This window comes from Oncorhynchus mykiss, chromosome 18 (assembly GCF_013265735.2).
Source record: "Oncorhynchus mykiss isolate Arlee chromosome 18, USDA_OmykA_1.1, whole genome shotgun sequence".
Taxonomy (NCBI): Eukaryota; Metazoa; Chordata; class Actinopteri; order Salmoniformes; family Salmonidae; genus Oncorhynchus; species Oncorhynchus mykiss.
Window position 1 is genome coordinate 41,357,467 of NC_048582.1, and position 144,179 is coordinate 41,501,645.

Below are 144,179 nucleotides of genomic sequence, written 5' to 3' on the forward strand. Positions count from 1 at the left end.
GCACTACAAAGGGAATGGTTTGCGATTTGGGAAACAGCCATTGACTAAAACACTCTGAATGAAGGAGCGAGAGAAAGAGAGGGATGGATGTGACAGAAGACCGCCAAGTGCCACCTTGCAACAACGGCTGTATTTCTATGGGCGTCACGATGACCTCACAACGTCACACAGTTCCCTTATTCTACATGGTCCAATCCTAACTTGAGATCCGCACATATATCCCATTGTAATCAATGCATGATATACACAATTTGTGCATAACTCTGTCCCATGGATTCAATGAGTCGTATCTTGTCACCACATTTTCTTACTATTCCCCATGGAGGCAAAATGATTCGTAATGTTCTGAAAGTACATTGAAAAACATATACTATTCGGAAATGGTGCCCCTGATTAGATTTTGTACCCCTTGATACTGACAACCATCAGAGCAGAGCACCTCATGGAAAAAAAGAACCCCTCTTCAATACTTTTATTTTACTCTGCTGTAAAAAGAATAGCGGCGTCCTTATCCGTGGAATGAATGCTTTTCCGGTGTCAAGATTGAGCGAGTTCCTGTCATCGTCATATTCACTGCTGTTATGCTGGCTAATCGAGGGGGGGGGGGGGGGGGGGGGGGGAATAACTTCACTGATCATTTTAGCCCAGTGAAGTGTTCAAGTCAAGAGGCGCTGAGATGAATCAAGCATTCCCTCTGAGGGAAGAAAGGGATTTTCAGCTGAGTGACAAGGATATTAGGATACTCCTCTTGTCTCCTCAATCTATTGTGTCTGTCGCTTCGTTTGTAAGAGTCACTCCTTGAAGGAGTGAAGAGAGGTGTATGTTATTTGACTGGACAGGGTCATACTGTAAATTCATGGTAGCACAATTGAAATAGGTTTCTGACATTATTGTGCAATTACGGTCACTTAAAAAAATGTGAGCTCCAAAAGTATTGGGACAGTGACGCACTCAAATTAAAGCTGACATTCTGCACTTTAATCTCTGTATCATTTCAAATCCACATGGCTGGAGTACAGAGCCAAAACAACAGAAAATGTGTCACTCTCCTAATACTTTTGGAGCTCACTGTATGTACTGTGTATAGTATATACAGTACCAGTCAAAAGTTTGGACACACCTACACATTCAAAGTTTTTTTTTTTTTCTTCAATTTTCTACATTGTAGAATAATAGTGAAGACATCAAAACTATGAAAGAACACATACGGAATCATGTAGTAACCAAAAAAGTGTTAAACAAATCCAAATATATTTTATATTTGAGATTCTTCAAAGAACCCAACCTTTACCTTGATGACAACTTTGCACACTCTTCGCATTCTCTCAACCAGCTTCATGAAGTAGTTAGCTGGAATGCATTTCAATTAACAGGTGTGCCTTGTCAAAAGTTCATTTGTGGAATTTCTTTCCTTCTTAATGCGTTTGAGCCAATCAGTTGTGTTGTGACAAGGTAGGGGTGGTTATGAGGTTGACATAACTATCATCATGATGATCATCAAATCGAATCAAATATTATTGGTCACGTACACATATTTTGCAAATGTTATTGAAGGTGCAGCGAAATACTTTGTTTCAACAGTTCAGTAATACCTATCAATACAAAACAATTCACACAAATCCTGCCCAAAAATAACAAAATTAAGAAATATTGTATCGAGCAATGTCAGAGTCCAGAATATAAATATATTTTATAATTATGCAAACATCCGGAGGAGGATCAGTAGTTGAACCTATGCCCCGGTTTGTCATTATATAAGGAACAAACATAACAGGTACCAACGTTGATGCACCTGTACTGTCTGTGGCTTGGGTCCTTGATGATCTTTTTGGCCTTCCTGTGACATCAGGTGCTGTAGATGTCCTGGAGGGCAGGCAGTGTGCCCCCAGTGATGCGTTGTGATGACTGCACCACCCTCTGGAGAGCTCTGTGGTTGAGGAAGATGCCCTGCCATGAGGTGATACAATGCACTCACACTGATACAGTGCATCTGTAGACGTTCGTGAGGGTCTTAGGGACCAAGTTAAATTTCTTCAGGCTCCTGAGGTTGAAGAGGGGGTGTTGCGTCTGTTGCGCATGTTGCGCATTCCTCACCACACTGTAGTGCTGCGTGATTAACATAAATGTTGGTTATTTTTTGGTAAAAAACAAAACCTAATTGGCGGAAGTCGGATCAATTATTTGAATTTCACATCGTTCTGAGCTCAAAGCGCACATTGAGAGAAATTGCATTCCGCCTGGACTGTGCAATGTATTAGGGAGTTGTAGTTTTCAACAGGCCAATATTCGGCATCATTTGGTGCATAAAACGTGGTAATTAACTACAATGACCATAATCCATTGCGCATCTACTGTACTACAGAAGAGACAAGAATGCGCGATCGTGAGGGGATATAGAGAGCAGCTTTTGCTTTGTGAGGTATCTCTACCTGAAAATACACGATCAAAGTGATTGATAGTTGGCATTCAGCAGTCATAAAAGTATGCCTTATTTACTAAGAAGAACTACAAAATAGTGATTTTGCCAGACAGCGTAGGCAGCAGCTCTATAGAGATGAGATGATGACTTGGAATTAAATAATAAAGTAATCAAATAAAACAAATGTAATATACACAACAACTGAAATATTTTATTAAAGTAAAGTAATGTGAATAAATTATGGTTAATAAGTGATACGCAGTAATGGGCATTCACTACAGTCATGGGACTTTTATTTAAAAAAACATTATTCTTTTTTAATAATTTAACCGAAACCGAACCGACCTCAAAAAGCACTAATCGCTCAGCACTACCATGCTGTCTGTGTGAAGGGACCATTTCAGGTTGTCAGTGATGCGCATGCCAAGGAACTTGAAGCTTTTCACACTCTCCACTGCAGCCCTGTCGATGTGGATGGAGGCGTGCGCTCTCTGCTGTCTCCTGAAGTCCGCGATCAGCTCCTTCGTTTCATTGAGGGAGAGGTTATTTTCCTGGGACAACTCCATCCAGGTCCCACACCTCTCTGTAGGCTGTCTCGCCATTGTTGATAATCAGGCCTACCACTGTTGTGTCATCAGCAAACTTGATGATTGAGTTGGAGACGTGCGTGGCCACCCAGTCATGGGTGTACAGGGTATACAGGATGGGGCTGAGCATGCACCCTTGTGGGGCCCCCATGTTGAGGATCAGCGTGGCGGAGGTGTTGTTGCTTACCTTCACCACCTGGGGTCAGCCCGTCAGGAAGTCCAGGACCCAGTTGCACAGGGCGGGGTTCAACTCAGGGCTCCAAGCTTAATGATGAGCTTGGAGGGCACTATGGTGTTGAAGGCTGAGCTGTAGTCGATAAACAGGATTCTTACATATTCCTCTTGTCCAGATGGGATAGGGCAGTGTGCAATGCAACGGGGATGGCATCATCCGTGGATCTGTTGGGGCGGTATAAAAATTGTAGTGGGTCTCTAGGAAAGTGGTCACCAACCAGTCAACTACTGCACTGGCCAACCGGATAGCTCAAATCACCTGCCTACAAGTTTGATACTAGCCTGCGTGAGATGTCATAACTTTAAAAAAAGCATGACCAGAGAGAGATTGTCAAAGAATACAGCAAAGAACTGCTGTTTTTGTGAGAGAGTTCACGTTCAATGTTTTATTCAGCACTGTCAACACTGTTTCTATTAAACACTTTCTCTACTCCCACTCGCGCTTCAGCTTGACTTGAATGAGTTGCCAAGTGTAACGATAGCCTTGCTTTGTATTATTATTAGCAGCTTGCCGTGTATATTTTAACATTGAGGAATATTTCACTTTCTCCGGTAATAGGAACAACATGAATTTGTGCTTGAGGGAGATGCAAATGTGGCGTGACTCAAGTTTCGCAATCAGCTGGAAGACTGTGTCCCCTCTCTCTGTTTAGCCTCACCAGAGGAAAGGAAGGATAGATTTTTCCTTTATTTAATTCCCCAGCTACAATAAATGCAGCCTCAGAATACGCGGCTTCCAGTTTGCACAATGTCCAGTGTAGTTCCTTGAGAGCCGTTATGGTGTCAGCTTGCGGGGAATATACAGTATACGGCCATGACGATGACCAAAGAAAATTATCTTGGGAGGTAATATGGTTGGCATTTGATGGTGAGGTATTCCAGATTGGGGGGGAACAATAGGGCTTGAGTTCCTGTAAGTTCCTACAATCACACCACGAGTAGTTAATTATGAAACATACACCACTACCTTTCATTTTTTCCGGGGAGTTGATTCTTTCTGTCCGCACGATGGATGGAGAACATCGCTGGCTGAATGGATGGGGACAGTACATCCGGAGAGAGCCATCCTTATCATCCATGTGGTGTACGGAGAGTGAAAACAACATCATTACTTTTTAATAAGGTGTCAAACAGTATTCATTATACGCAGAATAAATGCAGCACTTGTCAATCATGCTTTTCTTACACATGGTAATTATTCACATTGTATCCACTTAAAAATGGAAAATGAACTGGTCTTGTGTGGCTTCTAAAGAGCTTGCTCCACTGGACCACATTATCAACAATTATTTAATGAGAAGTCGTCCTTCAATGCTTGTCTGGGCTTTAACAGTGTATTTAGGGAGTATAGGCAGTATGAACTTTGGACCCTGTACATGACCCTATTGTCTTAAAGGGATATAGTTTACCCAAACGACAAAATAAAATTGAATCCATTTTCAAATTCAGGCTGTAACACAACAACATTTTGAAAAAGTTAAGGTGTGTGAATACTTTCTGAAGGCCCTGTATGTCTTTTTTTTTTACTGACAAAAAAATTCAATCAATCAGTTCATGAAGAGCTGGGTTCAAATGGTGTTTGTTTTCTTTTCAAATACTTTAGCTGCACTTTATTGAGCATCCCTGGCAAAATGGAAATAATTGCATAGCCCCAAAAGTACAAACTGAACCATCTGGAAATCAGGCTCAATCTTACTGCTCGAGGTATTTGAAAGAAAACAAATACTAAGTGAACACAGGTCTGCTATTGGTTCACATAACCATCATCATCCTGATCCTGACTGTCATCATCATCATCATCATCATCATCATCATCCATGTGTCAAACAGGGTGTCAAACAGTAAGCAGTACACACAGAATAATTGCATCACTTGTTAGTTATTCCTGTCTAACACAAGATAATTATCCACATTGTATCCACATAAAAATAGAAAATTAGCTGCTATTGTGCGGCTTTAAGAGAACTTGCTCTACTGGATCTCATCAATAAACCATTTCCCCCACAAGAAGTCACCCTTGAATGCTTGTCTGGGTTTTAACAATGTATACATGGGCTATAGGCAGTATGGACGTTTCCACCTGCTTGGACCCTACTGTACATTACCTTGTTGCCTTAAAGGGATATAGTTCACCCAAATTGCAAAATAACTTTTTGTTTTCTTATCTTGAAAGCAGTCTATGGACAAGGAGTCTTGGAAAGAGATTTGAAGGATATGATTTGAAGTTACTTTGTGATGAGTCAGGATGCCAAATGATACTAAATGAAGAACTGTTTATGTCGCGTAGAAAGTTAAACCACGAAATGACTGCCTAAAGTTTTGCGAACGGCACTAATGTTAATTGGTGCACATGCCACCACAGCAACAACAACCCGAAATAGACCTCTCTAATCAACTCATCAGACGGATATTTGCTCAATAGGGAGAGCAGCAGATTTAATTAAATCTATAATTTCCTATTTTTCATTCTACCACCAGGGGAGAACCCACACATGGCATGGGACAAAAGGTTGGACCTTCAAAATGCCACCTGTCAAGTTTCAGCAACAACTAATGCACACAGCATTTCCTTGTTCTCTATGGCATATTCCTAACTTTGAGATCTGCAAGCGTAACTCAAGGTGTCACGCATGTTTCCCATTGTAATCAATGTCCGAGTTACACAATTGTGCATACTGTAACCCTAATATGGTTTCAATGGGTAGTAACTTGTTACCACTTTTTCTTATTATTCCCCATGGAGGCTAATTTATTCTTAGAGTGCATAACAAATAAAGAAACATTCTGAAATGATTTTTGACCCTTTCATTCTTTCAACTGTCAGAGCAGAGCACCTCATGGGAAAAAAACAACCCTCTTCAAGACTTATTTTTCCCCTACTGTAAAAATAATAGCAGTGTCCTTATCAGTGGATGAATGCTTTTCAGATGTGAAGATTGACGAAGCGTTGGAATCATCATATTCGGTGCTGTCATGTTGCATTATCGACTGTTCTAAAAGATGAAGGGGGAAAAAGCTTCACTGATCATTTTAGCCCAGTGAAGTGTTCAAGTCAAGAGGTGCTGAGATGAATCAAGGGAAGAAAGGGCTTTTAAGCTGAGTGACAAGGATATCAGGATACTCCTCTTGTCTTCTGAATCTTTTCGTGTCTTTCGGGTTCTTTTGTAAGAGTTACAAACTCCTTGAAGGAGTGAAGAGAGCTTTAGGGGCTTTGACTCGACAGGGTCATACTGTAAGTTCACAGGACCACAATGGAAACAGGTCTCCGATTTTATTGTGCTATGCCAGTGTCGTGTCTTTGGCTATGCCGGATTAAGTGATATGACATGCTATTCTATAAAATAATTTATCCGTAATTATTATTACCTCATTGAGCTAATCATGTAAATGTAATTAACTAGAGAGTCGGGCACCACAAAATAATATTTATAGAGCTGTTATCTTCCGAATAAACTCTTAAAGACCTAGTAATATTTTACATCAATAGCAGTCAATATTAATCGTCATCTTAATTCAGTCTCATCTGAAAGTTGTAAATTCTTGTTTATCTGCACGAACTCTGGCTAACAATTTGAATCAGCAATACAAAATTGGGTTTAATCATTTATTTACTAAATACCCAACTAATCACACAGAATTACACATACACATAATTAAATCATAACTTGATTACAAATTACGTCATAAAGGAAAACGTCCCTAGCGGGCGGAACAGATATGACAGCTTGTTACACAAAATAAAAGGGGCTGGGTTTGAGTGAAAGAGCGGGAAGACTGAGGAACAAAGGCCGAAGCTGTGCTATCATAAATACAGTATCTTATGCATTCTAAATTACCGCCCATTTGGAAAAGGAAAATGCAATAAATATTTACTCTGAGCTGCGCTTCGGTAGGTTGGTGGTAGATGAAAGGCCGTGATGCCCAACCGAGTCCTTTGAAGAATGTCTCTGGTTGTCAGTTGGATACGTTGTAGTAACGTCATTGTGTGGTAGACGGGATACTTTGTCTGTTCCTTCCTAACCTGCGTTTGCAGCTGCTGTTGCTAACTCAACAACGGCTTTAAGGTATCACTTCTGTAGTGAATAAGAGTTCAAAGTTCATACCATTCACAACCAAAGCTCACGCTGATGTTGGCTTCATTCTGTAGTTATTATCTGAACCATTCTGACATCGGACCTTCGTCCTACATCCTCGGAACAGGAGGTTATATTGTCGTCAAGGGCTTATATAGGAAGGGAGAGAATATACCAGAATATAGTTCATTTCCCCCCACCTTCTGATGTTCCCAGAATCTCTATGTTAACCAAGGGTTTTGCAAATGTAACCGTCATGACACCGGTGAACATTTTAAAATCTATGTACTGTGAATATGCAGTACCTTCAGAAAGTATTCATACCCCTTGACATCACACATTTTGTTACGTTTCAGCCTGAATTCAAAATGAAAATAAAATGATTATTTTCACTCATCTACACATTATGACAAAGTGAAAACCTGTTTTTAGAAATCTTTGCAAATTGATTGAAAATTAAATACAGAAATATCTAATTTACATACACTACCGTTCAAAAGTTTGGAGTCACTTAGAAATGTCCTTGTTTTTGAAAGAAAAGCACATTTTTTTGTCCATTAAATTAACATCAAATTGATCAGAAATACAGTGTAGACATTGTTAATGTTCTAAATGACCATTGTAGCTGGAAACGGCTGATTTTTTATGGAATATCTACATAGGCGTACAGAGGCTCATTATCAGCAACCATCACTCCTGTATTCCAATGGCATGTTGTGTTAGCTAATCCAAGTTTATCATTTTAAAAGGCTAATTGATCATTAGAAAACCCTTTTGCAATTATGTTAGCGCAGCTGAAAACTGCTGTGCTTATTAAAGAAGCAATTAAACTGGCCTTCTTTAGACTAGTTGAGAATCTGGAACATCAGCATTTGTGGGTTCGATTACAGGCTCAAAATGGCCAGAAACAAAGACCTTTCTTTTGAAACTCGTCAGTCTATCCTTGTTCTGAGAAATGAAGGCTATTTGAATGGACAAAAAAATAGTTTTTCTTTCAAAAACAAGGACATTTCTAAGTGACCCCAAACTTTTGAAAGGTAGTTTAAGTATTCACACCCTTGAGAAAATACTATATAGAAGCACCTTTGGCAGCGATTACAGCTGTGAGTCTTTCTGGGTAATTCTCTAAGAGCTTTCCACACCTGGATTGTTCCACATTTGCCCATTATTATTTTCAAAAATATTCAAATTCTGTCAAATTGGTTGTTGATCATTGCTAGACAACCATTCTCAAGTCTTGCCAAGTAGATTTAAGTCAAAACTGTAACTCGGCTACTCTGGAACATTCACTGTATTCTTGGTAAGCATCTCCAATGTAGATTTGGCCTTGGATTTTCAGATATTGTCCTGCCGAAAGGTGTACTCATCTCCCAGTGTCCGGTGGAAAGCAGACTGAAACAGGGTTTCTTTGTGCTCAGTTCCATTCCGTTTCTTTTTATCCTGAAAAACTCCCCAGTCCTTAACGATTACAAGCATACCCATAACATGATGCAGATTCCACTATGCTTGAAAACATGGAGAGTAGTAATCATTATGTTAACATATTAATCATATGTTGTATTGGATTTGTCTGAAATATATATCTTTGTATTCAGGACAAAAGGTACATTTTAGTGCCTTCTGCAAAAAGGATGCATGTTTTTGGAATATTTTTTATTCTTCCTTCTTTTTACTCTGTCAATGATCCATCCTCAGTTTTCTCCTATCACAGCCATTAAACTCTGTAACTGTTTTAAAGTCATCATTGCCTCATGGTGAAATTCCTGAGCTTTTTCCTTCCTCTCCAGCAACTGAGTTAAGAAGGATGCCTGTGTCTTTGTAGTGACTGAGTGTATTGATACACCATTCAAAGTGTAATTAACTTTACAATGCTCTAAGGGATATTCAATGTTGTTGTTTATTTGATTTATTTTGTATCTACCAATAAGTGCCCTTCTTTGCGAGGCATTGGAAAACCTCCCTGGTCTTTGTGGCTGAATCAGTGTTTGAAATGCACTGCTCGAATGAGGGACATTACAGATAACTGTATGTGTGGGGTACAGAGCTGAGGTAGTCATGTTAAACACTATTATTGCACACAGAGTAAGTCCATCCATCTTGTTAAGCACATTTTTACTCCTAAACTTATTTAGGCTTGCTATAGGAAAGAGGTGGAATACTTATTGAGCTTAAAATGTTGATTAATTTCAAAACATTTCTAAAAACAGAATCAGTGTTTGTGTGAATGCCAGTGACAAAAATGTCAATTTAATCAATTTTAAATTAAGTCTGTAACACAATTTTTGGGGGAAAAAGTCAAGAAAGTGAATACTTTCTGAAGGCACTGTATTTTTATTTTTTACTGAGAAATCAAATCAATCAATCAGTTCATGCAGAGTTGGGGTCAAATGGTGCTTTCTTTCAAATACTTTAGCTGCACTTGAATGAGAATCTCTGGCAAAATGAAACCAATTGGATAGCCCCAAAAGTGCAAACCCACCCTTCTGGAAATCAGGCTCAATCTAACCGCTAAAATTATTTAAAAGAAAACAAATGCTATGTGGACCCAGGTCTGATATATATTTACATAACATCATCATCCTGATCATCATCATCCATGTGGTGTATTGAGACAGTGTGAAAACAACATTACTTTTTAATAGAGTGTCTGACCAGTATGCAGTACACACAGAATAATTGCATCACTTGTCAATCATTCTTGTCTGACACAATATAATTATCCACAAATATCCACCTAATGGAAAAAATATCTGCCGTTGTGTGGCTTCTAAAGAGCTGGACCATATCAATAAAAAAAAAAATTCACGAGAAGTCGCCCTTCAATGCTTGTCTAGTATTTAACAATGTATATAGGGGCTATAGGCAGTATGGACGTTTCCACTTGTTTGAACCCTACTTTACATGACCCTGTTGTCTTAAAGGAATATACTGTAGTTTACCCAAATTACATAATCCAACATGGGATGCTTTAAATGCTATGCGCAAATCATCAAGTCAAATTGAAGTTACTTGGTGACGAGTCAGGACGCCACATAATGCTAAAATTTAGGACATCTAGTTGATGTCGCGTAGAAAGTTAAACCACGAAATGGCTGCCTGAAGCTGTGTGAATGGCGCTTACATTAATGGGTGTGCATGGCGCCACGGCAACAAGAACAGAAATAGACCTCTCTCATCAACTCATCAGACGGATATTTGCTCATTAGTGTCATGGAGAGCAGCAGATTGAATCAAATCCATTATTTCCGCCTTTTCATTCTGCCACCAGGAAAGAGCCCACAAATAGCATGGAACAAAACGTTGTTTGAGACACTGAAGTCAAAGAAACTGATAACAACAACATGTTCATAGTCATGACATCCGGATTGGGTTATCTCGGAGCTTGTATCCATTTGGGTGTTTCCTGTACAGGCGATGAGAGAGTGTGATCAGAATAGAAATCACTGACTTAGAAGATTCACCCAGACGGCGCTTGTCTGGTTTTTTGGACCACCTCCATGTTATTTGTCTCGGGGTATAATTGACTGGATCTGTGACAACAGGTTTCACTTCAGATGTGTCATAAAACACAATTCATCATGGCATTACTCATGACAAATTTAGGTGACAAAATCCTGCCATGGGCTAGTTTGGAGCTCCTCCATGGTTGCAATTTAGCTATTAATCCTGATGAATAACACAAACATTGCTCTTCATTTGTTTGGACAGCCTCTCCACTGTCCTTTCCTTTGAGGAAAGAATGGCTTGAGACTCGACATGATCTCCACCAATGCCTGGCGTCCCAATACATTGCAGAGTTTTGAAGTTCCCATTCGAACAAAAAAGATGACTCATATTACATTCATGGCATCAATGATTTAAATGTTTGCTTTGAAAAGCTGCGGGCCGACAAACAAAAACAAAAAAAAAACAAAATTGCTTCCCCTATACGGGGGCTTTTATGACAGACATTAAAAGCTTTGAATGGGGCGCTGGCTTGGCCTAATGTTTTCCACCCTTTACATGCTAAATTATTTAGTGACCATTGTTCCTCTAACCTGGAGGAAAGCATGCCTTGACATGAGCTGGACCAACTGGCCGAGTGGGTAATCCACATCTGGCCCTGGATCAGAGGAGAAGCCACATGTTGTCCTTCCACTTTTTAAGATCTGATCAGGGATCAGTATGAAGTCTCCATCTCTAAGAATCAGCTTAGCTAGCTTGATTGGCTACGCTAAAGTAAAACAAAATGACTAGCCTATACTGTCTAGGCCCCGGATCAGTAAGCCAGTGTTGAAAAGGTTATTATAGGAGTCAATTAGCGCGAGCTAAGCTAGCTATACATGCCTATCCATGGGTGCGTGAAGCATTCTCAACGGGGGAACAAAAGCCTAAAACCTGAGACGCTGGCACTATAATACCTCCCATTTTTTCAAGGACCGTTACCCTCTCTCCACCCATGAAGTGGCTATTGTGTACCCTTCCACCAGGCGTGCCAGCTGTTGCCATGCCACAGTGTAATAATAGACATCTCCTACCTGTTTGCCAGTGGGGTTGACATTACTGGCCTCACAAAGACAGGATAGGCAGGCTCTTCAGCCAAGTCGACATCATTCTGTCCTAGAAGGAATCTAGCAGCTTGCTATTTGTACAGCAGGATCAGCTTCTGAATAATAGATGCCTATGAGGATATTGAAGGCGACCTGCTGTTGTTTTAGCACTGACCCAATTTCAGCCAGTGAGATTAGAGGTCAAAGGTCAGGCTCATGTTTTTCACATAGCAACGAATTGTTTTTTTCTTCTTCCCTTTTTGATACAAATTCTTCAACAAGTCCACCATAGGTGATATGCTACAGACTGATATTACATCAAAACACTGTCAGGTAAAAGTTAGTAATGTGAGGCATTTTGAATAATTTATTGTTTCTTTTCAGGAGTCGTTTCCTACCTTCCATCTGTTTCTGCAGCAAGACAATTTTACATTAGAATCCCATGACAAACCGCCTCAAAGTGAACAAGGCCCGAAAATACAGCCATACAGTATGTGCACACACAACATCTCCTCACTACTGTACATCAGCAAAACCTCTCATCCTGAATAAGAGATGAGAGGTGAAATATGACATATTGGCAACAAAGAGCCTGATAATAGCTTCCCCTCTGATAAGCAGACAACAGAAGCTCCAGGACAAATGCAGCCGACAAAGCCGAGCTCAATATTTTGCTATTAAGGCGTAATGAACTAATTATGGTGCTCGGAGATGGTTGGGGTGGGTTAACGGCTGCAGGACAGAATCAGGGAGAGTGGGGAAATCCGGATAAAAAAAAAAAAAGAAAAGTGGATTGGATGATGAAAAGCTCTTCAGATTTCACACAGGTTCAAGTGTTGAGTGCATCTACCATGGACCACTGAAGATGTGTTACAGTTATTTGTGGATACTGAGCTACAGCGCGTGAGCAATGGCATGTTAAAGACTTGTGCGGTTTTCGTGAGTCCGTACGGCCATTGCCTCCGTGTGGTTCCTTCCAATCTCAATGACATAATACATATACTCGCAACACTGAACTATTGCTCAACAACGAATAAAAACACAGTCTTTTAAGTTGTGATTTTATTTTCCACGTCATCTTATTTCTTCACACAGGGTGATGAAATGTGCAAATGAACAAAGTGCACCGTACACAAGTCAACAATGTTTTTTTTTTTCTCATTGACAAGGAGCAAGGACCACGTCCATTTCAATGACAGTCACACGATCTGTACTTGACCCTCATCAGCATTACAAAATGAACCTAAGTGGATGGGAGTTCATCCTTTAATCCTTGATGGTGGAACAGTTCTCTCTTCACGTTGGTTTAGTTTTTGCGAGGGAAATGAGATGCACTCGTCTGGCAATGAACGTTGTACTGTCGTTTATATCAAAGGTTAACTTTGTCATGAAAACGAAGTCACTTCTACTCGGTTGTCTCCGTTAACTGGATGCTCCCTTACCCAATGTTGTATATGATTGTTTCTTTGTTCTTTTTACCTGTCGTGGCTGCGTTCAAATACAGAATAATGCACCTCCGTTGATGAAACATTTTTGTCTGTGCATTTGCATTGCAGAGAATATTTTTGAGTGGGTGTGGAGAAGAGGGCGAGTGTTCATTTACCTCCATTGCTCTAAACAACTGAAACACTTGCAGTGAGCATGTTGTGTGGCTATTTTTTTACATTTTCCCTTTCCCTGTTGAATGCAGTGTGGTTAATGACCGGACGAATAAATTACCTGTAAAAATAGATGGTCAGTCAATGCCCACAATCATTTTTCCAAATACTCCTATGAATCATACCGAATCATACACTAACACCCTTTTCACGCTACTGAGCTGAGCCAGTTTTACTGCACTGGCCTGATTACACATCAACCATAGTTCGTGGCACCTTGCTGGAAAGGACAATGGGAACGGAAACATATCCGAGCCAGCAACGGGCACGGTTCGGGTACAGGTCGTCAGGCAAGTGTGAAAAGGGAATTTAGAGGGAAGGTTAGATAAGGTCGAACATGTGACAAGCCAGCAAATGTTGGTAGTGGCATCATCGAAAGACCCTAGGGATTGCTGAGTATTCCCAATTCCCCATCCCAATATGGCCCTTTGTTGTCATTTGGATAGTACATGTAGAAACGGTGCAGTGGTGTAGATAATAATGAACAGGAGTTAGGAAAGGATTCCTCCAGACATGAAACCTACAGTATCTAAGGCTTACACTGACTGGCAAAGATGGTCCTCTGATCCCATAGCTTGGGTCATTGTGCTTTATGCAAGAGGAAATCAGAGAGAAAATAGAGAGAAAAGGATGTGGATGGGTGACAATTGGATGTGTGTGTGTGTGTGTGTGTGTGTGTGTGTGTGTGTGTGTGTGTGTGTGTGTGTGTGTGTGATTTATATAAGGTTGTCATTACTTTATCAATGGACAGATAAACTAACCATACTATAATGTAGATAGTTATGGTTGTTATCAGGTATGATGTCAAAACGGTGTTACTTCATAGATGTGGTAAAGAGGTCATTGGAACGCAGACCGTGAGGGAATCGAAGGATTCCGGATTGGCGCACATTCAACAAATCTGTTCTAACAAAGTGGATATTTCTTAACTCCGTCATGAATGATGTTTTGGAACAGGTCCACAATGTGGCTACTAAAGTCCGATGTGGATATATTTGGATGTTTTCACTGCATAAACATTTAGAAGTTGTCCATTTTCAGGATTAGAAGAAGTGACTGCTAAATGCTAACTAGTATAGCTAGCATAGAGAAATCTGTGGTAGTAGTCAAAGTTGTTTTTAAGTAATGCAGTTGATGGTGACGATGGCATGTATTGGGGTTGACATCCATACAACCATTATACTCCTATTTTTACCACAACGTAGTGTGAAATTCACATAAACAATAGCCTAAATGTAGGCTAATTTTACTTGGGGGCAATAAAGAGATTTGTTCCCCCACGGCATCTTTCCTCCACGCGTTTCCATGGCATTTCCATTGTTTTGGTTGAGTTCCACTCACCTTTTTATCACATCTATGAGTGCCATCATATAATTACAATTCTAATTCTAGAATAAGAATTCTCATTTCAACATTTGTGTAGAGTTCCAGCAAAGAATTTTGGCGATAGCAACAAGTGATGTCACAATAACGAAGGACACCAAAACGGAGTTCTAAAACAGAAACAAAATTCATTTCTGTGCTGCTACTCTGGAGGGTACAGAGAGAGAGAGAGAAAGAAAGGGTTGCTGAAAGATGAACTGAGATTGACAGAGATTCATTGAGGACATAAGAGAATCTGAAGGTAAGACCATTCAGATAATAAAAAAAGTAACTTGTGTTAAGTGCAGCTACAGTATTCATTATTTCTAGCTTGTAGTGTTAGGAGTATGGGCCTAAAGACCTTACAAATATTAGAATGAAAAATAAATTGAACAGTGAGCGCTAAAAATGATTTCTCTCTCCTCTCTCTCTCTCTCTCTCTCTCTCTCTCTCTCTCTCTCTCTCTCTGAAGTGAAGATGTGGGAGATGGGTAGGAAGGCAGACGTGGATGAGAGGATCAAGACGCAACTGATGACGGAGAGAAAGTGGCTGAACGAGAGGCTGGACAGAATGCACGAGTACAACAAGAGAGAGATAGAGCTCCGGGTCAGTGACCTTAAAAAGGAGATGAGAAATGAGATAGAGAGAGTTGGACGAAGGAGAGAAGGACGGGGAGAGGAGAGGTCATGGGCGACTGAGGTGAGGAGAGGAGAGTGGAGGATGTGGAAGGCTGGAGGGGAGGAAATGGGAGAGGAACAAGAGGAATGGCGAAGGCGAACAAGGGAGAAGTTGTGGATGGAGTTGGTTGAAGAGCAGAGGAAGATGGAAGAGAGAGAGATGGAGAGATTGAGGAATTTGAGGAAGAAAGATAACGAGGAGATTGAGGTAGAACGGCGCATGCTGAGGGAGAAAGAGAAAAAACTGGACACTGAAAAGATGGAAGTTGAGATTCAGAGAAAAGACCTGGAGGAACAGAGGAGGCGTTTGGAAGAGAAAGACAGGCAGAGAGAGGAGGAGAGAAAGAAGGAGATGGAGGCCATTGATAAGATCAGGGAGACTGAACGCACCGAGATGGAGAGAGAGAAAAGAGAGAGCGAGGAGAAGATGCGGAGGGAGATAGAGAGGCAGGTGGAGATGTTCAGAAAGCAGGTGAGGATTGCCATGTCTGAGAAGCTTGAGGTGGAAATGATTCAGCTGGATGAGGAGAAGAGAAAGATGAAAGAGATAATGGCGAAAGAGGGAGAGAGGGTCAGGCTGGACATGGAGGTGAAGCTTGTTGAGGCACTGAAGCGAGAGAGGGATGAGGTGAGGAAGGTGAAAGTCAGGAACATTCGAGACAGAGCAACAAGGAGGAGAGAGCTGAACCTTGATACCAGTGAGACTGACCTGAGTTACCCAGACTGTGTGTGTAGGAACAGAGAGCAATGGATAAAGAAAGAGACAAGTGAGAGGATGAGGGAGAGGAGGAAGTCTGAGGAAAGCAAGAAAGAGGCGAAGAGGAACAGTAGAGAAATGGAGGAAGAGAGGCGGAGAGGAGAAAAGGGCAGCAGGGAAAGTGAGATCATTGAGGCAAGGCAACATATTGAGAGGAGGAAGGAGGACAGTGACTGGGAAACTGCCTTGGAAAGTTCTGGAAGAACCAAGCTGTTTAGCAGCTTGGAAAGTGAGCAAAGCAAAGGAAAGGGCAAGAAAGGGAATCTGTTCTTCAAGTGGTTTGTCAAAAAGAATTGAGAAAATATGGAGATAAGAGTGATGGCTTTATCAAACAATCAATTGTTTAATGAATTTAGTTTAGTTTAGTTTAGTTTATGGCAAAAAAAATTGAAAAAAAAAAATATTTTCCTGTGTGTACAAAATATTAGGAAGGTGTACACACAGGACAAACACGTGTGTTGCACCCTAGTTTGTCCTGAGAACAGCCTCAATTCGTCGACTACAAATTCTGGATCATGTTGACTCCAATGCTTCCCATCGGTGTGTCAGGTTGGCTGGATGCCCTTTGGATGGTGGACCATTCAGCGTTGCAGTTCCTGACACACTCAAAAAGGCGCCCCTGACACCTACTACCATACATCAATAAGGGATCATAGATCTAACCTGTATTCACCAGTCGATGTCATGGAATGCAGGTGTTCCTAATGTTTTATACACTATTTCTACACTATGAGGTTGGAATAATACTCTGAAATTGTGAAAATTATGATTATTCCCTTTTACTGTCAGAGATGTTTGAAAAGCCCACCTGCAATTTCAGTCTATTTTGTGGGATGGAGTTTTGGCCTGCCTGGTGTAATAAAGATACATTTAGCATTAAAACATTTTTCTGTCCTTTTTCCATCTTTGCACTATAGTCAGAGAATAGAGCATTGTCCATTGAAATGTTAAATTGGGAAGCTCGATACTTATGAATGTTATTTAGTTCAATAGTGTTTTTATGTTTGGTTTGGTTTCCATTCTTGTCAAATATATTCCCGGAAAACATTTCCTGCCATAATAAATGCACCTGTTGGGCCATGTCCTGTGGTTGGGCCATGTCCTGTGGTTGGGCCATGCATGTCCTTTGGTTGGGCAATGTGTTTCCTCCAGTCATGTAAAAACTTATTCAGCGCAATTTAAATTCATGTCCCAGTCTATAAAAACATTGGCTTACCTATCGAAGTGTTATGGCCTGGGTTCATAGTTCATTAGGGTTATGTTCATAAGGGCACACCTAAGCAAAACAATTTGCAACAGAAAACAAAAACAAACATTCCTTATTGGACTTAAGTTTTTAAAGGCCCAGTGCAGTCAAAAACGCGACTTTCCTCTGTTTATATATTTCCACACGATGAGGTTGGAATAATGCTGTGAATTTTTTAAAATTATGATAATGCCATTTTAGTGTAAGAGCTGTTTGAAAATACTTCCTGATATTCCTGCCTGTTGTGGTGGGATGGAGTAAAGAGAGTTCTAAACCTTTCTACCAATAACAGCTCATTTTCAGTTTCTCCCCTCCCCACTCAGACCACTCCCATACAGTCCTAGCTAAATTTTAGCTTGCTCTTTGGTAAAATATATATATATATATATTTTTTTAACCATTTTAATTAAAAACAATCACAGTAAGGTACTGAATTTTTACCCAGAAATGATTTGATATTGAGCAAAAGAAACAGCTGTTCCTGCCAACTGAACACGACCCACTTCCTTCCTGTTTTGATCAACCAATCAATTGTGAGGAATATGCCAGTGGAAAAGCGAATCAGAACAGACTGCAACATTGTTGAATTAAGAATCAACAGACCTCATCATAGCTAGCAGAACAAACCCAGTGGCTTCCATCATAGAGCATACATTGTATGCTCCGACTATGTCTGCAAACATGGACGTATCTTTGCAAGCAGAAGCATTACGTTGCAGGTTTGATCATATGGCAAGCTTGTGTGGGTGAGTGGGTGCATGCATGTGTGCTTGCGTCTATGTGTGGTAGGTCCAAACTCACACACACACCGATGACACATGGAGATGGAGCAGGGAGGCTCTCTTCCCTCCTAACCTCAGGCAGACTAAACTACCATGGCAGCCATCTGGAGACGACACGCTGACTTTTCCAAGTATTCTCACGGCCCAGAGTGCTGTTCTCATTTCAGTTCCTCCAGGCTCTCTAGACCTCCAAGTGTACAAACTCCTTGGGTGATGAAATTTCACTCAAGTTCAATGTTGAGTATCTCCTGTAGACAACTCTGAAGAGCGAGGGGGAGAGAGAGCGAGAGAGAGAGAGAGAGAGAGAGAGAAGAAAGAAAGAAAGAAAGAAAGAAAGAAAGAAAGAAAGAAAGAAAGAAAGAAAGAAAGAAAGAAAGAAAGAAAGAAAGAAAGAAAGAAAGAAAGAAAGAAAGAGGGAGTCTTGGCTATGTTTTGTAGTATTTTATTAGGATCCCCATTAGCTGTTGTTGAAGCAGCAGCTACTCTTCCTGGGGTCCACACACAACATGGAACATGAGATAATAGACAAGAACAGCTCAAGGACTGAACTACACACATTTATGTTATGGTTATGCTTGTGAGTATAAATGTATGTGGGTATGGGTTATTATGTGTGTGAGTGTGCTTGAGAGTGTGTGTTGTAGCACTGGAAATGGTTGGATAGATAAAGCTTAGCGTGAGGTCATGGGAAAGGTGTCTATCTCTGATTGTTAAGCCTGTGGCTGAAAAGCTGTCTGCTCTCACAGCAGACTGCTTTTTGGATTCTATTTGTTGTATCACCGCCTACACACCCTGAGACCAGCTAAACACAGACGCTCAGAAACACACACACACAGGCACGCACGCACGCACACACGCTCAGAAACACACACACCCACCCTCATCCCCCCCCCCCACACACACACACACACACACACACACGCTCAGAAACACACACACACACGCTCAGAAACACACAATCAAAGGCACTATCACAGAAGTAAACACATTGAGGGCATTTGTGATATGACTATGCTTCGCTCTGCTTTGCTATTCTGTGAAGTTAAATACATTTGCACATATCAACAACTATTTATTTTCTGGATTTAACAGTAAACCACGCTGCTCTGGACGTACATCTATGGATACATGTCACGTTAAAGCAATTGCAAGGCAATTGATTGCAAAGACTGCAAGTATGACATTGGTGTTAGTACTTTGCCATTAACAGTCTCAACTTGGTGTGTGGGGTATAGTGTAGCTCTGCATGTTATGGCATGCTTATTAAGCCCCAAGTGGCTTCAAGTGCATGGACATTTCTAAGTGAAAACACATTATGTGAGAATTAATGTGAACGCCATCCACACCTACAGCTCAGACTTCCAGGTCAATCTGGTAGCCCCATTAACGCAAGCTCTCAAATAAAATCTAACTTTTCTCATGATCAGGTATTACAGGCCCTATAAACTTATCGTATAAAAACGACCCCTGTATAAATTCCCACCTGAAGCGACTTATGGTGGCCCTCACCACTGCCTGTGTTAAAAAACAGACAAAGAAATATAAATCAAGATTTGGCTAAGGATGTGGTTACGTGGACCTTGGAAATTACCACCAACAGTTGACTGCTGTCCCTGCTATGTTTCTGGACCATATCTCTCTCTCTCTCTCTCTCTCTCTCTCTCTCTCTCTCTCTCTCTCTCTCTCTCTCTCTCTCTCTCTCTCTCTCTCTCTCTCTCTCTCTCTCTCTCTCTCTCTCTCTCTCTCTCTCTCTCTCTCTCTCTCTCTCTCTCTCTCTCTCTCTCTCTCTCTCTCTCTCTCTCTCTCTCTCTCTCTCTCTCTCTCTCTCTCTCTGACAGAAGCAATGGACGGAGCCTCAGTTATTGGAGCTGCTAATGGCCCATATGGACGGATCATATGTTGCCAATGAATTTTAACGACGGGATATTGGCCGCCACTCAACATGAGCCGAAGGCATTTTTTTAAAGACGCTGGTGAATGTCATCTCCAATGTGTTGTCTCAACTTGGCCCAAATCACAAATCCAATCTGAAATTGCATTTGTGTGAATTTATATGTCAAAGAGCCCCAGCGCACGCACACATACACACACACACACACACACACACAATAATATTGCTTTAATGGAGTGTCTCAATATGTATTTATGAGCTACTCTAGCTGGCAGGTCTTAGTACCACCGTACAGTTTTTTTTTTAATTTCATGAGCCATGGTGCTAGCCATATGGCCGCTTGGACAGAGTGAATACTGAACAGCGATGGCTTCCCAGACTGTCTATTATTTTTCTTTGACTTCAGCGGATGAATTATTCAACAAGGACACTCAAAAAAAAAAAGAGAATTAGTCCTTTGTCTTTACTGTACTAGCTGGCTAACTTTGAACTCAATGTCACTGTAAGATTTAAGTTAAAAAAAAAATGCCCGAGGCTGATGTAGTGAATGCTCTCCTCAGACTTTTGGACTAATGGAAACCTTAATTGCTACATCAAAGCAGTAATACATAAAGACCACAAGATACATCGATGGAATCTCTACTCCACAAAGTCATTGTTTTTATATAACCTCTATCTTATCCCAAACCAATTCCATTTCCATCACTACCGACATTACCGCTCCTACCAGTGTCCTTCACTTGCCTGCTGTCCGTGCACACCCCTTTATAAACATGGCCGACCTTGACACTGACTTCACTGAGCGAAACCCTCCTTTTCAAGGCAGGAAGTTGATGGGATGGGAGCACCCCTATCCACATGCCATGTAAATCAGCGCTAATTCCACCCCTGTAATTATAGCTCTCTGTTCTGTAATGCTGACAGCAGGCCGCAAATTGCCCCCTCTGTAATTGGGAGGCAATTTCCTCTCTTTTACATCTCCCAGGGAGAGATAATGAGGGGGAGGCGGCCTACCATCTGTGCTGCAGGTAGGTGCTGTGAGCATACTGCACCGGAGACGGATGGATTTTAAACAAACTCACTGTGAGACGGCGAAGATATGATTTTCTCATATACTGTAGTAGGCCCATAACTGTATGGGCTATTAAAAATGACCAAAAGTTCAACGATAATGTACCTTTATTTATACAGGTTATTCTCATTGAGATACAAATTGGTTGTTCAAGAGAGACTTGTTCAAATGCATGGTTGTAATTATTTCACATCATATTAACATATACAGTGGCAAGGAGAAGTGTGTGAACCCTTTGGAATACCCCGGATTTCTGCATCAAATTTGATCTGGTCTTCATGTAAGTCACAACAATAGACAAACTAGGTGTGCTTAAACTAATAACACACAAATTATTGTATTTTTCTTGTATATATTGAATTCATAATTTAAACATTTTCCAAAAGCTGTGTTCTGACCTTAGTTCCTTTGTGATGTTTTAGTATGGTCAGGGTGTGTGTTGGGTGGGCAGTCTATGTTCTTTTTTCTATGATTTGGTATTTCTGTGTTTGGCCTGGTATGGTTCTCAATCAGAGGCAGCTGTCAATCGTTGTCCCTGATTGAGAACCATATTTAGGCAGCCTGTTTTTCACCCTTGAGTTTTGGGTGATTATTTTCGGTGTCAGTGTGTTCCACACGGAACTGTTTCGGTTTTTGTTATTTCACGTTGTTATTTAGTATTTTTCTGTGTTCTATTAAAAGTATCATGAACACTTACCACGCTGCGCATTGGTCCGTGGAGGAAGAAGACCGTTACAAATTGGAGTCAGCAGTCAGCTAACCTGGAGTCCAATCAATGAGACTAGATTGGAGATGTTGGTTAGAGCTGCCTCGCCCTACAAAAAACTCACCAAATTTGAGTTTGCTATTCACAAGAAGCATTGCCTGATGTGAACCATGCCTTGAACAAAAGAGATCTCAGAAGACCTAAGATTAAGAATAGTCGAAATACATAAAGCTGGAAAGGGTTAAAAAAGTATCTCTAAAAGCCTTGATGTTCATCAGTCCATGGTAAGACAAATTGTCTATAAATGGAGCAAGTTCAGAACTGTTGCTAGTGGCCGTCCTGCAAAGATGACCTCAAGAGCACAGCGCAGAATGCTCAATGAGGTTAAGTAGAATCCTAGAGTGTGAGCTAAAGACTTACAGAAATCTCTGGAACATGCTAACATCTCTGTACATGAGTCTGCGATACGTAAAACACTAAACAAGAATGGTGTTCATGGGAGGACACCACGGAAGAAGACACTGCTGTCCAAAAAGGTTTTTTGCTGCATGTCTGACGTTTGCAAAAGTGCACCTGGATGTTCCACAGCGCTACTGGCAAAATATTCCATGGACAGATGAAACTGCAGTTGGGTTGTGTGGAGAAAAAAAAGGCACAGCACACCAACATCAAAACCTCATCCTAACTGTAAAGTATGGCGGAGGGAGCATCATGGTTTGGGGCTGCTTTGCTGCCTCAGGGCCTGGACAGCTTGCTATCATCGACTGAAAAATGAATTCCCTAGTTTATCAAGACATTTTGCAGGAGAATGTTAGGCTATCTGTCCGCCAAATGAAGCTCAACAGAAGTTGGGTGATGCAACAGGACAACGACCCAAAACGCAGAAATAAATCAACAACAGAATGGATTCAACAGAAGAAAATACGTCTTCTGTAGTGGCCCAGCATGACCTCAAGATAGCAGTTCACACCAGACATCTCAAGAATATTGCTGAACTAAAACAGACTTGTAAAATTCCTCCTGACCATTGTGCAGGTCTGATCCGCAACTACAGAAAACATTTGGTTAAGATTATTGTTGCCAAAGGAGAGTCAACCGGTTATTAAATCCAAGGGTTCACATACTTTTCCCACCCTGCACTGTGAATGTTTACACGGTGTTCAATAAAGACATGAAAACGTCTAATTGTTTGTGTGTTATTAGTTTAAGCAGACTGTGTTTGTCCATTGTTGGGACCTAGATGAAGATCAGATCAAATTTTATGACCAATTTATGCAGAAATCCAGGTATTTCCAAAGGGTCCACGTACTTTTTCTGGCCACTGTAGGTGTTTTTTCTCTCCATTTCATGAGAAAATGAAACCGAATGAATTGGAATGATGGCGATCATATCGATCGTCAGCCACTTCTCACAAACGACCTATCACGAGCCCCTGCTGTTGCAGCAATTCAAGTGTATTAGGATCCTATATTGTATCTATGCTATAATGACTGCTCATCAACATAATAACAGATACATCTACTGTAAATATGAGACCACATGTTCAATTATAATTTCTCCACTAATAGGAATCATAAAGCATGTATAATGCCATACATAAACATACCATTACAACATTGATGGCATGTTGAGCATGATGTGCAATGCACAATGCCACCATTACAACCCTTGGCATTTGGAGGCCTGTGTTACAGTATCACAATCACACTCCTATCGGAGTATGCTAATTGTCTCATTTGTCTGTTCTCTCACAGTCAACCTCCTGCCACTGAGGCAGATGACAGTAACACTTTGGCTGACTACTAATGAAAATGACAGTTAAGCTCTCATTATGCCCGTAATGAAGAGGCAGTCCATGCATGCCAATCAACGCAAGGCCGCCCACTGAAAAATACTTTTCAATTATATATCGGTTTTTGGTTTTCAGTGGTGTTTTTGAGTAAAATGTTTCCTAAAACATTTTATACTGAAACGATCCTAAAAGTAAATAGTTAGACCCTTGTCTAACTAGATGTCAATTGTGGTTCTGCTTATTATATAGTTTATAACAAATAAGCCTGGAGATTGACACTAAACAGATCTTGAAATGTGAGTTGCTATGTAAGATGGTTGGCGGAAATGAGGATTTTGTCTTAAAATGTGGCCATGTCACTGTGGCTCTATGAATGTTTGACACGGTGCTTCTGATATTTCACCAATCTTTTTAATGATATATGGCAAAAGGGATGTGATGTCAACCTGCTAATTATGTTTCACATATCAGGTAATTTAAAAAAAAAATGTTTGATAAGGGATACATAAACCAACTGATTGGCTTATTATATTGCATTTACCTCTGTAAACTCACTTATGAATGTCATTCATACTAACTTTTTGTTTCACTAAACACAACATTAGGGAATATGGTTCACATAATCAACCGTAAAAGCAAACAAGATCAGAACAATACATCAAAGTAGATTATACTTTATTACCTCTACCTCCTAAATGAATCTGTCATTAAAAAGTAAACAAGAAGAGAGACAAAATGGTGCTCTCTGTTTGTATTTTCTTAATGAGCACAGTAATATACTATTTTATGTTGGTAACTTTTCAAAGCCTCTGAGCTTCGAAAAAAATTGCAGAAGTTCATGGAAGTAATTTGATTTCTCTCCAACTGGATGAGCCCCACCAAGGTGCTTGAGCTCCCTGGTAAAATTATCATTTCTGGAGCTCTTGCACTTGCTGTGAGAGCTCTCCCTCAGTGGGGGCAATGAAGCACAACCAGAGAAGTCTCAGAGGATACAGTGTGTCTCTTTGACTAGAAGTCAGTACGCATTAGATAGTGTATCAGGTATAAACGTAACCACCCATCTTACAACTACCCCAGGGGGAGTTCTAAAGAAGTAAGATGGGCTTTTGGTTATGGAAGGTGATGTAACGATGTGAGGCTTACAATGTTTTGTAAGATGTATATGTCTGTTTGATTAATATATTATGGTAGGCCTACCACTATTTCGGTGTCATAGAATCATCATTATTTCAGATGCTGACATGTATCATTGTGTCCCACCTAAAAGACCTCTGTGTTCCCCCTTTGGGTTGTAAATATACAGTGGCTTGCGAAAGTATTCACCCCCTTGGCATTTCTCCTATTTTGTTGCCTTACAACAATTTGGCGAACACCAAATGTGTTTGCTTATTCTTTTCTTTAAGCAATGGCTTTTTTCTGGCCACTCATCTGTAAAGCCCAGCTCTGTACAGCCCTAAACTGGTCCTATGGACCGAGCATCCAATCTTTGCTGTGGAGCTTTGCAGCTCCTTCAGGGATATTTTTGGACTCTTTGTTTGCCTCTCTGATTAATGCCCTCCTTGCCTGGTCTGTGAGTTTTGGTGGGCAGCCCTCTCTTGGTAGGTTTGTTGTGGTGCCATATTCATTCCATTTTTGAATAATGGATTTAATGGTGCTCTGTGGGATGTTCAAAGTTTCAGATATTTTTTTATAACCAAACCCTGATCTGTACTTCTCCAAAACTTTGTCCCTGACCTGTTTGGAGAGCTCCTTGCTCTTCACGGTGCCCCTTGCTTGGTGGTGCCCCTTGCTTAGCGGTGTTGCAGACTCTGGGGCCTTTCAGAACAGGTGTATATATACTGAGATCATGTGACAGATCATGTGAAGCTTAGATTGCACAGGTGGACTTAAGTTAACTAATTATGTGACTTATGAAGGTAATTGGTTGCACCAGATCTTATTTAGGGGCCTCACAGCAAAGGGGGTGAAGACATACAGTATGTACGCACCACTTTTCATTTTTAATTTACAAAAAAACATGTTATTTTTTTCATTTCACTTTACCAATTTGGACTATTTTATGTGTGTCCATTACATGAAATACAAATACAAATCCATTTAAATTACAGGTTGTAATGCAAAAAAATTGGAAAAACAAGGGGGATGAACACATTTGCAAGGCACTGTATGACCAGCTGGAAGTCTGAACCAGATCTCTGTCTTAGACTATGTTATCCCACAATGCTAAAGCCCTAGTAGGCATTAGGTCTGGGAGCTTACACACATTTCTAGGTCTTAGGTAAAGTTACTCATCACACCATTGCAAGTATTTCACGGGACCTTTGTGAGAGCCACAGAGTTTGTCTACACCCAAAATGTCCGCCTTTCTTTACCACCCTTTGAGGAGCTCAGCTCTCCCTCCTTTACACCCTGTCATATTGTACAAGGGAGTCGATACAATCAATGCCAGTTTATATATTAATAAAGACCAAACAGAGTGCCCTTGTGCAGACGATCAACACCATTCATATTACAGTCTCTCGCCATCTCTTCAACTCTCATTAAAGTTAACAGGTAGAAAATGAATGTTAATAGACTGTTTATGGCACCTTGTAAAGGACAATTCAAGCTGGTGTTAGATAGTGTTTACAGGTGGTAATGCAGGACATCCCTGGTGGAGTCCACAGTCCACTACAGGGATGGCAACTGGCAGCCCGCGGGTCTTTCTTTTTTTAGGAACTCAGTCAGAGTCTCAACTTGCTGTTGAGAGTTAGAATAGTAGAATACACAAGGTGCCATTTCGAAATGTGGTTGCTAATCAGCAGCTTTCCCCTTGCAATTTCAGTTGCTGATGGTCAATCATTTTGCCCATGTCAGCTAAATATAGTTAGATTGGTAAGTCAGTCTAGCCAGTTATCTAAACTTGTTGTAATCATGGTCGGACTGGGGGGCCTCATTGATTTTGTTACTCACTCTCACTCAGATATCATATCAAAAACATTTCTCTTCAACCATTTATAAAAATGCAAAAATCAAATCTCCCCGTCACATGACAAAATTAGTAGAATTGCATGAAATTAACTAGACAATTGCACACTTTTGGTCATGTAGTGTCTCTCTCTAAAACTGTTCATAACTAAATGACAAGTCTATCAAAACCTACCATTCACCTTTATAATGTCCATGTTAGGACAGCCTCACATGTGATCCATGAATGTTAGATTCACTGTGAGTTGTTTTCGTGGGTGACTGGAATGAGAATAAACAGAGCAGTTGTACTCTGGCCGTATTGACTAACTGTCAGCAAACTGTAATCACTTGCTAATTGGCAGAAATATCAAATAACCAAGTTAGCATAACATGACCTTCAACGTGGCTAATTAGCAAAAGCACTATATTTTATCTAACCTTGAAGGGGAAGATTCTTAGCTCCCCACCATCCAGCATTCATTTAACAATGTAAACACTTGTTTCATGAAATGATGCAATGGTTTCTGGGATGTTTCAGGCTAAACAAGGAAAAGCTAATAGTTGGCCTACTGTAGTTATCTATAGGCAGTCCTCATACATTATACGAGGTGAATGTTTGATTTATTATCCCATTATTTTCTAAAGTTCAATAATATCCACAGATTACAGACACATAAGGTCCACACATTTTGCTCCGTTATATATATTTTTTATTCTCCAGGGAGAAACGTATTTTAATCCATCTCATCCTTTCATATTGCGACGACCTCTATGGCATATCCTCACGTAAGAAACATAAGAAGATTAATGAAGTGAAAGAGTGATTATGACAGCAGGAGGTAAAGAATGGGTGATTAAAACATTAAAAAGATTTTAGCCGCGGTAGCCTAGTGCTTAAGATCGTTGGGCCAGTAACTGAAAGGTCGCTGGTTCAAATCCCTGAGCTGACTACGTGAAAAAGCTGTTGATATGCCCTTGAGCAATGCACTTAACCCTAATTGCTACTTTAAGTCTCTCTGAATAAAAGCGTCTGCTAAATTACTCAAATGTACATTTAGAAACAGGTTAAATGAAGACAATTACAGAAGAAAGGAGGGTCAACGGGGAGAATACAAGGGAGCAAAGAGTTGGGAAAAAGGGAGTGAGAGAACAAAACATTCACAATGCAATTGTGCTTATTGCAGCTGCCATTGACGAGGTGCCTGGCTGCTGTCTCCCTCCTATAAAACCAGTGGGCTTGACAGATCATAAAAATGAGAGGGGATTTTTACCATTCTGTGGCCTCTCCAGATGAGGAGATTTGAACCTAATAAATGAAACACTAATGAGGACTGTGTTTTCCCCCAGGGGCCTTTTCCACCTCCAGTACATTTCTCTTTCAATATGTTTCCCTTTTTGTTATTTAGAGGTGTGGCATAACAGAACACCTCTCCATAACAGAACATTTCTCCACTACAGATCACTTCTCCATTACAGATCACTTCTCCACTACAGATCACTTCTCCACTACAGAACACTTCTCCATAACAGAACATTTCAAGATGTCTACATAGACAGTCTTAGTTAAGTCTTAGAACCATGGGGCTAGAGATCTGTATCTTAGGTGGTGGCGGCTTCTGGGGGACCAAAGCTCAAAACTAAGGTTCAAGGACACAACGGTTTAAAAATGTAGGCCAACAAAATGTCAGTTCAGAGGAAGTAAGACCCAAGTCTCCAATTGTGTTACATGGGGTGCGGTGCGTCTGCCACACTAATATCTGCTCAGTGTCATCCTCGTCATCCGCCTCCGTCCCTCCCAAAGTCCACACGGTCACACTCACTTTGAAAGAGACCGCTGTTTCCTCCCTTGAGGTTGATGATACATCCAGTAGAATGGGACAGGATATACAGCACAACCCAGCTTGAGGTTTCCCAACAGTAGGGGAGAAAGAGAGGTTTCACTGGACATCTGTTTTCCTGTTCCCCTCGATTGGCCACCCGCCTGGGTCCGGGTGCATGGAAAAGAGGATGAGGTCTGTGGCAGGAGCTCCAGAGGCATCCTGGGAAAAGGGAAACGTTTTTCCAACACTGATAGCAACAAACAGGCGGGTGCATCTGACACAAGCCCAGCATGAGGTCACGACGGCGACTTCCTCAGCTGATAGTGGGAAACAATACAGAGACCCAGTGCACTACTTTTTAAAAACTTTTTCTGATTTTTCACGGGGTGCTACAGGAACCTCAGCAGCCCAACTTCCCACGGCTATGTGTGCTCCATCCCAAACAGTCATAAAAATCAAAGCCACATTGACATTATCCCACTCCTGGTTGGCCACTATTGACTGAAAAAGACAAATGTAACAATTCATTTCCAGCAATATTGCCCGTCTGTTTGGTGTGTGGATTTTTCTATCACTCCGTATGTAGCCAGTTAGTGATGCTAATAATAACCGTCCTGTGGGTAGAGAGAAATACTTTCTTTCCCCAAAAAGCTTCTCAATTAAATGTGAACTGCCAGTAGGCTTACCTGATAGAAAGATATCATGATTACTCTGCTATGACATGTGCTGCAGTAGTAGAACTAACAGCAGAAACATCACTAGGCTAACATATTCCTCTCTTGCTTAATGTGCAATTAAATTGGAATTGCACAAAAAAAAGTCAAAATTTGTTAACTGAGAACATACATTTTCTTTGTTTCTTAATGAATAATTGTAATATTTAGAGTAAACTGGAGAAGAAAAAAAATCAAAAACCAGGAAAAATCTAACCCAGAACAGAATAGTCTGGCACAGTAGATGCTTCATAATACCCATAAATCCTAACGGTCAAACACAAAAATGGTTCCAATTGTTTTTTTTCTTCATTCACTTTTCACACCGTGAATTTTACAAACACGTATTTACGTATGTGTTTGGTGTTGGCTTACCTTGACGTGAAGTTTGGATAACCATGTAATTCTCTCTCGGACAAGGTGAGTTGTATTAATATAATCGCCTCACTTTACTCTAAAACATTCAACATGCTATTTAGCAACAGAGAAGACCTCAGCAAGATTACAAATTCCCGCAGGAAGCTCCCGCTGATCGTCTCTAGCTGACACTATCAACTACCGTTCACCAGCGCAATCAGAGACCTTCTGAGCCCAATTCATGATGAATCAATCCATGTGCTGTATCGAAATTAATCGAATAAAGTGTTGAACTTCTTCCGTCCATTTCTCTGTCTTACAGTAGCTAGCCACTGACTACACTTTAGCTAAAAAAGTTAGCAAGCACTAGAAAAAAATTATAATTGCACAATATGTCGACTTTCAGACCTCATGGCATTTTATAAGGGATGGGCATAAGAGCACTAAAAGGTGAGAAGACTCACCTAAGTCCAGTCATGTGGAGCAGTGCAGCTTTAGTGAGGGGCAACTTACCGGTTTGGTCAGGGCCAGCATTTTCTATTGCTTGTTTTAAAAATAGCGATATTTGGGAGATGATTTCCTTTTCTAATAACTGAAAGTGAGAGGTGTAATCTGTATAAAGTGAAAAAGCCATTCTTGAACGTAGGGTGAGACATTCTTATTAATTTGCTAGAGAACCAGTTTGTATGACTGAAGCCTTTAGTAAGAGGTCTAATGCTTTAATATTTACTCATTTCTGCCCTCCGAATTCATATTAATTATATAAATAAACCCATATAATTTTGTCTGACTTCCCGTTCCTAATAAAATTTCATATTTTTTCCTCAAATAATAAAACAAACTGTTTGTCAGGTGTAGGCAAGACCATGACTCAAGAGTTAATCAGGATTATTTTTCCACAAATAGACAGGTATTTACCTTTCCATGGTAGCAAGATCTTAGATTCTTTTGCAAACTTTCTATTAAAATTTAGTGGAGTGAATTAATTTATTTATTTTGGGATATGTATACTGAGTATATCCACATCACCATCAGACCATTTTCTTGGTAAACTACACAGTAATGTAAAAGTTGTATATTTTAGTGATCCAATAGTACAGCGAGGTTAGAAAAATTATCTAGATATATGAGGCTGTGGAGGGTACCAAATTGTGGATTTAAAAGAAAGCATGAATCATCAGCGTACAATGACACCTTTGTTTTTAAGCCCTGGAATTCAACTCCCTTGATATTATTGTTGGATTGGATTTTAATAGCTAACATGTCTATGGACATAATAAATAGATATTCCGATAGTGGACAACCTTGTTTTACTCCTCGACACTTTAAAACTTTCTGAGAATTATCCATTATTTACTATTTTACACCTAGGGTTACTATACATGATTTTAACCCATTTTATAAGAGATTTGCAAAAATTTAAATGTTACAGGCATTTCTATATAAAGTCCAGCCTTTTCAAAGTCAGCTATGAATAGCAGGCCTGGTTTCCATAGATTTTTCATAGTGTTCTATTGTTTCCAGCAATTGCCTTATATTATCTCCAATGTATCGTCCATGTAAAAAAACCTCTCTGATTAGAATGAATAATGTCCGACAATTCCTTTTCATTCTATGCGCTATACATTTCGCTAGAATTTTTGCATCACAACACTGAAGTGTAAGGGGCCTCCAGTTCTATATTTCCCACTTGTATCTGGTTTCAGTAATAATGAAATCAGAACTTGTTGAGTGTCTGATAATCTATCATTTACATAGGAGTGGTTAAAACATGCCACAAAAGGATTAGCGAAGTCGGGCACTGATGTCGGGCGATTAGGTCACTGGCTCAAAGTCGGCATTCCAATTCATCCCAAAGGTGTTCGATGGAGTTGAGGTCAGGGTTCTGTGCAGGCCAGTCAAGTTCTACATACTGATCTCGACAACCTGTTTCGGTATGGACCTCACTTTGTGCACGAGGGCATTGTCATGTGGAAACAGGAAAGGGCCTTCTCCAAACTGTTGCCACAAAGTTGCAAGGCTGTTTGGTCATGGGAAACCAAATTCATAAAGCTCCCGACGAACAGTGCTTGTGCTGACGTTGCTTCCAGAGTAAATTTGGAACTCGGTAGTGAGTGATGCAACCGAGGACAGACGATTTTTATGATCTACGTGCTTCAGCACTCGGCGGTCCCGTTCTATGAGCTTAAGTGGCCTACCATTTTGCGGTCGAGCTGTTGTTGCTCCTAGACGTTTACAATTCACAATAACCGCACTTACAGTTGACCAGGGCAGCTCTAGCAGAGCAGAAATGTTATGAAATTTGGTAAACTGACTTGTTGGGAAGATGCCATCCTATGACGGTGCTACGTTGAAAGTCACTGAGCTCTTCAGTAAAGCCATTCTACTGCCAATTTTCATCTATGGAGATTGCATGTCTGAGTGCTTGATTTTATACACCTGTCAGCAACGGGTGTGGCTGAAAAAGCCAAATCCACTAATTTGAATGGATGTCCACATATATACGTAGTATATCTTGTACGCCAAAGACCCGGGGAAGAGTTGCAGGGTACAGGAGAAGAGAAGAATGTGCCTATTTGAAAGCTATATATATATAAAAAAAGAGTAGCTCACAACATGTTTCCTCTTTTTAAAGTAGCTCTCATGTTAGAAAAGGTTGGAGACTCCAGATTTAATTGAGGTATTGCGCTAAGTTAGCGATGCACTAGAGTTGTCAGAATCGATGGTAAAAAAAACTACTCATCAACATTCACACCCAACATTATAATTCTGACACGTTTTTTTGCGGTTTATTTACTTTCCTAGGACAGCTGCCAAGGAATTACTGGACATTTGCCAGTAAAACAAACCCTGTTTTTAATTTGCATATGAATACAAATTATTAAATCAACCACAGAGGAACCTTCTGTCCTGAGATAACAGCTTCCAAAACTATTCACATTCAAGTTAATTTGCCATTCTAATTAGGATGTTTTTCCACAATATGCATAATCATTCATATCTGTCAGAGATACTGTATATCACAATTCATATGACTTTCATAGAGATACAGTGTGACAAGGTCTGTCAAGGGGATGACCATCACGACATAGATATTAAAAGGAGCAATTAATATTCATATATCTGTCACAATATCCTACAGATAAGTACAAACCCGATATTTGTCTCTGGAATCCATCATCATGGAGAAGACCGTTCAAGATGGCCTCTCAAACAATCCATGTTCTGACATTTACGATACATGGATTGCAATAGTTAGAAAGTTAGTGATGAGCAACTACTTTTAGCATTTTTTCCCTGACACGGACACTACATCACAAACTTAGTCTATGACCACACCGTTGAAACGTAATTGGCACACTTCTCCTCTAATTTATATGCATCTGTCCACAGCCCTACGGGTTCCTTTGGTGCCTCCATTCCTTGACTTAAATGAGGAAATGTTATGTTACAAAGTCAATCCAACCCTTTCCTGTATCTCTGTGGCAGTCTGCCCACCCTCCCACACCCACCCGGCTGGCTGGCAATGAGAGGTGCCCAAGGCGCTGCCAGGTTCTGCCAGCTGTGCCAGCCGACCAGAGAGACACACTCTTCCCACTGTGCAAGACCATCTGCCCAGCCATATGTCTCAGAGCCCAGCTGGAGACACGTACACACACATACAAAGCAGATATACACACCTACCCCTGTATCACTAGTTCTGCTGGAAGACTCCATGGCGCAGAGAGTCACATACACCACTCAAGTTTATTAGGTATTCGTTGAAGAATACTATACTGTAAGAGCACAAATATATGATGCCGGCTCTATACTATTTATATTCTCCTAAATTATTTTAGGGGTAATGGTATAGGAATGGTGTGTTTGTTCTAGATAATTAACCAGATACTTTGTAGTTCAAAGACTCAAGTCCTCCAATTCACCAAACATGACCCAACTTTATTATCTAGAGTTCATCTTTTCGCATTGGCGCTATTAAACAGTCTACTCATTGAGTCTTTCCTGGCACCATGCGCTCTTATCTATATTTTTTTTCAAAAGAATCTGGAACATGTTGAATGGCTGAGGAAGTGCCAAAATAGACTAAACAAAAACCAGTACTGACAGGGACAAAATACTTTATTATGGCATGCACAGGTTTGATGTTTCTCTGTGCGGTATGGATTCATGGAGCCAATCATCCAATAGGCTCAGACGTGGCATACACAGCACATGGGAAATGTGTGCACTGTCATTTGAACAGAACACTGTTTTGTTTGATGTCCCATGAGTTGGGATGTTTTTTCTTCACAGAGTGGAATTTCACATCTTCTTGTCTTTCTTCCATCGCTTTGTACGTAGAAGCATTAAGTCACCTCTGACGCGTCCAAAATCCCGCATCTGTTGCCACGCTTATGGTTGAGCCGAGACCCCCGGAATGGGAAACAAAACATCCTGTATTTTCACAGTGAATAAGAACACCGGGGATTTTAATGATATATACAGTTGATGTCGGAAATTTACATACACCTCAGTCAATTATATTTAAACTCAGTTTTTCACAATTCCTGACATTTAATCCTAGTAAAAATTCCCTGAATTAGGTCTGTTAGGATCACCACTTTATTTTAAGAATGTGAAATGAATAATTGTATAGAGAATGATTTATATCAGCTTTTATTTCTTTCATCACATTCCCAGTGGGTCATAAGTTTACATACACTCAATTAGTATTTGGTAGCATTGCCTTTACATTTTTTTTTTCTTGGGTCAAATGTTTCAGGTAGCCTTCCACAAGCTTCCCACAATAAGTTGGGTGAAATTTTTGGCCCATTCCTCCTGACAGAGCTGGTGGAATTGAGTCAGGTTTGTAGGCCTCCTTGCTCGCACATGCTTTTTCAGTTCTGCCCACAAATTTTCTACAGGATTGAGGTCAGGGCTTTGTGATGGCCACTCCGATACCTTGCCTTTGCTGTACTTAAGCCTTGTTGCCACAACTTTGGAAGTATGCTTGGGGTCATTGTCTATTGGAAGACCCATTTGCGACCAAGCTTTAACTTCCTGACTGATGTCTTGAGATGTTGCTTCAATATATCCACATCATTTTCCTGCCTCATGATGCCATCTATTTTGTGAAGTGCAACAGTCCCTCTTGCAGCAAAGCACCCCCACAACATGATGCTGCCACCTCCGTGCTTCACGGTTGGGATGGTGTTCTTCGGCTTGCAAGTGACCCCTTTTTCCTACAAACATAACGATGGTCATTATGGCCAAACAGTTCTATTTTTGTTTCATCAGACCAGAGGACATTTCTCCAAAAAGTATGATCTTTGTCCCCATGTACAGTTGCAAACCATAGTCTGGGTTTTTTATGGTGGTTTTGGAGCAGTGGCTTCTTCCTTGCTGAGCGGCCTTTCAGGTTATGTCGATATAGGACTCGTTTTACTGTGGATATAGATACTTTTGTACCTGTTTCCTCCAGCATCTTCTCAAGGTCCTTTGCTATTGTTCTGGGATTGATTTGCACTTTTCACACCAGAGTACGTTCATCTCTAGGAGACAGAACGCGTCTCCTTCCTGAGCGGTATGACGGCTGCGTGGTCCCATGGTGTTTATACTTGCGTACTATTGCTTGTACAGATGAACGTGGTACATTCAGGCATTTGGAAATTGCTCCCAAGGATGACCCAGACTTGTGGAGGTCTACATTTTTTTCTGAGGTCTTGGCTGATTTCTTTAGATTTTCCCATGATGTCAAGCAATGAGGCACTGAGTTTGAAGGTAGGCCTTGAACTACATCCACAGGTACACCTCCAATTGACTTAAATGTTCTCAATTAGCCTATCAGAAACTTCTAAAGTCATGACATACTTTTCTGGAATTTTCCAAGCTGTTTAAAGGCACAGTCAACTTAGTGTATGTAAACTTCTGACCCTTTGGAATTGTGACACAGTGAATTATAAGTGAAATAATCTGTCTGTAAATACTTGTTGGAAAGATTACTTGTGTCATGCACAAAGTAGATGTCCTAACCGACTTGCCAAAACTATAGTTTGTTAACCCCTTTGTCTCAGTGACCTGACTTCTTCTTAACGTCTGTTACGAGGCAATACTACTGATTTCCACTCTCAGGCAGTAACATTGCCCCTAGGCCAAAATGTGCTTACTATGTTAGGGATCAGAGAGACTCAAGGTTGTAAAGATAATGTAGTATAATCACAAATCTCACCAGAGATTCACTGGAATGTGAAGATCAAAGTTAGCATCAGAGCCGTTGGCCTCTGTCACTCATTATCATGGCAGTGCTATGCTTCACAAGGGACAATGGCTGATATGGTTCAGCAACCATGGCACAAAGATTGGATTGTAAAAGCTTTTGCATTTCCCCAGATTTTAAACTTGAATGTGGATGTTTTTGAAAATAAAAATATGTTACCACTCAGTTGTGTGCCCTCATCAAACTGCCCCATTAATGTCAACCTATAGAAAATGGCCCAAAACTTTTCTGAAGTATTCTCTTGGCCTAAACTATAGAAATATATAAAGAACGTTGCACACACTAATTATGCTCCCAAACAATTAATGGGTATAACAAACAATGTTTCTGCACGCAGTGCCTTCTTCAGGGCTCTTGGCCTAAACTAGCATAGGTTATGAGGGAAGGTGTCACGAGTCCGACCGAGGGTGGCTTCCCTTCCCGGGCGGGTGGTGCTCGGCGGTCGTCGTCACCGGCCTATTAGCTGCCACTGATTGTCTTTCCTCCCCCTCCTTGTATGTTTATTGGTAGCACCTGTTTATTAATGATTAGTTTGTCTTTATTAGACAGCCGGCCCGCCTGGTTGTTGTGCGGGATTATTCGTTGTAACCTTCGGCTCTGTTGTAGAGGTACGTGTTAGTGCCTGGTCGTGCATTTTCAGCTGTACATTTTTCATTCCCTGTGTTTGGGGCCGTTACTATTGTGAGCACCCTGTGGTGCGTTTGTTGCAATTAAAGAAGCACAGCATTGCACTCTCTGTCTCCTGCGTTTGACTCCACACCCACGACACCCGGAGCATTACAGAAGGGGCTGCCTTGTGCCCACGTCTGTGTGCCCCATTGAAATGCCTGGGAAATGGCAACTTGTGGAATTACCTTTTGTACAACCAAAAATCCCTTGAACCCCTCACAGTCCACCTCTGAGTCTGCACAACTATGTACTGTATGAGGCATTCTTTTATCAAGATTTTGACTTCCCACACAGCCATGTACTTTCAGAGGCTGGCTCTGTGAAATTCAGCTCTGTGAAATTCAGCTCTGTGAAGTATAGAGGGTTCCGTCTCTGAGAATAAACCCTTGTCTTGGTCTATCTGGGATTATCTCAGCTACAAATTAGCCTTATTAATTAAATGGTAACCAGATAGCGAACAGACCGGGAAATGACTCCGCCATAGATTATTGCAAAGGTTGCACAGATCGGTGAAACCGATTCTGTGAGAGAAGCATAAGTTATTTTGGGTCCGGGTGAGCAGGGGGAAGTGGCCCTCAAATGACAACAGGAAGGGAAATAATTAAATTGCTAATCCCTTTCTGTAGTGTGGTGTATTTCATCAAGATTTGAAGGAAGCGTTTGTTGCAATCGGTATCATCTCTCCCTCTCCAAAATCATCAAGCTCTCACAACATGTACAGTTGAAGTCGGAAGTTTACATACACTTAGATTGGAGTCATTAAAACTCGTTTTTCAACCATTCCACAAATGTCTTGTTAATTTCTCGGCTATAAAGTCACTGTTTATCCCTTCATTTGGGTTAATGACTTGAGTCTTTGGAGCAAAATACTGCAGTTTGTACGTAGCAAATGAAAGTAAACATGGCACTGTATTTCAAGTAAACTTACGTCTTGAAATCATTACACCATTTGCCATCAGCCATTCACATCATGTAAACTGTATTGGGAAGGGATCATGCAGTAGGAATGGATCATGCAGTACGGCTGAATTAAGTGATAATGCCCGAGAAGCTGGTGTTTTGGAGGATACAGTATATTGCCATGGGTGTTGTTAGGCCCAAGATGAAGTTGAGGGCCAGCAAACTGTGCCAATATATCCTTCAAACACCGGCTTCGAGGTCATTATCACTTTTATACAATGGGTTACCAACATATTCAAATAATGATTGACATATTTTCAATAAAAACATTATTTGTATACATACAATTTCCAATTTCCTTCCACAAGATATAGTCCCGACACAAATCTTGGGTTGCTACGTTTATAAATTGCCTGGCTGGGCTGATGAGACAGTGGATTGCGCAGTCATATGGAGTCATATATTATAACGTCATAGACTTATCCGATGGTAGCTTGTGGAATACACACCGGCTGGAATGTGGTTTTAACAATCAGTATTAAGGGTTAGACGCACCCGTTTTATAAGGAACAATACACTCTAATTAGACTTAATGGAAAAATGTGCAACAGCCAAACAAACAAAAAAAACATAAAACTAAATATTTGCAAAGAGCCCTTGGGCGTACAACACATTTGGTCTCACAAAATTGTTCGAATGTAATTTTCTCAAAAGGACAAAGCAATAGGCAGCAGGCACCACAAGCAACTATACAACAGAGAGTGATAGGTTTGATGAGATGCGTTACATTAACACTGAGGAGGACGAACTACGCACAAGCTGAGCACATGAACACAGTGGAGGCTGAACAAAGAAACAACATATTCACATGCAAAGATGTTTGCTTCCATCAACCCTCACAAGGCCAATTTTGGCTAATCTTGTGCTCTCTTAGTAGTGGTAGGCCTATTTTTTTCCCCCTGAGATTATCCCTCAAACCTCATGTGTTCTGCACACTGTATTTCTGCAGTAGCATACTTCAAAGAGACTTTGTGCGATTACATTGATCTAGGCCAAGGTTTTTTGGTTGATAGTACAGAGATTAAACTCACAGCTGTGGAGACATTTACTCTTTTAAACCTCTACTTTTCCACTTGCCATGAAAGTAGTCTATGAGGCCAGGATGAACTGTTGTTGGATATGTTTAAATAGCTTGAGCTAACTCAGCCACTGTGACACCCCCTCCCTGCTCTGCCTGTTGGGTTTTGCTGTGCTTACTTCCTGCAGGAGATTGGTGGGCGGAGTAGGAGAGGTGGGCGGAGCTGGGAGTGCCATCAGTGCTTGATGGGGCACAGCTGTGAATGCTCAGCTTTGGCATTTCCCCATTCAGTGAGAGATTCCTCTCTCCATGAATTACCTTTGGTGGTTTTGTTGTGGCTTTTGCAGTTGACACCTAATTTACTGACCTTCATGCCTCATCTGACTATTGCTGTGAGTGTTTACTTTATTTAAGGAATAGATTTATTTGTATTCCTTTACTCAGTGTGTGGTTTCCCATTATTTGTTACAATCTTGAGCAAGGTTGTAACACCACTGCTAATCAAAAAAAAAACCTGATAGGGGCAAGCTCACTTTTCAAAATTGCATGACCGAGTCAACAAAATAGGGGCATTAAAGATGCGTTTTATTTAACCTTTATCCAGGTCAGTCCATTACTATTGTTTCAAACCTAATAGCAAGTATCTGGTGATATACATGTAGCCTCCACCTAAGGTCGGTTGTGGTGCAGGGCCCTTTATGACATTTCAACATAAACAGGATGACTTTGCGGTGAAATGTCACGTTGACCTGTGCTGAGTGTGACACGGGAGATGGCATTTAAGCGAGAGACGGTAAGCAATCAAGAACGCCTTGACCCAGACAAGTAGCTCCTATATATAGACAACCGGAGGGAGTGAGATATGAAAATCATAATGGGTTCAACATGAGTCATGATTAATACTGCTTTGTTCCTCGCTGTGAACTGTGCTATAAATATGATGGATGGAAAAAAAACCTGATAAGCTGCCATTATGTCTCAATCACTAATATGACCTTTTCACATAAAATCAGACGTGTTCAAAAGATCATGATACTTTAGGCATTAGGTTACAAAACAATGTGTCATAAACTTTTGCGCTAGATCAGATGTGGACTAATGTAGAATATATGCACATTTTAATTTACATACACTCATTTGGTAGACACTTTTCTTTATCTCCCTTGAGATAATTGCCGTATTTGTGAGACATCGGTATGGCTAGTTGACAAATTGTGCCCTCGCGAAAGCATTTCTAGCTATGCATCAGTGAACCCCAAAATCAATTATGCTAGTGAATATGTTACGACAATGAATCCTTAGGCTGCAGATATAAGTATTCCTTGGCAGTAGCTCCAGAGTTATTGAGAAGCACAGCATTTTTAGGACGGAGAGATAAAAAAAAAAAAAGTGTCCAATAAGTCTGAAGTGGTGGGAAAATGAAGCGGGTAGTATTCAATTAGAGGCAGCATGAGAGTTACTGGAGCGTTACCTCTTCCGAAAGGGAGGCAGACAAAGTCGTAAGCTCCCCCTATAATGAGGTGCACACCCCACGAGAGCCTGCCTGGGCCGTTTTACTGTCTAACTGCCTGGAAGAAATATTATCCCCAATGAACTGATGATCCTGGACCAGTGTATACATCCAACTTCCTTATTTTTTTTTTGGGGGGGGGGGGGTTGTATAGATTCAGGAGCTGGATAAGAAGTTAGAAAAAATATCAAGATTGTATTGCCATAACAATTCAGATTGTTCAGAATTGGACTCATTCCATTTTAATTTCAGCTCAGTAAAACAGGGACACATTGTACATATACACTACCATTCAAAAGTTTGGGGTCACTTAGAAAAGTCCTTGTTTTTGAAAGAAAAGCATTTTTTTTGGTCCATTAAAATAACATCAAATTGATCAGAAATAGAGTGTAGACATTGTTAATGTTGTACATGTCTATTGTAGATGGAAACAGCAGATTTTTAATGGAATATCTACATAGGTGTACAGAGGCCCATTATCAGCAACCATCACTCCTGTGTTCCAATGGTAAGTTGTGTTAGCTAATCCAAGTTTATCATTTTAAATGGACCATTTATCATTAGAAAACTATTTAGCATATATGTTAGCACAGCTGAAAACTGTTCTGATTAAAGAAGCAATCAAACTGACCTTTAGACTAGTTGAGTATCTGTAGTATCAGCATTTGTGGATTTGATTACAGGCTCAAAAGGACCAGAAACAAAGATCTTTCTTCTGAAACGCTGAAAGGGTATTCCATGCGAGAAATTGCCAAGAAACTGAAGATCTCCTACAACGCTGTGTACTACTCCCTTCACAGAACAGCAAACTGGCCCTAACCAGAATAGAAAGAGGAGTGGGAGGCCCAAGTGCACAACTGAGAAAGAGGACATTAGTGTCTAGTTTGAAAAACGGATGCCTCACAAGTCCTCAACTAGCAGCTTCATGAAATAGTACCCGCAAAACCCCAGTCTCAACGTCAACATTGAAGAGGTGACTCCGGCACGCTGCCCTTCTATTCCTTGGCTAAATTATTGTGATCTATTCATTGACTCCCTAACTGGACTTAGATGTAACATTGACTTGGGTGGAAATTAAGCCCATGCTGAAATCTCCTCATTGAGTTAAGAACATCAGGAGGTCCATTAGCTCCAACTGTGCAAACCACTTACATACAGGTAAGAGATAACACGCCCATCAATCGTAAAACAAAAATAGCATTTGCTAAACCAGAAAAGCCTAAAGCTCTTGATACCATAACTAGTGACATTATAGTTGAAAACCCACAGTCATAACGTACACTGTATATCACGTCACAGTTCAAATAGCATCCCTTTCTAATAAAAATGTATGCCCATCCAACTAAAGGACACCCATAAAGCGAGTGAAACTATTCGTCACAGCATAACTCATGTAACTAATTTCATTCTCTCGTGAGTATGCAAATGAAAAAGTAACAGAAAGGCGCTTTTATCCAAGGTGAAGTTGGGATGACAAATATCCGCAGTGATGTACTCTTTTAATCGAATAGCGAGAGAACTTGAAATTGCTCTTCCGTCTTAGTATGCAATAGGGCAGCAGCGTGAACCGAGAGGATTACAAATGTCTCACGGTGCTATTCAAACAAATCCTCATTACAATTTATTACTGCGATATTAACCATTACCAACAGGGCTGCAGCCTTCTACTGCACTGGCAGAGAAGGTAATTGGTAATCACTAGTGTGGCAGCTGAGAGACTGGGTAATACACTGCCAACAGTGCTACAACATAAGCATGGCTTGGTATGGGAAGTTACAAACCGTTTCAAATCTGAGGATGTTCTTGGAGGACTGGTAATATATCCTCGAACCCGACTCGTACATGAATGCTCATTATTTAAGCATGACGTAACACATGCAAAACATCCTGATCCATCACAGACGAGCACGAGAACATACAGGGAAACATACATGAGTGATATCCAATATATTGTTATAACAAATATGGATGCTACTTAATAAAATAAAAGAAGTAGCTAACTAGCGTGTTAATTGTTTACAAACAATTTAGTGAATATGCTAGGAAGCTAAAAGGCTATCTAGCTAAGCTAGTTGACTGCTGTGGCTAGCCAAAAGGGACTTTTTGAAATGTGGATCGTCTTATCATTTGGGGCTTTAAAAGTGTTCTTACCCTAATGACTTTGAACACTCAAAGCAACTGGGAAACGTCCATGGCAGACATTATCACCTTAGCTTGCTACCCAACTTCTGAGTGATTGGTGGTGGTGCTTGTGCTTCCTATCAGCCTACCCCACTGCACACACACCCATCATTATTATGACAACTAGAGTAGCCTTGTCAGCAAATGACTGCTGTCTGAACACACACACATCCGATTTGTAGCTTGCTGTTTGGACAGTCAGTAGTCCACAACGGATTTGAAAAACAAAACTAATTTGAGCATTAAGGCCTGCAGTGTGAACAAGGCTTAATAGTAAAATTTCAAATGATATTATATTATGTGTAACGTCCACCCATATCTATAGATGAATGAAACAAATGTGATTTGTAAAGGATAAGTAAAAAACAACAACATTTTCATAAGCTGCAAGCACACACATTTCGTTTAATGTTCTCAATTCAATAAACATTTTAACAGCATGGGGGAAAAAAGCCACAACAAATATGCCTTTTCACTATGCAGGAAGACTTTCGTTATTGACCTTCCAGGAAAACCCAGATACACATTTTGATTTAAATAAGACTGAACGTCTCAGTGAAAGCATCATGCTTCGTTCCAAATGATAAAACCCTTCCAAAACTCCACTTTGACAGCCAAGGAAGCACTTTCACACTCTTCCAAAGGAATGAAGACACATGACAAACTATGATTGAAGGATGTGTGACCAACCCCTCCCCCCTCTGTTGTGGTACAGTCTAAGACCCAATGAGCTGGAAAGGGGATAGATGGCCCACGTGTGCAAAGGGAGGTAGTTAGACAGTCATGGCGCCGGAGGAGATGGCTGCTATTTTACGGTTCCCTAACCAATTGTACTTTTTTTCACAGTATTTGACCAGAAAGAGCTTCTAGATATTAGGACAGCTATTACTCACCCCGTACTGGAAGATTTTTTTTCTTTAACGAGTCGGACACAAAGTTTTTACTCCAGACACCCGATAAGGCCCTCATCCCCGTCATTCGCAGGAGAAAGAGACTGGGATATCGGGGGAGTAGGTCTGGGTGCCTTGTAAGGATTCAACAGCGAGTGTGTAAATCTGCCTTTACCATCAGTCCTATTAGCCAACATACAATCATTGGATAATAAAATAGACTAACTACGAGCACGTATAGCCTACCAACGAGACATTAAAAACTGTATTAACTTATGTTTCACCAAGTCGTGGGTGAACAATGACATGAATAACATACAGCTGGTGGGTTTTACGCTTTTTCGGCAAGACAGAACAGCAGCCTCTGGTAAGACAAGGGGTGACAGTCTATGTATATTTGTAAACAACAGCTGGTGCACGAAATCAAAGGAAGTCAAAGTTTTGCTCGCCTAAGGTAGAGCATCTCTCATGATAAGCTTTAGACCACACTATTTACCAGGATATATAGCCTCGCTATTGTTGCTGCTCCTTACTTATGTTACTTTTATTTTTTTATTCTTTACTAATCAATTTCTTACTTAACCAACAATGCAGTTTTAAGAAAAATAAGTGTTAAGGGCTTGTAAGTACGCCATTCACTGTACGGTCTGTTGTATTCGGCGCATGTGACCCTGATTTGATTTGAGATGGGTTTAAACGACAGGGACTCAAAGAAAAAAAATGATCCGTTGATGTTGATACAGTAACATACGTATGCTATGTAATGCAATGAGACAAGCCCACCAGGTATTAGGATTGAGTGGACATACTCATGATCTGCTCATCACAGATCCTCCTGGGTAAAAAATAGGATGATCTATCATCCTGAAATCAAATTAGATTTTGTGTTGCTTCAGTGTGCAGTTAATTCCTCACTTAAATCAACCGACTTTTTCCCCCTCCGCTTGTCATATCCCTCCGACGATAGGGGAGAGAGGGCGCCATAGTTACCTGAGCAACTGAACAAACATGCAGTCATCAGCTGGACATTCGACCTCCAATCATCCTTCTCCTGGATGTTTTCCTCCATTGATGCGAGGAGGTGGCTAACAACAGCTAGATTAGATTAGCCTGGTGATTGCGGGGCCGTATATTTAATTACGGTTTATCGGCATGTCAAGATCACAGGGAGACAGCAAATGGTGAATGTCTGATTGTACAGAAACCCTCTGATTGAGCCTGGCCCCTAGGTTGATGGACAGCTCTGCTTTGGCATGAAAATAGTCTTCTCTCTCTCTCTCTCTCTTTCTCTCAGTAGTTTGCTTTCTCTCTCTGTAGTTTGCTTTCTCTCTAGCTCATCCTTGGGATAGTGCTCTACAAAAGACAGAAAATACAGTCTAAATTAACTATGACTAAACGCCTCCTGTAACATCAGGCGCCAGACAGCTGAATGACTTCCCGCTCAAAACGACTTTCACACTACAAACTGGTTGGTGCGCGACTGACTGTCCATGAAAGAGAAAGGTAATACACCCAATTGGGTTTCCATGGAGTCCGTGCCAGACTTTTATGCCGTTTCACGGCTTACAAATTGTACATTTCCTGTACAGGGATGTACAGTTTTTAGTGCAGGATTTTTTTCTTAAAGAAACATTGATGGCAAAAGGTTTATTATCTCCATCTGCATTGTTACATTTTGAGGAAACAAAAACAGGCTTGCCCTCTGGTATGTCTACAGGCTTCTGCTCCTTGAACTATTCAGCGAATGTGGTTGAACAGTGTATAGAGAATCCACTTCTTGGTCAGCACATATTTCTTTAATGAGCTTAGAATCTACCAAGAATACTGTATATTTAGCCAAAAACATTCATATACTGTATTTCAGACACAGACATTTTTGCATGTTATATGTAGCCTACTGTATGTCCTTTTTTAAATGTATTTTTTTACCCTGATTGGGAACAATGCTCTTATGGCTTGCTCTGGTTTAGTTTCAGTAAACTCAGTAGATTTTCAAAGGAGCAGAATTCTGCCCCCCCCCCCCCTCCCCTTTCAAAAGTACATTGAATGAGATGATTTCCATTTTAGGATTCGGGATGCCACAAAGTAATTATCGCTTTGATCTGGTGATGTTTGTTTGCTTGCCTTTTGAAGTTAAATAAAGTAGATGAGAATTAAAAAACGCACCTGCAGATTGCTTACATCGGCACAATCTGCCATATTCAAATAGGGTTGCGGCCTCTCTCAAAGTTGTCAGTCTTGCTTGTTCATCGTTTTGGAGAAGGTGTGTTTGGGGGGGGGGGGGGGGGGGGAATCATTTAGGGCAGACAGATGTGAAGCAGAAATAGTGGGTTCAGCATAACAGAGAATGTGCCTGCGTTTCTTATCCTTTTTTAAACATTTTATTCGATAAAAAGGCGGGCGAGGGGAAATAAGCAAAATAAATAGGGAGCCCGCTCTTCATATATCAGGTGATGTTATTATATTCCAGCTTCGGATGAATGGTTCTGTCTGAGCTTATAGCTGTCAGCCTGCATCTCAATGAGAGAGAGAGAGAGAGAGAGAGAGAGAGAGAGAGAGAGAGAGAGAGAGAGAGAGAGAGAGAGAGAGAGAGAGAGAGAGAGAGAGAGAGAGAGAGAGAGAGAGAGAGAGAGAGAGAGAGAGAGAGAGAGAGAGAGAGAGAGAGAGAGAGAGAGAGAGAGAGAGAGAGAGAGAGAGAGAGAGAGAGAGAGAGAGAGAGAGAGAGAGAGAGAGAGAGAGAGAGAGAGAGAGAGAGAGAGAGAGAGAGAGAGAGAGAGAGAGAGAGAGAGAGAGAGAGAGAGAGAGAGAGAGAGAGAGAGAGAGAGAGAGAGAGAGAGAGAGAGAGAGAGAGAGAGAGAGAGAGAGAGAGAGAGAGAGAGAGAGAGAGAGAGAGAGAGAGAGAGAGAGAGAGAGAGAGAGAGAGAGAGGAGTAACCAAAGACAAAATAAGGATACACTACTGAATCCCTTGGAAAGTGAGATCAAATAACAAAATAAGCAATACAAGACGCATCGTAAACTTCCATTGAGCACCGAGTATGCTTCAAAGTGGACCCACATAATGAATGACTTGAGTGTTAGTAATGACTTGCAGCAAATGTGTAATGAATGTTTCAGTTTGTAATTTTTCCTCGCCATGAAAAATTGGGTAAAATTCACGTCATTAGTTAGTCATGTCACTAGCTTTACAAATGCAGTATAGAACATGCAAACCTTTCATTTCCTGAATGGTAAGTAGCAGGTAGCATATATTACTTTGCCCCTTAAAGCCACTAGTATCTAGCATCTATGTTTTTAACAAACAGACCCACTTATTTAGATTATTCATGGTGTGTAAAATCAGTCTACATTTAATTTGAATTTGCAGTGAACTCTTGACTGAGGATTCATTAGTAGACTATGCTGGCAACACAAATTCCACTTGATAAAAATAAAATAAGTAAGGGCATAGAGTCCTTAGCCACCCAGACACTAGTTTTGCAGACTATGTTTATCACAATTGCTTGTTTGGAGTCTGGTCTTTAGCAGTGCTCTGTAACGAACTGTCTTACTGACCTTTGACCTTTAGGGTGATTGCGGTTGACAGAAGAGATTCCTGCACATGTTTACATCTCTGTTTCTCAAGGAAATGGATTCAGGTCTTAGCAAGACACTAAACACTTTCAATTTTGTTTGTGTACAGAGACCAACTATTTTAATTTTGATAAGAAGCAGTAGCTATGGATCAAAATATTGGCTTTCGGACAAAACTGTCACAAACTAGCAACATGGCCTCCACATTCCAACCATGCACTGTATTCTGTTGAAGTGTATTTCTCCAATCAACACTTACAAATTATCTTTCAGCCACTTACACAGTGACCGCCAAATTCCTAATCTAAGCACCCAATCAAAATGTTGTAATACCTCAGATATAGACTGACTTAGGTCTCAATAATAATGCCCCTGACATGTTTATCCAGTCCAAGTTGAGTGCATGAGCCATTGGCACGTGTTTCAGAGGTCAATAGAGCCTAAAATATCCATGCTTATATATAATAGCCGACAGAATGGTGTGATACAGTAGTAGTGTCTTGTCCATTGGCCCATTCCTAGACATGGAAAACCATTGTCCCATTGCTGTACATGGAAAACCATTGGCCCATTGCTATACAGGTCACCTGCCACTCCACACCATTGACTTTGATGTGTTTTCAACTCTCAAAACTGTGGTTCTGTAATGGTCCTGCGGCAGCTGTGGTCGGGCAGCGGTCAAAGCGTTCCAACAGCAGGCTCTGTGCAGACCTGACCCGACCGCCTAGACTCTAATGTGAGAAGGATTCATGGGAACCAGAGATGGGGGTCCAAATGGGTCAAGACCCCCATGTTGTATACTACCTCCTCCCCAGAGATAACGGCTTAGTGGGCTTGTTCAGTTTCTTAGCTCCCCTTTCACTCTATACAGGCCTCATCTTTTCCACTACGTCTGCTATTAAATGGTCGCGTTGCAGTGTCTGCACATGTAAACACTATCACGGTTTGCATGGTTATGGCCTTATTTGGAGCCTTTCTCTCTGTCACCACGGAAATCTACAACACACTTAGGCCTTGCATATGCTTTGTATTAATTCTGATTTACCTACTTTATATCCATCCAACAATATGCAATAGAATTTGATTTTGGTGAAATACACAAACCGAGATAGTGGTGTGAAGTACTTAAGGAAAAATACTTTAAAGTACTATTTATGTTGTTTTTGTGGGTATCTGTACTTTACTATTTATAATTTTGACAACTTTTACTTTTACTTCACTGCATTCCTAAAGAAAATAAGTACTTTTTAAACTCCATACATTTTCCCTGACATCCAAAAGTACTCTTTACATTTGGAATGCTTTGCAGGACAGGAAAATGGTCCAATTCACGCACTTATCAAGAGAACGTCCCTGGTCCATCCTATTGTCTCTGATCTGGCGGACTCATAGCACACGTGCTTTGTTTGTTAACTATGTCTGAGTGTTGGAGTGTACCCCTGGCTATCCATACATTTTAAAAACAAGAAAATGGTGCTATCTGGTTTGCTTAATATAGGGAATAATAAAAAATAAAAAATGTTTTAAGTATATTTTTCAAATGTACTTTTGATACTTTAGTATATTTAAAATGGAATACTTTTAGACTTTTACTCAAGTAGAATTTTACTGGGTGACTTTCACATTTTACTCGAGTCATTTTCTATCAAGGTATCTTTACCTTTACTCAAGCATGATGATTTTTCCCACCACTGCATACACCCGTATCCACTCAACAAACATACAAGCTGTCATTTTTCACATAACCTTTTCAGAGAAACACAGCTAGTAGAAATAGTCATTTCATTTTTTTTTTTGCCATGGCAATTCTAATAGCCAATAGGGTTTGTTTGCTTTGTTGTGTTATGGGTGACTGGTTCTGGACATTAAAGTAAATGTCACATTTACAGATGGAATACAGAAGTTCTTTCATCTTTTTCTCTCTGTTAAGTATAGGGACTACAGCGCTATGTTAAAGCCCCTTGGGATATTTACAGTATTCAGTAAAAAAAAAAGTCATTTGTAAAAGGCCATTGCTGGGTGGCAGGGACTCTGAAGCTAGCATTGCAAAGTCTACAGTTTTGCTTTTAAATGCAGAGAACAATGCTAATATTTTTTTTCTGTTTATAGAATTCTAATTACAGAATAACATATGTACAGTATGTTTTGATCACCGATGATATATCTCACATTCCTCAACAAAAACATTTATACTGAAGGTAGACAATGGAAACACTGAAGTAAATGAGGGATAAAAAGTACATTGAAAGCAAGTGCTTCCACACTGTTGTGGTCCTGAGTTAACTAAGCAATTAATTCAGGCTCAGAGTCATGTATAGAAATGCTGGGTAGGCCATTATTTTGGCTACCATGGCTATTCTCCCATAGGATGACAATGCACCCATCCACAGGGCATGAGTGGCCACTGAATGGTTTGACATCATCCTGCACTCCACCTCCACATAAATCAGATTGTCAAATCCTAATTCTTCCACCGCCGCTGAAATTGCCGAAGTCAGGTCCTCCCTTTCCAGTCCTGCCACTGAAACCCTTGTTTTTTAAATGAACTTTTCTTAAGTCAGGGTAGCCCAATTAAGACCAGGGTCTCATTCCTGAGTACAAACATTTTCTCATAACTGGAAGAACATTTTACATTTCAAATAAAACAAGAATAAATCATCAGGCATAACCTCAACACCACAATTGAAACAAATAAGCCACCACAATCAATCAAAACAACTGCAATCCTCAATTATTTAATTCAACACCAGAGTTCTAAACTGCCTTAGCGGCACCAGGGAATCAAGATGCAATGAATTTTATAGGTTATTCCAACAATGGGAGGGGGGGGGCACTAAAACTAAAGGTGGATTTACCTAAACTGGTTGAGACCAGAGGGACCGCAAGAGTTAACCAATCCTGTGAGCGGGTTTGGTAGCTCATTCTTTTATACGTTAGCAACAAAGTTAGGTAAGTTGGAAGCTTGTGTAGTAGAGCATTTTAAGGGGATAAGGAAGTAATCTATGGGATTTTCATGAGGACCAACCAACCTTTTGATACAAGATACAGTGGTGAGTGTTAACTGTCACCTGTGATAAAGAGAAGGGCGCTATGGTAGATGGCATCCAAATGTTTAAAGAGTGACTGCTTTTAAATAAAGGTTCAATTAAAATTAAAATAAATAACCTTTTACTGCAATGGGTTCAATCAGGGTGACACAGAATGTTTCTTGGTAGTCTTAAAACCTCTTTGGGCTAGGGGGAAGTAGTTGATGTCCGGATGAAAAGCATGCCCAAAGCAAACTACCTGTTACTCAGGCCCAGAAGCTAGGATATGCATATAATTGGTAGATTTGGATAGAAAACTCAAAAGTTTCTAAAACTGTTAAAGTCTGTGAGTATAACAGAAGTGATATGGCAGGCGAAACCCCGAGGACAATCTATCCAAAAAAGATTCATTTAAGCCTACCACTGTTTCCGATGGCTGTCATGTTTATTATGAGGCGAAATCCTCCCAGATTGCAGATTCCTAGGGCCACTAGATGTCTACAGTCTTTAGAAAGAGTTTCAGGTTTGTTTTTGGAAAAATTAGCTAGAATTTGTAGCTTTTCTAAGTGGCTCCCATTTTGGCTGAAGTGTTTTCATGCGCGTGGATGAGAGCGTGTTCTTTGTTTATCTCCGGTAAAGACAATAACGATTCTCTGTCTTAAATTGTATAGTTTATTTACGTATTAGGGTACCTGAGGTTTGATTATAAACATTGTTTGACTTGTTTGGAGAAGTTTATTGGTAACGTTTGGGATTCATTCTGTATGCATTTTGAAGGAGGGAAACCGGTGGATTATTGAATGAAGCGTGCCAGCTAAACTGAGTTTTTGGGGTTATAAAGAATTACGTTATCGAACAAAAGGACCATTTGTGATGTAGCTGGGTGTCACGTTCTGACCTCTATTTCCGTTGTTTTGTATTTATTTAGTATGTTCAGGGCGTGAGTTGGGTGGGCAGTCTGTTTGTTTTTCTATGTTTTGGGGCATTTCTATATACGTAGCCTGGGTTTCACTGTGTGTTTGTGGGTGATTGTTCCTGTCACTGTGTTTGTTGTCACAGGATAGGACTGTTTTGCGTTTTCACATTTCTTGTTTTTGTTAGTTTGTTCATGTGAAGTTATTTATTAAAACATTAATCAAAACAACCACGCTGCGCTTTGGTCCGCCTCTCGTACAGACGAACGTCGTTACAGAATCACCCACCACAACAGGACCAAGCGGCGTGGTAAACAGAGGCAGCAGCAACAGCAGCAGCAGGAGAAGCGACTGGTGCAGCAGGAGCAACAGCAGCAGCAGCAAAAGCAGCAGCAGGAGGAGCAACAGCAGCAGCAGCAAAAGCAGCAGTGGGAGAGGCTGCACTACTTGGAGAGATGGACTTGGGAGGAGATTCTAGACGGGAAAGGACCCTGGGCAGAGCCAGGAGAATATTGCCGCCCCAAGGCCGAGCTGGAGGCAGCAAAAGCAGAGAGGCGGCATTATGAGGAACTAGCACGGCAGAGCGGATGGAAGCCCGAGAGTCAGCCACAAAAAATCTTGGGGGGGGGGCTAACAGGGAGTATGGCTACGCCAGGTAGGAGACCTGAGCCAACTTCCTGTGGTTACCGGGGGGCTAGAGAGACCGGGCAGGCACCGTGTTATGCTGTGGAGCGCACGGTGTCCCCAGTACGGGTGCACAGCCCGGTACATTCCAGCTCCGCGAATCGGCCGGGCTAGAGTGGGTATCGAGCCAAGTGCCATGAAGCCGGCTCTACGCATCTGGTCTCCAGTGCGTCTCCTTGGGCCGGCTTACATGGCACCAGCCTTGCGCACGGTGTCCCCGGTTCGCCTGCATAGCCCAGTGCGGGCTATTCCACCTCGCCGCACTGGCAGGGTGACCGGGACCATTCAACCGGGTAAGGTTGGGCAGGCTCGGTGCTCAAGAGCTCCAGTGCGCCTGCACGGCCCGGTCTATCCGTCACCACCTCCACACACCAGCCCTCCGGTGGCAGCCCCCCGTACCAGGCTGTCTCTCCGGCCCATCCTTACAGGGGCTTCCTCCTCTCCAGCGCTGCCGGGGTCTCCCGCCTGTTCGGCGCTACGAGAGCTACTCAGTCCGGCGCTTCCAGAGCCTTCCTCCTCTCCAGCGCCGCCAGTGCCGCTCGTCAGCCCAGCGCCGCCAGTGCCGCTCGTCAGCCCAGCGCCGCCAGTGCCGTCCGTCTGCCCAGTGCCGCCCGTCTGCCCAGCGCCGCCAGTGCCGCCCGTCTGCCCAGCGCCGCCCGTCTGCCCAGCGCCGCCAGTGCCGCACGTCTGCCCAGCGCCGCCAGTGCCGCCCGTCTGCCAGGAGCCGCCAGTGCCGCCCGTCTGCCAGGGGCCGCCAGTGCCGCCCGTCAGCCAGGGGCCGCCAGTGCCGCCAGTCAGCCAGGGGCCGCCAGTCAGCCAGGGGCCGCCAGTGCCGCCAGTCAGCCAGGGGCCGCCAGTGCCGCCAGTCAGCCAGGGGCCGCCAGTGCCGCCAGTCAGCCAGGTGCCGCCAGTCAGCCAGGGGCCGCCAGTCAGCCAGGGGCCGCCAGTAAGCCAGCGGCCGCCAGTCAGCCAGGGGCCGCCAGTCAGCCAGGGGCCGCCAGTAAGCCAGGGGCCGCCAGTGCCGCCAGTCAGCCAGGGGCCGCCCGAGCTGCCGCCCCTCTGTCCCGAGCAGCTGCCGCCCCTCTGTCCCGAGCAGCTGCCGCCCCTCTGTCCCGAGCTGCTGCCGCCCCTCTGTCCCGAGCTTCTATCGCCCCTCTGTCCCAAGCTGCTGCCGCCCCTCTGTCCCGAGCAGCTGCTCCTCTGTCCCGAGCAGTTGTCCCTCTGTCCCGAGCAGCTGCTTCACCTCTGTCCCGAGCTGCCCCTCTGTCCCAAGCAGCCCCTCTGTCCAGTGGGGTCATTGAGAAGGGTGGCCATGGTGAGAAAGCCACGGAGGCGGACAATAAGGCGGACTAAGACAATGGTGAAGTGGGGTCCGCGTCCCGCGCCAGAGCCGCCACCGCGGACAGACGCCCACCCAGACCCTCCCCTATAGGTCAAGGTTTTGCGGCCGGAGTCCGCACCTTTGGGGGGGGGGGGGTACTGTCACGTTCTGACCTCTATTTCCGTTGTTTTGTATTTATTTAGTATGGTCAGGGCGTGAGTTGGGTGGGCAGTCTATGTTTGTTTTTCTATGTTTTGGGGCATTTCTATGTTTTCGGCCTAGTATGGTTCTCAATCAGAGGCAGGTGTCATTAGTTGTCTCTGATTGAGAATCATATTTACGTAGCCTGGGTTTCCCTGTGTGTTTGTGGGTGATTGTTCGTGTCACTGTGTTTGTTGTCACAGGATAGGACTGTTTTGCGTTTTCACATTTCTTGTTTTTGTTAGTTTGTTCATGTGAAGTTATTTATTAAAACATTAATCAAAACAACCACGCTGCGCTTTGGTCCGCCTCTCGTACAGACGAACGTCGTTACACTGGGACCTTCTGGAGTGCCAACAGAAGAATATCTTCAAAGGTAAGGCTTTTATTATATCGCTATTTCTGACTGGTTAAAAATGTTTTTCGTGCTTTTATATGGTGTGCTTTCGCCGTAAAGCCTTTTTGAAAACGGACACAGTGGCTGTATTAACAAGAAGTGAAGCTTTATTTTGATGTATGACACTTGTATTTTACTGAATGTTAAATATTTCTGTCATTTGAATTTCACGCTCTGCAATTTCACTGGATGTTGTCGAAGTGGGTCGCTAGCGGAACGTCTGCGCCAGAAAGGTTAAACAAATTGACTTTGAAACAAAAGTATACACCTCGCACATGGTTATGGGTTTAAAAAGAAGACACCTGTACCATGTCAGATATAGAGTAGAAATGTACATCATTTTAAGATGCATCCCAATATTACACTTTATATACATCACAGAAAACTGAAATATAAACTGTTTGACATAGAAACACCGGATTTTCTGCAGTTAAATAATGAAATTATAAAATATATGAGTAACATTCTATACAAACCGGCCTATGTTGCATCAATATGTGTCATAAACAGTTATTGTAGTGTCAAAATTGACTACAAAGTGTAACTAGGATCCTTTTGGTACAGTAATAAAGTCAGTCTCGTCTAAAACAGAGTTTGAAATATCCGTGCGTCACAACAGGTAAAAAAAAAAGGTTTGGTTTCGATTTGACGATGTCAATTTGCCCACTAACATGGGGTGGACAGCTGCAGTGATTACTCTCTATCCAATAGCATAGACAGTGAGACAGACCTGCCCAGCAGCTCCGACTTCGTTTACATAAGACAACACTTCACACCTTTTTATTTGAGAAATACTGCACCAAACACCTTAGTTATATGTAGAAATGCACAACAAAATTAATTACAGATTTTCTGTAAGTCATCTTAAATTCATTCTGCTGATTTTTAGGAAGTTAAATGGTTGTAACTTGGGGGTAAAAACTGAATTAACCAAACGGGGAAACGGTCAGAAAACACACCTCCAAGACTGAAATCTCAGGAGCAACAGAAAAACACACATGCCAATTCGCCGTGTTCAGTGGCCCTTTAAGAGTAGTGGCTGCTGCAATTAACCATCATGCATGCATTCATCTCCTCCCGGCTTGACTACTGCAACACTCTAATCTCCGGCATCAACTCAAGCTCCCTCCAAATGCTTAAACTCTGCAGCCCAACTCTTTACCCACATTAAGTCCTGGAAACACATCACCTCTGTCCTCCATGAACTCCACTGGCTAGCTTCCGTCCTCCTCTGGCTACATTGACTTCAATACAAAACCTGGGAGGCCCGTAGGGCTCACCCCCTTCCATTGACCTACATGGTAAGTATGACCACTTCTGGAGGACGTCCTCCAATCAATCAAAGCTTTTGCAGTATGAAATGTTGTGCTTCCAATCATATAATTAGGATTAGAGCATTAACCTAGGTGTTGTATTGGGATTGTGCCACAGAGCATTATGGGGGTTCTATGTGTTGAGAAGCTTTATGTCATTGTTGGATTAAGAGTGACAGTGGAGAATGTCTTCTGATATTATTAAGTTAAAATTCGTTTTTTCAAATTACAGGAGACTGAGGAGGTTTATTATAAATAGTGGCTTTGGAACTTTATTTTGTGTCCAGTTCAATTTATTTAAATTTGCTTTGCTAACTTCAGTAGCTAGCTAGCTACCAGCGCCAGTGTGCAGTTTTCTCCGCCAGAATGGCCAATTCTGCCGAAAATTACTTTGTTGAAGAACCACTTTCATTCTCTGGGTTACACGGAAAAGCGGTGAATTAAAGCGAAGGTCGACCTCTGCCTGAGATCAGTTTCATGATGAAGGATGAAAAGGTGAGGACATCCGATACCAACTGGTATCAAATGTATAGCTGGTTAACGGGGAGCCTTTCATCAAGCCGCCTGTATTGCTGGCCTTGCCTGCTTTTTGGAAAGTCTAAATCTTGGTTGAAAGGTGGTGGGTACAGTGACTTGATGTACGTCGATCGTTTAGCTAAATGGCAAAACAAAAGCAGGGAGCATATGAATGCTCACATCAGATTCAAGCTTCTGGGGAAAAAGCTGCATTGATTATGACGAAGGCCTGCGTATTCAAACTGCGCAACATAACGAGAAAGTAAGAAGAAACAGGGATGTTCTCCAACGGCTTATCAACAGCACTGTGTTTGGGCATGAGGACACGACGAGAGGGAAATATCTGCCAACAAGAGCAACTACAAGGAGCTTGCAGAGGTGATTGCATGTTACAATGCTTTACTTGCTGAACATATCGAACATTCAACTGTCTTTTCTTGGCTGTCAAACAATTCCGAATGATTTAATAGCTTCCATTGCATCATTCATTAAAAGTTTGATTAAAGAGAGAGTTTGACGCAGCGATTTTTATAGCCAATATAAAAAACGGAATAATCACCGTCCTACATTATAGGGTCCAGAGTTTTCCTAGTTAGGTTAACGCATAAGGAAGAACTCTAGGCCCCAGGGGGTAAGACCCACCGCTCTGGGTCCTATGGTGCACCAGTCTGCTTGCAGTTGTCAGTTATCGAAAGGTATGTGGATGATCAGGGCTTTATTCAGGAACGTTTCTTGAGGTACTTTGATGTGTCAAGTGGACGAGATGTGCAGTCTGTTTGACTTCATGAATTTTGAGATGTCTGAGTTTAATTACGTAGACAAACTACGCAGTTAGTTTGGAATGTATCTGCTGTAATGGAAAGTATCTGCTATTTGTATTTACAGCTAAGTCCTCTCCTGTTCCCTGATTTTAGAGTGATGACTACTCCACTCCACTACCATTGTCAACTTTCTCCTGACGTGAACTGAAGCCACAGCGTCTCATGTGCTCGCTCATCCACTGACACATTGAATGTTTCCCCTCCAAGTACTGTGAGTACCCCTATCTGTTTTCTCTCATTCCTGTATGTAGAGTCAATCACATACACAAACACATTATTACACATCAGAGACTTTACTCCTTGCTTGGACTAACTCATTCTTAGGTCTGTGTAGTGTGGTGTTGTTTTTTGTCTTCCCAGTCAAATCCTGTTCTGCACTGAAGTCAAGCCCCTGAACACCTCAACTCATGCCTCACACCCTCATTCAATCACTGCTGTGATCCCTTTCCCACACTGTGTAAGTAGCCCTCTCATTCCCATTCCCCATAATATTGCACTATAAATGTCTTTATTAAAAGCTTTAGGTTAAAATGATTTGTCTTTGATGATTTTTGATAAACACTTTGTCATCTCTATACCGTAGAGATGACAGTGTTTTTCAAAAATCATCAAAGACTGCTCCCAACATATTGATTACAATATCCTCCATCTGACCTACAAAGGGCTTCACCACCTTGCCCTCCCTTACCCCTCAAACCTTCTTCTCACCTACCAATCCACCATAGCAGACCCTCTTGTCATCCCCAGGTGCGAACTCCAGAGCTTCGGCTTCAGGGCCTTCTCCAGGATTGCTCCTAGGTTCTGAAACTCTCTCCCTCCAGCCATCTGTGACTCTGAGTCCATCACCATCTTTCAGTCCTTACTAAAGCCCCACCTTTTTGACAAGGTCTACCTGATACATCATACTCTTCCCCTTCCTTGAGCCCACCCCTCACTTTGTTCATGTTTTTGTTTAGTTGTTTTTGTTCTGACAATTGTAAAGCAGCTTTGGGTCTTTGAAAAGTGCTGTATAGGTCCCATGTATTAGTATTATTATTATTATTATTATATAAGTGACATATGACTGTCAGCTTGGAGTGATATAACAACAATGGTTAAATGTCACTATTTTATCTTGACATATTCTAATGAGTGAGGAAGGAGGCCCAGAGGCCCCACAGCACAACAACATCAACATCCAGAGATGCAGATGAGGCAGTAATCCCTCCCCACCCAACCCTAGCAAGCTAAGCCTGATCCTCTCACAGTCCGCTGGGGCTCGACCCCTGGGCCAGCTGCCTTCCTGGAGCCAGAAGCAGATAAACAACCCACACTGCTGTTTCCCAGGATCCCTCCAACCCCAGAGGTCCCAGGCACACTAACATGGTGCAACAGGGGGATAAAGAGGGAGTTTGAAGGAGAACAGACAGGATACTGGGATGCTTGGGCCTAGGCTGCTGCAGTTCAGCCAAAGCCCTCTAGGGAATGTGTTCAGCACCCATGGTTGGACACGGGTGGTGGAGAAACACTGGTGAGACTCCACCAAGGGAGATGTTGCAGAGGTGACAGGGACATTAAATATGCTTCACAGACTGGGCGGCTGGAAAAAAAAGACAGCTCTGGAAATACAATTCACAACCATGCATCTCAAATACAGGCCAAGCATTTAAAAAATGTGAACACTAGATAAATACTGTCACCTTGGGGCTTATAAGAAAACATATCCAGCATAGTTAAATGTAGGTTTCTATCTACTATTTATTGTCTGTTGTTCACTAAGTGGCTACACAGCAATGCAGAGCCAGACTTAGATCTATAGTGTGGCTCTAAACCCTGGGCTTGTATATCTCTTGGTCACACCGTGCGCATACTAAGTCCCTTCCTCTGGGTGATCTGAACATGCCCCTACTAATACGTTCCGTGACTTCAAGAGCCTCGCCAGAGGTGCTGTGGGTGGAGATGCGTCTGTGGGCTGATTGACAGGTGTTATCCATCACAGCAGCCTGGAGACGGGTACATCCCCAGACCCAATGACACAACTACCGTATAGCATGCAGTAACGCCGCTACAGAAACCATATTCAAATGTCTGCATGTAGGGAAATAGAACTCTTTATCACATGATTTCATCACAGTCTTTCAGTGTATCTGAATTGTAAGCGGAGACGTTTAAGTAACACATATACACTGCTATATTTCAGAGCCATGAAGAATATAATGTTCATAGCAATGGACTTTCTGTTAAATAACAAACTCTGTCCCTTCTGTACTGTGGGGAAAAAATGTCTTATTTAATTGTAAAGAGGGATAGTCTATATGAGGCACGTACAGTATGTAGGACAATCATAAATCTGATTGTTTGTGTCCAGTCCACATTGTAATGTGTAAAATCAATACTCCTATCTATAGAAGGTTGGGGTCATTTTCCCTGTCTGGCAGGATCCACATAATCTTTCGATAAAGCTCCTATCTCACCCTCTTATTCCCGAGAGGGACTTTTGCCAGGGTAGGGATGATATCAAGACATTCCATGGAACAGTATGCTTGGTTAGATGCTAATGCTATTGGAGTGCACTTCAACTGAATTCGAATTTAGAAGCCCTGAAAAACATGTGCAGATTTTAAAAGGGTATTAGAATCAAACACATTAGACAGTTGAAGTTCCTACAGATCCATTCAGTTTCAGTAAATATTCACTCTCACCAGCAAGCCTGATATTTGGTACTTGCCGGCCAACTGAGATACAATTGCTCAACATGAAAATGTTGCTAGACTGACATATCTCCACCTAAGCCCCCTTCCCTCTCTATGTCTCCAAAATACTAACCTGTCTGATGCCACTGGGTAAAGTCTGTCTCACACTCTCTGTAGAGACACCGACAGCTATACTGTCATAGTAACAGCGAGCAAAGGGAGGGAGGGCGGAGAATTTGTCGGTTCACACTCTGTACGACCTGGCAGCGTCTGGAAGTGACACACACGCAAGCAAACAGACACACCCACACTATGTTGTCTTTTCTCCTACCCACGTTTCCAGCCGCGCATCTTTCAGAATGTCAAGAGGCCTTTCAAACTGTAGAGAGAGCCTGCTGGGTGACGTAGTGCACACAGGGACTGTGAGATTGCGAGAAGAGAGGGAACGAGGAAAGGAAAAGTTGCTGGAAGGTTTGTAAGATTGTCTTTTTTATCTACTGAGAGTTTAGGACATGCTGCCCTTACATCTACTGGGACTTCTTTGTGATAAATATGATGGCTGACAAGAATACATATACACACTTCAGTGTGCGAACACACATACTAAATACGGCATAAAAATGGACACTAATCACTTTTATACCCCTACAAACAAACACACACAAACACTCATGGGTGATGTTGACCCTGCACATCTCCAGCTTGGACCTGCAGTTCACCCTGGAAGACAGCACTGTGCTAGCCAGGCCGGGACAGAGGGCCCACTCTGCGGTAGCCAATGCTAGCTAACCCAGGCTTGGAACAGCTAGAGGAAGAGCAGAGAGGAAGCCTGCTAGCATGGGTGAACCAGGCGGCAAGCGACGCGACATGCCAGGCCAAGGCAGCCTGGGCCTGGGGTTTAGCCCCGCTGAGCTCTGGTGTCCAGCCCAACGCCTTCCAGCGCCCGCTGCCAATATGCCAATGTGCCAGCGATGTGAGAACAGGGAAATGTCTGTCTCACTCACTCAGGAGGCAGCAGCGCTGGCCTTGTCTCTTTGGCCTGACAGCTGACCAGGAGTGTCGCTACTCTAGGTCTATGTGCAAGCTGTCCTCTTCACAGAAGAATTAAAGCCAAGTCTAGATGAATCAGTGTCAAACTAAATGACTGACATATTTTCACTCTTATTAGTATCATCTAATGTATAATTTATGTCTATTGATGAAGTATTGGAGAAGTATTACAATGGATGCAGAGTTTAGATGACTTTGAGAAATGAAATGGATAATAGGGATCAAAATGTGATTTATTTTTTCAGCTAAGGTGTCAAAAGAATATTGAAGGTACTCATCCACACAGTTTATGCAGCACTCTTTGAAATGGTTCAAATCCAAATAATCATTATCCAATCATAAGGCGTCCGCGTTTCATCACATCTGCTGACAATCTAAACCACCTGCTCAGAAAATGTAACGATTGTCTTCTGATGAGGAATAGGATGGATCGGACCAATGAGCAGCGTGGTAAGTGTTCATGTTATATTTATTGGAACAGAAACACGAAACAAAATAACAAAGAGAGTGAAACGAAAATGAAACAGTCCTGTAAGGTGCAGCAACACAAAACAGAAAACAACTACCCACAAATCATAGTGGGAAAACAGGCTGCCTAAGTATGGTTCTCAATCAGAGACAACGATAAACAGCTGCCTCTGATTGGGAACCATACCAGGCCAAACACAGAAATACAAAAACATAGAACAACACATAGAATGCCCACCCCAACTCACACCCTGACCAAAATAAAAAAGGAACTAAGGTCAGGACGTGACGGAAAAGCTGAAAAACAAGAAAAGTATGTCACATACAAATTCCTTGCTCTACTGTATTTAACATTGTACTGTATAATTCTGGCAAAAAATCCCTAGACTGTCCCTTCTCGCTTTAAGAGCAATAAGTGTGCCACTATTTTCACTGTGATGTTATTTATGATTCTATCACTTCCCCAACTTGATATATGGCGATAAATATAAGCCAAAGGCTCTTCCTTGTCGCCTTGGAAACGAAATAAGAGCGGAATGACCAGAGTAAACGCGAAAGGCTTTTAAACAGCATCCATTTGTTATCTGTGAAGATGGGGATATTGACACGAAGAAGGGTAATGGCACTATGAAATGTTAGTTGTGAGCGACAGAAAATCTAGTTTTGCCACTTAGCAGGAAGGAGCGCAGTTTGATTGCCAGTAATCCATTGATCTCTTCACAGCGATTCAGGGTGATATCAGACAAAACAACTGACAAACCAACATGAACTTGATGTTAGTGATTTATTTAAAAGCCCAGGCTTTCATATACAGTGCGTTTGAAAACGATTCAGACCCCTTGACTTTTCCACATTTTGTTTACGTTGCAGCCTTATTTTAAAATGGATTAAATACATTTAAATCCTCAGCAATCTACACACAATAACCTATAATGACAAAGCGTAAACAGGTTTTTAGACATTTTTACAGAGACAGGATTGTCAAGTCACAGATCTGGGGAAGTGTACCAAAAAATGTCTGCAGCATTGAAAGTCCCCAAGAACCCAGTGGCCACCATCATTCTTAAATGGAAGAAGTTTGGAACCACCAAGACTCTTCCTAGAGCTGGCCGCTCAGCCAAACTGAGCAATCGGGGGAGAAGGGCTTTGGTCAGAGAGGTGACCAAGAACCCAATGGTCACTCTAACAGAGCTCTAGAGTTCCTCTGTGGAGATGGGAGAACCATCTCAGCAGCACTCCACCAATTAGGCCTTTATGGTAGAGCGGCCAGACGGAAGCCACTTCTCTGTAAAAGGCACATGACAGCCCGCTTGGAGTTTGCCAAAAGGCACCTAAAGACTCTCAGACCATGAGAAACAAGATTCTTTAGTCTGAAGTAAACAAGATTGAATTCTTTGTCCTGAATACCAAGCATCACGTCTGGAGGAAACCTGGCACCATCGCTACGGTGAAGCATGGTGGTGGCAGCATAATGCTGTGGGGATGTTTTTCAGCGGCAGGGACTGGGAGACATGTCAGGATTGAGGGAAGGATGAACGGAGCAAAGTACAAAGAGATCCTTGATGAAAATCTGCTCCAGAGTGCTCAGGACCTCAGACTGGGGCAAAGGTTCACCTTCCAACAGGACAACAACCCTAAGCACACAGCCAAGACAAAGCAGGTGTGGCTTCAGGACAAGTCTCTGAATGTCTTTAAATGGCCCAGCCAGAGCCCCGACCTGATCGAACATCTTTGGAGAGTCTTGAAAACAGTTGAGTAGCAACGCTCCCCATCCAACCTGACAGAGCTTGAGAGGATCTGCAGAGATGAGTGGGAGAAACTCCCCAATACAGGTGTGCCAAGCTTGTAGCATCATACCTAAGAAGATTCAAGGCTGTAATCACTGCTAAAGGGGCTTCAACAAAGTACTGAGTAAAGGGTCTGAATACTTATGTAAATGTGATATTTCTGGGTTTTATTTGTAATAAATGTGTATACATTTCTAAAAAACAGTTTTATTGTGTGTAGATTGATGAGGGGGAAAAAACGATTAAATCAATTTTAGTATTAGACTGTAACCTAACAAAATGTGGAAAAAGTCAAGGGGTCCGAATACTTTCCAGAGTCACTGTACAGTAGGCCTGATTCTATAGGATTTTCAAATACTTCTAGATGTTTGTCTTAAACATCTACATTGATTTCTGCAGATTTCACATCTATGCCTCATACACCCTGTGCCTGCTCACTGCTTGCAGCAACAATTTGCAGTAATGGATGCGCATTTGAAATGAGAAACATTGTGAGGACAATATTGCAAAACGCTAAATATTAAAAGAAGGCTTCGGGGGCACACTGAAAATATTGGGCTTGTGTAATTAAAGTGAGACCCCAAGCAACATCGTCTCTACTGTGTGAAAACCATAGAAATATAATTACTAGAAAGGACAAGCCTTCAAACCACAGGCAATGGTGAAGGTGCATAAAGATAAAGGAATGCAGATATTACATAATTGTTTTTAGCACTACCCACAGAGTTCGTAAATTATGGCGCACAACACGGTCCATGTGCCAGTAAATCAGCACAATCTACTTTTTTGTTTTTTCAAATTGCCACCGTCTTGGAGCTAGAATTGAGATCATGTATACTGTGCTAATACAGATGCAAAAAACGAGTAACAGAGTAATGTACAATATGGCAAACTTAGCAAACAAGACATTTGTGGTAAGTACATGGGGCCTACCATCTTTATGCACCTTCCCCATTGACATCTTGATGCACCTTCCCCATTGACATCTTTATGCACCTTCCCCATTGACATCTTTATGCACCTTCCCACTCATGCTGAATTTCCTCTATTGGAAACAATACGTGGTCTCGGCTGTTTTCACAAGGTGCAACGCATTTAAATGTAGATGAGAGATTCTTTCTAGATCTTTTAATATATTTCATATACATTTACTGTGAATATCTGTATTTGAATTTCTGTATTTACTTGCTTATTTTAATGTGTTATTTTATTGCTTTTTAATTAAACTGGCTTATTATCTTGTAGGCAAAGTGACTTTGGGTGTTTTGAAAAGCACTTAAAATAAAATAAATTATTATTATTTGTATCTGAACCCAGCATTTATATCCGTCCACTACTACAAATGTCAGAGGATGACTCCTCTTCCAAGTAAATAAACCAATCCTTTTCCCCTGCTAAACCAATTCCCACGTCCCCCTGCCTCTCACATCTTGACATTTAACCCTGGTGATATTTCCATATGACCCCCACGCCCTAGCAGCAGTTCGTGCAAACGATTTGTCCCAGGGAGGAACTATTTGTAGATTATTTTTGAATGTTGTTCCACTTAGAGAAGGAGTCTTGTCCCCTCCTTCAGGGTTAATGCAGGGTAAAGCGCAAAGTATATTAGGACTATGCAACGTATTCCTCGACATAAAAAAATGCTTTACAATGGTCAATGATACAAACATGCAGTATTTAACACCCTGAAACTGAATATTGTTGCTGAGACAGTTGTTGGCTTATTTGTGGAACTTTAATTGCATGATTTAAGATAGAAAACAAGACAGCTGAAAGACGGACCATTTTCTTACCATTTAAACAGGTGGCAGGTAGCCTAGCGGTTAAGAGTGCTGGGCAAGTAACCGAAAGGTTGTTGGTTCGAATCGCTGAGCTGACTAGGTAAAAAAATGGGTTGATGGGTTGTTCTGGATATGAGCGTGTGTAAGAATGTTAAACAACTAATGTATTTAGTACACTTTGCCAAACCTCATGCTTACTTTTTTATCCTTTTACATCCAAATTCATGTTATAATACTGTCGTGACAAGACTATCATTCACGTAATGATGGCTATTTTATCCAATTAACTACGTTTAATTATTACGTGGTTAAATGTGCCACCAGAGACTCTGGGTTCGCGCCCAGGCTCTGTCGTAACCGGCCGCGACCTGGAGGTCCGTGGGGCGACGCACAATTGGCATAGTGTCGTTGGCATAGTGTCGTCCGGGTTAGGGAGGGCTTGGCCGGTAGGGATATCCTTGTCTCATCACGCACCAGCGACTCCTGTGGCGGGCCGGGCGCAGTGCGCGCTAACCAAGGTTGCCAGGTGCACGGTGTTTCCTCCGACACATTGGTGCGGCTGGCTTCCGGGTTGGATGCGCGCTGTGTTAAGAAGCAGTGCGGCTTGGTTGGGTTGTGTATTGGAGGACGCATGACTTTCAACCTTCGTCTCTCCGGAGCCCGTACGGGAGTTGTAGCGATGAGACAAGATAGTAGCTACTAACAATTGGATACCACGAAATTGGGGAGGAAAAGGGGGTAAAATAAAAATATATATTTTTGAACAATTAACTCATTAGTAACTTGGGCACCACGGAAAACGTTTGTTTAATGAGTTACTGTTTCCCAAATTAACTTAAGAATATATCAGAATATATCATTATCATACCAGTCAACCATTAATCGTAATGACCTCATATCAGTCTCATTCTGAACCCTAGTCTGAATGGTGATTCAGCGATACACAAATTGGCTAAATTATTTATTTACTAACTCACTAAATTATCACACAGAAATACATAAACACACACATTGAACACTTTGAAATGATTACTATCAATGCAATGAAAAGTCCCTAGTGGATTAACCTGATATGATGGCTTGTTAAATAATGGAAGAGGAGGGGTAAGATAAAGAGAGTGGGAGAGACCAAGAGAGCGGGCTGGACATAAACGTGGAAGCTATGTTCATGGAAAATTAATACTTTGCACATGAACGACCGCTCGTTCAAAAAGAAATGCAACACATATATTTACGCTTGTATGCCTTTGTCATCTCTCTGTTGAGAGATCTGCCCGTCTATGGCGAGTAGTTCGATATAAGTCTCTGGTTGTGTAAGTCTCCGGTTGTCCACCAGAGGTCACAATGTCCTCAGTTGTAGTAGGCTTTTTTGTCTCTGAGTGTTTGTTAGACTGGCTACATCAGTGGTACACACGTGGTGGTCTTGGTTGAGTTTACTAGACTAAAGTACTTAAACAGCTGCAGACTGAATGTTCCGATGTAGTCACTATCTTCTTCACTCAAGAGTTTGAGTCTTGCCATTTTCGGGTCTGGTAGTTTTGAACCATTTCAACGTATTCAGCTCGCGCTGCACATATACTGGTCTTGTCGTTTTAAACCATTTCAACGTGTAGCCACTTCTCCACGCTTTCTGGTCTGGTATTTTAATTAATCGGCAAGTCCTTTTAAGCACTCGCGTTGGATGGCGGTTCCATCACGTTGCCACAATGTCTGTGCTCACATGGGCGTAAGTTACTGACATGGCAGAGATGAATATGAAACGTGATTATCTCAGTTAGAAGGCTAAAATGACATTGCTAACTTCACAAAAGTGTTCCCGTATTTAATTGTGTAATTTTTACAACATTTAGATGTAATTCTGACTTATACATTGTGAAAGCTCTTAAAGTTAGAATGACTCTGTTATACCATCTTTAGTGACATCACAAAATCCACCGACCATTTCCCACATTCTTTATGTTAGAAATCTTGTTTCATTATCTCCTTTTGGATGTTGGTGTTTTGGCGACAGATTCTCTCTTTACACACATCAGATTCCTTTGTTCAATACTGCCGGTCCAGAAAGAGAGTTTACAACCAGTCATTAAAGTCATAAGACCGGCCCTCTTTTCCCCCTTCCTTCTCTGGTGGGAGAGAGGGGGGGCTCTCTTTGATCCTCACCCAGGAGGGAAAGTCATGTCAATACACACAACAACAACACTGAGGTGATTGCTGCACTGTAACAGCGTCTAAAGTACCTGGATGTTTTTTTCCTTTTCACTAAGGTTTCACAAAGACGGGTTGGATGGAATTAATGGAGGTGAAACTGTACTCAAACAGTGAGGTCAGGACATTGGTGAAGTGAACATTGAACAATAGTGATGGGTTTTCCTATTTTTACTTTAAAACAGCAGGGAAGTATACATTATTGAAGACAAATTGGTTCCTTATTACTGGCTGACATCCTCTAGAAAGATGCATTGTAAACTGGAAATACACCTTGATCTACTCACTATTTCCAACATGGAGAAAGCGACTTTGTTCAGTTCACACCCAGCAGGACAATGGCCCTCCCATAAATGAATACAAATCTCATCACCATAACTATGGCCAGTGTGAAAGGGCTAAAATACCCTCTGTCCCGAGACATTGAACATTAGACGGAATGGTCATTGTCATCAGTGTTATCACATAGTGGTGATTACATCACGGAGCCCTGTCATTGCACCGTAACTCCCACAGCACATCCACAGTGCAGATACCATTTTATGACCATGATGCCAAAGGCAATTTGATGCCCCGCACTTAGGGGATACGTATCCCTGGGATTTGAATGCATGAATAATACTGATACAGTGCCTTGCGAAAGCAAGACTTGAACTTTGCGACCTTTTGCTTTAGTTGTAAGTCGCTTGGAGTATGTCTCTATCAGTTTTGCACATCGAGAGACTGAAATTTTTTCCCATTCCTCCTTGCAAAACAGCTCGAGCTCAGTGAGGTTGGATGGAGAGCATTTGTGAACAGCAGTTTTCAGTTCTTTCCACAGATTCTCGATTGGATTCAGGTCTGGACTTTGACTTGGCCATTCTAACACCTGGATATGTTTATTTTTGAACCATTCCATTGTAGATTTTGCTTTATGTTTTGGATCATTGTCTTGTTGGAAGACAAATCTCCGTCCCAGTCTCAGGTCTTTTGCAGACTCCATCAGGTTTTCTTCCAGAATGGTCCTGTATTTGGCTCCATCCATCTTCCCATCAATTTTAACCATCTTCCCTGTCCCTGCTGAAGAAAAGCAGGCCCAAACCATGATGCTGCCATCACCATGTTTGACAGTGGGGATGGTGTGTTCAGCTGTGTTGCTTTTACGCCAAACATAACGTTTTGCATTGTTGCCAAAAAGTTCCATTTTGGTTTCATCTGACCAGAGCACCTTCTTCCACATGTTTGGTGTGTCTCCCAGGTGGCTTGTGGCAAACTTTAAACAACACTTTTTATGGATATCTTTAAGAAATCTTCCATAAAGGCCAGATTTGTGCAATATACAACTGATTGTTGTCCTATGGACAGAGTCTCCCACCTCAGCTGTAGATCTCTGCAGTTCATCCAGAGTGATCATGGGCCTCTTGGCTGCATCGCTGATCAGTCTTCTCCTTGTATGAGCTGAAAGTTTAGAGGGACGGCCAGGTCTTGGTAGATTTGCAGTGGTCTGATACTCCTTCCATTTCAATATTATCGCTTGCACAGTGCTCCTTGGGATGTTTAAAGCTTGGGAAATCTTTTTGTATCCAAATCCGGCTTTAAACTTCTTCACAACAGTATCTCGGACCTGCCTGGTGTGTTCCTTGTTCTTCATGATGCTCTCTGCGCTTTTAACGGACCTCTGAGACTATCACAGTGCAGGTGCATTTATACGGAGACTTGATTACACACAGGTGGATTGTATTTATCATCATTAGTCATTTAGGTCAACATTGGATTATTCAGAGATCCTCACTGAACTTCTGGAGAGAGTTTGCTGCACTGAAAGTAAAGGGGCTGAATAATTTTGCACGCCCAATTTTTCAGTTTTTGATTTGTTAAAAAAGTTTGAAATATCCAATAAATGTCGTTCCACTTCATGATTGTGTCCCACTTGTTGTTGATTCTTCACAAAAAAATACAGTTTTATATCTTTATGTTTGAAAGTTCAAGGGGGCCGAATACTTTCGCAAGGCACTGTATGTGCTTAGAGAGCGATACTTCCCACTTGATTAAATGGATGGTCATCTCCCCCCGAAGACAGCTCTCTTCCGGTCTCAGACAAGAAGGCGGTCACTGCGACCGCCAACACACCAACCCAGCAATTACCTCAGCTACATCAGACAGGACTATAAATATACCCGTTAAGTGTGGGGTTGAGTGTTGGTATGACCAATTGGGTTTGAATCTGGGGGCATCAGCACGCCACTGGACTCAGCTTCCTGAGCTAAAGCCTAGCTATTAGCTTGGGACGCTACTTAACCGTATTTAGGTCTCATTCAAGGTTACTCATCATATGAGGGTAGATCACTAACTCCACTACACAAATAGACCAGCTGATCATTCACCTCAGAACCACATAGTAGGTAACAAGTAGAGATCCATGCATTACAGCTGGTATACCTTCATCAGCTAACCGTCCATCCTGTATTGGTTCAACTAGAGCCTTTCCGTCTCTACCTAGAATGACACATCCAAGGTCACGGCACAAGCAGTGACTCCTCACCCAATCTACTCCCACCTGTGTCGCCTCGCCAGCTATCTTCACCAATCTCCTCAAGGTCAAGTTGGAAATCTCACCACAGATCTTGATTCCAGACCAATTTCCGGTGACCTCCAACACAGAGTATTGATTACCTTTCTAACTTCACAAAAGTCTGTACCGGTCATTTAAAAACGTCAGGAGCGAGCAACTCAATTGGGGAAAATAGGGAGATTCTCAGCGTCTTGTCTCTGAGTGCTTCCACCTCCATGAAGCTCTTTTGTCATTACAAGGGTCAAGATCCAAGAGATATTTTGAGCAAATATTTTGAGAGATTTATATGTCAAATGAAAATTCTGGATATTAAACACATAACAATCTTTAATGGATATACATGCAAACACACAGATGTGTATACTGCAGTCAGCTTACCAATGGTTTACATTTAATAACTGTGTGCATATTTCTCAATTTTAATGAGTTAATTAAGAACCCCCTTAAATAATATGTCCGAAGTTAAATGTTAGGCATGGATAAATGTTGTCTTGTCTGTGCTTAATGCTTTCTCAATCATTCCAGGAAGCAGATCTGAGTTTTCGTTTTAGAACAGTAAAACCATTGAAGAAAAACCTTGATCTAATACACATATGTCAGAGTCAAGGCCCGCGGGCCACATCCGGCCCGCAAGAAGGTTTTTTACGGCCCCTGGGATGATCTTGATTTATTATTAGAACCGGCCCGCAGCAAGCCGGCAGCCCGCAGATCTTTTACACGCACCAATACTACATTTCCCACAATGCAAAGGTGACGCACCGAGCAGTAGGCTGCTTCATTTCAATATTTATTGGCACAGCAGTCGTCAGCATCACAGTAAAATTAACTTTCAGATACCCATCAAAAATGGCAAAACGGAAGGTGGATACTGAGAACCGGGGGTTTCAAACAAGGTGGGAGTCGGAGTATATGTTCACGAAGGTAGCTGGAAAACCTGTGTGTCTTCTGTGTGGAGAAAGTGTGGCGGTACTGAAAGAGTATAATCTGAGACGACATTATGAAACGAAACACGCGGACAAAAACAAGAATATGGACATGGAACAAAGGCTACAAAAGGCAGAGGAATTAAAACGAGGCCTCAAATCTCGACAGGCTCTGTTCAAAAAAGCCAAATCACAAGGCCAGGCTGCTGTCAAGGCCAGTTTTATTTTGGCAGAAGAGATCGCTAAATCAGCCCGGCCATTTACGGAGGGGGATTTCATCAAAAACTGCATGATTAAAGTTTGTGACGAAGTTTGCCCAGAAAAAAGGCAACTCTTTTTAAATGTGAGTCTGAGCAGAAACACCATTGCCGAGAGAGTAGACCAGTTGTCCATCAATCTAAAAGAGCAGCTTGTGAAAAAGGGAAAAGATTTTATTGCATATTCCTTGGCTGTGGATGAGAGCACCGACATTTCTGACATTGCCCAGTTGTCAATTTTCATCCGCGGAGTGGACTCCAACCTAAGCGTGACAGAGGAGTTTTTGGCTTTACGTCCTATGCATGGCACAACTACGGGGCATGATTTGTATGAAGAGGTGTCAAGATGTGTAAATGAGATGGAGCTGCCTTGGGAAAAACTTGTGGGTTTGACAACCGACGGAGCACCTGCGATGTGTGGACACAGGAGCGGACTGGTGGCGAAGATACGGGAAAAGATGCAAGAGGAAAACGCGACAGGTGAGCTGACAGCTTATCATTGTATCATACACCAGGAAGCGTTGTGCGGTAAAGCCTTGAAAATGGAGCATGTAATGAGCATCATCACGCGCACAGTTAACTTTATCAGAGCCAAAGGTTTGAATCACCGCCAGTTCAAGGCATTTCTGACGGAGTTAGAAACGGAGCATGGTGATTTGCCTTATCACACAGAGGTGCGATGGCTAAGCCAGGGAAAGGTGCTTCAAAGATGTTTCGAGCTTCGTGAGGAGATTTGTCTGTTCTTGGACAGCAAAGGGAAAGACACAACACAACTCCGAGACGAAATGTTTCTGTGTGAAATGGCTTTTCTGTGTGACATTACGAGTCATCTGAATGCAATAAACTTGCAGCTGCAGGGTCGGGATCGTGTCATCTCTGATATGTACAGTACAGTGAAGGCATTTAAAACCAAACTGACTCTGTGGGAGACGCAGATGCGGAAAGAAAATTTGAGCCACTTTCCCAGCTGCCAGACCATGAAAGAGAAGCTCTCTACCAGTGCGTTCCCGAGCACACAGTTGGCTGATAAAATAGGTATGCTTGCCGCTGACTTTCGACGCCGATTTGCTGACTTTGAAGCACAAAAAAGCAGGTTGGAACTGCTCGGTAACCCATTTGCTGTTGACGTGGAAAGCTCACCACCAAACCTCCAAATGGAGTTGATTGACCTCCAATGCAATGATGCACTGAGGGCAAAATATGCGGCAGTGGGTGCTGCGGAGTTCGCCCGTTTCCTCCCCGGCACAATGCCCCAGCTGCGCATCCAGGCTGCTCAAACGTTGTCTATGTTTGGCAGCACATACCTGTGTGAACAACTGTTTTCTTTGATGAACCTGAACAAAACATCACACAGAAGTCGACTTACTGCTGAACACCTCCACTCAATTCTGAGGATTTCTTCAGCTCAGAGCCTTACCCCGAACATTGATGAACTTGTGGAAAAGATGGGACACCACCAAGTATCACCCTCAACCTCAAACAAGTGAACATTACTGTGCAATCACATATTTAGAGTTTTTACTCAGTTCAAGTTTAAAAGTTAAAATTTAATATTTGTTTTCACTGCATGTTACTTCTCCTTAAACAAAGTGTTGTTTTTGATTAATAGATTTTTGCACTTTATTTTTTTGTATTTCAATCCAATTATATTTTAAAAATATTTCAGTTGAGTGGATGATAGAAAATTGCTATTATTGTTTTTTCTTTGAAGTAAATTTAGCCCACTTTTGCTAAAATAGAAAATATAGTCTACTGATGGTGCCTTGAATACCGGTTTCTTTCATTTAATGTTCATGTTATGGGGATATTTATATAAAGGAAATTTGTCTTTTGTGTCTGTTGAAAATTAAAGATTACTGACAGAGCCATAAGAAAATATTGCTTTATTTATCTGATCATATTGTAATATATTTGTTAGGTTTTCAGTAGGTTCAATTAGGTTCACTAGACTATATGCGTCATTTAAAAATTTTTCAATGAACATTCGAACAGTCCGGCCCTCGTCTTGTAGCTGATTTTTTTATTTGGCCCTCCGTCCATTTGACTTTGACACCCCTGATCTAATAGTTTTCTGTCCCACTGTCCAATACAACGCCCATTATTCTCTGCTCTGAAGGGATGCATAGTGGGGCAGTTTTCTACAGGTATACTTGCTAACTTCATTAGCGTCAGAGTTTTACTCTTCCCTTACGGAGAACACAGCTTACCATTGTATATTGAACACAAATATAAATGCAACATGTTTCATGAGCTGAAATAAAAGATCCCAGAAATGTTCCATATGCAGAAAAAGCTTATTTTTCCAAATTTTTGTGGACAAATTTGCTTACATCCCTGTTAGTGAGCATTTCTCCTTTGCCAAGATAATCTATCCACCTGATAAGTGTGGCATATCAAGAAGCTGATTAAACAGCATGATCACTAAACAGGCACACCTTGTCCTGGGGACAATTAAAAGGCCACTCTAAAATGTGCAGTTTTGTCACACAACACAATGCCACAGATGTCTCAACTTTTGATGTCCACCAGAGCTGTTGACAGAGAATTTAATGTTAATTTCTCTACCATAAGGTCGTTTTAGAGAATTTGGCATTAAGTCCAACTGGCCTCACAACCGCAGACCATTTGTAACCTTTCCAGCCAGGACCTCCACATCCGGCTTCTTCACCTGCAAGATTGTTTGGAACCAACCACCTGGACAGCTGATGAAACTTTGGGTTTACACAAACAAATCATTTCTGCACAAACTGTCAGAAACCGTCTCAGGGAAGCTCATCTATCATGCTGGATGTCCTCACCAGGGTCTTGACCTGACTGCAGTTTGGCATCGTAACTGACTTCAGTGGGAAAATGCTCACCTTCGATGGATGCTGGCATGCTCGAGAATTGTGCTCTTCACGGATTAATCCCGGTTTCAACTGTTCCTGGGCAGATGGCAGACAGCATGTATGGTGTTGTGTGGGTGAATGGTTTGCTGATGTCAACCTTGTGAACAGCGTGCCCCACAGTGGTGGTAGGGTTATGGTATGGGCAGGCATAAGCTACGGACACAATTGCATTTTATAGATGGGAATTTGAATGCAGAGAGAGATAACGTGACGAGATCCTGAGTCCCATTGTTGTGACATTAATCCGCCGCCATCACCTCATGTTTCAGCATGAAAATTCACGGCCTCATGACGCAAGGATCTGTACACAATTCCAGGAAGCTGAAAATGTCCCAGTTCTTCCATACTCATCAGACATGTCACCCATTGAACGTGTTTTGGATGATCTGGATCGACATGTGTTCCAGTTCCCGTCAATATCCAGTAACTGTGCACAGCCATTGAAGAGGAGTGGGACAACATTCCCCAGGCCACAATCAAAAGCTTGATCAACTCTATGCGAAGGAGATGTGTCGCACTGCACTAAGCAAATGGTGGTCAGACCAGACGCTGACTGGTTTTCTGATCCTCTCCCGTACTTTTGTTTTTAAAGGTATCTGTGACCAACAGATGCTTATCTGTATTCCCAGTCATAGATTAGGGACTAATGACTGTATTTCAATTGACTGATTTCCTTTTATGAACTGTAACTCAGTAAAATCTTTGAAATTGTTGCATGCTGTGTTTTATTTTTGTTCGGTGTAAATTTGGAGAAAGACCCATTTGGAGGGCGATGGTTACACTCGATGTTCAAGGTTCGAGTGAATCCAATTATCTTCACTTTGAGACAGACATAAATGGGACAGAGGTACTATTCAAGCTAATGCAATTTGTGTCAATAGTCAAACAGTGAAAGATTTGAGACTGAAACTGACAGCTGATTTATGACCCAGCAAGGTGGTAGAGGAACGCATAGCCTGAACATTGCATAGTAAGAGTGACACTCATATTAGCTAGCTTTGATTGCTAAAAGAAAAGGTTCCCTCACAGGACTTTTATTGTGAAAAGCCGCCCAGGCTAATCATAGCAGCTCTTTATTTGTTAATTAACTCTGGCTGGTTCACATGGTCCTGTTTTTGGGCCTGCGTGGCTTGTGCTCCCTCCGCAGTCGCCATAGCTACCGCAGGTGAAACGAACAGGCTAAACAGGAAACCACCTTAACAAGATGCGTGGTGTATAAGAGGTACTTGAGAAGTTAGAATATGCCACAGCAGGTTTTAAACCGTATTTCGTTTGCTATCCCCTCCCACAGTTTACATCTCCACAAAGCGCCCCTGAGTTTGGTGCTGAGGAGTTCTCAAATGTCATCGATGTATGTACTTAGTTGTTTTGTTTGTTAAACCTTTCTGGACGACCCCACCTGCTGTTGACCTTTAAGGTGAAAGGTCAAAATACTGTCACCACCTCATAGGCCCAGCCAATGAAAAAACAACACTGGATTTTATTCACCTAGACAAGCTCTGGCAAAACGGCATTCAAATGACCCCACAGGATTGGCCCCCCTGAGAAGAGTCCCACGGAACAGATGTCGGGGCAATGTTGTGCTGTTTGTCTTTGTGTGCATATTCTGACTGCACCATGTCACTGAGAATTCCTCCCTCTGTGCACCCGTGTCCAACAGGAAAATGAGCAAAAGAGAGGGAATGAGAAAGAGAGAGAGACAGATGGAGGATGAAGGCAGATTACCACACACCCGTGACTGACAGCTGTGGAAATGTTGGCGGATGGATACATTGATGATGAGTGCACAACGGTAGCTGCCAGTACTAAGATCACAATGTGTAGGACGATTGTTTGACAAATTCTTTAGGGAAACTGGGACTTGTGACAGGCAAGATGTTGACTGAAGGGATGGCAACGCCCAGATATGCATGACGGAAGTGGTTTAGACTTTACACTTCATGTGAGATTATAGGTAATGCAGATGGAGTTCTTTCATTGGAGGTGGTACAGGGCCAGTTGTGTCTTTTAGTTTTTTTCTCCAGGCTAATAGATGAGATACATTATTGTCGTTGCTTTCACTTAATTCAAAAGATACTCATCTTACACCAACATGAATATACAGGAATATACATTTCTATCATCATCATACGAACTGTGCCTTCTTGACGTGGTCAAAATAATGTGTCATTACTACGAATGAAGCACCAGATATGAATAAAGGACCAAATAGATTTGTCTGAAGGTGTAATCCATTGATCCACCGGTTCAGTCTGCATATTTCAATGGATCAGCTGGGCATATCAAAAATCAAGTCAAAAGCGACCATCGCCATGGCTTATCTTATCCGTACCTTGAAACAGTGGAAAGGGAGCTCTGGTTTCACTGATTCCAGCCTCCATTTGAAGGGCACAAAGGAGGAGAAGGCGGAGGAGAAGGACTACGGAAGCATCTGACAGTGCGCTTCCAGAGAAAACGTAGAATTGAAGCGGCGTTTCCTTTTTAGCTTCCGCTGACAAACAAGCCTCGAAATCACAGACTCTGCAAACAAATTGTATCGTCGCCGCTCTTCAAGGCTCTCCAGCGTGGATAAGACAACACTTCGAGGCGGAGTGCAAATGTCGACGCCAAGCGAAGAGGAGAGCCAGACAAGGGACACAATTAGCCATGAGCGTCTAATTGGATGGCTGTAATTAGGTTGCAATCAGTGGAAATGAGAAGAACCGCTGGTCTGCTTGATTTCCTGTGAACGGCAGTAGTTAGGGCATCGCCTTCACAGGAGGCTGCCGATGGGAGGACGGCTCATAATGACGCCTGGAACGGAGCAAATGGAATGGCATCAAACACATGGATGATGCATTTGATACCATTCCACTTACTCTGCTCCAGCCATTACCATTCGCCTGTCCTCCCCAATTAAGGTGCCACCGGCCACCCATGAATCACCATCAACTCAAACTCAGGTAGAGGCAGTATGGAGTCCACAAGTAGCAGTGCTACAGCAGTGTACAGCCATGTTAAGTCAAACATACACAGTCATGGCTGCTTGAAGACATATTGAACCATAATCAAGCTTTAATACAGACTTCACCGACATTTCGATAAGCAGCTTGTGGGACAATAGAATGTTGAAACAATATGACAATGGCAGTTCACATAGCAAATGTTAAATCATTTGATGCCTGACCTTTGCCAGTACATTTTTGTGAATTTGTTCATACCTACTCCAACCATAAACCCTGTGGTCAATCTACTTTCCTCTAATCTATCCATCTGCCTTTCTTCAATATTATAAACCTGTTCCTTACATCAATGATGACAACAACACTGACATTTCAATGATTGCCAACAACCCGTTAAAAAGAACCATCACAAGTACTTTCTACATGTACCAGTAGTCTCAGCTGGAACGTGTCGGCCTGTTGGCTTCAATTACGAGGGTTCTCCAAGGATCAATGCTGGGGACCATCACTTTTCACTATGACAACCAGGATGTCCGCCAGCCCCAAGGTCAGCTGTCCTCGTGGCTGCCAGTGCTGGGCAGGAGGACATCTTGAGGGACATCTTGACATCTTCCCTGCAGTGCTCGCTGTTCAAAGGGGAGAAGAAGGATGGCTTTCTGGGCCCAACTCCAGACCAAGGAGAGCTCCAGGAAAAGGGGACTCATTGAGTAAATAATGGCTTGAGGAGGCTGGGACTGCTGCCAAGGGAATCCTTGATGAACTCCTAGCGTCAGTTTATGAAGTACTGCTTGGCCTCCCTGGGTGCCTGAACAGTGGCAAGTTGGATTGTTTTTTTCTCTACGCCTCAACCACAGATGAATTGACAAGATCAGCACAGAACATCTTTTCCAGGTCTGAAGTCTAATAACTCCTGACAAACGTTGTTTTTGGAGTGAAATGACCCTTTAAATCCCAACAATGAAGGAGATGCAAATGATCAGAGCATGCTTATATGAATGATACTGAACACTTTACTACTCAGGGCTCAGGTCACCTGTCTCTCAGCAGCCACACACTTAACATTCAAGTCTTCTCCATAGCAACACTACCTGCTGTGTCCTTACCTTGCACAGGGTGGATAAAAAGATTTTCACAAATTCTGCGTATTGAGTTCAAATCCCAGCAAACGGCGAGTCCACTGCCAGCCTGTACTTTTATTTTAAGTTGAAAAGAAATAAAAAACAAAGCACACCTGGATCTCACTTCGATCTGATCCTTTTTTCTTCTGGTAGACAGTCAGCGCATAGTCACCTCTCTGGACATCCCTTTGTTCGCATGCCTGCGTTCTCTATCGCTCAGCTACCTGGTGATGGGGAGAAAATACCACCCCTTACAACTGCCGTCTCCCCTGGAGACCATAAGACGACATATGGAGATGTAAAACAGCTTTGGTTTGGTATCAAGTGGAATGATCCGGGACAGGGAGTGAGTAATGGCCTGAGGAAGTGATTATGGCTTAATAGCGGTCTGTGTTTTGGTGAGGCGTAGAAGTGAAAGCCTCTAAGCTGTTTTCAACTGTCAATGAATGCAACACCAAAAAACGGGATGTTACAAAAGTGAGAGTTGAAACAAACAAACAAAAAAACTCACACACTTAGACTGGAGGACGCATCAATGATTCCTTTGTCTTTGCAACAGACACAGAACAATTTCCAATTTAAAGTTCCCTGTACTTCCTATGAACCACTTCCAAAGTTCACAGAGTTGCAGTCTGCAACTGCATAAGGAATTCACACCACACCGCTCAGCCAGCCAGTCAATCACATTTTATCAGGTACTGATAATACAATTCTAATGGCTCTCTATGTATGCTATGCATGCTAAATGCATTTGAATTTAAAAATGTATTCAAGCTTATTCAACGGTCATACATGAACGGACACAGTGTAAAGTCATACATTTTGAATGAAATAAATACTTAAAGCTGCAATATGTAACTTTTTGGGTGACCTTACCAAATTCACATAGAAATGTGAGTTATAGATCTATCATCTGCATTGAAAACAAGTCTAAGAAGCACTGCATCTTCTATGTGCGCTATTTCTATGGTTCCCGTTCGTAAGTTTTGTTTTTGTGTCTTGCTGAAACAACAATATTTGGGGTTATGGAAAATACATTTCACAGCGGTTTAGATGGTACAATGATTTTCTACACGATACTTGCTTGTTTTGTCACATTAACTGAAATTAGGCAAACTATTAGAATTTTTGCATTTCTGTATATTGCAACTTTAATGTAAATGAAACATAGTCAAGAATATACTAGAAGCAATCAAAATAACAATTTGACTACATCAGCTTTTCAAAATATGAATAAAGATTTCAAAAGTTGATGATGAGACCCATTTCTGTACTTGGACATGAACACAATCCAATGACTGTGGCTGATAGGGCTTCCAGTGACTTACAGGGTCTCTTTCAGTCAGCCACATTACAGTAGAAAGACAATAGACCATGAGATAAGATTTCTGAAGAATGCTGAATGCTTGTTGAGATCAATACTTAAGTGCTTTGTCAGCAGATTCCATCAGAGCCCCATTCTCATTAGAAGCAGTGTTGATGAGGGAATGTGAAGAATGACGTGAGTGGGAGCATCTCAATCTCTGAAAGGCATTCCAGCAGAGGCATGTTGCATGCTGTATCTCCCCATGCATTCTTCCATCCACAGCATCTCCATTCATTTTCCCTAATGTTCCCGAGTGGAATTCCCTCCCTGGCGTGAGGCTGGGAGGAGCTTGGGAGGATGTGGGGGTCAGCCTATGGGCAGAATGTAGAATAAATGCTGAGATGCCACCCTAGAGGAAGACTGGGTTCATTCATGAGGCCCCACGCCAACCTTCAGATCAGTTCATATTCACACAGTAAACATCATTGACCTTTTGAGTCCACAGTTGAGAACTGTCTGCTATTGTTTGTACATGATGAGGCATAGAAAACAAAGACAGCTTATACTGGCTGAAACGTGTATATTGTAGATTATATGGAGACAAATAGAGGTTCAGTAGACTAAGATCTCAGATAATAGTGCTTAGAAGTTCAAGGAGAAGGGTTTTGCAGAGGCGTGAGAACACAAGAGAGAGCAGGACAACATTGACCGTTCTTGCGAATTTGGGCTCATCGATTACCAGAGGCTCGTTACGCCACCCACATTTTCTCGTTGGCAGCATTAGAGTGAATGGGTGATTTTTAGGTTGTCTTTCATGGCTCACTTAGATACTGTTTGTCACATGAAGTATTGCAGAATTCTGATTATTGGAGTAAGAGGCTTGGCATACAGGCTCTCTTATCAAGGGAAATCACTTTTTAATTAACAGAATTTCTAATCAGTGGATAGAGAATAGACATATCATATTGAGCTGTTTTAGGGTGTTCCCCAGAGGTGAATTTTGACTCCACTATTGTTTTGACTCGTGGCCCCAAATAAGGCCAGAGGGAACTTTAACCCCCCCCCGGACATCTATGACTGTGACTCACGGCCTGACAGTCACAGCCTGCGTGTCTGTTAATGGCCCATCATTCTCTCCTGTCACAGGGTGGTAGATCAGGATTTATAATCAGGGTATAAATATGCATGTGGTACTCCGAGACAGAGCACAGAGAAGAACGGTCTCATGGGAGGACTGACGTGCATGGGTCCCAGGCAGCCATGGGGAAAAACTGGGTGGAGCAGAGGAGGGATGAACTAGGAATAGAACTAACGGACTACGGATTCTCAGACTCTTGAACACAATACATATGCATGCAAAGGAAATCATACATGCACCAGACAGACAGATATTAATAACTAACACTAATGACAAACACTAATTAACACACACTGCATCGCCAAATGAGCACACACTCATACACAAACAAAGATCAAGTATGATATAATAGTCATCACAGTACTGTACAGTACTAATTCAACAAACAATGTATACAGTACACTACTTTAGTCGCAGCAAACATTATATACTGCACATATATGTTTTCAATTCCCTAACTAAAGCAATCAACAGGCTCAGTGCCTGGAGTACAGCTTGTGAAAAAACCTTGGGGCCATTCTTGTGTTTACATGATCATTAGCTATTCCCATTACATAACCTGACACATTTAGCCCTATGCTAACCTCACCAGGTAGCCGTGATTATATCTGGTTCAAATTCCATACATGCCAATTAAAATCGTCCAAGTTGTTAATTAAGGATCCAACACTTTTTCTAAATTTTTGCCTAAAATGACATACCCAAATCTAACTGCCTGTGGCTCAGGACCTGAAGCAAGGATATGAATATTTTTTGATACCATTTGAAAGGAAACACTTTGAAGTGGGTGCAAATGTGAAATTAATGTATGGCAATATAACACATTAGATCTGGTAAAAGAAAATACAATATGTTTAAAATATGTTTTTTTTTTGTGTACCATCATCTTTGAAAATGCAAGAGAAAGGTCATAATGTATTATTCCAACCCAGGCACAATTTATATTTTGGCCACTAGATGGCAGCAGTGTATGTGCAAAGTTTTAGACTGATCAAATGAACCGTTGAATATCTGTTCAAAATGTTGTATCAAGACTGCATTTTCAAGTTCACAATTGTGCACTCTCCTCAAACAATAGCATGGTATTCTTTCATTGTAATAGCTACTGTAAATTGGACAGTGCAGTTAGATTAACAAGAATTTAAGCTTTCTAACCTTATCAGATATGTCTATGTCCTGGGATTTTTGTTTTGTTACTTACAAACCTTATGCTAATCACATTAGCCTCCCTCTCGCAGATCGACACATAAGCTACTGCTACACATGGGTGGAGTGCTGCTGGTGCTGTTGCGACGCCCCGCCACTTCTCAGAATGGTGCTTGTTTAATAGTTTGTTTGGATCAAAGCTGAATCAATGCAAGATGACTTAACGATTCATTAGTATTTTACCCAGGCCTAACATACCAAATGCCCTTTTAGCATAAGAGATGTTTGAAAAGACCACCTGAAATGTCTGCCTGTTCTGGTGGGATGGAGTTTTGGCCTGCCTGGTGACATCGATTTTTTAATAGTCCAATAAGAAAAAGAGTTCCAAACCTCTCTGCCCATCAGTTTTCCCCTCCCCACTCAGACACTCCCAGACAGTCCTAGAAATACGTGGTTAACTCATGGTTAACTCATGCACTGTCATTTTCCAAGTCAAACACATTAGCAGTGTGTGCCACCAGGAAATCTATGATGGTTATGGTACAGTACATGACAGCTATTAGACAAGTCCACTTGTCATGCCCTGACCTTAGAGCTTTTTATGTCTCTATTTGGTTTGGTCAGGGTGTGATTTGGGTGGGCATTCTATGTTCCTTTTTCTATGTTTTTGTATTTCTTTGTTTTGGCCGGGTATGGATCTCAATCAGGGACAGTTGTCTATCGTTGTCTCTGATTGGGAACCATACTTAGGTAGCTTATTCCCACAGGGTTTTTGTGGGTAGTTAATTTCTGTTTAGTGTTTTCAGCTTACAGGACTGTTTCGGTTATTCTCTTGTTTATTTTTGTTATAGTGTTCAGTTTTAACAAAAACAAGCATGAACACTTACCACGCTGCGCTTTGGTCCGATGATTCCTCTTCTGACGACGACGAATACCGTTATAACCACTAGACTCTTCCACTTATTTTTTTTCACAATGTACGATACAGTTTAATGTTGTATAGACCTGTTTAATCTTTCCTCTGTAAAAGCACGTGGATGTATGTGAAATGGATAAGTAAAAATGCGCGATTATATCATATAGCTCTGCGAAAACTAGCTTTGTCTAATTGAAAATCATTAAACAAATGATTAATATGAATTTCCAAGTCTTCAATCAAGTTTTCAAGTTATAGATATATAACTTTCCAAATACAGCAATACAGCCAATATGACGCATTTTGCATAATATGATGCAAAATGCATTATACCAGCTGTATTTCTGTATTTTGGGACTATATCAACAATGGACAAATAAAACAAATACCAAAAGTTGAGTTTTCCTTTCAGGGTTAGAGGGAGTGCTCTGGGTAAATACTAAATACTGCATAAATTATTTATAATGTTATTGAAAAAGATAGAGATAGAGGGAGTGAATGTGTGTGTGTTTATTTTCTGCCATTGCCTCTCGATCGTACTCTCTCTGGGTGTTTCAAAGCCAGGTTTAATAAACACGGGGTGACCTATGCATTGTCTCTCCGCTCCACGATAACGCACTCTGTCTAAACAACATAAATATTTAGCATGGGGCAGGAGGGAAAAGGGTGGGGGGGGGGGGGGTGGAAGGTTGGCCAAGGGAGAGATCAGCACTCCTGGAAATTGAAGGACATTTGATGGAATACATCTGACCACCAGCACACAAACACGCACACGCAAGATGATATTGACACCTTCAGATATCCTCATCGTCAACACATTATATCATCCCCATTCAGTTGATCGAATTCCATAGTACAGTGATCATGAGAGAATATCCATATAGCCAGCATAGCAATTTCAACACATTCTCTCTCTCTCTCTCTCTCTCTCTCTCTCTCTCTCTCTCTCTCAACAGCGAGAAAAGCAAAAGACAAAAAGCTATGAAATACATTTATTTAACAAGGGGTGGCCGCTCGTATACCGTTCCCCCTGAGTTTTACCCCAAAGGTATAAATATGTTAAATGGGACCTGCCTGACTGATCTTAATAACATTGCTATACGGAGGAGAGGCGAGAGGCTTTCGTCTAACTATCCATCATATGGAAGCACCCCTCGTGTAGCGTCGTTGTTATTCACATGAGAGAGGTTGGATGTGTTCACTTTTTATCTGGAGATGTAAACTGCAGCATAGCTGCAGTTACTGTCAGAAGGCCACCCTTAATGTTCCCATTGCAGTCTTTTTAATTAACCTGTCAGTTGGAGCTGAAGTTTGACCCTGAAAATGACAAACTTCCACAGGTGTGTAGGCTACTGTGTCTTGTTGTCAAAACAGAAGACGCACATAATGCATCTCAATTGGCTGTAGAATTGTTTTCAATAGGTCACCAGAAGACGCAGGACCAGAACAGCCTGTTTGCATGGTGGACCATCCTGGCCTATACCCTGTCTGCAGAACGACATGATTATCTACAGGGCAGACTATATGGTATGATCTTCATTTTGCGAAATAGACTCTGTGATGATACGGGAGATTATAACTTATTAAACATTTTCTAATGAGTAAATATTACGCATTTTGGAAGGTTTTCTGCTGTTGGAAGTAAATATAGAAACTAGACTGCAATGCAAGGTTGTTGTCATTCTTCATACATTCTCTTGCCAGTTATTTACGTAACAGAATAAACGGAATTGTAAACAAGATTATAATGAAAGTCTAAATCTCTCTCTCTCATGTAGTCACACACCTCATGTAGCCTAGTCCATAGGCCTATAAAAGTATAATTTAAAGTTATTTTACATGTGGTATTTTACATCTCTGTAAGGTGTTCCTGTGAGAGGGAAACAGATCATGGTGAAAGTAAGAGGGTGTTCGCTAAACATCATCAGATAGGAGGTATAGATTGTGTAAAGTACTAGGGCTGTCACAGTGACCGTATTACCGCCACATTGGCCGTCACGAGTCATGACTGCAGACAAAATCGACATGACCGTTTAGTCACAGTAATTAGGCTTCTCAATGCTCTGATGATGCTGATGGTCATTAGTAGCCTAACAAACTTGCTAACTGCCTGGTACTCAGCACTCTATTGTCTCTCACTGTGACATCAATGCAAATGTAATCGAAAATCGAATCTAACATGAGCTCATGTTGCGCAACATTTCTATAGGCTATGGAATTGCGCGAGAAAACAGAGTGATGGCCTCTATTAAAAAGTAGAGGTTCCCATCAGCTTTACAACAGGAGTATAGCCTACCTGGCTGGCATGAGAATGAACCACGGGAAAAGCGTCCTCCATTGTCACGACTTCCGCCAAAGTCGGTCCCTCTCCTTGTGCGGGCGGCGTTCGGCGGTCGACGTCACCGGCCTTCTAGTCATCACCGATCCACTTTCATTTTCCATTTGTTTTGTCTTTGTCTTACACCCCTGGTTTCAATTCCCCAATTACTTGTTCATTATTTAACCCTCTGTTCCCCCATGTTTGTTTGTGAATAATTGTTTATTGTATTGTGGACCGTATTTGTGGCCTTATATTTTTACGATATGTATTGTTATATTATTGAGTAAAATTGCTTTCATTACTCATATCTGCTGTCCTGAGCCTGACTCATCTCACCAGCTACACACAGAGACATTACATCCATTTGCTATTTAAGTGCATAGATGACATGTATTTTTTTCTGCTGCCCCTGTTTCGAGACAGGTGCATGATAATGGTCAATTCTAAATCAAAACAAATTTCACACACATTATTTAGTACATGTAAAGACAAGATTAAATCAAGAATAGTCTGATGGGTTACAATGTCACTTGTGAATTATATATTATCACTTGTGAATGACACCCAGCATAAGAAACAATGCCTTTTTTTTGTGTGACTTTTTCGAATCATAGTCGCACACCTCATGTAGCCTAGCCCATAGGCCCATATGTTCTGAAAAGGTTTGCATAACAACTAAAGTGGCCAAATAACTTCTTAAAATTGAAGCACGTTAATCTGTGTGAAGCCTAACTGGCATACATACGCAGTGAGTGAGTTTCCAGTTTGGGGAAGATCATTTTCACCATAAAAATGCACATTTATAATAAAAGCATAACATGCATAAGCACATTTGTGGTCACTTTTGAGAATGGTGTTCTCCTGCTAATGGAACATTTGTGCTTATAGCCTACTGCCATGTGCGCATTGCTGCGCTTACACTGTGGAGAAATAGCCTAATAGTTTATCATTTGAAGCTAAACGTTCTCATCTGTTTTTGTCAGGCTCATTGCTTAAAACATATTTTTTTGATGCTAGTGGTTGTATTAATTTAAGATCTATTGCATCCCACAACTGTCCCAGACTTTGTTTGTAATATTTATTTCTCTCACAGAATAGGTCAACCTTTGTACTATGGGGGACAGTAGATTGACATAGGCTAGTTCTTTTGCTGTTCGTTAGGCCTACTCATCTTGTTGGCTGACAAAAAGTAAATGTGGACAGTTCTTCAATATCTGCGCCACACAAAGGGGATGCAGACGGGGAAATTCGTGGCATTATCAAGTGCCTGTCAAAATGTGAGTGAGAGACTGACTAAGTGTGTGCAGCCTACACACAAAAAAACAAAGCAGAGCTCACTTCTTTCATGCAACTTTTTTTCAAATCAGCAGGCTTAGAATGTATTAAAAATCAAAACATCTAGCCCAACATTTGTATCACAACTAAAGTTACATGAATAACACTAAATTAAGCATATAGGAGTACCTATTTATTTGTTAACTGCTCAACACAGAATAGCTGCTTGTGCCAACTCCCTCAAATCCTTTGGTGAGAATATATTTTCAATTTAATTTAGCTACTGTACCTATGTTCAGTTGTATTCTTCCTACTATAAAATAATGCCATGGAATTCTAAGCAAATCTTGTCTGCTAAATGAACTAGTGTAGCCCACAGCAATTTGGCATAGCCAGATCAGGACCTAACATAAGGACAATTCAGAGTATGCTATTCTGTTCTTCTGAAATAGACTACATTTTCTTCATATCATGTTTCTTTAGACCTGTGTAAAATAAATAACGGATTTATTGTGATGGTGTAGGCTATATTACATGGATTTATTAGACTTTTTAAAATGCAGATCTGCATCAGTGGCTTGTAGGCTATGCGTGGAAGCCAGGAGATGCTAAATGTGTTTATGTTAATTAACGGTCAATTACCTTGAGACCGGCAGTTATTTGCTTGACAATCACCGACTAAAAAAAATGTCATGACCTCCACAAGTCCCCCAAAAAGTTGTGGTTTTATTTACATTGTCATCACCAGCTTTCTACAACACTGACATTACTATACACAACCATAATCTCATCCTGTGACAGGAAAAGGTGGAAGAGTTAGTATTTCACATTTACTGTACTGCACACCCACACAATTACACCTTAGCTTTTCAACAAGAACTTGCTGTCTCCTCAACAATAATCTGTTGCGATATGTGATGGTTGGGGTGAAAATCTACCAGAGAATAGATCTCCAGGAGGATGGTTGGTGACCACTGGCCCTACACACACTACAAATGTGTTTTAAAATCCATACAGTCAACCACAGATAGACCCATAACCCCTTCCCATTGACAATTCCTACTAATCGATTATAGGGCATTTTTCAACCACTACACTCTCTGAAACAAGTACTATATAACTTCTGTCCCCATAGTAGAACAATCTTGGGTCTATAGTTCACTCTTTTTAGTTTGTAGTGGCTAAACTATGCCCTTTGACAGTTTCAAGTTCCAAGTTTTTATTGCCAGTTGAACTAGTACAGTGAAATGACTTTCTTGCTTGCTCTTTCCCAACAACGCAGTAGTACTGTAAAAAATACATTAAACAAGTCAAGTAGAACAAAAACACACGAGAAATAGAAGAACACGAGAAAGTAAGTAAGCTATCTATATACAGGGTCAGTTCCAGCGTCAGTGCCAATACCATATTTAAGATGTGCAGGGATACTGGAGTGATGGAGGTAGACATGTTCAGGGGTAAGGTGAGTAGGCATCAGGATATACTGTATGATTAACAGAGTAGCAGCAGCGTATATAATTATTTTATGTGAGTGTGTGTGCGTGCGTGTAGTCAGTATGAATGTGTGTGTGTGTGTGTGTAATGTGTGTGTGGGCAAACTAAGTGTTTGTGTGTGTGTGTGTGTGTGTGTGTGTGTGTGTGTGTGTGTGTGTGTGTGTGTGTGTGTGTGTGTGTGTGTGTGTGTGTGTGTGTGTATAATGTGCATAGTGTGAGTGTATAATGTGCATAGAGTGAGTGTGTGAGTGTGCAAATAAAAATAGAAAGGTAAATGCAGATAGTCTGTGTAGCCAATTTGTTATGTGTTTAGCCGTCTTATGACTTGTGGATTGAAGCTGTTCAGTAAACTGTTGGTGTCAGGCTTGACCGTGTTAACCATGCGGAAGCAGAAAGAACAGTCTATGAATTGGGTGGCTAGAGTTTTTAACAATTTTCCCGGGCCGTCCTTTCACACCACCTGACATAGAGGACCTGGATGGTAGGGAGCTTGGCCCCAGTGATGCACTGGCCTGTACGCACCACCCTCTCTACCGCCATGTGATCGAGGGCAGTGCAGTTGCCATACCAAGCAGTGATGCAGCCAGTCAAGATGCTCTCAATGGTGCAGCTGTAGAACGTTTAAAGGATTTGAGAGCCCATGCCAAATCTTTTCAACCTGATAGCGAAGAGGAACTGTTGCGCCTTCTTCACGACTGTTTGAGTATGCGTGGACCATTTTAAATCCATAGTGATTTGGACACTGATGAATTTGAGGCTCTCGATCTGTTCCACTGCAGCCCGGTTGATGGGGATGTGGGTGTGCTGACCATCCCCATTTCCTGTTGTCCACAATCAGCTCCTTGTTCTTACTGAAGTTGAGGGTGAGGTTGTTGTCCTGGCACCACAATACCAGGTCACTGACCTCCTCCATGTAGGCTGTCTCATCATCACCGGTGATCAAGCATACCACTGTCATGTTGTCAGTAAATTTGATGATGGTGCTGGAGTTGTGCGTGGCTGAACAGAGAGTTCAGGAGGGGACTAAGCACATACCCCTGTGGGGCCCCTGGGTTGAGAGTTAGAGTTAGAGAGTGGTGGAGGTAACACTGCCTACCCTCATCACCAGGGGTCGGCCCGTCAGGAGGTCCAGGATCCAGATGCATATGGAGGTGTTCAGTCCCTGGGTTCCAAGCTTGGTGGCGAGCTTGCAGGGGACTATGGTGTTGAAACTGAGCCCTAATAAATTAACAGCATTCTCACATAGGTATTCCTCTCATCTAGGTGGGTGAGGGCAGAGTGGAGGGCAATTAAGATTGGAATGTCTATGGATCTGTTGGGGCGGTATGCAAATTGGAGTGGGTCTAGAGTGTCTGGGATGGTCTGATTTATTACGATCCCCATTAGCTGACGCCAATGGCAACAACTAGTCTTTCCGGGGTCCAACACATAACGAAAAAGACATTACAGACAAAAGACTTTACAATTGACATACAGTACCAATCAAGAGTTTGGACACACCTACTCATTGCAGGGTTATTCTTTATTTTTACTATTTTCTACATTGTAGAATAATGGTGAAGATATCAAAACTATGAAATAACATATATGGATCATGTAGTAACCAAAAAAGTGTTAAACAAATCTAAATATATTTGATATTTGATTTTCTTCAAAGTAGCCAGCGTTTGCCTTGATGTCAGATTTGAACACACAGTGAGATCACCCAGTACCCTGGGTCACACCCTCGTGCGCAGCATGGTGTTATTTTTGTCGAAGGGTGCATAAAATGCATCGAGTTCATCTGGAAGAGAGGCACTGTTGGGCAGATCACGGCTAGGGCTTCCTTTGTAATCCGTAACAAACTGTAGCCCCTATCACATGGGTTGGGCGTCAGACCCTATGTAATAGGATTCCACCTTGTTCCTATGTGGTCCTTTTGCTTGTTTGATGGCTCTGCGGAGGTCGTAGAGGGACTTCTTGTACTTGTTCATGTCCTCAGCCATAGTATTGGGGTTGGCTGCAGTAGCCCTGTCCTTTAGCTTAGAGCCAACCTTGGTGCTAGTCCAGGGCTTTTGATTGGCAAAACACAAACTTTCACTGTGGGGACAATGTTGGTGATGCATTTCCTAATGAAGCCGGTGACATAGGTGGTTCGCTTGTCGATGCTAGCAGCCTGGTAGCATAGCCGCCGAAACAGAGGACCTTTTCTCAACAGAGCTCGTCAGTGGTACTTCCTGTTTGAGCTTCTGCTTGTAAACAGATGGCAGGAGTATAGAGTCATGATCTGATTTGCCGAAGGGGCTACGAGGAAGGGCCTAGTATGCATGCTTTTGGGTAGAGTAACAGGGGTCTAGGACTTTATCACACCTATTGGCGAAGGAGATGTGTTGATGGAAGTTGGGCATTAAGTGTCTTAATGACACGGAATTCAAATCCACGGTAATAAGGAAGGGTAGAAGGGTCGGCATTTGACAATCAGTTATTCCAAGACAGGTGAACAATGGGTCAAGACATCCACCACTCTAGAGACATTACAACATTTGCGGTTGATGAAGAGGCAAACCCATCCCACTCTCGATTTCCCTGAATCCAATGTCCTCAGCTCATGGATGGAAAATCCATTGAGTTGGATATCCATGTTTCAGAAAAGCAGAGAATATTGCAGTTACGAGAGTCCTATTGATAGCAAATCTGCAATCGGAGGTCATCCATTTGAGTACATTGGCCAATAGAATTCAACTTTCTCTCGGCAGGGCTCCCCCTCTCCAGCCTCTTTTCCGCTGGTGGTTCCTCTTGGATAGTCCGGAAATTGAGTCGGAATTACACAAGGAACCCGGGGAAGATGAGTCGAAGTTGAAGCCGGAATTGAGGTTAGTAACTGACAATCTGAGGTTCAAAAGTTATTCTCGATTATAAGAAACGATAGTGGATACATTCTGTGCAAATAAGTAAAGATAAACACCAAAAGAATCACATAACAGCAAAGTTGTGACAGAGGTCGCAAGACTGCAGCCATACAGTTCGGCGCCATCTTCCATAGTAGGATGTTTCCATGGACAGGGGCTACTCGTCTATCTATGATCGGCTGTATGAACAATAGAAGACATTGGTACTAGGGTTGGGCAGTATCCAGATTTTCATATCATCTCACCAATGGATTTATGGTATTAACAGCTTAGTACACAAGGGGGAGCAAAAAAACTCACACAAAAAAAGCCCATTGGGCGTCTAATACCAGAATTAGCATTTATAATAGCACATTTCAATAGAGACTGCTAGCTAAATATGCTAACAAGCGCAAACAAAAATAAAACAATTGCAAAGACAGGCAATCCAGCTCATAAAGTTATACATATATAAGTAAGAGCTACCAAATGTAATTTATGATGAGTTTGGACATGTCAACAACTTTAAACTTAAATTTTACAAGCGAATGTGAACGAGACACATTATGCAGATGGGGATGGAAATTTCAGAATTTTTGGTGGCCTTCCTAAGCCAGGATTCAGACACGGCTAGGACATCAGAGTTGGCAGAGTGTGCTAAAGCAGTGAATAAAGCAAACTTAGGGAGGAGGCTTCTGGTGTTAACATGCATGAACCCAAGGCTTTTCCTGTTACAGAAGTTTTAAAAAAGTGGGTTAACCTCCACATCACCAGAGGAACAGAGGAGGAGTAGGATAAGGGTACGGCTAAAGGCTATAAGAACTGGTCGTCTAGTGCGTTCGGAACAGAGAGCAAAAGGAGCAGACTTCTGGGCGTGGTAGGATAGATTCAGGGCATAATGCACAGACAAGGGCATGGTAGGGTGCGAGCAGACAGCACACTGACTAGCAGACAGCGCTCTGTAGCTACTTTTCTCCGGTACTTTACTCAGTGTAGTATGACTATTTTTCTCAGGTAAAATGCAAGATTAACAAGATTAAAACGTTAGGAAATGTAGTCGGCTACATTCTTTCTATGATAGGCCTAAACATTAAAAATATTATGAGAATGCATCTGTGAAGGAAAACTATAGTTCCTTTCTGTGAAGGAAAACTATAGTTGCACGTCCCTGATCACTCTATTGAAGTAGGTGAAGCTCTGAAGTAGGTGAAGTGAAGACAGACACATCGGGGACGCAACTGTGCACGTCCCTCTTATTGAATTCCGAGGCGCATATTGAAGATGTTAGAACTGTCCACATGTACTTTTTGTCAGCCAACAAGATGAGTTGGCCTAACCAACAGCAAAAGTACTAGCCTATGTCAATCTACTATCTCCCAAAAGTTTACCTATTCTATTGCATTAGAGGTGCAGGGTTCAAATCAATGGGGAAGTCCCCCTCAATAAAGCCATATGACAACCTATGTGTTGTGACAATTGCGTTGTTTTCTCTATAACCTGTTAGCTCATATGCCTTGCGACCGTGATATATAGTCCTAAAGGCCGAGACAATAAAAAGACACAGTTGCAGAATAAATTCAACCACACCTTTGTTTCATCACAAAACCAGAGAGAAACCTCTGTCCAGTGAAGTCCACAAAGCATATTACATGTAACAAACATTATTGGACAACTAAATAACTATTGATTTAGAACCACAGAGAGTCACTGCAAGTTGTGAAGAAAACAGGTGCTGCCTCCACTATTCCAGCACCATTTAAATTTCAGCATCATCTAATGACCTCTACTTAGTCTAATACAGTGACAACTAAAAGATACCAAAAACGATTTAGTCCAATCAACATAAGCTAAATATGATGTGACTGTACATGGTAGTGATTTGTGTGTGTGTGTGTGTGTGTGTGTGTGTGTGTGTGTGTGTGTGTGTGTGTGTGTGTGTGTGTGTGTGTGTGTGTGTGTGTGTGTGTGTGTGTGTGGGTGCGTGCGTGCGTGCAAGTAGAAAAACCCCTACTTGTAGAGAAACGCCAATCCCATCTAAACGGTCTGTGACTCTCATGATACAATACGTGCTTTTAGTTTTTGTTGTCCTAGGCTACCTGGCTAAAATGCCAGGCCAGCTAGTTAACATTAGCCTACTACATCTAGCTTCAGGTGGAACTTCCATCCTTTCAGGTCAGGGGCACAATGTATGAATTTATAGTTTGATCCGAATCGCTGTTATAATCATTGGCCAGTACTGGAGAATTAAGTAAAACCACAAGCCAAATCTGTATCTCCATCCATGGCTAATTTAGGAAAGGGACCATTTTAGCTAGCTATCTAGCCACTGGAAGACAACAACACAACGAGATGCAAGTACATTTGGCTTTTGGGGTTATGTGATTGGTGGGAAGTCAAATCCAAACTGGCTTCCCTTGCCACTTTTTTTTGGTGCACCAGAACCATTCACAGTTTAGCTCAACACTGATTGGCTATTATCAAAAATTGTATCAAGGGAGGCTAAATGCTCACTGGCTGTCCTTGTATTCAAAGCTACGGACGGCAACCATATCATATTCATTTTGAACAACATCAGCTTCTTTTTGATGACTAAGAATTTGTGTTGCAGTCCAAAGAGGGCCATTCTACATGGAATAGTGCAATGTAGCCTGTGAAAAGTGCTCAAAGGAATGTCAACAAATTTGGATTAAGTGTAGAATAGTATGGGGTCATAATCCCTCGGCCATGGCCTTTTGCTCAGATACCTAATCTCCATTCAGTGGGATTTTGTCATAATCCTGTGATTATGTTTTTGGATTATATCCTCTCAGTGATTTGCTCATTTTTCATTCTCTTAATCTTGGACAATAAAGCCAAGCATAGCATTTTGCCTTCTTAATAGAGGGCACTGAATGTATCTGGGGGTGTGGCACTTTTTTCCAAATCATTCTCCCCCAGTGAATTACTAAAGCATGCCCTGATTTACATAACTCATGATAGATACAGAATGAGGGATAAGCATATTTTTGGGTGTTTTCATGAAGGCTGGTAGAGTAATTAAACAATCATAAATGCTGCCTAATTACTGGATCAAGTCTATCATACAAATTCAAAGGAAAATCTACATGGGCTCAGTGACCTATTTGTAAATGTAAGTTGTGTTACTTAATTTTCACTGTTACCAAACTTGTATGAGTTCTCAACAGTGTGGAGAATCACTTATATGAAGATAGTCTTTTCATTAAATTAATTTAATTGAAAAAGGAGAGCCTTCAAAGTATACCAAAATGAAAAATAGTGATTACTAACAAATCACCTCTCATCAGTCATTTAGGTATTTTCTTAGTGATATTTTTGTTATGCTTAGATGTCTGAGAAAGCACTTCATTTTTATAAATACCTTGACTGAATACCAAGGTTATTTCAGACATTTTTTTTTACACTTCAACCTTATTAGTTACACCAAAGGGTGCTATCTAGAACTTTAAAGGGTTCTTCGGCTCTGCCCATAGGAAAACCCTTTGAATAACCTTTTTTTTGGTTCCAGGTAAAACCATTTTGGGTTCCATGAAGAAACCTTTCTACAGAGGGTTCTACCTGGAACCCAAAAGGGTTATACCTGGAAACAAAAATTATTCTTCTATGTGGACAGCTATTAGATAAATGCCCCTAAAACTGTTCATTATCTCACAATGTTTAAGCCTACATTTTAATGTGATTCAAATGAACATTTAACATGATACAGTGGAGCAAAAAAGTATTTAGTCAGCCACCAATTGCAAATTATGGTGGAAAATAAGTATTTGGTCAATAACAAAAGTTTATCTCAATACTATACCCTTTGTTGGCAATGACAGAGGTCAAACGTTTTCTGTAAGTCTTCCCAAGGTTTTCACACACTGTTGCTGGTATTTTGGCCCATTCCTCCATGCAGATCTCCTCTAGAGCAGTGATGTTTTGGGGCTGTTGCTGGACAACACGGACTTTCAACTCCCTCCAAAGATTTTCTATGGGGTTGAGATCTGGAGACTGGCTAGGCCACTCCAGGACCTTGAAATGCTTCTTACGAAGCCACTCCTTCGTTGCCTGGGCGGTGTGTTTGGGATCATTGTCATACTGAAAGACCCAGCCACGTTTCATCTCCAATGCCCTTGCTGATGGAAGGAGGTTTTTACTCAAAATCTCACGATACATGGCCCCATTCATTCTTTCCTTTACACAGATCAGTCGTCCTGGTCCCTTTGCAGAAAAACAGCCCCAAAGCATGATGTTTCCACCCCCATGCTTCACAGTAGGTATGGTGTCCTTTGGATGCAACTCAGCATTCTTTGTCCTCCAAACACGACGAGTTGGGTTTTTACCAAAAAGTTATATTTTGGTTTCATCTGACCATATGACATTCTCCCAATCTTCTTCTTGATCATCCAAATGCTCTCTAGCAAACTTCCGACGGGCCTGGACATGTACTGGCTTAAGCAGGGGGACACGTCTGGCACTGCAGGATTTGAGTCCCTGGCGGCGTAGTGTGTTAATGATGGTAGGCTTTGTTACTTTGGTCCCAGCTCTCTGCAGGTCATTCACTAGGTCCCCCTGTGTGGTTCTGGGATTTTTGCTCACCGTTCTTGTGATCATTTTGACCCCACGGGGTGAGATCTTGCGTGGAGCCCCAGATCGAGGGAGATTATCAGTGGTCTTGTATGTCTTCCATTTCCTAATAATTGCTCCCACAGTTGATTTCTTCAAACCAAGCTGCTTACCTATTGCAGATTCAGTCTTTCTTTGGTGTCCTTTGACAGCTCTTTGGTCTTGGCCATAGTGGAGTTTGGAGTGTGACTGTTTGAGGTTGTGGACAGGTGTCTTTTATACTGATAACAAGTTCAAACAGGTGCCATTAATACAGGTAACGAGTGGAGGACAGAGGAGCCTCTTAAAGAAGAAGTTACAGGTCTGTGAGAGCCAGAAATCTTGCTTGTTTGTAGGTGACCAAATACTTATTTTCCACCATAATTTGCAAATAAATTCATTAAAAATCCTACAATGTCATTTTCTGTATTTTTTTTCTCATTTTGACTGTCATAGTTGAAGTGTACCTATGATGAAAATTACAGGCCTCTCTCATATTTTTAAGTGGGAGAACTTGCACAATTGGTGGCTGACTAAATACTTTTTTGCCCCACTGTATAACATGATGTAACATGTCATGAAGCCTAACGCTGAAATAGATGCTAGCTGTCATTTTTTGTTTGACTGTATTAACCCACTATGCAATCAACTAAAATTGATGACCTCTACACAATGCTGTGACTAAAACTGTATCACTGTCATAATCATTCTAAATAGCTCAGGGGGATGTTTATCTTTTCGGTGGGTTGGCCTCCAAATTGGCCTCCACAAATTGCCACACCTGCAGTTTCAACACAAACACATTTTGGCAATAAATTGAGGCTTAACAATGGAGGCTTGGTTATTGCAATCAAGGCACACACACAGCGCTATGAATATATATTTTTTAGAACACCACTGACAGGCTTTGTTGATAATGAATATGTTTGAGAATAAATAATTTGCTCATGCCAGTGTTGGTTGTTAGTCAGAGTATTGCAACAATCGTTTCCATGCAGATGCTGTCACCCATATCAGGAGGCAGAGCTGCCATGCTGTTTTAGATACTTAGCTCAGCTCCAGGAGGTCCTTTCCAGATTTTAATTGTTACATAAGGGAAACTAAACATTTTGATTTCAATTGTCTTTTCAGGCAGAAGAAACATAGCTACAGTACTGTAAGCTAATAGAGATGGTGGTGTCATGTCGGCAAATTGTGCTTCAAGTGATCTGTATCGAGAAGTAGTGAGGTGTGTGTGTGTGTGTGTGTGTATCTCTTTCTGTGTCTATGTCCCTGTGTGTGCATGTTTAAACAATAGTTTCAAAGTCCTCCAGGCGCAATGACAGAATCTTTGTGTGACTCACTACCTTGACTGGTTACTTCTTCCTAAATAGAAGCTAACCCCTTTCCAGTACACCACCCGCTATGCTAGCTGCATTCTTTGATTGCCTGTGAGCAATCCCTACACAGAACAAACTACATGACTCACCACCATCGTCATTATATTGTGTTATGATGCGTGCCGGCCACACACATGAAAACCTATCTCATGCTATAATGCCTGTGAAAGAGGGTAAACCAGTGGAGTTTATCCATCAACCGCTACAGGCTCTGTTACGAGGTCTTTTAAACATTTGGGAAACAGAAATGTCTAACAATGGCTTCAGAATACAAATTCCTCAGCTCAGACACCTGCTGCGGTTCCAATAGCATGTTGTCTGGTGAGGCAGCATACGAGATCTAATACTAGGAAAACAAGCCTTTGAAAAGCTTCTGGGGATTGGTAATCAATTAGAAATGAGTGATTCTACCTTTGCTTTTAAGCCATCCTCGAACCCACCATCCATTATATCCAGCAAGGATGCAAGTGAGAAAGACATTTTGGCTTTTTTACTGCCGTTCCAGACCTTTCGGTGTTTGGCGAGGAGTTGCGCTCCTCTATTAGGGGATTACTCGAAACGCCTGGAAATCTAAGTGATGTGGTGTGACGTAGTAGTCATACCACACACTGCATAGTAAAGCAAGAACGAGACAGACAAACCTACTGCCGAGTTCACATGGTTTACTTGTTACATCTCCGCTGTCTAACTTGTTTCCCATGCTCGTACTGTCTCCTCAAATTGACACTGGAGTCTTGGTGTGTTTGAGCCACAGTAGAGTCTCTGTATCCATTCTAATGAAGTTGTGGGTGTTCTGCTCTCTCCTGACCACTGCCCTGACCCAGGCTAACAATCAGCAAAGAAGCTGAACGAGCCTGTCTCCCTGCGTGGTAACGACCTCCACTCACGACCGCAATTAAACTCTCATTACCTTCACAATTTGGATTTCTATTCCTGTTTCCACCGCCTTGCTTTACCAGGCACTCCAGTAGACTGTAATTTAAAAAGTCATGAAAAACCGAGGTGACAAGGGGCCACAACGTTTAGTCTCCCACTTATTACTTAAAATAAATCTATGTTGAATGCAACACAATAGGGTTTTTAGTTCACTTTCAATATTCTGCAGTACACGATCCAACAATGTCCATACCCACATAATGTCATAAGCCACAGTAAGCAGCACCACACGATACACCTACTTGCACATAGGGCTGTGATGGTTATGTAATTTATCATATAACGCCTACGAAGGAATGGAATGCCCTGCTAGGATAAAACCAGTTATCAGGCCATCCACACAAACCTACCGGAGTCTGGGAGACAGTAGGCATGCTATCCCTATGAGTGTAGTATGTGGTCAGTGTCACGTCCTGACCATAGTGAGCCCTTATTTTCTATGGTAGAGTAGGTCAGGGCTTGACTGGGGGTTAGTCTAGTTTATTATTTCTGTGGGGTTTTAGCTTTGTTTTTCTATGTTGGTGATTTTGTATGATTCCCAATTAGAGGCAGCTGGTAATCGTTGTCTCTAATTGGGGATCATATTTAGGTAGCTTTTTTCCACCTGTGTTTTGTGGCATATTGTTTATGGGTAGTTGCATGTTTGCACTCCGTTGTCGTCACGTTTCGTTGAGTCTTTATTGTTTTGTTGTGTGGTTCACTTATTTCTAATAAAAGATGTGGAACCCAGATCACGCTGCACGTTGGTCCGAGTGTGCTTCCAACGATCGTGACAGTCAGTGGTGGGAAAAGTACCCAATTATCCTACTTGAGTAAAAATAAAGATACCCTACTAGAAAATGACTCAAGTAAAAGTGAGTCACTTAATAAAATACTACTTGAGTAAAAGTCTAAAAGTATTTGGTTTTAACTATACTTAAGTATAAAAAGTACATGTAATGGCTCAAAAGTACATTTGTCAAGAGTAAATCATTTCACATTCCTTACATTAAGAAAACCAGACAGCACAATTTACATTTTTTAAACGTAAGGATAGCCAGTGGCACACTCCAACACATAGACAATAATTTACAAGCGAAGCATTTTTGTGCTTAGTGAGTCTGCCATGTCAGAGGCAGTAGGGATGACAAGGGATGTTCTCTTGATAAGCGTGTAAATTGGGCCCTTTTCCTGTCCTGCTAAAAGCATTCGAAATGTAACGAGTTCTTTTGGTTGTCAGGGAAAATGTGTGGAGTAAAGAGTACATTAATCAAATGAAGAATGTAGTTAAGTAAAAGTAAAAGTTGTGAAAAAGAATAAGTGAAGTACAGATACACACAAAAGTCATTTAAAGTCATTTTACTTAAGTACTTTACACCAGTGTGTATGGTGGACATTTCTCCTTTGTTTCACTTTGTCTCAGTATAATATTTGAATGCTATCATGTTTTAGAGTCAGAGGTACTGAATGCATCTCTATATATGCTAATTCTATCCAGTTTTCTGATTAGGCACCTACAGTACTGAGCTAAAATCATAACATTTGAAGAAGGACAAATAAGGAAAAGAGAATATTTTGCCTGTGGCATTCTAAGGTCAACTTTGGTATGGATCCATGATTTCAACTCACTCCAACTCCTTTCTTGAGTATTGATTTAGCTTTTCTCAGAAAGGCACTCAAGCAACCTTATGCTCCAGAGGGAGCGAAGAAGAGTATGTAAGTAAAAGAAAAGCACTCAGGAAATTGAAATCTATGGTGGTCATTTCAGATTTCCTCCCCATCCCCCCTGTACACTACCTCTTAAGAAAACTGTTCTCCGTTCAGGCGCACCTGTATGCAGTCCAGCGAGAAGCGTCCAGTGAGCTAGAGATTTAATTTCCTTTCCTCTAATTTACCTAGTATCGATTCACCTGCACTTGGTCTGTGAGGTTAGATTAAAGTCTAATGAATCACTGGTGCTGTTTCAGGTACATTGAGGGCACACTGGTAATTTACCTTTTTGGCTGGTCCTCATCGGCCTACGGGCTAGTGAGCACTAACCAGAAAACAAAGACCCAGACATCAGTTAGACTTGTTCGCATGTAGTACAACTAGTTTCTTTTAGCAGTCAAATAGTATCATACATGTTAACATTTTGAGCAGTTCTATCCTTTCCAGTGCCTACAGATGTAGGATCTTACCTTGATCACTCTTTTGTCGCATCAGGAAATTCAAATAAGCAGTTCTCTTTCTCTCCATGCAGTTGAGGCATTGGGATCAGGGTTTGCTATCAAAATAATGTTCTCACTTGCGCACTCAAACGCTAGGCCAAATGTACAAAAATGCAGCCATACACACCAACAACTATCATTTTATATAGCCTAATAACACAAGATAGATGTTAGTCTCTACTAGACCACGAAATACAAGTGTCTAGTGCAGGGGTACTCAACTCTTACCCTACGAGGCCCGGAGCCTGCTGGTTTTCTGTTCTACCTGATACTTAAGTACCCACCTGCTGTTCCAGGACTAAATCAGTCCCTGAATAGGGAAAACATTTATTTTTTTTAAATGCAGTGGAACTGGCTTTGAGGTGCAGAGTTGAGTTTGAAGGGTCTAGTTTATCCTAAGGTCACGAATGGACTGTCAGCGCACATACACTGTCGTGTTGTCGTGGGGGGTTAGGTTCCAGTCCATGGCTTTCTGGAACAAATAACTTCATAACTACTACTTGATGTAGTTACACATTTCAAATATGGATAGTCCAGGGTTATTTTACCCATCAGACACGATAGCTAGCTAGATCTCATCCTGCTTATTGGCTGTTTAGAGATTAACAACTACTCGAATTAATCATAGATTGTGAAGTCCCAGACAGTTTATAAATCAATGAATTAGCGAACTTGCTAGCCAGCTAAAGACATGTAGCAAATTGTTTCCCCCCCCTTTTTGTTTACAGGGACTAAAGTGGTAAATGGATCGCATTTCACTCCATTGCATTGTCTTGGCAGGAGAAACAGTCCTGCCTGACTCGTTTTGGCGGTAAGACACCAACAACATCTGATGAAAAAATAGGAAATGCAGCCGGCTATGTTCTGTCAAATCTAGGCTTGCAAGCCTGCCAAGTTATTTGTGCATTCTGTTGCTGAGTCTGTGCTAGCTAGCTAGCTGCACGCAGTCTCTGTTTATCTAGCTAACATTACTTAACTTTGCCTTGCTACATTCCCTTCCCCTGTATTGCCAGTTTAAATTAGAGGCTAAATTATTATCCTATTCTCTTGAGCAGTGAGGTTAAAGGGATACTTTGGGATTTTGGCAATGAAGCCCCTTTATCTACTCCCCCAGAGTCAGATGAACTCAGAGATACCATTTTTATGCTTCTGCATCCAGTATGAAGGAAGTTAGAGGTAGTAGCAGCGTGCTAGAAGTTAACCATAGACTTCCAAGTCATTGCGCTGATTCTAGTCAGAAATTGCGCTAATGCTAGTTAGCAACTTCCTTCAAAAACTGCACGCAGAGACATAAAAAACGGTCTCCATGAGTTCATTGCCAAACATCCCTGTTATGAATTCCTCCCCCCTTGCCTCTGCTTGTTACAGGTCGAAGGACATCCCACCCTGACGCCCTGCAGATGTAAAGAACTGGTTGTTTAAACCCCCCCAGCCACCAGGATGATCACCATTCAGGAGTGTGCAACATCACAATACTGTAATTTCAGCCATGTTATTGTTTATCATGCAGATGTGTCAGGACGTTGTAACTTAAGCTCATTCCAAAATACAGACGTGATTTCTGTCCCAGGGGATTGATTGACTATGTGCAAGTCTTCCATTTAGACCTGAATTAGTTGCTAGTGAAGTACTGGGGGGAAAAAACCTGTAAACTCCTGTCTATACAAATAAATAAAAACTGTGGCTGCCATGACTAAATGTATTGAACAAGTTTATGGAGGCTGGAGATTCATCTCATTGATATCCCTCACTTGGGAATTACTCATTTTGTACAATGGATTGTGTTTTAAGGGCTCGTGCACAGATACAGGAAAACCAATACACTTAATAAAAATATTTACTCAAAATGACAAGTGTTTCTGGTTTTGAGGCTGGGGCATCTGGTGACCGTGGTTCATCTGTCTAATCCCCTGCAAGGAGAGAGCACGGCAGCAATACTATCACAATGCTGTATTCATTTAATTGAAGATACACTATACTCCTGTTTGACATGCATTTATATAATTATATTGGACATGTTATCCTTTATCAGTATTCATTTAGTATCCAATGCATTTAGCTCAGATTAGGAGGAAGTAGCTTCGGCCTTCTAGTCTAGTTAGATTGCGTCATATCACCTTTCAATATTGGTTGTCAACGAATATAAAACCATGTTATCTTGAACATCTGGGATATTTAATAACATGCATGGGTTTGATAGTTGAATGAATGAATCACAATGCAAGCCTAGTCATTAGAGAAAAAAAAAACATTAGCAGCTTTAATGCAATATTATCTTCACAGTGAAAGACCACTGCTCTTGCTATTAACCTCTTAGAGCTCTAGGGGCGCTATTTCATTTTTGGATAAAAAACGTTCCCATTTTAAGCGCGATATTTTGTCACGAAAAGATGCTCGACTATGCATATTCAGTTTTGGAAAGAAAACACTCTGAAGTTTCAGAATCTGCAAAGATTTTGTCTGTAAGTGCCCCAGAACTCATTCTACAGGCGAAACCAAGATGATGCATCACCCAGGAATTAGCAGAATTTCTGAAGCTCTGTTTTCCATTCTCTCCTTATATGGCTGTGATTGCGCAAGGAATGAGCCTACACTTTCTGTCGTTCGCCCAAGGTCTTAGCAGCATTGTGACGTATTTGTAGGCATATCATTGGAAGATTGGCCATAAGAGACTACATTTTCCAGAGGTCCGCCCGGTGTCCTTTGTCTAAATTTGTGCGTAATCTTCAGGTGCGGTCATTTTCTCCTGGGATTCAGGAGAGAAAGCATGTGTCCAAGAACGATGTATCAATGAAGAGATATGTGAAAAACACCTTGAGGATTGATTCTAAACAACGTTTGCCATGTTTTCAGTCGATATTATGGAGTTAATTTGGAAAAAAGTTTGCGTTTTGAGGACTGAATTTATGGATTTTTTTTGGTAGCCAAATGTGATGTATAAAACGGAGCTATTTCTAATACACAAGGAATATTTTTGGAAAAACTGAGCATCTGCTATCTAACTGAGAGTATCCTCATTGAAAACATCAGAAGTTCTTCAAAGGTAAATGATTTTATTTGAAGGCTTTTATGTTTTTGTTAATGTTGCGTGCTGGATGCTAACGCTAATGCTAACGCTAAATGCTAACGCGAAATGCTAACTCTAGCTAGCTACTTTTACACAAATGATTGTTTTCCTATGGTTGAGAAGCATATTTTGAAAATCTGAGATGACAGTGTTGTTTACAAAAGGCTAAGCTTGAGAGATGGCATATTTATTTCATTTCATTTGCGATTTTCATAAATAGTTAACGTTGTGTTATGCTAATGAGCTTGCTGATAGATTTACACAATCCTGGATACAGGGGTTTTTTCATAGCTAAACGTGACGCAGAAAACGGAGCGATTTGTCCTAAACAAATAATCTTTCAGGAAAAACTGAACATTTGCTATCTGAGAGTCTCCTCATTGAAAACATCTGAAGTTCTTCAAAGGTAAATGATTTTTTTGAATGCTTTTCTGTTTTTTTGTGTAAATGTTGCCAGCTGAATGCTAATGCTAAATGCTACGTTAGCCATCAATACTGTTACACAAATGCTTGTTTTGCAATGGTTGAGAAGCATATTTTGAAAATCTGAGATGACAGTGTTGTTAACAAAAGGCTAAGCTTGAGAGCTAGCATATTTATTTCATTTCATTTGCGATTTTCATGAATAGTTAACGTTGCGTTATGGTAATGAGCTTGAGTCTGTATTCACGAACCCGGATCCGGGATGGGGAGATCAGAAAGGTTAACAGAGTGTCAAAACAATTGTCAAGTTCCGGGCGTGAACACGTGCTGCACAGACCACTGCACGAGGGTAATTCACAATGCTTGAGCAAGCCATGATAACTCTTGATGATACTTGATGGTATGTGGTCGTTGTTTTGCAGAGCCTTCCCCAAGCCGTGGCCTCCTAGGTACAGTACTGCATCACATAGCCTACAAACATCGCATCCAGCTGCCCCCTGGTAGCAATTCTAAATAGTCAATATTCGTTGACATCCTCCTGCGGCAGGATTATTTCGACAAAACGGGTCATATTAAGATCCGACTTCTGTAGCTGCACAGAATACAGTGAGGTTCAAAAGTATTTGGACCCTGACACACAGCATTTTGGATTTGAAATGATACAAATGACTACCAGGTTAAAGTGTAGACTGACAGCTTTCATTTGAGGGTATTTTCATCCATATCGGGTGAACTGTTTAGGAACTATAGCACTTTGTGTGCGTGGTCCCCCCATTTTAGGGAACCAAAAGTATTTGTAAAAAAGTACTTACATGTGCAACATCCCATATTACATCCCATATTCCTAGCACGCAACGACTACCTCAAGCTTGTGACTCATTTGCAGACTGTTATGTTTGTTTCAGATTATTGTGTGCCCAATAGAAATGAATGGTTAATAATTTAGTGTTGTTTTGAAGTCACTTTTGTTGTGAATAAGAATATAATATGTTTCTGAACACTTCCACATTAATCTGGATGCGACCATTATTACGGATAATCCTGAATGAATCATGAATAATGATGAATTAGAAAGTTAGAGAAGCACAAATGTCATACACCCAAGACAATTAACATCTCGTCATTACCAATAACGGGAGGTTAGCATATTTTGGGGGTATTATATTTATGCCCCTAACTTTCTCACTCATCATTCTTACATTATTACATTATTACATTATTACATTATTACAGTACAGAGGCAAAAAAAAACATAAAATGTGTCACTGTCCAAATACTTTTGGACCTCACTTAATTTACAGAGGTTCATTTTAGGATGTTAAAGGTGATGGAACTGTCCCATCGGCAGTCAACCACTAAATATGCTAAACAAGCTTTGTTCAGGCCCCCCTAAGACTATTTTTGCCTTCCCAAAGAAAAAAGCCACTTTATTACAAAAGATGTTAATCTCAAACTACTTGTTGTTCCCTTAAACAAACCAGTGCCCTTTCTGAGCTGTGAACACACAGGGTGCATTGCTATGACTGAACGCCCAAACTGGCACATTAGATTTACGATGTGTCAACGGCGGCCTGGGCTTCTCAGGGGTTCTGGCTAGGATTCCACTTTCATGTCCCTGTTTATCCTGCTCAGTAAATAAAGGCAAAGGGCGACAGATTAAAATTATTGTTGCTTAGTTGCCTAAACAGGAAAATAAGGGAAATGTTTAACGTCTTTGAAAAGTCATCTGATGTAGTATTGTATAATCATCCAGCTTTAACACTAGATGACACAACTCCTCAATCAAATATCCTAAGATATCGAACTTATGATACAGACGTGATACAGACATAATTACGTTCCTGTGAAACGTAATTATGAATAGTCATATGAACTGAAGCTTTGACCAGAGCTCTAATCCAAACCCTCTCTAACTTAAATCCTGAACATCACCAAAACATTTTGTCAATATGGGGCATGTACACCATTTATAAATGAAAACGTACAGTTTTCCCAATAGGCAGAAGGTTTGATTATTGTCTGTTGTAAGTTTGTTAACCTTTCTGATCTCCCCATCCCGGATCCGGGTTCGTGAATACAGACTCAAGCTCATTACCATAACGCAACGTTAACTATTCATGAAAATCGCAAATGAAATGAAATAAATATGCCATCTCTCAAGCTTAGCCTTTTGTTAACAACACTGTCATCTCAGATTTTCAAAATATGCTTCTCAACCATTGCAAAACAAGCATTTGTGTAACAGTATTGATGGCTAACGTAGCATTTAGCATTAACATTCAGCTGGCAACATTTACACAAAAAAACAGAAAAGCATTCAAAAAAATCATTTACCTTTGAAGAACTTCAGATGTTTTCAATGAGGAGACTCTCAGATAGCAAATGTTCAGTTTTTCCTGAAAGATTATTTGTTTAGGACAAATCGCTCCGTTTTCTGCGTCACGTTTAGCTATGAAAAAACCCCTGTATCCAGGATTGTGTAAATCTATCAGCAAGCTCATTAGCATAACACAACGTTAACTATTTATGAAAATCGCAAATGAAATGAAATAAATATGCCATCTCTCAAGCTTAGCCTTTTGTAAACAACACTGTCATCTCAGATTTTCAAAATATGCTTCTCAACCATAGGAAAACAATCATTTGTGTAAAAGTAGCTAGCTAGAGTTAGCATTTCGCGTTAGCATTTAGCGTTAGCATTAGCGTTAGCATCCAGCACGCAACATTAACAAAAACATAAAAGCCTTCAAATAAAATCATTTACCTTTGAAGAACTTCTGATGTTTTCAATGAGGATACTCTCAGTTAGATAGCAGATGCTCAGTTTTTCCAAAAAGATTCCTTGTGTATTAGAAATAGCTCCGTTTTATACATCACATTTGGCTACCAAAAAAAATCCATAAATTCAGTCCTCAAAACGCAAACTTTTTTCCAAATTAACTCCATAATATCGACTGAAAACATGGCAAACGTTTTTTAGAATCAAGCCTCAAGGTGTTTTTCACATATCTCTTCATTGATACATCGTTCTTGGATACATGCTTTCTCTCCTGAATCCCAGGAGAAAATGACCGCACCTGAAGATTACGCACAAATTTAGACAAAGGACACCGGGCGGACCTCTGGAAAATGTAGTCTCTTATGGCCAATCTTCCAATGATATGCCTACAAATACGTCACAATGCTGCTAAGACCTTGGGCGAACGACAGAAAGTGTAGGCTCGTTCCTTGCGCAATCACAGCCATATAAGGAGAGAATGGAAAACAGAGCTTCAGAAATTCTGCTAATTCCTGGGTGATGCATCATCTTGGTTTCGCCTGTAGAATGAGTTCTGGGGCACTTACAGACAAAATCTTTGCAGATTCTGAAACTTCAGAGTGTTTTCTTTCCAAAACTGTCAAGAATATGCATAGTCGAGCATCTTTTCGTGACAAAATATCGCGCTTAAAACGGGAACGTTTTTTATCCAAAAATGAAATAGCGCCCCTAGAGCTCTAACTGGTTAACAACCTATACGCTTGTAGCTACAGTGATTGCAAAACTTCTGAGTCACCTTGCAAAGGCAAAGTTATACTTAGCTCTAAGAGTCTACAGAGGACTAAATCACAGTCAGAGTCGGCCCTCTTCACTATTTCCTGCTGTGCTCCCCTCCCTTCCTGTCTCTGTGTATTTACATGCCACATCTGAATGTATTGGTAAAGTCACCCTCACCTGGACGTCAAATGAGCGTTAAACCCAACTGGTTCTAGGGATTCCCACAGTGAAAAAGCTTCAATTCACTACTTTCATTCAACTGCTAGCTCTGCCCTCATGTTTAGGCTCACATTGAAGTGTTTTACCGTGTTATTTTCAGGACAACCAGAGCTAGAACACGAAGACAACCAAGTAGAACACAAAATAATTTGACATAAATAGTTGCATTCATGAGTTTTACTGACAAATATCAACAAAACAATAAGGTCCGCCAAGGAAAGAACCTGATAAAAATAAATGCATTTATAAGAATGCTGTAAGTACAGGAATTGTTTGCTCAGTGGGAAATGAATATCCAATTAGTCAGTGACAACTGTGTGGAGTTTATAGTTTGTGACAGCAACTAGGTGAGCTTATTACAGTATTATAGACACCGTGGCCTTGGGTTTCCTATGATCTTCCATTTCGAATAACCCTGGATGTTCTAATAACTATTGTGTGGCTTATAGAGCAAAATAGTATACATATGCATGTTCATGAGAGTCTCAGCTCTTCATGGCCCTTGTCTCACAAACACTGTTCTAGCTCAGCCCCCCCCGTTGTTGTAAGATTCCATTTTTTCAAACAGTATAAACATACACAGATGAAAGACAACAGACAGACGCCCACAAACACTCATCAACATCCCACCTGCCCAGACCCACATGTTCCCGCCGCATTCATCTCCAGATCGCCTGCAAGACTCTATGCCACATGTCCTCAAACTGCACCACTCTGCCTTTCTCTGTCGCCCACACACTTTCAATATTCTAACAATAATGCATTTGATTCTTCCCCCGTCCCAACGATGGAGGATCACTTGATTTCCAGTTTTTAAGTAAACGTTTTTTCAACATGATTGACGAGAAAAGTATGGTCCAACTCACTGGTTATCTCACCGCACCCCTCATATGACATGTCTTGACATATGCAGCTAGATGGATTAAACGTGCATTTACATTGTAAAACTTCCGGCAGCCAACTTTCTAACTCCACCCATAACTTTGGGACATTATAGCACTCCCAGAAGGCATGAATCATTGAGTCACTGTTAGTTTGACACTTTAGACATGACTCTGAGTTTGTGAATTTTGTCTCTTGTATAATAAATTCTATACATTAGTTTATGCTGGATTAAGCGTACATTTTCCTTACACTCAATGCTTAAAAGGGGGCTTTTTGAGGCCGCACGGGTCTTGCAGCCAGAAGCATAAACAAGTCAGGGATGGATGGCAGTAAACAAAGGGAAAAGGGATTGAGAAGAGGTACGTAAACGCAAACTCAATCTAAAGGCTACTATTACTCACAAGAGCAGAGTGCCTGACGTAGGTCAGCGCCCCATCACCTAACAGTGTCTGTCTCAACCTTTAAATCTATAGCGCCAAGAGTTACTCACAGCTGTGAGTCTTCATTTCTTGCAATAAGTGCTGCAGATTCGGTTAGACATTGAAGTAGCTGGACATGTCAAGTCTTTGGGTGCACAAAAGATGCTACTGACAAAGAAAGTCAAAAGACAGAACTATATAACTCTCCTATATATAATCTTCCATATAGGATCATTTGCGGTAATTAACGCCAAATGTGAAATATCTTTAATGTTCAAAACATTAACATACTACAAACTATTTGCATCTTATGTTCTCACATTTTTCTGCATTTATTGTGAGTTCTCTTTCATTCTGCCTTTTAGACAATATTTTTTTGGTATTGTTTTGCTCTCTGTCCTGAATAAGTCAGCTCTTCCATTTCCACAAGAACTTCCTTCCGTCAAAGTTTAGCCAATTAAAACTCTCCTTCAAAGGCAAAAGCTCTTTCTTTATCAGTATCTCAATTATCACAAAATTTGAAAGATTCTTCTCTTTCTCCACAAAATAGTTTTTGATAACATTTTTGCCAGGGGAAAAGAGAATAAGATCAAGGAGGACACTACAAAGATTTGTCCCCTCAGAGGGAAACAATGGGGGGTTCTGGGTAAAGAACTGCAAAGATCTGACAGGACAGGACTTTGTGAAAAAAAAAATGTGCAGCCCATCTGTTCAATTGTGCTTAACTTGTTGCTGTTGTTGTTTTACCTTGGGTTGGCACGAAAGGTCATGTTCTTATTTTACCCCATGTCTGCTGCACAGCAGCTTAGTCAGGGCAGACGAAACTATCTACAGCGCCATCAAAAGGGAGCCACTCTCCCCAGCTCCATCTCAGCCACCAGGCTTCAATGGAAAGACAGTTGTGAGAGAGAAGAACGACTACAGTCGGAAGGGAGGTGGAGGGAAAGAGAGCAGAGGGAGGAGAGACAAATATTCTGTCTTATAGTGAGAGAGAAGGTAAATAGAGAAAGAGAGTCTGAAAAAATGAGACAGAGAGGGAGAGGACGGTACAGAGAAACGGTAAGTCAAAGAGAAAAAGATAGGTGGGAGAGGAATGGAGCGTGATGGACACATCGATCAAGAGGAGGAAGTGCTGGAGATGGAACAGGAAGGGGTAGTGAATAAAAATAAGGATTTAAGAGAGAGGTAGAGGGAGAGTCAGAGACGAACAAAAGAAAAAGGACAGAGCGACAGATCAAAGTAGAGTTTGTCAAGGTAGTTGAGGAAATTGAGGAAATTCTGGTCTTGAATCCAACTTCGCAAACTTTTCCTGCAAAACCCATAAAACCCTCATCCGTAGATGAGGGAAGAAAATGATTTCCTTTTCATGATGGTTCGGCTACAGAATGAACATATAAAATAAAGACAACATCATTTAAATAATGATGCCAGGCAAAGGCAGTAGCAAACGCCTGCCAAATCTCTCCCTTCCATTTTTTTGCTCCCACCTCTCTCTCTTTCTTTCTTGTTCATCCTCTTCCACCAACCTCCTCCCATCCCTTTGCCTGTCCATTTGAACGTCACCCTGGCTTTCTCTCCATCTGTTATTTTGTACTTTCTTCCTTCCTCTGCCCTCCTTGACTTTTAGGAAGGTACCCTACAAACCACCCCCCTGCCTTATCCAGGCATCATTGAGACATCCTAAGCTGGCTATTGAAGCAGCAGTTCTTAAAGGGAGGGTTCAACCAGGGGTGCCCTTTTTCTCCTGGCCTGAAGTAGAATCAAGCCTTAACTACCCTCTTCCTTATCTCAGGGCAAAGTAAATGAGCTCTTACTTGAGGCTGAGTACTCCCGTATTGCTGTTTCTCCTCACACACATAATCTGTTTTTCTCTTTCTCTCTCTCTCTCTCGCTCTCTCTTTGTCTCTCTCTCTCTCTCTCTCTCTCTCTCTCTCTCTCTCTCTCTCTCTCCCTCTCTCGCTCTCTCTCCCTCTCTCTCTCTCTCTCTCTCTCTCTCCCTCTCTCTCTCTCTCTCTCTCTCTCTCTCTCCCTCTCTCTCTCTCTCTCTCCCTCTCTCGCTCTCTCTCTCTCTCTCTCTCCCTCTCTCTCGTTCTCTCTATTTGCTGACCGACAGTATTTACCGGTTATCACGTTTCATGGGCGCATATTGTGCCCTTCAACCTCAAAGGCTATTTGTCAGCAATATCGCAAAGCCTCACTGACAAAATGGAAGGATATAAGAAAACTCCATTTAAAATGGCACCAATCCTGGCTTTAACTTTTGGTAGAAATGACACAAAACATGTAATACCAAACGTTGGTAAGGTCATGTTGATATGCACATTAGATCATATCATAATGAATGAATCAAGACTTATTTACTCATTCAGTGACTATGAATATGGTAACATCAACCCTGGTCAATCTTCAGTTGCAATTTGCAAATGGCACTAGCTCTCAAGTGATTGCAACAGTAACACAGTGCAGGACTACATCCAGCAGTTATTTCTTCTCTTGGTCTGAGAGAATATTGCCTGATGACTCACCCTGAATGTAATTCCGCTGCTCTATTGATCACTCCATAGGATCAAACTGCCATCCTAAAAGTCGTTTGTACTGACTCTAAAAGGAGGGCCATTGTACAAAACAAGTTCATCAGCGATTGGATAGTCTCGAACCAATCAGGGTATCAAGCCAATACTAGTGACTTGTGTGTGTTGGCTCTGGCGCAACCCATCGTTTTCTTGGCCCAATCAGAATGGTCAGAATGTGTTTGGCTGGAGCAATGTGGATGGGTAGTCAGGCAAGAGAGACGAGTCGCCGACTAATAACTTTGACTTACATTCACATTGTACCTGGTAGCAGGCGTAGGCCAGTAAAGGAAAATCAATAAGACCTACTTTTAGAGGAATCAGACTTGCATTCTCACTGACCACCGGAGAAGGCGAGAATAAACCAAAAGAAGAATGCCAAGACACGGGTGATTTCATTAGAGCAATGCCACCTGATGTCCATTGGACGCTTTCAATAACACCCGTCTTTTCTGTAGAATTCCTCTTCAAGTGTAACAATGCAGAGCCCATGTCCAATCAGTCCTTACATACACAAGGCCTCATGTCGCACCTGTGCTTCCAACTCAGACCTCTGGCTGGGATCTCCCTCCATTTTCTCTACCAGAGAGCAATAGAGACTCACTGGCAATAGACAGTCGGCAGCCTCCCACTGTCAATCGAGCTGATGTAAAAGGCTCAGGGGAAAGAGTATGTTAATGTGAAGTAGGATGCAGACTGGACTGGTGGAGTAGGATGCAGACTGGACTGGTGGAGTAGGATGTAGACTGGACTGGTGGAGTAGGATGCAGACTGGACTGGTGGAGTAGGATGCAGACTGGACTGGTGGAGTAGGATGCAGACTGGACTGGTGGAGTAGGATGCAGACTGGACTGGTGGAGTAGGATGCAGACTGGACTGGTGGAGTAGGATGCAGACTGGACTGCAGATTGTTTTTATGTATGGAAACAGATGCAGGTCTCCTATACTTTGCTAAAGATATAGGTCATGATGAGGAGGAGTAACTATCGTCTACTAAAGGTCTTTGCAGACTGTACGTCGTATTCAGTCGTTTACGATGATCAGGTCACACTGCGCGTTGTCACCAAATTAAAATCCTAATATCAACCTGGCCAGATTCTAGGATTTGCTTCGGCTTCAGTTCTGTCATCACATTCTGCGATTGGCTTGCGAGGCTACCAACGTAGCCTCAGCCAACGTAGGCTTCGTCAACCGCAGCGGTGTATTTGATCTGCAGCGGTGTATTTGATCTGCAGCTGTGTATTTGATCTGCAGCAGTGTATCTGATCTGCAGCGGTGTATCTGATCTGCAGCGGTGTATTTGATCTGCAGCGGTGTATTTAATCTGCAGCGGTGTATTTGATCTGCAGCGGTGTATTTGATCTGCAGCGGTGTATCTGATCTGCAGCGGTGTATTTGATCTGCAGCAGTGTATCTGATCTGCAGCTGTGTATTTGATCTGCAGCAGTGTATCTGATCTGCAGCGGTGTATCTGATCTGCAGCGGTGTATTTGATCTGCAGCGGTGTATTTAATCTGCAGCAGTGTATTTGATCTGCAGCGGTGTATCTGATCTGCAGCGGTGTATTTAATCTGCAGCGGTGTATTTGATCTGCAGCGGTGTATTTGATCTGCAGCGGTGTATCTGATCTGCAGCTGTGTATCTGATCTGCAGTGGTGTATTTGATCTGCAGCTGTGTATTTGATCTGCAGCAGTGTATCTGATCTGCAGCGGTGTATTTGATCTGCAGCAGTGTATCTGATCTGCAGCGGTGTATTTGATCTGCAGCAGTGTATTTAATCTGCAGCAGTGTATTTGATCTGCAGCGGTGTATCTGATCTGCAGCGGTGTATTTAATCTGCAGCTGTGTATTTGATCTGCAGCAGTGTATCTGATCTGCAGCGGTGTATTTGATCTGCAGCGGTGTATCTGATCTGCAGCGGTGTATTTAATCTGCAGCAGTGTATTTGATCTGCAGCGGTGTATCTGATCTGCAGCGGTGTATTTGATCTGCAGCGGTGTATCTGATCTGCAGCTGTGTATCTGATCTGCAGCGGTGTATTTAATCTGCAGCAGTGTATTTGATCTGCAGCGGTGTATCTGATCTGCAGCGGTGTATCTGATCTGCAGCGGTGTATTTGATCTGCAGCTGTGTATTTGATCTGCAGCTGTGTATCTGATCTGCAGCGGTGTATTTGATCTGCAGCGGTGTATCTGATCTGCAGCGGTGTATTTAATCTGCAGCAGTGTATTTGATCTGCAGCGGTGTATCTGATCTGCAGCGGTGTATTTGATCTGCAGCGGTGTATCTGATCTGCAGCTGTGTATCTGATCTGCAGCGGTGTATTTGATCTGCAGCTGTGTATTTGATCTGCAGCAGTGTATCTGATCTGCAGCGGTGTATCTGATCTGCAGCTGTGTATCTGATCTGCAGCGGTGTATTTAATCTGCAGCGGTGTATCTGATCTGCAGCGGTGTATCTGATCTGCAGCTGTGTATCTGATCTGCAGCTGTGTATTTGATCTGCAGCGGTGTATTTGATCTGCACACGTGCCAGCAGCGCAAGTCTCACTCTATGCTTATGCACGAGTGAAGTGAGTTCAGAAAAACTGAAAGAAATGCATCTTAGAAATAGTTATTCGCCCGAACTCAGAATCAAATAGGCTTCCCCGAAATAACACGTTCTCTGTGGTAGAACGTTCATTTTGATTGGCAATTTTGTGTATTTATCAAAATCCCATCAGGTAGCCTGATTTCAGATGGGTCATATGAACAAGATTGTTAGGGAAAGCGTTCTTCTTGCACAGCATCTAAATGTTTAAATCAAACTACTATATTAATCTGATTATTCACAATAATTGTGTCATTGTTTGCATACTTAGTGTCCCGGGCGTGTTCCTATTAGTCAGTCAACGGGATTGTCTAGTAATACCAGCGGTGTTAAATGGGGACACTGCTAGAACTTTGTCGGAGCCTACGACCACACGCAGTGGTACCTAATCGGCAGACCTAGAACCTGTCACACTGAACGAGCCAAGACGTAGTGGTACCTAATCGGCAGACCTAGAACCTGTCACACTGAACGAGCCAAGGCGTAGTGGTACCTAATCGGCAGACCTAGAACCTGTCATACTGAACAAGCCTAGACGTTCGACCGTCGTTTACGACCTAAGAATTTGCCCACGACGTGGACATTTTGTGTGGGACGGCAAAATCGTGATATAAGATGGCTAAAATCGTTTAGTCTGCAAAGGCCTTCACTTCTTTTCACTAATAACCTTTAAGGAGATTGGAACTGGACTTGGATTAGATTCATTATGGGGAACCTCAAAGGCTGAAATAGGATGTCATACCCTATAAAATACATTTCCATTTTTGTTTGAAAATCGAGTTTCTCTCCTCTGTCTACGCATCTCATGGCAGCCTTAAATCATCATTTATATGCCATCCTGTATTACTGTAAGTGATGTGAAATAAACATGACATGGAAAAATGTTCCGCCAGGATTCATATCATTCAGTTTCGTGTTTCAGAGATGATATTTACGTTTAATTGTCGCCTTGGAGGCCTGAAAGAACAAAGGACATTTAAGCCACTGGGAATGAGTCATCCATTCACACATAGACACATTCAGTATGTCCCCCAAGGCTTGAATTCTGTTATGAAAAGAATATCAAGCACATAACTAATCTCAGACGCCTCAAGATTTCCTTCAGATTCAGGCAGTCTTACCGTACCATTATTCAGAAAGGGGTGTCTTTTAAAGGGCTAAACACTCACTTTGACTTTCAACTGTACATTAGTAACCAGACTTGTCAATAATTCACATCATGTGAAGACTCAAGCCCTCCAGGGTGAGACTGAGGTAATTCTCACTCTCAACAGGGTGAGTCAGTCTGTCCTCGAATTCAATTATTTCATTATTTAACATGTAACCGAGTACTAGTCGCACAACTGACTGGCAGTTAGTGTGTCTAGCTGCTCCTGTCATGGAAACAAAACCCTATACTAAATTCTATAAGAATCTGAGAGCCCAAGAACGACCGATAGGCCAAGGTCTTCTGTGTTTATCACATAAGAAGTGAAAGAGAAGTTATATGTTCCCCATGTCCAACCATTTCCTTTGCATTTAAAAAAAGAAGAAGATATATTTGTTCCTCAAACCAATGTGAAGAGGATGTGATGCAGATGAGGATGAGGTTTCTTCAGAGCTAACATATTTTGATGTTTCAAAGAGATTAAACATGTGGTGGTCATGTCTTCAAGTCTGACCCTTTTAAAGTGGATGCATTGTGCAGCGCTACCCTCACAATAGAAAGCTATGGGTACCAATTTGAAGAGATGACTTTAAATGTTCCTTCCATCACCTTAAAGTGCCAATTAGCTCTAAAGTAGGAAATACAATTATTTTGGAGGTTGTGTATCTTTGATTTTAGCATTTGACGAACACTGCAAATTGGTGTATATTAAGATTAGGATTATTACCATCATGCTATCAGTTTATTATCAGTAATGATGCCGAGTTAGTAGTATTGCTAACATTACCGTATGAACGCAATTTAGCCATTTTGAATTACATGAGCAATTCATTTGTGAGTGAGTAGGCTATACAATTACACGTGTACTTACTGTGGAAAAAGTTGCACCTACAATAGCAAACATCTCATTTGAAACCGAGTTGGCCAAACGGGGCCATAATCATGGCTGTTGTGCTCTAGTATAAGAATTGTAATTAAACATTTGCCAAGACATGAGTGATGGAACTGACAAAGTGAACATGACTTTCTATTTGTTGTGGTCAATTATACTGTCAAGGGAATGCCAACATGGTTTGAAACTAAAGGGGTTGGAGACATTACATGAGAAGTTTCCGGTGTAATTATGTTTTGATTAATTACGGGGAACACTGGCTCCTTAAATGGCACCTGTGATGGATACTAGCAGAAGGTCGGTCCTATACACAGCACATGTCAATCAATACAAACATATTAAGGGGGAATTGATTAAGGAAATGAAACTTTTAATTAAACAAATCCACAAAGAACCCCACGACGGGACTCAATCTGAGGCCTAAAAAACAGCTGATAACATATTCTATATGTTGTTTCTACAAAATGTAATAATTATTAAATATAACCTTAGTAATTATAGAATCAACTATTTCCGCAGTAGACATGGAATTAATTTGCTAAAATATAGATTTTTGATATATTACATACATATATTAGTCTTTATAAAATAATTCTCCCAGGGACACTTTTAGCTTCATGATTAATTTCTATACATAAGACAGAGATAATTGTTGCTTGGAAGTCTTTACAAACTTGGCACAATCTTTGTAAACATGGCCAAATCTATTGATCTAACAGTTTAAATATATTTAGGTTATGCAATGTATTGGTCAAATCTCCCTCTGAAGCAATTGGAAAGCCAACAACAATGGCCTTGAGGCCTGCAACTATTCAATTAAAAAAGTAATTCCATGTTGTGTTGCTCTCTTTTTCTCCTTTAACTTTGTCACTATGAACTGGACTCTAACGGCCTCTTAACCACACACACATAGTCCCTTCTCTCACCGCACCTCAGATCCCCGGTAATTTCCCAGTAGATGAAAAGTGCTGAATTTCATTTAAACCAAATAAAATATTTATTTTCTATCTTACAGGAAGTGTAAAAATGAACATAATACGAGGGAGCTCCGGAGGACTGTAATATTCTAAACACCACCAAAAACAATTGGGAAAATAAATAAAGATGGCCTTTTTTTATGGTGCTATTACCCTGCCTGTGGTTTGAGGGCTTGTTAGCGTGCCAGTGTGTGTTGTGGCTTACAATGGAGGTGCTAGCCCCCTGGGAACTAACGGCTGTGGAGTTTGATTTCCCGTGCACACTGTCGCATTAGCGCCAAGGCTAATGCCCTGGAGCTTGTGTCTGCTGTGTTATGAGACAGAAGTTTGGCCGTCTCTCCCTGCCAGCTTGAATAAGGGTGGAGTCAGAGAGGGGAAAGGGAGCTATGATTCATTTTGGAATATTCACAGGATACCTCAGGGGTGGCCAATCATACTCCTGGAGAGTTAATGGTATGCAAACTTTTATTCTAGCCCAGCTCTATCACACCGGATCCTAATCAGCTGAATGACGTGCCTCGGTGCACGGCTGGAACCAAAGTTACCCCTCCCCCCTCCCATATCGGTCAGGGAGAAATCCAAACCAGTCTAATTGGAATGAATGGCAGTAGAGGCATAATCCAGATTTTACTTATGCAGGAAAATAAAAGTATGGTCTATGATATATCAGAAATTATGTAATAGAATTATTGTAAACCTAAAATTACTGTAAACCTAAAATAATATAATTATAATACAGTTTGTACAGGTTATATATACACATTTTCTGTAATAGATAGCCCCTAAAATATACACTGAGTATTACATTGTTTTTGAACACCTTCCTAATTTGAGTTTCCCTCAGAACAGCCTCAATTTGTTTGAGCATGGACTCTTCAAGGTGTCGAAGGCATGACACATGGATGCTGGTCCATGTTGACTCCAAAGCTTGTTGGCTGGATGTCCTTTGGGTGGTGGACCATTCTTGATGCAAACTGGAAAATGTTGAGCGTAAAAAACCCAGCAGCCTGGCACCTACTACCATACCCCGTTCAAAGGCAATTCAATATTTTGTCTTGCCCATTCACCCTATCAATGGCACACATACGCAATCCATGCTTCATTTGTCTCAAGGCTTAAAAATCCTTCTTTAACCTGTCTCCTCCCCGTCATCCACACTGATTGAAGTGGATTTAACAAGTGACATCAATAAGGGATCATACCTTTCACCTGGATTCACCTGGTCAGTCTATGTCATGGAAAGAGCCGATGTTCATAATGTTTTATATACTCAGTGTATGTAAAGAAAACTATACTTCTCTATTTGTGTTTTCTTGGAAAGCTGTGAGTGCTATTATATGATACTATATCAGTACTTGTTGCATTTACAACTTGTCTAAGTCCTGTCATCAACGGATTGCAGCCAATGTATGGCTGTGGGTTGACTGCATTGTTTGAATGGAATGTTGGCATATTGGCAGTTCATTTGAAGAATTAATGGAATAATTCCTCTAAAACTGGATGGCTAGCTAGCTAGCAAACATACAGTGCAGATCCTTATTTAACACAATATCTTATCACAGCACTGGCAAACGATGGTTGACCAACTCTCTGACAAAAATGGCTGACCTTTAGTCCATTCTAATATTCTAATCCCTAATTATATGTATCAAACAACGTCCGGAATTTCAACATGAAGAACAACATGAATTTGCCCTGACCGGACTTCAAATGATATTTGCCAATGACAGTGATAAAGCTAGGCAACTCAAAGCCAGCTGTAAACTGAAAGACAACTTCTAGCAACTAATCTGAGGGTCAATGATCCCCAAATTAACCAAAATAAGGAAAGAACATCAGTAGGTAGGTCTGAGTCTAAAATATAATGGATTACAGTGTCCATGTTTGTCAAGATGGCTGTCTCAATCACAGTGGAAACATGTTGGACAGACTTTTATTTACACTGCCAAACGAGAACCAATCATATTGTGGAGGACACACACACACACACACACACACAAACCTAAATGGAATTTGGTACAGCAAGAAAAAGTGCAAAGCAATATCCTGTTGTCACATTATATCTGACAAAGCAATGCATTTGAGATGATATTGCTTTCAGTTGGGTCCATTCAGACCGGCTTTATGCACAGAATGCAATCCAGTGTCCCCAGCCCTGTGGCTGTTGATAAAATATTAAATGCAATTTTTCCAGGTATCCGGCATCCCAAAAATAAATGCAGTCTAGGCATACTTCCTAAACAACATTTGCATAGGAATACAATTAAGTTCTGCCTCCTGAAGTGAATACATCATTTAGTAATGTAACGCATGAGCAGCATATTGTAGAAATGCCACTGCTGACTTCAATAAACACCCGTGCTGGTGGGTAAGCCTGTCCGTCTCGCTCTCTTTCCAAAAACAGAATATTATTAATATACTGTATGTGGCAGTCATTTCGAGGTGAAATCTAAAGTTTTTTAGACGCTATTTCAACATCTACTCAGTTGATCCATTGGATCAACACTTTTGAATCACATCCTTCACAGAGGGACCAGCTGTTAAAAGGAAGTAGAGATGGAATCCAATTGGCACATTGAATCACGTTTTCTGTTGTCAAATTAGTCCCATTGATCAAGTTAAGGTTTTGCACTTCCTCTGAAAACATTTAAACTCATGTGTCATATGAGTTTTCCATATCTGTTTGTTCGATATCCTCTGACCAAGGAACATCAGAAGCAAAGTTTGTAGGGAGAAAAAGAGGACAAAGTTTCGATGAAGAAAAGCAGGTCAAAACTGAAGTGCTTTTTCCCAGATCCCCCACTGAAGATGCCAGGGGGACTTTTTAATCTCAGGTCTGGGACGTTATCAAACCCCTTGAATCCAATTTGCTTCAGTTGAACGACAAGTTGGGGGAAACATTTGATAAATTCAACACCAGTGCTTAGTAACCTGCTATTCCAGACGGGCTGGTTATGGCATCAATTGCTAACAAATCGGGAGGTTTCTCCTTCATTCACTGGAGGACGGAAAGTATGACTGGGACCTATTTTGGAAGAGCAAAGGGAAGGAAGTCTGTGACAAGGCAAGAAGCAGTAGATGGCTTGCGCCAAAACTGAGTAACTAAGTTGAAAAGTACTTGCACTCAAACCATAAAGAAAAAGCAGAGGCCAAGATAGAAAAAAAATCCTATTGTAACCTGCCACTAGGGCACTATGTACAGTAACCTGCCCAGTCTTTCTATAGGGAGTCGACACAAACCATTAAAACGGTCTTCAAAATGTCATCTGAATGTCCTCAAAGTACTACAAACATTTTTAGTGTTGCTCCGCTCCTCGACAATGTACTGAAGCTTTGTTATGCTGCAAATGGCAAACATCCCAAAATGCAAAGTGATGATTCATACATAAAAAACACCTCTTATGAGGAGCCAAAGTCTTGCTTCTTTGGCAGGAATTCTTTAAACTGCAATCTCCAAAGATATTTCTTCTGTTTGAGTGTACGACACAAAGGCTTGGCTTCCCTGAATGAGACGTTTCCACCGTAGCGAATGTGGAGCAATATTAGGTATCTGTTTTTCAAAAGCCTCATAATGCACACTGGCATTGTTAATGTGTTCAATGTAAACACATCAAGGTAATTATGCTGCAATCCACGATCAACCCCAATTAAGCTGAATTAAATTATGTGATTGTTACCAGACATCGAATGAAACATGGTGTAGTGACGTTGATCAGCCATTGTCATGACAAGTCTTTGGGAAAGATGTGTCCTCTAGTCAGGGTTAATCACACGCATATTAATGTCATCACATTGTTAGCATTTCCTTGACAATCAATATTTTACATGCATCTTTGGATCAAGTTTTATTTCAAGAGTTCCCAGTCGGTGATGTTTTTCAGGTGTGGGTGTTTTACCGCCAATCCAAACTTTTTCCTACATTGTATAATGCAATATTTCTTCATTAAAGGCCCACTGAAATCATTGTGCTTCTAAAGAGGCAAAGATGACAAGTGCATTCGCACAAGGGGTCATGACTCGACTGCAAGGGTCATTTTTTTGCATAAAAGACACGACAATTCAATTGTTCATCAAATTAACATGGTTCCTGCTCCATCCCATCAATATATGAACCGTATTTCAAAATGTGTCAAACGTGCCTAAAGGCACAGATTAAAACCTACTTCTATCCGTTTAAATCAATATGGTGCTTCAACAAATCCTGCATGTAATCAGAGGCAATGATCTTAAACAATTTAACGAACCCTTCAACAATGTGTGGTGCTAAACAAGAGGACTCAACCATACACATGTAGAGCTGACTCAGCACCTGATCTATAAAATACTGGATATAGATTTCAAACATATTTTTCATATAATTCCCCAAGGCTGTTTCATCACACTACTACACTGCCTCATTCCTTTCATTCGTTTCCTTGTGGTTCGAAGGAAATGTGACATTTATGTCCTCGACGATAATGATGAATTCCGAATGCGACGTAAGCCGGAGTGTGATCAGCTTAATGTGCAGTTCTCAGAGCATCACAGTCACTAATTGGCAGCCACAGTCTCCAGCCATTTTCTGTGCCCTTTGCCACATCTCTATCCCCTAATGAACTGTTATTCTCCAAATCAAGATCTATCTGGGGTCTGTGCTGACCTCTGACTTAAGAGCACTAGCGGGAGCCACGTAATAGGAGAGGCTGAGAAATAATCAAATTCCTCGCGGAAGTGCTATGAAAGGGATTTATTTCCCATGTTGATAAATACATTCTGCTTTCTTCTCCCGGGTCACCTCCACATAGACGTGGAATGATGATTCAGTGTTGCACTCTGGGAAATGATATGGGTCATTATTGAAAAATATATTTAGATTCCATTCAGGAGAATGAGTCCTATTCTATTACATCAATGTCAATTTCCACTACATTAGATTTGAGCTGGCCGGTGAGGCCGGAGAGGAGAGTACTCGTTGCCAGGCTGGTTGGTATGGTTAGCTTTTATATCAGACTTCCATGTCCTACTGAAGAAATCGTATTAGTAGTTGTGTGGGAGGTGGAACAGCATTTGAGGGAACAGAAAGGTCAACGTGGTCAGCGACCTTCTCAAAACACGTCCCACATGTCATCAGGGAGCAAGTACAATGGGATTGATATACGTTTACTCGTCTGTTTCCTCCATATTGATGAGTAGTGTATTTTGTTTCATGTTATAATCTTGTTCATATATTTTGTGTTTGTGTATTTATAATCTATTCTAGATTACAGTCTATACAGTATATCACTACCAGCGAAGCCTTAAGCTGCCTGCCGGACAATACAAAAGGACAACAATGGAAATATGATTTTAAATGCATTGTATCCACGTGTGGTTGTATTGTGTTTTTGTCAAATAAATGAAAAAATGTATGCTTCATCATTTCATCAACATAGCGTGCTTATTACCAGCTGGTATATAGTACAAGGTTTGACTAGGTTTGCAGTATGCTGGTGTAATGGATACGTCTGCATGACTAGCCTTTTACTTATCCATTTCACTCCAGGTAAGTGGCGTTGAAGGGTTCCTCCACATGTAGTGTAGACCCGGAACAAGGTATTCAATTCTCAGAAAAGCTCAGTCAAAAGTCTAGTTCCAATGTTCCTAGTTTCCCCCCTTCTGCTCCTTAAATAATATCATTTCAGCAGAGACCTTGTGAATCACACAGGCACTGATACTATCACCATGACTTCAGATGTGAATCGCCTGGAAAACGAGTGTCAACTACATCCCCGCCCCTTGGTCCCAGAGCCAATCATTGTAATGGAAACACAAAGAGGAACAAGCAAAGGATTTCGGTCAAAATGGCACCATTGTGCCAGGCTCTGCATCGGTCCCACAGTGGAAAACTGGCATCCGCCAACGATGGCATAGTTCATGTGGAGCCAGTCTCTGCTGGTGATCACCTGGGTCTACACCTATCTCAGCACTGGCAGACAGTGGGTGGGTGCTGGCAGACAGACTGGCAGAGCATGGCCATCTGGCAAGGGTGGCAAGGCCTAGAGAGGTTTATCTCAGCACCACATTGCACACAAGGGCAGGCTTCCACTCCGTGTGAAGCCACCCCCTGTCAAACGTCTTCATTAGCATCACACACACAAACACACACACAAACAAACAAAAACCTGCGCACATATATTTAACACAGACGCCTACACATGAAAAAAGTGTTAAAATGACAAAGCCCGATTGCGACAGATAAGATTGAAAGGAAAACCGCAGGGAATATTCCTTGGTTCCAGTGAGCTGCTGGCCCGTCAGACACAGCTTCATCGCTCAATCTAGAGCCCTCAAGCACAACGAGGTCAGTTCTTGATTGTGTCATTGGGTTCCAGCTATAAACTGTCATTAATGTAGATAATTAGGATTAATAGAAGATACATCTCACTGGAGTTACAGCTCGTAAACTCTAATATCATGCCGGGCTTGAGGGAAATATTTCATGTAAATATGGAAATGATGGCTCATTTAAAGCTCACTGTCATCATTTGAATAACAAAATGTCCAGTGCAAAAGGGTTTGTGAATATTATATTGGGGTTATGACCTCACAATAAGCAGTCCTCCATATGAATGAATGGAATTCTACACTATTTCAAATAAATGTTTCAAGGACAAAATTACATGTATTTAAGTATTTTTGTTGATGTAGTGGTACAGTAACATTTATTTTAATGTATTCTTTCATTTAAAAAAAAATATTTAGCTCATGCAATATTATTTAAATGTGTGCATTAAGGTGTCTGTAATAGAATAAAGGTGGCTAAAACAAAGTTATACATTCATAAATGTATTTCTATAGCGTCCAAAACATCATTTCCAATGGAGTGCCAAGATGGTGGCGTGGTGGCTTTAAAACAGCGCCCCCTGGTCAGTCATCTAGTGTATATATAAATCATTGGATATGACAGATTGATATACTGCAGGTGTTGGCAGGAAGGAAGGACCAGAAAGGAAGTAAAGCAATAGAACAGGAGGAAGGACACCACAGGGGATACAAAAAGAAGTAGGCAGGACATGATACAATGGGAAATGTACAGTTAAGAAAATATTGCAGATTTGAGAACACAGAATATATTGTGCTAAATGATGGTTCAACCTTAGACCAAATGGCTAATAGGTCCGACATTGAAAATAGGAATGAGACCTAGAGAGAACAGCAAACATCATTGCCACAGGAGACCTGGGAATAGACTATCAATTCAGTGGGAGGGAAATTCAAACGTCACAATACCTGTAAATCCTGCTTTGCTATTACTGAATATCACTAAGGATTTTGATAGACTGAGAAGCTCATGTTTAAACTGGCTAAAGGTTGCTCTAACCACAGCCAAAACGGTCCTATTGAGACCCTAGAGGGAGAAGGACCCTCCCTCATATAAGGAATGGTATGATAGCCTTGACAGAAACAGCTTCATATGAACGATTGATTTATAAAATTCATTGTAAACTCGATAACTTTTCTGACAGCTGAGGACATTTTCTCTAAGAGACAATATGCAAAGGCCGGATAGACTACAGACACACATAGTGACTGGTAGGGGTAGGGTCTTTTGTTTGTTTAGTTTGTCCTGTTGTTGTAATAGTTGTTATGGGGAGGGGGACTGGGGGAGGGGGGTTGTGGGTGAAAAATGCAAAGTTTGTTCCCTTTTCTATCTGTATTGTGTGTGCGGTGTGTTCGAGGAGTGTTCACGCCTCTTGACTTTTTCCGCATTTTGTTGAGTTGCGGCCTTGTTCTAGAATAGACCAGGTCGTTTTCCCCCCTCGTCGGTCTGCATGCGGTGCCCCGTGGTGGCGGGGTGAGGGCATGTGTGGGGAGCTGTTTTTCGCATTGTCATTGTAGGGTTTTGTATGTGGATTGATGAGGAAGGTTTTTTATTTGATCCGTTTTGGAGTGGGGATGTGGCGTGGTGGGTTTTGAGTGGGGCCTGGGGGACTGGGTGCTTTTTTGAATTCACGTCTGTCAAGTTATTGTTTAATGCCAAATGTAATTCAATTGTTATACTGTGAAGGAACCAATAAAAACTATAATTACAACAACAAAAATCCCAAAAGCAGAAACTGAATGAACCTTATAGGGTATCTTTCACTTTCCTGCCTTTTTCTGAGAGTGAATTTTAGGCCCTCTCAATTATCATTCAAAATAAACCAGTTAGAGGAAGTAAACACAACCCACCGTGGCATGATGGGCATGCAAATTAACATTGTTGTTGCAGAGACTGTGTAATAATTGTACACTGTGCTTCCAGAAAATGGAGCATATGTGCAACAGTCGGCTGCCGTTGTCCAGTCGGCTGCCATTGTCAACGCACTTCGTTGGCACCGCTAACTATCACCCCCACGGAGCCGTAGCAAATGCAGGCGATTACGGCACAGAGTGACAAGAAACGACCGAGATTTACTTCTCAACCATCCAATTTACTCAGTGTTTGCCAATTAGCACTAGGATGTGTTTCGACTGAACGCTGTTGAAACAGGAACCACCAGTATCCTAAAGTCCTATCCCTCACTCCCTTAACAAACCCGCTGATAGCTAATCATATCTCATGCCAGACTGCTAATTATCTACGGAACTGTGAAAACGAAGAGTGCCACTGATTGTTGGTCCTCAAGGGAACTAAATATATAAACCCAGTTAGGCCCAGGTGTTGGATTTATAAATTGGAGATTGAACTGTTGATAGTTGATGCTGTCATTGTGAATTGGCGTATTCCCTCGGCCCAGGAGTAGGTTATTGATATGATCATTAACAGAAGACAGAGAGTTTGGCATATACTTACTGGAATATTATGGATGCATGCCCCTTCATAATCCTAGTTACTGTAAAACACATATGGCCTTTTGTTCGCAATCAGATAGATATCAAACTCCATTTATTTATGAGAACTGAGGAAAATGGAAATCGAGCCTAATGGAGAAACATAATGGGGGAAAATAAACATGCAATCAAACGGAGGCAGTTCCAAATGGAGACACACACTTCTGTCTCGCCTATTGACTCTGCCATAGTGAATTTCAAAACGTTCTGGTGGGGGGGGGGGGGGGGGGGTGGGGGTGGGGGGGTGAGCACATCATTAATCAAAGTCCACACAAACTGTCACAGTAAAAAGGCTGGTAGACCCAGACACTGTGCCTCCTGCCAGATGAAGACGTCGACAGAGACACACACACAGACATCAGTGTCTGGTGGCTGGCAGGTTCACTTCAAACAATGGAAAGCTTCTCATGCGCCAGACATATCAATTAACACTAATTGGTCATTTGGAAGATTTTTCACAGCTGTAAGGAAAGTTAGCTGTGACATATGCATCAATCCCATAGTGGGGAGGGATGATGATAGCTAGTGGAACCAAGGTAAAATACCTCTGGATGTCCTGCATGTCCCCAGGAATCTATTTCAGGGCACTGCCAACAGTTCCATCACAGACACACACCAGCTTCATAAGAGTAGATGATGGTCATTGAAGGGTCATTTGATCCTACATCTTAGCTTAGATCTTTACTGACACCGTAAGGCAATTCGTTAGTGTCTTTTAAATATTTGAAAGTGTTCAATTAATTAGACTAAATGATTCTTACCTTCGGATTAACAAACAACACCTGGGATTTGGCCAGCAGCATCAATCTGATCACTAAATTGCCAGTACCATATACTTAACCGTTTGTCCATAGCCCATTGAATCTATTCCTGGGAACTGTTGCCAGGAAACAAAGGCTCTGTCAGGCCAGAACCAGTACAGGGACTCCTACTGAGAGACAGAGAGGCCATCTCCTCCTGGGATTGGTCTTAATTGTGCTGTTTGATCCATCTGCCACCCCAGACACACAAGGGAGGTCATTACTACTTTCATCTCTAAACCCCACCACACTGTCACTGACAGCTGTGCACATCTTGTACTGAGTGGCATGTGGGCATTTGAAAGACAAGGCTGCCTCTTAAAATCAATTCCAGATCGGGATGAAATAATATTGTGGGAAGTTTACCAGTGGAGCTTTACAGTATCAAGTCCCAGAGTCTGTTCAAGTTAGTTTCTCCATAGGCTGAAACATTTTCAGACACTTATTGCTCATTGTCAAGGAGACATATGGCCTCAGTTTTGTTTAGTTGTGCAAATGCTTGTCTAGACTGCATGTTGGAATAAACGTAGATTGCTGTTTGTGTAGATGAGTCCTTGGTGTTGTGCAACATCGGGGCTAGTCTCCTGTCCGATAGCTTATCACTCCAGGCACCTTTCCCAAAATCTCACCCCTTCAATAAAAACTGACAGATTGAACTACTGACCCCCTGGTAGGTATGCTGGCACTAAAGAAGCAGGCATGAGTGTGAAGCTGGCACATTGCCCTAACACCGATTATAAAGTCCTTTGCCAAGGTCTCTGCTCAGAGCTTTCCCCCATCTCCTTTCAGCCAAAATGCATTACTTTGTGAAATGGGCTCAGGTTCAATTTGGTCACATGACCCCATAGACATCAAGCCTTGCACACAGGACGTTGAGGTTAAATGGAATGAGGGTTCATTCATCTCTGATTGTGTGTTTCTCTATTTGGGTTGCCTGCCTGAAAATAATACATTGAATAGGATATTAGAATATGAACTGTTCTCATTACTTAGCGTGAGAAAGTTTCTCCAATAGGAACTGAATGGAAAAATCAGGTTTGCCTCCCTAGCACATCTGTTCATTTGCAGAGGGAGTTTGAGGAGAAGTTCAGTACTCTTTAGAAACTCTATGAAACTCTCTCTCTGCAGAAGGATGAACACCACCTTAAAAAAAAGTGACATGGTGAGCAGTTGTCCTTTTTTTGTTCTACTTTCTGTCCAAAACCATGACTGTCTGGATAGCAGGTGCTAATTATCCCTTGTCCTGTGTCCTTGGTCCCCGCTGAGTGCTTCAGGGAAAGAAGAGAGTGAGAGAAACAGGCAAAGATGGCCCGGGTCAACTCCATCGAGCTAATGAGAAAACCAAGACGGCTCCTGAGCACGCTCACAGATCCACTCCAATCCCCCAAGCTCACCGGGGTTCATGGGTAATTATGCACATATTCATGAAATCAATATGTTAATAAACCCAACACCGCCCACTCCGCGGGGGGTCAGGAAAATAAGGCACATGTTAACGGTAACAGCCCTCTAAGGATCCTTCTGGAAAATTCCAATCTGCTTAAGTACACACTTCAAAGGTGTGTACAGTCAGGTCCAAAATTACTCTCAGCCTTGCTAAAGATGAGCAAAAAAGATTGTATAAAATAAATAATACAAATACTGAGTTACAGTGCAATCGGAAAATATTAAGATCTCTTTACTTTTTCCATATGTGACTCGGTTCAGGAAACTAGTCGCATGTCGTGTGTCACTACTTCACAGGAGAGCCATTTGAATGTAAACTTTTTTTTAAATCAAAACACGTTTTTGGGCAGAAATGCCTTCTGGAACATGTTACCACTATGTGTGCCACATGTGCCACTAACAAACTTGTATGTCATTTGTAAATATGAATACAGTTGTTAAATTACGAGCCTAGTTGGTTTAGCAACAGAAAAAGGCAGGAACCTTCCCGCTAGCCATGATTGGCTGAGATAATGAGTTCGCTGGACAAGCCGAGAGATCAGTTCAGATTGGTCTGTCATGTAGCATGCTTCTGTCTATGTGAGCCGGTCAGTATGTGTAGGTAATCCTGTCTAACACAGCTTTTTGTTGCTCTCCACTTGTTGCTCTCCACTTTCTGGAGGACTGGGTGTTGAAATCAGTGGAATTAGAGTATGATAGCTAAGGAGATGGAGAAAACACCTGTCTCCAGATTGCATCTTCAAACTAAGTGAGGGCAACCGTGGCATCCATGACAGGAAGAAGCGTCCATTCCATGTATACGTGTCAGATAGTCTAGCTAGCTACATTTTCAGATATGACACGTTATTAAAAGTATTTTAATTTCAAGTTAAAGTGTACTGTGAGCTAGCTAGTTAACGTTAGCTGGCTGGCTCACTAACGTATGATCTGTGTAGTAATACTATTTGTATCTCAGAGCCATTTGTTTCGCTAGTTAGTTATAGCCTAATGTTAGCTGGCTAACATTGAACCTGGGTGGTTAGTTACCTGCAGATTCATGTAGGGAAGTAACGTCATGAGTTGTGATTATGGTTCATTATTTACCTAGCTAGCTAGCTACATGACTTAACAAAAGACTCCACTATGCAAGTAGCAAATTCGGGTGCGTGCGTAAATTCAGTCTGGCCATCAACTCTGATTTCAGAGCACTCTCGTCTGAGTGTGCCAGACAGCGCAGAATTTACGAATGCTCAACACTCGTTGAATATGGCCAGTGTCAGTAAACGTTGGCAAAAAAAGCTTAATTAGATTGTTGCCAGCAGCACAGTTACAGTCACCAATGCTCTGAATAACATGAAAACAGCCTAACCAGCTCTGTTGGGGTGAGTAAAATGGTCAGAGTGAGGTGTTCTCTCATTATGTGCCTGGAAGTAGCTGGCAAGCTAGCCAATGTTAGCCAGTTAGCTTGGGTGCTTGACTGCCTTTGTGAGGTCAGAATGTTCGGATCAACCCAACTCAATGGCCAGAAATTACAAATGGACATTCTGACAGCACAGTTGCAGTCACCAACTCTCTGGATAACAAAACAGACTAACCAGCTCTGCTAGGGCGAGTAATGTTCAGTGAGCTGTTCTCTCTCAAGTAGATGTCTGGAAGTGAAGAGATGGGTGGGGCTAAAGCTTATGAGAGTGTGAATGATGCTGAATGGGTGTAGAGAAAGAATGACTTTCCAATAGTAGCACCAAAACATTTTCTTAAAAGTGAGTTTACACGTTTATCAACTTTCAAAGCAAAATTACTTTCCTATTGTTCCTCGACTGTAATGCATGATATGCCATTTTGTAGCTCTGAGTCACAATTTCAAATTTTGCTGAATAAGACCGATTTGAGCCTGTCAGTCACATATAAACAGGTGTTTCTTTTTCAATCATGTCCAAACAATTGAATTGGCCACAAGTGGACTCCAATCAAGTTGTCGTAACATATCAAGGATGATCAAAGGAAATTGGATGCACCTGTGCTCAATTTGGAGAGTCATAGAAAAGGACTGTGACTACTTATGTAAACTAGAAGGGAACCACACCGGTCAAAAGTTTTAGAACACCTACTTATTCCGTTTTTTTTTTGTTTGTTTTTTTACTATTTTCTACATTGTAGAATAAGAGTGAAGACATCAAAACTATGAAATAACACATATGGAATGTAGTAACCAAAAAAGTGTTAAACAAATCAAAAAATATTTTTTATTTGAGATTCTTCAAATAGCCACTCTTTGCCTTGATGACAGCTTTGCACACTCTTGGCATTCTCTCAACCAGCTTCACCTGGAATGCTTTTCCAACAGTCTTGAAGGAGTTCCCACATATGCTGAGCACTTTTTGACTGCTTTTCCTTCACTCCCAAACCGTCTAAATTTGGTTGAGGTCGGGGAATTGTGGAGGCCAGGTCATCTGATGCAGCACTCCATCACTCTCCTTCTTGGTCAAATAGCCCTTACACAGCCTGGTGGTGTGTTGGGTCATTGTCCTGTTGAAAAACAAATTATATTCCAACTAAGCGCAAACCAGATGGGCTGGCGTATCGCTGCAGAATGCTGTGGTAGCCATGCAGGTTAAGTGTGCCTTGAATTCTAAATAATCCCAGATGGTGTCACCAGCAAAGCATCCCCACACCATCACACCTCCTCCTCCATGCTTTACAGTGGGAAATACACATGCGGAGATCATCCATTCACCCACACCGCATCTCAAATTTGACTCCAGACCAAAGGACAAATCGTCCCTTGCTTGTGTTTCTTAGCGCAAGCCAGTCTCTTCTTTGTTTTTGTGTCCTTCAGTAGTGGTTTCTTTGAAGGAAATTGACCATGAAGGCCTTATTCACACTGTCTTCTCTGAACAGTTGATGTTGAGATGTGTCTGTTACTTGAACTCTGTGAAGCATTTATTTGGGCTGCAATTTGAGGCTGGTAACTGAAATGAACGTATCCCCTAACTCTGGGTCTTCCATTCCTGTGGCAGTCCTCATGAGAGTCAGTTTCACCATAGTGTTTGATGGTTTTTGTGACTGCACTTGAAGAAATGTTCAAAGATCTTGAAATTATCCATATTGACTGACCTGACCTGACCACGTCTTAAAGTAATGATGGACTGTCGTTTCTCTTTGCTTATTTGAGCTGTTCTTGCCATAATAAGGACATGGTCTTTTACAAAATAGGACTATCTTCTGTATTAGAAACCCCCCCACCCCACCCCACTCCCCACCCCTTGAATGAGTAGGTGTTCTAAAACTTTTGACCGGCAGTGAAAGTCTGAATAACAACTACTGAGAAGTGTGTAGGAAATGCATACGTGTCCTAAGTCTGAATCAGGTCCATGGAGAATAGTTTAACCATTGACCTTTCCTTACAAGAGAAAAAAAGGCATAGGGAAAGGGGGATACTTAGTCGTTTGTACAACTGAATGCATTCAACTGAAAAGTGTCTTCCGCATTTAACCCAACCCCTCTGAATCACAGATGTGGCCCTAGTCGAATACTCTTAAAAATCTTTCTTTATTTCCTCCCTTCCATCCATTATGGGGCGGCAGGTAGACTAGTGGTTAGAGCATTGGACTAGCAACCAAAAGGTTGGAAGATCAAATCCCTAAGCTGACAAGATACAAATCTGTCGTTCTGCCCCTGAACAGGCAGTTAACCCACTGTTCCTAGGCTGTCATTGAAAATAAGAATTTGTTCTTAACTGACTTGCCTAGTTAAATAAAAAAATTATGTCAGATCAATGATTACTTTAAGTGAGGAAGGATGCATTTTAACAGTATTGGAACAGGGTCTAGGGCTCGAACTGATGGAAAACTGAGCAGTAGGAGAAGAAAATGATGATCTGCAAAAAAGTAAGGAGACAGGGAGGATTACAGTGAATAGGTGAGTTAGAGAAAGTGAAAAGGCAAGAGAGTTTTGAAAGAATTTGCACTTCATGAAAGATGGAGACGGAGACACTTCTTATAAAAGTTTCATGAGTACAACTGACTTTGAGTGAATATTTCATAGTTCTACATCTGTTCCCGCACACTGAAAGCATGAAAGAGGTGACTGCCGTTGCCTCTGTTCCTTCTAGCTGTCACCAATATATTCAGGAAGTGCTGTGCCTCAATCTTCATTCGTAAGACAGCGTGATATAGAGTGATTCTATTCTAGACCTGAGACTTGATATTCTGGTCAAAATCCCACAAACGACTGAAACACAGACGTGTCAAACTCAGTTCATAGGTCTTGTAAAACTAAAATGGCAACTTGAGCTGATATTGGTATTTTTTTAAAACCAGTTTACATTACAACACGTATACAAAGCATCACTAATCAAACCACTCAGATTAACTTGTTCCAAAAGATCTGCATACATCATCATGGAATAGATACAGTATATCTACAAAAGTATGTGGACACCCCTTCAAATGAGTGGATTTGGCTATTTCAGCCACACCCGTTGTTGACAGATGTATAAAATCGAGCACACAGCCATGCAATCTCCATAGACAGACATTGCCAGTAGAATGGCCTTACTGAAGAACAAAGTGACTTTCAACGAGGCACCGTCATCGGATGCCACCTTTCCAACAAGTCAGTTTATAAAATTTCGGCACCTCCTAGAGCTGCCCCTGTCAACTGTAAGTGCTGTTATTGGGAAGTGGAAACGTCTAGGAACAACAATGGCTCAGCCGCGAAGTGGTAGGCCATTCAAGCTCACAGAACTGGCCTGCCGAGTGAGGAAGCGCGTAGTGCGTAAAAATAATCTGTCCTCGGTTGTAACACTCACTACCGAGTTCCAAACTGCCTCTGGAAGCAACATCAGCACAAGAACTGTTCCTCGAGAGCTTCATGAAATGGATTTCCATGGCCGAGCGTCCGCACACATCACCATGCGCAATGCCAAGCGTGGTGTAAAGCCCGCCGGCTTCACCTTACTTCCAGTGAAGGGAAATCTTAACGCTACAGCAAACAATTACACTCTAGACAATTTTGTGCTTTCAACTTTGTGGCAATAGTTTGGGGAAGGCCCTTTCCCGTTTCATCATGACAATGCCCCTGTGCACAAAGCGAGGTCCATACAGAAATGGTTTGTCGAGATTGGTGTGGAAGAACTTGACTGGCCTTCCACTTCTTGCACAGAGCCTTGACCTCAACCCCATCAAACACCTTTGGGATGAATTGGAACACCCCCCCCCCCCCCCCCCCCCCCCCCCCGAGCCAGGGCTAATCACCCCCAACATCTGTGACCAACCTCACTAATGCTCTTGTTGCTGTTGCTCTTGTTGCTGAATGGACGCAAGTCCCGGCAGCAATGTTCCAACATCTAGTGGAACATAGGTGCCCGACCTCATTAATGCTCTTGTGTCTTTTGATGCAGAGGAATCCAATCTAAAGCAACGTTAAATACTGAGGAAAGTGTATCATTTTGTTATACATGAGCACCACTCCTCAAACCTCTCTGGCAGAGGACCCGTCTGGAGAGAAGTGGAGCATTCTTCACAGTATGAATAATAAAACATGGTTGTTATTTCCAAATGTGTCTTTGCAAAATAAACAGCAGTGATGATTTAATCCACCCGACAATAAGGTACTGACTTACAGTAAAGCAAAGTGGTACAGATGGTGATTTATATGCTTGTACAACAAGCAAACAACCAATGCTGCAACCTTCAATGTCTTACTGTTTGCAGCCCTAGTGATCTCACTGACCTCTGGGTGTTGAAATCTCAGGTCAACAAAATGACCCTTTCCTCCTGACCTACAGCAATGCTAGTGCCTTAAAACACAGCAGAGTCAATCAAATGTATTTATAAAGCCCATTTTACATCAGCTGATGTCACAAAGTGCCGTACAGAAACCCAGTCTAAAACCCCAAACAGCTTGCAATGCAGGTGTAGAAGCACAGTGGCTAGGAAAAACTCCCTAGAAAGGCCAGAACCTAGGAAGAAACCTAGAGAGGAACCAGGCTATGAGTGGTGGCAGGAGTAAGTTGTTGACAAAAACATCCATGCTACAAAGGAGCAATTTCACTTTTCACTTTTGGGCATCCACTGCACTTTAACCTGGCTTTCTGGTTAGGAAAAAGTTGATTTCAAAATGGCTTGGCTATAGGGTGATCGTTTTAGGTCATACATTTAGATTTTCTACAAACAAGTGACATTAAGAGTAATAAAGGGATACAATTCTAGGCTACTGATGATCAAATACAATATATAAGGGTGTTTTTGAAAGTTACTTATTAAAATATGGGCCATGGCCATTAGTCCGAAATTATCCCAAGAGCATCAAAGTATTGACAACAAGCACTTGGAAAATGCTTGCTAAAAATGACTGCCCTCAAAATGACTTGCCTGAAAGCAGGGTCCCCCTCTACCCCTTTAAAAAGTATTTGTAAGAGTGGGTCAGAAACATGAAAAGGGACCCAGAGCAGAAGCCTCCACGTCCTCTTATCTTTTAAAGGCCCGAATGAAAATGAGGTCCCCCTGTTCTTTTTTTTAACCCCCATTTCCAGTTGAAATATTAACGATGCCTTTTGTGGTGAACCGCCTTAAGAAATGTCTCCCAATATCTTGACGGGGGAATTGGCGGAATTGGCGGAATTGGCTGTGTAATAAAGATACTCAGTCTCTTGAAGTGCAAGACCCCTCCCTAAAATACGTAGAAAAAGTTTGAGGTCAAGGTGAAGTTGTTGGGGGGGCAAGGAACATGAGGGAGAGCACCGAATTTAGGATGTCATTGCTTCTAACAGATGGAACATAGGCACCTTCCCAAGCTATAAGACCAGAGAGTGTCTACTTTGATGGTGGACAGGAATAAAGGCTCATCCAGTACTGGGTTTCAACTTACGTGTTTTCTTCGGTTCTATCTGTCGAGGCTTCTTCAAGTGTTATCTTCCAAACCGAAACACCAGCTGGGGTCTCGTTTGCCACCTCTGTGATGATGAACGGAAACAGCAATATGATGTGGTTACTAACTGATCTCAGGTGGCGTCAGCAGGGTGGTGCTTTGAGACCATCCATCGGCCCAGAATAATCAACACATATTTTTTTTTATAACCTCACAAAGTTAAGATTCCTCTGCGGATGGAAATGACAACTGACGATGACATCATTTGGGGGAAATATTGGGTTCGGGGTGTATTTCTGCTGCACATGAATGGCTTCCTGTAAATGTTTCTAATATGCCCTTACCACATGCTTTCTGAGACTACATGCTCCTTTGTCATACATGCATTGCTTAGGATTGTTCCCAATCATAATGTATCTCCGGACATGTCATAATACCCATAAAACCTCGCAGTAAAACACGGAAATTATTCCTATCGTCTTTTCCGCCATTCATTTTTCACATCGTGAATTTGTACAAATGCTTCAAATGGAGTGTGTTGTTTGGTGTAGGCTTGCATTGGGGTGACGTTTGGATAACCATGTAATTCTCTCTCGGACAAGGTGACTTTTATCAATGTATTCGCCTCAATTTGCTCTCAAAAATGTGAAATGCTAATGAACAACTAAGTGACAACAGAGAATACCTCAGCAAGACTACAAAGTCCTACAGGAAGCTCCCGCTGATCATCTCTAGCTGACACTGTTAGCTACCGTTCACCAGTCCGATTAGAGACCTGGTGTCACGTTCTGACCTTAGTTATTTTGTTATGTCTTTGTTTTAGTATGGTCAAGTGGTGTGAATTGGGTAGGTTGTCTATGTTAGTTTTTCTATGATTTGCTATTTCTGTGTTTGGCCTGGTATGGTTCTCAATCAGAGGCAGCTGTCAATCGTTGTCCTTGATTGAGTACGATATTTAGGGAGCCTGTTTTCTATTGTGTTTCGTGGGTGATTGTTTTCTGTTTTCTGTTGTGTGTCTGCACCAGCCAGAACTGTTTTTCGGTCGTTTCTCTTTGTTACTTTGTTATTTATTCTAATAAATATGGACACATACCACGCTGCACCTTGGTCCTCACCTTCTTCCACCAACAACGACCGTTACACCTGGGCCCAATCCATGATGAATCCATGTGCTGTACCTCTTCTGTCCCCTTTCTGTCTTAGCTAGCCACTGACTACACTTTAGCTAGCTAGTTAGCAGAGCAGTAGATCAAAAAAATCATTTTGTACAGCATGTCGACTTTGATGTCTATTTCAGACCTCATGGCATTTTTAAGGATGAACATTAGAGTATTAAAAGGGGAGAAGACCACCATAAGTCTGGTCAGGACCTGCCAAGAGGAAGGATGTTAAGAGCCACATGCTTTTCAATGCATGACTTTGAACACCTTGAAATGAATTAGTTGTAAGACATGTGCTATATAAATACAGTTTGATTTGATTGATGACATTACAGCTGTAGAATATTTCATGAACTGTCATTTTCACATGAGGACAAGTGCAGTTTCTCCATAAACTGTTGATTGATAACTTAGGATTTTATCACTTGACATGTCAATCATATAGTGGGAAGGATCCTATAGATCAAGACAGTGTGAATGCATGTACCAGTCTGAATAAATAAATACAGTGCCTTTCAAGATTTGTCTCTGGTCATGAAACTACAATACAGACTGGATGTCTAAACAAAGTTAATTCTGAATGTCAATAGATTTTCCTGATTCATTCTCATCCATGACAACTTTCTTGAACTGAGTTGTCACTCATCGAAGTCTGTTATCAGGGGTAATCTGGTTAACGATTATATGATTGATTAAGTGTCTCTTTCCTTGTAGAATGTTGACAGCTGTATAGAACACATTGTATTGCTAAGATGCTCAAACGGAACTTAATCGCTACACTCACCGACACAGCATACAGTTTATCCCTCATACTGGCCCTGACCAAACCGGTAAGTTGCCCCTCACTATAGCTGCACTTCTCCACATAGGTGACCAGGGGATTCTCTCTGCCACATACAAATGCCTCCGTGGAGCTCATTAGTGTAACCATGCAGCCTATTTTGGCGGTTCACAATATCGTCCGTATGTCACGCCCTGACCTTAGAGAGCCTTTTTATTTCTCTATTTGGTTAGGTCAGAGTGTGATTTGGGTGGGTATTCTACTTTGTCTGTTTTTTTGTTGGCCGGGTATGGTTCCCAATCAGAGGCAGCTGTCTATTGTTCTCTCTGATTGGGAATCATACTTAGGCAGCCTTTTTCCCACCTGTGCTTGTGGGTAATTATTTATTTTCTGTGTGTTTGTGTGCGCCACGGTTGCGTCACATTCGGTTTCTGTTTACCTGTTTTTTTTGTGAAGGTTTCACTTTATTAAAGATGTGGAATTACATGCACGCTGCGCCTTGGCTCATTTATGGCAGGGAGTTTGAAGACAGTGAACGTGACACCGTACTGATTTCGAATGAGAGTTGAGGAAGCCAGCCGTGCCCAACCAGGTGCAGTCAGTGGAGGACCTGTACCCGGCCGAAGACTACAACTCTCTGTCCCGAGAGCCCACAGAGGAGGATCTTCAATGGCTAAGGAACCATCTTCGGGACAGGTTCAGTGGAATGGCAGATCTCCTTGAACCTAAGCCAGAACAACAACTACCCTCCCTGTCATCCCTGTCTGTACCAGACATTGTTAAAAAAACAAGGGCACCTGAGACATGCAGGCATCCTGGCTGGCATGGCTCTGTTGGTGGAGCAGCAGGAGGCTATACGGTAGGTAACAGTTGGACAGCGCACCAACCTCAACTGGCACACCATGTAGAGAGGGAGGTTGACGGACATTAATTTTGGAGTAGTGGTTACGGCCAAGCGTTACTCCGTCACTGCTAAAAAGGGTCCTCAGATCACCGTCATTGGATGGGGTGTTGTCTGTAAAGTGGGGCACAGGTAACAAAGAGGAGGGCATCAAGGCATTCAAAATGGCTAGAGGGATGGTTGTGAAAGAGTCAGGGCTTTGGGTCACGGGGTCTGGGATCCTGGGTGCCTCACCGGATGGTCTGGTGGGCAACACAGGGTCTTGAAGACCATCCTTACTAGCGTTAGGTCCAAGGTCAACACCAAATCACTGGAAGGGTCACCTACTTCTTTACTGTGTGGACCACCAAAGCCATCACCATCCCCATCCAGCGTGACGACCTCTGGCAGTCCGTGTTGCTCCTCCTGTCAGTACCTGTTTTCAGGGAAGCCAATGGTCCAAAAATCTTCCTTGTATTTCACAAAAACACGCTAGGCTCCCAGAATAGATTATATTGCATGCGTTTTGCTCAAATCTGTGATGTTTTGCTCATCTGTGATGTTAAAATGATGTCTTACCCTTGTGTCTTACTTGCTGAAGGGCCCAATCATCCCTGCCTGTACGTGTCATTGTTGAAAAACAAGTGAACAATGATCACATTTGATTTATTTTATTTGTCACATCCACCTAATAGAACAAGTAAATGCTTACTTACAAGTCATTAAAGCCCTTTTTTAAGTAAGAAAATATTTGATAAAAAAATTAATGAACATAATAACAACATTTAAAAAGATACACAACAAAATACCAATTATGAGGGCGATATACGAAGGGTAACGGTACCGAACCACTGTGCTGGGTTACAGGTTAGTCAAGGTAATTGAGGTAATATGTACATGTAGGTAGGTTAAAGTGATTATGCATAGATAATAAACAGGAAGTAGCAGCAACGTTAAATAAAAGGTGGTCAATGCAAATAGTCCAGGTTGCGCTTTGATTAACTGTTTGGGAGTCTTATGGCTTGGGAGTAAAAGCTGTTAAGGACGTTTTTGGACCTAGACTTGGCACTCCAGTACCACTTGCCATGCTGTAGCAGAGAGAACAGTCTATGACTTGTGCGGCTGGAGTCTTTGAAGATTTCCTTTGACACTGCCTGATATAGAGGTCCTGGATGGCAGGAAGTTTGGTCCCAGTGATGTACTGGGATGTACGCATTACTCTCCGTTGCGCCTTAAGGTCAGATGCTGAGCAGTGGCCATACCAAGCGGTGATGCAACCAGTCAGGATGCTCTTGATGGTGCAGCTGTAGAACATTTTGAGGAACTGAGGATCCATGCCACATTTTTTCAGTCTCCTGAAGTGGAATAGGTGTTGTCGTGCCCTCTTCATGACTGTCTTGGTGTGTTTGGACCATGATAGTTTGTTAGTGATGTGGACAACAAGGAACTTGAAGCTTTCAACCCGCTCTACTTCAGCCTTGTCGATGTGAATCGGGGCGTGCTCAGCCTTCCTTTTCCTGTAGTCCACAATCAGTGATCATTCCTACCATCGTTGTGTCGTCGGCAAACTTAATGATAGTGTTGGAGTCATGGGTGAACAGGGAGTACAGGAGGGGACTAAGCATGAACCCCTGGGGGGCCCCCGTGTTGAGGGTCAGCATGGCAGATGTGTTGTTGCCTACCCTTACCAACTGGGGGCTGCCTGTCAGGAAGTCTAGAATCCAGTTGCAGTGGGAGGTATTTAGTCAAAGGGTCCTTAGCTTAGTAATGAGCTTTGAGAGCACGATGGTGTTGAACACTGAGCTGTAGTCAATGAACAGCATTCTCACATAGGTGTTCCTTTTGTCCAGATGGGAAAGTGCAGTGTGGAGTGCAATAGAGATGGCATCATCTGTGAATCTGTTGGGGCGGTATGCAAATTGTGGTGGGTCTAGGATTTCTGAGATGACGGTGTTGATGTGAGCCATTGCCAGCCTTTCAAAGCACTTCATGGCTACAGACATGAACGCAACTGGATGGAACTCATTTAGGCAGGTTACCTTGGCATTCTTGAGCACAGGGGTTATTGTAGTCGGAAGACTACATACACTTAGGTTGGAGTCATTAAAACTCATTTTTCAACCACTCCACAAATGCATTGTTAACAAACTATAGTTTTAGCAAGTCGGTTAGGACATCTACTTTGTGCATGACACAAGTCATTTTTCCAACAATTGTTTACAGACAGATTATTTCACTTATAATTCACTGTATCACAATTACAGTGGGTCAGAAGTTTACACACACTAAGTTGATTGTGCCTTTAAACAGCTTGGAAAATTCCCAAAAATTATGTCATGGCTTTAGAAGCTTCTGATAGGCTAATTGACATAATTTGAGTCAATTGGAGGTGTACCTGTGGATGTATTTCAAGGCCTACCTTCAAACTCAGTGCCTCTTTGCTTGACATCATGGGAAAATCTAAAGAAATCAGCCAAGACCTCAGAAAAAAACATTAGACTACCACAAGTCTGGTTCATCCTTAGGAGCAATTTCCAAATGCCTGAAGGTACCACGTTCATCTGTACAAACAATAGTACAAGTATAAACACCATGGGACCACACAGCCATCATACCGCTCAGGATGGAGTCACATTCTGTCTCCTAGAGATGAACGTACTTTGATGCAAAAAGTGCAAATCAATCCCAGAACAACAGCAAAGGACCTTGTGAAGATGCTGGAGGAAACAGGTACAAAAGTATCTATATCCACAGTAAAAACTAGTCCTATATCGACATAACCTGAAAGGCCGCTCAACAAGGAAGAAGCCACTGCTCCAAAACCACCATAACAAGCCAGACTACGATTTGCAACTGCACATGGGGACAAAGATCGTACTTTTTGGAGAAATGTCCTCTTGTCTGTTGAAACAAAAAATATAACTGTTTGGCCATGTCAGAGTCGTGTGTATAGGTGGCAGGGAAGTCAGGCACAGTAGAGTCAAATGGAGTGTAAATGGAGTCTTTTAATATAAGTCCACTTAACATGCTCCAAACACTAAATACGTACATACATAAACGAACATGGGTACTGTTGGGGAATAATCATAATTAGTTGGTAACATAGGTAAGATGTTTTATATTCATCATATGTTTGTAAGTTACTTCTCATCAGAATGTTTATCTTTGTATAATACTGTGGCGGGGTTTGCAGTTATCTGTTCTCTGTCAGGACTAAGTTACTTGGGCCGGAGAGAGGGGAGAGGTCAAGCGTGTATCTCTTGGCTCCACAATGTCTGTGTTCCAGTCAATGTGTCTCTGTGATCTTGTCAATATAGGGTGGATGTGATATATGCCTGTTGATATGAGGATTTGTTTTATGGTTCTGAGTTTGAGAAAATAACATAGTTTAGGAGACAAAGCTGAACGATAAATTATGCCCAATGCTGTCTGGCTATGTGTGTCTTTGCTATAAAGGATCTCAGTTGCAATGTGTAAGGGACTCTCAGAGAATTCATTGATAGACACTGAATTGATCTGAGAGTCACAGGGTAGTGATGGAGCTCATATAATTAAAGATGGACTTTATGATAACTCTGACTTGTGTGTGGTTTGCTCTCATGATTTGGTAAATACAGGAAATTTCCACGACAGTACGAGGACCCGTCGCGCACCTATACCACATAAAACAACACTTGACATAAAACAATCTCTGACAAAGACATGAGGGGAAACAGAGGGTTAAATACACAACAGGTAATGAATGGGATTGAAAACAGGTGTGTGGGAAGACGAGACAAAACCAATGGAAAATGAAAAATGATGGCTAGAAGGCCGGTGACGTCGACCGCCGAGCACCGCCCGAACAAGGAGAGGCAACGACTTTGGCAGAAGTTGTGACAGGCCATAATGACCATTGTTATGTTTGGACGAAAAAGGGGGCTTTCAAGCCAAACACCATCCCAACCGTGAAGCACGGGGGTGGCAGCATCATGTTGTGGGGGTGCTTTGCTGCAGGAAGGACTTGTGCACTTCACAAAATAGATGGCATCATGAGGGAAGGAAAATTAGGTGGATATAATGAAGCAACATCTCAAGACATCAGTTAAAGTTAAAGCTTGGTTGCAAATGGGTCTTCCAAATGGACAATGACTCCAAGTATACTTCCAAAGTTGTTGCAAAATGGCTTAAGGACAACAAAGTCAAGCTATTGGAGTGGCCATCACAAAGCCCTGACCTCAATCCTATAGAACATTTGTGGGCAGAACTGAAGAAGCATGTGTGTGTAAGGAGGCGTACAAACCTGACTCAGTTACACCAGCTCTGTCAGGAGGAATGGACCAAAATTCACCCAACTTATTATGGAAAGCTTATGGAAGGCTACCCAAAATGTTTGACCCAAGTTAAACACTTTAAAGGCAATGCTACCAAATACTAATTGAGTGTATGTAAACTTCTGACCCACTGGGAATGTGATGAAAGAAAAAAGCAAAAAAAAACGAAATCTACAACTACTACTATTCTGACATTTCACATTCTTAAAATAAAGTGGTAATCCTAACTGACCTAAAACAGGGAATTTTTACTAGGATTAAATGTCGGGAATTGTGAAAAACTGAGTTTAAATGTATTTGACTAAGGTGTATGTAAACTTCCGACTTCAACTGTAAGTATTACAGACTCGGTCAGGGAGAGGTTGAAAATGTCAGTGAAGACACTTGCAGTTAGTCAGCGTGTGAATCAGGACTTCAATCAGGCCTTCAATAAGACACCAATAAGAAGAAGAGAATTGCATCGGCCAAGAAACACGAGCAATGGACATTACACCGGTGGAAATCTGTCCTTTGGTCTGATGAGTCCAAATTTGAGATTTTTGGTTCCAACCGCCGTGTCTTTGTAAGACGCGGAGTAGGTGAACAGATGATCTCCGCATGTGTGGTTCCAACCGTGATGCATGGAGGAGGATGTGTGATGGTTTGGGGGTGCTTTGCTGGTGACACCGTCAGTGATTTATTTAGAAATCAAGGTGCACTTAACCATTATGGCAACCACAGCATTCTGCAGCGATACAACATCCCATCTGGTTTGCGCTGAGTGGGACTATCATTTGTTTTTCAACAGGACAATGACTCAACACATCCTCAAACTGTGTAAGGACTATTTGACCAAGAAGGAGAGAGATTGAGTGCTGCATCAGATGACCTGGCCTCCACAATCACCCAATTGAGATGGTTTGGGATGAGATGAACCATAGAGTGAAGGAAAAGCAGCCAATAAGTGCTCAGCATATGTGGGAACTCCTTCAAGACTGTTGGAAAAGCATTCCAGATGAAGCTGGCTGCAAGAATGCCAAGAGCGTGCAAAGCTGTCATCAAGGCAAAGGGTGGCTAGTTTGAAGAATATAAAATATAACATATATTTTGATTTGTTTAACACTTTTTTTGGTTACTTCATGATTCCATATGTGTTATTTCATAGTTTTGATGTCTTCGCTATTATTCTACAATGTATAAAATAGTAAAAATAAAGAAAAACTTTTGAATGATGCACGTTACTATAGGTTTGTTCCATTTGATTTAAATCACTTTTTGGCCGCACGGATTTTGATTTGAACAAAACTTTATTTATTTTCCCATGGTAAAAGTGGTCAAAACCCTCAGCTTTTAAATGATATCAAACTGAAACATGAATATTTTCCAGCGATGAAGACACTGGACCTCCACAGAGCCATGAAACAGGCAAAATAACAATATCGGGAAAAGGTGGAATCCTATTATACCGCTTGTGGCAGCTGCTACAGTACATTAGGGCTGGGGCACAACTTTGGTTTTAGAAATGGGGGGGGACAAAATATATATATATATATTTTTATCCGGTCGGATAAACACATCAAAACAGCCTAACCGACCGCTCAAGGCATCAGCATGGTCCTAAAGCACACCGTTGCCTTATTTTGTATCACATTCCAGTGATATAACTGGGTGGGGGACAAAAATGCAATTTCAGAATGTGTTACCTATGCAAGCTAGACTCAGAAACCCAGCATTGGTACATTGTGGGAGGCAACCTGTCTGTCTACTCTGTGGGAATGGTTTTCAGTGACAGGGACTGGGAGACTAGTCAGGATCGAGGGAAAGATGAACGGAGCAAAGTACAGAGAGATCCTTGATGAAAACCTGCTCCAGAGTGCTTAGGGCCTCAGACTGGGTGAAGGTTCACCTTCCAACAGGACAATGACCCTAAGCACACTGTCCCCAGTGAAAGTTGTGCTCCTGCATTACGTATTACAAAGGAAGCCCTGCTCTGCCCAATGATGACTCTCATAACGCCCCAACAGATGCACGTCTCATGGTACGGTGGGGTATGCAAAATGGGTCAACTTTCAGCAAACATCTCCTGAATATTTTAGCATTCAGGTCCAAAAAGTAACTTTTCTGACCACTTCTACCATGAGCAAATACAGTGCATTCGGAAAGTATTCAAAACGATTGACTTTTCCACATTTTGTTACGTTATAGCCTTATTCTAAAATGTATTAAATAAAACATTCTACAACCAATACCCATAATGACAAAGCGAAAACAGGTTTTTGTAAATGTTTTATTACGAATAAAAACAGAAATACCTAATTTACAAAAGTATTCAGACCCTTTGCTATGTGCCTCGAAATTGAGCTCAGGCACATCCTGTTCCATTGATCATGATGTTTCTACAACTTGATTGGAGTCCATCTGTGGTAAATTCAATTGATTGGACATGATTTGGAAAGGCCTACACCTGTCTATATAAGGTTCCACAATTGACAGTGCATGTCAGAGCAAAAACCAAGACGTGAGCATGAAGGAATTGTCCGTAGAGCTCTGAGACAGGATCGTGTCGAGAAAAAGATCTAAGGAAGGGTACCAAAAAAATTCACCAGCATTGAAGGTCCCCAAGAACACAGTGGCTACCATCATTCTTAAATGGAAGAAGATTTGGAACCACCAACACTCTTCCTAGAGCTGGCCGCCCGGCCAAACTGAGCAATTGTAGGAGAAGGGCCTTGGTCAGGAAGGTGACCAATAATCCGATGATCACTCTAACAGAGCTCCAGGATTCCTCTGTGGAGATGGGAGAACCTTCCAGAAGGACAGCCATCTCTGCAACACACCGCCAATCAGGCCTTTATGGTAGAGCGGCCAGGCAGAAGCCACTCCTCAATAAAAGGCTGAAACTGCACATGACAGCCCGCTTGGAGTTTGCCAAAAGGCACCTAAAGACTCTCAGACCATGAGAAACAAGGTTCTTTAGTCTGAAGTAAGCAAGATTGAACTTTTTGGTCTGAATGCCAAGTGTCATATCTGGAGGAAACCCGGTACCGTCCCTACGGTGATGCATGGTGGTGGCAGCATCATGCTGTGGGGATGGTTTTCAGCGACAGGGACTGGGAGACTAGTCAGGATCGAGGGAAAGATGAACGGAGCAAAGTACAGGGAGATCCTTGATGAAAACCTGCTCCAGAGTGCTTAGGGCCTCAGACTGGGTGAAGGTTCACCTTCCAACAGGACAATGACCCTAAGCACACAGTCAAGACAATGCAGGAGTGGCTTTGGGATAAGTCTCTGAATGTCCTTGAGTGGCCCAACCAGAGCCCGGACTTGAACCGGATCGAACATCTCTGGAAAGACCTGAAAATAGCTGTGTAGCGATGCTCCCCATCCAACCTGACAGCTGCAGAGAAGAATGGGAGAAACTCCCCAAATACAGGTGTGCCAAGTGTGTAGCGTCTTACCCAAGACGACTCAGGGCTGAAATCGCAGCAAAAGGTGCATCAACAAAGTACTGAGTAAACAGTCTGAATACTTATGTAAATAAGGTTTTTCTGTTGTTTAATTTTTTATAAGTTTGCAAAAATGTTTTAAAAAACTGTTTTTATGGGCAATTGTGTGTAGATTGATGAGAGAGAAAAAACTATTTAATACATTTTAGAATAAGGCTGTAACGTAACAAAGTGTGAAAAGTGAAGGGATCTGAATACTTTCCAAATGTATGGAAAGTTTTGTTCAAATCCAAATGGATGTGGTCAAAATGTATTGAAATAGAATGGAACGACCCAATAGCTCTGTCAGTACAGTAGCACTCACATCTGTACCCAAGAAGTGCTTTGAGTGGCTGGTCATGGCTCACATCAACACCATCATCTATGAAAGCCTAGACCCACTCCAATTTGCATACCGCCCCAACAGATCCACAGATGACGTAACCTCTATTGCACTCCACACTGCCCTTTCCTACCCGTACAAAAGGAATACCTATGGGAGAATGCTATTCATTGACTACAGCTCAGCGTTCAACACCATAGTACCCTCAAAGCTTATCACTAAGCTAAGGGACTAAACACCTCCCTCTGCAACTGGATTCTGGACTTCCTGACGGGCCGCCCCGAGGTGATAAGGATAGGCAACAACACATCCTATATGGAGGAGGTCAGAGACCTGGCAGTGTGGTGCCATGACAACAACCTCTCCCTCAACTTGATCAAGACAAAGGATATGATTGTGGTCCAAACACACCAAGACAGTCGGGAAGAGGGCACGACAAAGGCTATTCCCTTCAGAAGACTAAAAATATTTCAAAAGGTTCTACAGCTGCACCATCGAGAGCAG